We start from the raw sequence: 144,179 nt of genomic DNA on the forward strand, positions 1-144,179 counted from the left end.
TCAATTAGCAGAGAAAAAAGGGCTGTTTTTGTAGGAGTACTGTGGTATGTTGCTACCTTCTGAACACCTTCTGGAAAAGCCGGTCTCTCTCCGGTGATTGTGAAGGACTAGAAACTAAAAACAAAGATTTACAGAGAAGCTGTACTTTTCTAAAGAGGGAAAGTTAAGATCAGCACTAGAAACACAATGTACTTTCCTGTTGGTGTATCACTACAAATATCAGCTTTTAACAATGCCATTAAATTCTATAGATCTTTGAGTTGTTTGATGATACCATCACAGCTAAAAGTACTTTTTGCCTTTTTTGGCAATTGCTTGTTGTTGTTGCAAGCAGTCACTGCTAGATCTAATCAAGTTTAAACATCTGAATCATAAAAATGTAAGAGCAGTAGTCTCAAGGAAATGTAAAATAATGTAAAATAATGCTCAAATAAAGGTGTAATTGTCATGTGGCTTTACTTTTATATCTGAAATATATGGCAAGCAACAGCATGAGGGAGGTGTTTCCACAGGAGCATCTTAAAAGTGTTGTCCTCAAATTACTCCTGTGAGTCAGTAGAAGAGACATGTTTAAGGAAATTATCAAAACTGGAAATTACTTTGTACATCTGTTTATTTTGGGCTATTTAAAAGCACAGTAAGCTTTGCATTTAACTACATTCTTCACATGGTACTGTAATTATTGGCTATACCCACATTTTTTTTTCCTTTCTTCCTTGCCTTCTTTGAACTTTTAACTTTTAAACTTTCATTTATTATGATCTTTATTTTGTTTCCCTATAAATGCTTGGGTTAAAAAACAAAAATGAAAATCTTTGCTGTGAATTGCAATTATTAGGATCCAGAATTTTACACATGGGTCTGCAGTATCCTCAAAGAGTGATACATATTTGATATGGGCAATCATTTTCTGACCACAGGGTTAATAAAAAATATATTTCTACCTTATTATGTTTCTTTTTAGTCTTACTGACCAGGCAATTGGTATTTGGTGTCAAACATAAAATTTCTATATGCTGGTTACTGTTGACATTCTTGGTCACTTCTCGTTGTATGAAGAGCAACTGGAGTAGCTAAATGAGGGGCATCTTCAGGCCCCTGACAGATGGCTGTCTCTGCTCCAAAGTCAGTGCTGCTGCACAGTTGCTTGGGTTATCAACTCCTAACCTTTTCAAGTGAAAATTATCTCAAGTAGCTCTTGTCCCCAGCAGTTGCTCTTCCAGTGACCCTGTCCATAGGTGTTTGCATGGTTAGAAGAGAACGTACAAACAAGCCTTACTGGGATTTACTCATGACCTAAACTTTCTGGGCTCACATCCCACAAATCTTGTCTCTCTTTTGAACAGCAATTTTCCATCCAAGAACCTTTCCTGCTGAAGTTTTATTGCTATAAAATTTATGAATCACAAAAAGTTTTGATGAATCAGCATTCTCTAATAAGTTGAAGGTCCCAAACACCTACCTCCACCTCTAACCTCCTTTCCTGACTCCTTACATTATATATATTATATACATACACGTATACACATATATATACATTATATATTACAGAATAATTCAGAAAAGCAGCTTGAGTGGTCTGTTCTCATTTGTCTTGAAATGCTCAAATGACAAACCACTGAATATACAGCCAATAAGACACTGAATTATTATGGTCTTTCATCAAGCTGTGATGATCATCTTGATGTACCTAATTTCCATTCCAATTTCCTGATTACCCTTATGTACACTATTGCTGAACACAAGTCCATGTTTACTGAGCTTGCCTTCCACAAAAGATAAGTAGTAAATTACACCAGATGTTTTGAATCAAATGTAAAAACCCCAAAGGTAATTGACAGGTCTTAAAGGTAGAGGGATTTAGAGTTGTTTCCTTCTCAGAATTTCTGAGAGCTGACATGCTGCTTTTCCTACCCAGTGATTTCTGTATGGAACAAGGATCAAATTGTGCTGGCAAGCCTGACCAAGTTTCCATGAAAGGCAAGAGGACTTTCCTATAAGTTTTTCACCTTTTGGCTTTATATTCAAGGTCTGTGGAGTGGTTCCTCCTCCTTGGAGGAGGAAAGGCCTCTGCCCTGGCCTTTTCATTCCAGGGTGGGTGTAGAAGACCCGTGGCTGCAGGTTTAGCAGCCATCCTGAGCTGGCTCTGATTGCTGTGACTTTGGCTGTGAGCAGTGTCCTGCTCTGAGCATGCACCTTCCAGAGGTGTGACTGTGTGTCTTGGCACAAGATGAAGGCTGCACCAGGTGAAGGCTACGCCAGCTGCTCTGTGTGACACACTTCAATAACATTTCTCTGCTGTCAGGTAGGAAAGTATAAGTTACTGTAATGACTAAAAGCGAGCCCCATTTTGCTTCTCAGACATTTTTTCTCAGGGAACACCTTTTTTTATGCCATTGCATTGGGTGAATACTGGTGAGTTCCATGCTGCACATGCAACCCCAAATAAAGTGTGCTCTTATGTGCTATTGTGTGATGTAATGACAGCTGAGGTGATGACATGATCTGTAAGGCAGTTTTTACCTTTGAGAGCTACTTAAAAGGGGATTTAAGAATGGATTTTTCTATAACGTATTACTATGTTCAAAAGCCTAGAACCTCAAAAGGCTCATGAGTGTAAAAGAGCAAATCCTCCATACAAGCCTTTTCTGTCTGTGAAAATGATAGGTGTGTATTTTGTCTTTAAGTTGCAGATAGTTTGTCTTTGCCTGTACCCCTTGGCAGAGAAGATCTACTCCATGATGTTCTTTGGGTAATTGGATTTGTTAAACATGTCTCAAATGGTCTCTTCCTTTCTTTACCACTAAAAGAAATGCAGGGATGTGGGTATCTGTGTCCTGTTGATCACCAGGTTCATCTTTGAAGGTGCATCTTTGAAGGGAAAAAGAAAAGAAGATTTCTCTTCCAGGGGAAAAACACAGGGAAGCAATTAGGGCCAGGAGTGTGGCAATATATAGACCATACCTAAAATGGCTATAGTGCACTGGGGAGGCTGGTCATTTGGGAGAAGAAATTCTGTAATAAAGGCCAGAGGGAATGTGGGTCAGATGGCTTAAATGGCTGCCAGCCCAGGAGGGAGATAACGAGACTGGAAACAGCAAGTGTAGGATGTTATCCATGAAAGAAGGGAGAAAATGGTGACCAAAACAATGCAGGTATGTTGTAGTGTGCAAGGCCTCAGAAAAAAAAAAAAAATTGAGACAAAAATTATGAACATATTGAGGTTGACAAAACAGAAAGTTGGGTGCAGGTGGGATGTGTAACCTACTAATGTTTTGAATAAAAGCATCTGTTGTCTAGTCCTGCTGAATTCCTTATCTGTGTTCCTGTGAAACTGAATATATTCTCAGAAAAAAGTAATACCTAAATCTGGAGAAGTATTAGTATGAGAAGTGTGATGCTGGTGAAGAGGTATCTGGCAGACATGTATCAGTCACTTGGTATTGGTCCTGAGTATTACGCCAAAAAACACATGAGGACTGCAATACTAGAAATCAGTCATAGATATACATATATATATATATATATATATATATATACACATATATATATATATACACATACACACACACACAAAATGAGTGGATGGCAAGAGTATTAGCAGTCAACCATTGTTTGGTTTAGCCAGAGAAAGGAGAACAGTTTAGAAGGAGAGAAGTAGGGAGAGTAGCAGGGAGAGCAGTTTATCTGGCTATTTCTGGCTCTCTGCCTTCTGTAGTGTGGAAGGAGACATCTTCCAGTGCTAGAAACTCTGTTGTACCACTATTGCCACATTTTAACTCCTTGAATCCCAGGCCAAGGCTAAAATTCTTTTAGTGGAGCTTGGTTTACCTGATGGGGTTAATATTGTGGCAGAAATGGCTTTAGTATCCAGACTGTTCTACTTTAGAACAGAAAAAATAAAGATAAGATAGAGGTTATCTCACAAAACACATCTTGCAATTCCTGCTAACCAAAGCCCACAAAAAACCCTGTGCATTTTCTTATCTGTGAAGAATGTACTGTATCACCAGGATCTGTGGACTAGACTAAGCATGTGCAAGTCACACCCTGAACCTCCAGGCCTGTGAGCTTTCATTCCTACTGGCAAGATGTAAACCCTTTGAGGAGGATGAGAGCTGCACATCTCACCCTGTTCATCAGAGCTGGTGCACGTTTCTGAGTGGCAGCAGATCACAGCACAGCTGGATTTGCCACTGGCTGGGGGTGAGGACCAACTCCCACACTGAGAGCAGTGTAGCAGAGGTTACACTCAGCCTCCTTCCCCTCCATCCCTGTGCATGCCCGTCCTTGCAGAGCACAGTTTGCCCGTGTGTCCTTGCAGGCACAGCCCACTGTCAGAAGTGCAGTCATGGGGGTTAGCGGCCCTGCTGTGCCATTCCCCAGCCCTGCCAGCTCCTCCTCATCCCTGAGCTGTGAACCCCAGTTTGTTCCCCAGGGATAGTGTCCCTTGGTGGGTGCTGGCACATTGTGCTAGGACAGCTGCATGGAGTGAGCAGCAGCGATGTGCTGGGCTGCTCCTGCATCCTTTGGAGCAGCAGCCACCCCTGCACCTGGAGCACTGTGAGTCCTGGGGCTGCTCCCACCCACAATGAATTCCCTTCTCTTGGCAGTGCCAGAGAGCTGCAGCTGCTGTACTCAGGCTGCCCTGGGAGGGAGTGAGGCATGGGCAGAATGGGGAGGAAGGGGTTTGATGCTGGAGTTCTCAGCACTGAAGGTGCTCTGGGGGGTCCAGTTCAAAGCAAAGCACCCCAGCAAGGACTGTGGCTAGAGCAGGAGGGTTTCCACTGTTACCTTGAACCCTGTGTAAACCCAAATATTGTTTCAAATTGTGGCAGCAGGAGCTGAGGTGCTGCAGGCCGCCTGACCTGGAGGCCAAGGGGCCACTGGGAGTCAGAGGAAGCTGCTTCCCTGGTGGAGATGATATGATGCTGTCACCTGACTGAAAGGTGGCACATTTTGAAGAATTCAGCAGGAAGTTTGTCAGCCACCTCAAACTGGCCACTCCAATGTACCCGTGCTTACTGGCCTGGATAGAGCTGCCACGGAACCACTTCTTTTAAGAAAGTAGTTCAAGGACAGAAAATTCTCAGAAATGATTGCTCAAATGGGCATCTCCCTGTCTTTGCTTTCAGAGAACAATTTTAAGCTCAGGGCCACCTAAACAGGAAACTTTATAACAAGGATTGTAGAGATGTGCCAGTATCTGGGTATGGCACCTGTCTCAGGCTGCATTATCTTGTCCTTCACCAGAAATTGCTCTTAACCATTTATAGCTATCCTAATCTTGTGTCTTCCACATGCATCTCACACCTTCAACAGATTGATTCCCTATAATGTGAAATGCACCATGCAAAAATCAGGTGTTATTATACTGTTATCAGGCATAATTAGCCTTATGTATTTTGTTTAGAGATTAAACAAAATGTGCTGGAAGCTGTTCTATGTGCTTCCTGAACAGATCATGCTGGCTTTGCACTAATGCCATTTAATGGTCTGCTTTAATTTTCAAAATGCAAGACCAGTAGTAAAATCTGCCACATAGTAAATATGTCACCTTTCAGAAACTGTGGGACTAAGAAAAACAGTCAGTAACTTTCCAGAGGAAACATCAGTAAGTCAGTAAAAGGCAAACAATAGCATGCTTGATATTACAAATAGATGGGTTGTAAAAGCTATTTTCCCTTCTTCATGCTACCCTTTGCTGTGACGGTTTGCTGTCTTAATCTCTGTAATATCCAGCTACAGAAGAGCACTTCCAGCTTTGCAGGCAAGTGCAGGGTGTATCACACACGTGAAACACACACTGCAACTGGAAACAACATTTATGGGGGCTGCTTCTGTGTCTAAAAGGGGATTTGGATCGAGTCTTGTGCACTTGTTTGGTGTGTGCAATCATAGTGTAAACCCTACCAGAAACCTTGGCAGTTTCCTGTGTTCCAATTTTCCAGGGCTTGTATTTCTTGACAGTATTTATTCAGTCCTGAGGAACAGCCATGTGTTTCCCAGGGCACCACATCTAGAAGCTGATGCTCAGCTGCTGCCAGGACCCTGTTGCGTACCTGCTGGAGTGTGTGTTCATCATCCTTGAGGGAGCACGGCCATGTCCGTGTCCCTGAGAGCAGGTGGGCAGCTCTGTCCCGTCTGTGCCCCACCACTGCTTGTCTCTGCAGACTGAGGCTCCCAGTGGGTGCCTCAGACAGGCTTTCATTCCATGCACGGTGTTCCCGGCTGCCTTTAATGCACCTGGGCTGAAAAAGGATCCTGGTTGTTCTTCCTGCTGCTAAGTTTCAGCGCAAAGAACAGCCACAAGCATGGAACAATTACATCTGATCAAGGGCTTCAGACTGCGGAAAAGTCATACATAATAATTATTCTGAAATGTCTGCCTTGACCATCTCTGAATGTCACAAGCTCTATACTTCATACTTTTTTTATTTTAGTCAAGAGCATTTTTCAAATAAAGAACCAAACTCACGTCATAATGCAAGCATGTCCTCTGTGGCACATGACATGTGCCAGCCCTTGCTGTGACTGACAGGGGAGAAGGCTGGTAGGTCAAATCTTATTTCCTGGAACCAGTAACAGTTTAGGAGACCTGTGGTGACAGAGCTGATTTAAAAAAGCAGACCAATCCAAGCATGGTGTGAGGATCAAGGACAGCACGTAACGTATTGTAAATGGGCTATACATTATTTATATAAATTAGCATAAAGTTACAGTTTTACAACTCTGAAAGTCTTGAGTTACACATCAGCTGTAACAAAAGCACCTCTTTAAATCTTAATATATGCAAAATGACACTTGTTACCTTCAGGTTTAAAAAAAAAGTTCTTCCAGTACAATTAAGAAGCAATTCTTGTCTTCTCGCTGAACTAATTTATGCTTGTTACTTAAACAAAGAAACACTTAATTTGAAAGTAATGGAAGTCATAGGTTTGCCATAATAAAATTCTTATTGAAAATGCAGAAACTTCAATTAAAATGCATTAAATTATTATTAAGACTGTGTTTCTGCTAACTAATAGAGATATTTTGCAAGACTTAAAAGCAAGAGGTTAATTAGGTCACATTATGCCAGAAAATTCCAGTTTATGATAAGCATGATATTTGAGCCTAAGCTTGAAGAGGTTTTAAAGAGCAGCCAAACTATATAGCCAGTGGTTTATCAATTAATTTTTTAGAGAGATAAAATTATATTTTCCTGAGCAGAGGAATTGTTTATGATGTTTTTAAAAACTAACATGATCCACCCTTTAAAGAAAGAAGAAAGTCTTTGCTGTAGTATTTCGTCTTTGGACTTGAGCAACCAGCCAAAGCTGAGATCTGTTTCCTTTAGGAAAGATGGCTAATGGTGTATTCAGATATCCTTGAAGTATCACTCTGTATTTCCAAGAAATGTTCAAATTCCTGTTTCATTAATTCAGCTTAAGAACAGGACAGAGAATATTTTGTTGTGAGTTTTTTCTGACATTTTTCTCCATCACTGAGCCCAAAGGTTTGGATATTTGTTTAATACCTTTGAGTTCTACTTGGTGTACTCAGTAGGAAACGCTGTTATAGATTCCAAGCCTTAGAAAAAGTAGGGAGAGGGATTTTTCATAGGCAGAGAGTGACAGGACAAGGGGCAATGGTTTTAAACTGACAAAGGCAGGTCTACATTAGATGTTTGGAAGAAATTCTTCCCCATGAGGGTAGTGAGGCACTGGAACAGGTTGCCCAGAGAAGCTGTGGATGCCTCGTCCCTGGAGGTGTTCAAGGTCAGGTTGGACGGGGCTTTGAGAAACCTGGTCTAATGAAATGTGTCCCTGCCCATGGCAGAGAGGTGGGAACCAGGCAGTCTTTAAGGTCCCTTCTAACTCAAGCCATTCTATAATTCTATGATTTTTCATATAAAGAGACACAAGTGCAACAAAAGTACATCACTTTCTTCCTTTAAGGGAAGCAAACAGCAAAAGCCCTGCACAAGAGGGAATGCTTTCTGTCTTGGGTTCCTCTTCAGGTTTGCCTTGTGCCTATTACAGCCTTCCTTTGTAAAAGCAAGTATTGATCTTGTTACTCCCTTAATTACCCCTTAAAATGCTAAAAATATTTGTGTAAAAGAATGAGCTGTAAACAATTAAAAAGCAGCTACTGCCTGCATGCCTTGGTCAATATAATGCCTTACACACACACATTTACACTTCTGAGTCAATAGGAACTGTAATTGTGTGTGAATAGGAGATTTAATCTTTCAAAAGTTTATAAGAAGCTATGTCTTCTTATTCTAGTAAAGTCACTCATTGCATGTATCTTGAAGATCAGCACTTGAAGTCTATAGAAAGTCCTGGGGATAGTGTTTAAGGAAAAAAAGCCTTGCATTTCTTCATGTGTGACTTAAGGCTGAGGACTTATATCCAATTTATACTGCAAGGAGAGTGGGGATGGTTCTTGCACCATGTACAATGTCATGTTTTCAAGAATAAGATCCTCTAAAAGAATCCACAGTTTCAGTGGCTGACAGAAGGACTGGATTGAAACTGTTTTTGTGGCACAGGCATCACTGAGAGATGTTGCTGTGAAAGAAGGAGACAAATTTTCTGATGTTTGGCACACTCCTAATTGCAAGATCTCTCAACTATGCAGCAAGACTAGTTTGCTTAATGCAGTAAGAAAATTACTGCAGTGCTCACACAGGAGAGGGCTGTCCTCACACATGACTTGACTTGGATTCCTTTCCTTATTATCCTGGCAGGAATAGAATAGAATAGAATAGAATAGAATAGAACTCAGTAGGAAGACACCTACAATTATCATCTAGTCCAACTGCCTGACCAATTCAGGGCTGACCAAAAGTCAAACCATGTTGTTTATGGCATTGTCCACATGTCTCTTAAATGCTGACATGCCTGGGGCATTGACCACCTCTCTAGGAAGTCTGATCTGGGGTTTGACCTCCCTTTTGTTAAAGAAATGTCTCCTAATGTCTGGTCTAAACCTTTCCTGGTGCAGCTTTGAACCATTCCCATGTGTCCTGTCCCTGGAGAAGGGAGGAGAAGGGATCAGCTCTCTCTCTCTTTACTTCCTCTCCTCAGGAAGTTACAGAGAGCAATAAAGTCACTCCTTAGCCTCCTTTTCGCCTACATGGGCAAACCCAGAGCCCTCAGCAGCTCCTCACAGGACATTCCTTCCAGCCTGTCACCATCTTTGTTGCCCTTCTCCAGATACATTCAAAAACCTTTGTATTAGACGATAGTCATGGGTAATTGCTTATAAACTATACATTAAGGAAAGTTACTGTGTTTGATATTTATTAAATACCAGATGGTTTAATTTTGCTGTTAATTTTGCAGATCTAGTTTAATGACTTGTACAGAATTAGTGAATTGGACAATTAGTTGTATGGCAACTAATTTCAAAGAAAAGAGCTTTATTCCCTCACTTTATGGCATCAGATCACTTTTAAGTAAGTCACCTAGAGCTGTCCAAAAGCTGTTGTGTGAATGAAGGCTCAGAAGGAAGATACTGTCAAGCATCAATAAGTACAGAACAGTGTCATTGATGAAATAAGTTGTAATTTTTCACCTGGAGTTTAAGGTGTTTCATACTTTGTTTGGAATATACATTTTTATACAGAGTTAGTGCATATGGCTTTTGAATGAGTAATGTGTTCTTGAGAGACTATTTATTTTGTCAAAAATCCTCATTTTATGCCTCCCTCAAGTCTGCCTTTTTGGCAGAATTAACTTGGGGAGAAGATAAATAGGTGTGGGTGTGGAACCTGGGCAGCTGCCCCGCAGGCAGCACGCGGAGGCCGGCAGGCTGCGCAACGCAGGCGCACAAGGAGGGCAAGGTGGGAAAGGTGAGATGAAGCCTCTGTCTCTGCAATCATGCTCAGCTGGCTGACAGTAATTATACTTGCTTGTCCTGCTACACCATGCCCAGTGTCAGCCAAGAGTTAACAAATCTTGTAGGAGAAAAACAATGGATTTCTTAAAATTAGACATATATTTAAACTGTCTGTGAATAATAAAGGAGCCAACATCACTTACTTTCCCAAAGCACTTGAATCTGTAAATTAAGGTTTGCCTAAGAGTGTGAATATTATTATTTATTTATGAGCTCTCACATTTCCTTTCACTTCTCTTCCTCTTCCCCATCACTTGTTTGCTGGAAAGGTGCTACTTGCATTCATGTGTGTCCAAAGTGGGAGGCAACCAGAGGCTGTGGAATATAAGATTGGTTGAGAGAGTGAACAGGAGTGGGGAAAGAGGGGTGTGGTGTCAGGGTAAGGTTAGGGAAGAGCCTATAAAAAGTGTAAGAAAAGGTTAACAGGAGGGGAATAATATTGGGTTTCTTTTCTGATTAAAAATTTCTGACGCCAAAGCATCACCAGGCCTTTGTTTTGGAGATTATTTTTTAATGAATTATCTTAACCTTTAGTTAAACCTTTTAGTTATACACACCAGACAAGAAGTGAAAATTTAAAACAGCTATGGTAAGCAAAGTTTAAAAATTTATCTGGGATTTAGTAGTCAAAGCAAATTACATGATCCAAATTTTTTGCATTCTTGCTGAAATCAAATGCAGGCTAGTGATGGTACTATTTTTTCATGCCCTATTTTAGCCTGTGCCTTGTTGCCTCTGGCCATGCCTCCCCTGGGAGAGGGTCAGAAGCTGTGGGCTTCTGGGCTGAGCAGAACTTGCTCTGAAGCCCTCACCCCAACGCCCCGACTGCAGGCTCCAGATGAGCAGTCCCTTACATGTCAGTAAATGTTGAGAACAGTGCATCTTGTAGCAAAACATCAACTAAATAGGACGTTAAAATAAGATACTTCAAGAACAATAAAAATAACTGTAATAAGCTACTTTAATGGAAAACATAGCTATCATGGAAAATATGAACAAAATAACCCCCTTAACTCATGTCTGAGGATGTATTTGTACTGACAAAAAAATTTGAGACATCGTGGTAATGAGAATAAACTCATTCTATACTGAAGGAACTGCTCAGTTGTTGTAAGACCAAAAGAGATTTTCTTTTTCCTTTCAAACACTTCTATCTGTCTAAAATTTTTTGCCATATAATTGCTTCATTTAAACTATTTCCCTGTTGTTGAAATATTTATTTTCCTTTGTTTGTCTGAAAGCCCTTCCTGTAGATTTTCTCTTTGTGACTCCTTTGGTTCACATTTTATTTCCCCCTTCCATTCCTGGCATTGGTTCTGTTGAATGCTGTCTCTTTATGACTTTATTCATTACTCAGTTCTGGAAGTATGTTAACTACTGTAACTCTATTCTTTTTTTTTTTTTTGCATATCATTCATGTTAGATGAAATACACAATATTGTAATATAAACCCTGTGATAGGATCCAATTTCTTTATACATTAAATTAGGGGTTTTCTTATTCCTGTCAAAGTAGACTTAGGAGTTATTCTTTACTATTCCCAACTATAGCAGAAATACTGGGAAAAAATAGTTCTGGGTATGTATTGCAGCAACAGGCAGAAGAGTGCAGGGTAGCTAAAAGTCAATGATTTCCTTCAAAGACAAATTTACACTTCTGAATGGAAAATAAATTAATTAGTGAACAACAGAGTTGTAGCACGTATCCTCTGTTAAAAAAATCAAAGCATCCAATATAATGCCAGGGTCAAAGTCTGCTACAATTATTGTTTCCAAATAAATACCCAGCCACTATGGAAGTTCATACTCAAAAAACACATCTGACTGGGTGTTTCCATTAATAAGGTTCACTGTTAAACTGTTCATAGGAGGAATACTTTTCAGACAATTGAAAAAGCCAGGACTTAAATTTTTCCAGGTAACTACACAAAGAAGGAAAACGTTTTTCAGCTGAATGGGTGTGAGTCCTTAATCAAATAACTCTTCGAGCTATAATTGCTATTGAAATCAGCACTGGCCTCTCTCTTTTATGATCAGGGCTTTGTGTTTTACACTCATGTTGTTCCCAAAGGTAGACAACTATATTTGGCCAAGGTTTCTGAAGAAGAGAAAATAGACACTTCTGTTTCCAAATGGTGGAAACAATAGCTGTTCTCTTCAGGAACGAGCCAAATAGCTGTTTTCTAGATTCCCACCCTTTTGAATGTACATTGTTTAGGTGTGGATTCTTTGGATTTGTGGAGTACTAAAAATTAAATTAAAATGTAAGAGAGAGAGAGAGAGAGAGAGAGAGAGGTTTTCTCCTGATGTTAACTAAGAGCCATGCTCATGGTTGCTGTCTTTTGAAGCTGTGTCTACTAAAAGAGCAAACCTCATCATGTTAGTATTACTGTTAGTGAATATGTATCTTGGACTGCACTGACACACCTTTGCAGGATAAATGGCCATTTCTTTCACTTCCTTGTAATTATTTTTGTTTTAGTTGTGACTTAGGTGCACTTGGTTTACTGTACTAGGGCTTGGGTCCTAAAGACGGATGAGGTTGACACTCGCACAGCAGGTACCCCTTTTGTGGGGGAGATCTGTAAAGGAGCTTGTAGCACAGATGCTATGTGGACATGTTTCTTTTCTGTGTCATAACTTCTTGCAACATATAAGAGTGACTGGACAGAGTTCACCTCTCACAGAATTTGCACATGCTATGAATTTTTTCTAATTCTGTGTTTAAGACATTTTCTGTGTTTGCACTTCCTGCTAAACGCTAGACTTTCACAGGTCTTATTCCAAATAGCTGCAGAGTAATCCAGCACCTTTGCCAGAGGAAACCAGGACCCTCAAAATTTGCTTGCTTTCTATTAAGTGTTTCTTATCCAATATTTTTTTTTAAAATTAGGTCAGTTCTTGCAAAGTAAGCTCTAAAGTGGGAAGACAGTGCCTTACACTTCCTGAGCAGCAGCAGCAGCATCTTTTGAGTGTGTGCCAACAAGCACTCTGAACTATCACTCTGACTGCCCTGGTGTTCTGGGAAGAACACCAGCTTCTCCTCTGATTTTAAATTAAGGGAAGGCTTCTGGAACAAATAACACCCACCTTCATCCCTTGTGACAAACTTCTTATGAAGGCTCTTTCAGAGTGGCTCTGCAGAAAATTCACCCTGGACTTCCAAAGACAGACTATAGATTGTTTGCCTTTGTGTAAATGACTGTTTTTTCTTTTCTAAAGTTTTGTTTTGTTTTGTTTTGTTTTTGTTTTCTTTTAGTTCAATAGGTCTGATATAGAATTTTTCTCTTTCCAAAATGTTAACTTGCTCAGCACTTAGGATTGTGTTTAGCAAATGGAATAATGGAATTAGCAATGTTGGAATAAAACACTGCAGAGGACATCACCACATTCTGGGTGAGCCATGGCAGGGTACTTGGGTACTTGAAATGTGCACATCTTATTACTTCCCACTCTGAAGAGCTGGGTTTCACAACCGGTGACTCAGAAGAGAATAAGCCATAACTCAAAGAAATACAAGTATTCCCAATTAAAAGATTCACCTGATTTCCTGCATGTTGGGCATGACTTAAAATGTACTATTTTTAGATGTAATGTTAAACTACATTTCTGTTAAGAAAACTGAGCCTGTGAACCACCAAGGATGACCTTGGGTCCTTTTCCCATTACTTCTTCCCCTTTTACACAGTTCTCCACTTCACACAGAAGAGAAATAGGTTTCCTTTTCATCCATTCCACCTCTGTGCAAATTGCAAGTGGGGAGCGTGAGGCAGGGCTGGTGCTTCCATCCTTGGGCTGCACCATCAGCCCTGCCCAGTGCAGTGTGGGCAGCGGGGTCGACACCAGGAGAGCCGCTTGCAGGCAGGGGAGGTGCTTGGTGCTTCTGCTGCCAGGATGTGATGCTGCACACGGGGCTGCAGAGGCTCTCATGGCCACAGCTTATTAAACATTTCTGACGCCGACTCAGGAGAAGGGGAAGTCGTGACTCACTGCTCCAAAGGCTGGGCATCTCCGGGGGACTGAAAGGTGCAAAAAGCAAGAGTTTTACTTTACTGAGTTACTAAGTCACTAAGCTGCTGGGAGATAGACTGCATACAAGCAGACAAAGCAGATCTGCTGCTTAGATGGCTAGTTTACAGCTTATTTTCTCAGCGTAAGCTGCCCACTGAAACAGAAAAAAATCAAAGATAATAAAGTTGCAGTGTCTAATGCAGCCCCCCCCAATCCAGCTCCCTGTTAAGATGATCAACACAGACAGCAATGCTGGTGGCTGCTTTGTCTAATCTATAGTGCCACACTGTTTTATTGAATAACGTATCTCTTTATCATCTATTTGTCTTCATCTCTAGCGTTCTGAATGCGATTATCAAAGGTGTCCTTACACCTTTAAATCTACTTTGGAAGTAGAGCCACAGCCAAAATGCTAATGAGCTTGCCTTAATTGTAAACATTGAGCACTGATAAGAATGAAACTCCATCCTCTGTTCTAAGGAGTTCTTACGTGTTTCCTACTTACACCGTTTTTATCTGATTCTCCTTCACTTCTGTTCTTAGGCAGATTAATAGGCACCTGAACAGACAAATAACAGTACTACATCTCCTTCACACTCTTTTGACAGACTTTTGAGACTGGAAAATATTTTTGGAAAATTATTATTGGAAAAAAGATTACTGAATGATCAGGCGGACGGCAATTTTTCAGGCTGGAACAATTAGTTCCCCAGCACTCACATGAATACATTTGTAACTTGTACTTAAATGCTGATGGGACATTTTTTAGAATGTGATAAGTGTGAAATAACCCATAGTTTTATCAGTGTTGGTTGCTGCCCACTCCTGCAAAAAGTTTTATTGTGATCATTAAGTTGCAGGTAGGCAGTGCCTCTGGACTGTAAAATAGGAATGTTAGTGTGCAGTGATGAAAGCAAACTTTGCTCAACACCTGTCTATATATATTGCAGGTTTCAGTGGCTGCCCAGTTGATCCGTTCACTCTATTGTCTTGGAATTAAGTCGTGGTAAGTAAAAGCAACTAAGACTGAGTTTTCTTTTCTTCTCTTTTCAACTTATTTATCTTGCAAATCTAAAGCTCTACTTTTGCAGTTCAAGAAATGGCAAGAGAGAGGTAATGCGGGGTACTGGGGTGGCATGTGAAATGTCATCCTCTTGTTAACATTTTTACCTTGTTTTCCTTTAACTGTATCTATATTTTAAGGACGTGATAAAAAACATAGTTCTGAAAATAGACTGTGCTTTTTTTTCTGCAATTAGCTAGGTTTATTCTTATTAAATATGATAAAGAAATAAAGTATTTTGTTAGCAGCTGCCAAAAAAACCACCCCCCTCCCCGAAAAAAAATGCCTATATCAAGAGAAAGTATTTGTTTAAGTATTATTTGAAAAGAAGTAAGATTTTAAGTCATAGTAATCAGTGGTGTTGGATAATGGAAAATGTCTAGGATATGATTAATGAAACATTGGAAGGAAATACAGTCAGTTCATGTGTTAGCATAGATCTTCTGTAAAGCCTGTGTGCCTCACCACGGCTGTGTCAGGCTTTTCTTGATGGAAACATTTTCTTATGCTAATTTGGTTTGATACACGGAGGTGAAAGGAATACATTAGACTCTGATGTAGTTTGCTCAACTAATGGGGCAGTAGGCAGAAATCAACTGGTTTCTCAGTAACTTTTATTATCAGCTCTTCCATTAGATCAGTAAGTCTTTTTAATGTAATTTTTTTCCCTTTCTTTATTCTTTACTATGTATTTTGTCTATTGGATGGGGTAGATCTGTACTATTTCTTTGTTAGTGGGGTTATTAATTTTCTGGGCATTTTATTCTGAAAAGTAATTGTTTTATTTAAATACCTACTAGGCATTTCAAGTAATTCACTGGTATTTCCTGGCTCTGGCTCCTTGGGGGCAGTCTCCAGTGCTTTGCTTGGTTGTGAATTCAAAAATTAATCTTTGGGATTTATTCTCTCCCTGCACATACCTAGATATTAGTTCTCTTTTCTGGTTTGTTTTGTGTGTTTTTTTAGTTTTGCTATGTGTTAGATTCAGGTTTGTGAGCAATGAGTCTTAGAGATCCATAGGAATAAAACTGAGCACAGTGCTCTGTTTATGTAGCTTTTGCATATCTCTTTTGCCTTTACTACTGCATGAGTTGAAAGTTTACATCCCGGCTAAGCCTGCTGACTTATTTAAAGAAAATCCCCAAGGAAGCAGCTGGTGCCAGAGCAAAGACAAGACTTGCTCCTAGCAAGGCTGAATCATTGCTGGTGTTTATTTAAGTTGTTACTGCTTCTGTTGCACCTGGGGCTTTGTGGCTGTCATGGAACTGGTTCTGGGGCAAAACTATCAGCTGATGTAAAGCTACTGAATGTATTTGTGCTGCCTGAGAAGCTTTCTTTCTCTGTCTCTACGTAATGCACTTCTATGTTGCAAGTGGTGCATTTTGAGAGGAAAAAGACAACATTTCTTCAAACTTTGAAAGGCTGATGTGTAGGTTGGTATTTATTCCTATGAAGTATGTGTGACAAATATTCATATTTACTAAGTCATATATTTGGATATCAGATTAGCTAATGAATCCCTTCTTAAGATAAAAACTTTAGTGCTATGGTGAATGATAAGGAAGTGATGTACTTTTGTAGAAAAGCTGAGGCAGAAGGAGGGAGCGAGAGGGAGAGAGAATGGGGAAAGCCTGGCTAAACCCAAAATCTGATATGGAGCTGCTTAAGCAGCCTGTAGGTGCATGTATGGTCACGTTGGTGGTTGTAGTTATTATCAGTTTGTTTTGAAAATACTGCCCTTTTCTTTTTATTTTATCTTGTTTTGACTGGGTCTGCTCCCCAGGAGTGAGATTTCTTTAAGGGATTGCTTAAAGAAAGCAATGCTGCTCCAATAGTTATGCCAGGCACAATGTGGCCTTTTGGTGAGCTGTCACGGGTGGAGAGGTACGAACAATACCGGCCAGGCACAGGCAGGTGGGAGCTCATTTAGCTGTGTTAACTCCAGCAAAACAAAGAGATTGACAGCTGTTTCTGATTTAGAACTGCAACACACTGAGAGTGCAGCTCTGCAACAGAGGCAAAGCTGTTACAGCCCGTGAGTCACTGAGGAATGCAATATAGGGCAACTGCATGACACCTAGTGTTGCTCAGATAATTCCCCAGAGACTTTAACTCTTTGAAATGCTGTAGTGAGAGAGTATGGACATAAAAACCACAGGAGCCCACTTTGGCTCTGAGTTTTTCTCTCTCACATTTTCAGAATTTGAATGCCATTGATTTTTTCCATCTATCTCCCTCTTAGAAGGGGGAGAGCTCAGATTCTTTTGAAGTTAGAAAGGATGTCACACATGGTTAGCATTTTCCAAAGGCAAGGAAAGATTATACTCACAATGAAAGAAGCACACACGATGGTGTGAGAGGATTTGCCACGAGGTTCGCTGAAACGGACTGGATTACATCTTGCCCAGGCATTGGTTTTCAGACCTTTGCAATATGCATAGCATATTGTGACCTGCCACTTTCAGGAGGAAATTAGCTCCCGTTTCAGTACCGCTCCCAACAGGTGGATATCCAAAGCACCAATGCGTGTCCTGATGTGAGCTCCATGACTTCACCCTGGGTGCAGGCACCCTGGCTGGTGTCCTGCCAGGCTAGGCAGGAACCAGATGCCTTGGCACTGAGGCACCCGGGCTTGCACGGGGGTGGGCAGAGCTCATCACTCCAGTACCTATTCCAGGAATTGTGGCTCTCCTGCCTTTGGACCTGAACCGGTGCGTCCAGCTGAGCACAACAAGTTGTTGCAGTGTGCGCTGTCATTGGCCTGTTCTCTAATATGTTCCTTTGCATGTAGCTGTCTTTGGTGCTCAAAAGTAAACCACCATTTATGGTTTTCATTGTCACTGATACCTTGCGTCAGCAATGTTGGTCCTTTCTACCACACCTGACGTCAGCCTTACAAAGGCGCATGTGAGCAGCCAAGGAGCGATGCGGTCACTTTGCCACGCCACTGCTCTGCTCCTCCACAGCACACAGATTGACTTCTGAATATTTTCTCAAGGTGTTAATGTCTGTATTTGGGCCAAGGAAAAATTCTTTAAAGGGAAAACCACAGAATGTAGATTATCTTTGTATCACAGTGATTAATTAACAGTAAGTAGCTGTGGCTGGAACTCCAGCAGAGAGTATCAGGTGTCTCTCCACTATCTTCTCAGCTGCTCCTCTTAACAAGAGCTGGGATCTGGGAAAGCTGACAACTGTGGGAGGACTTCAAGGGTTGGTTCTAGATGGTTCTGCTAGCATCAGTCATTAATACCACTCACGCAGCATGGGCTGTTCTAGTAATGCCTCTGCAAACCCAAATGCTCGAGGCAAATGCTGTAAAGGCCTCCAGTATTCAAGTCTACCTTCTCAAATCAGAGGTTGGCTAGGGCTCATATGAATGACTTTATATACATACCTATAAAAACTTCCTCTACAGAGGTGATTAATTCTCATTCTATAATGTTTAATCACATAAAATGAAAACAATAATAATACATGACGTACCTGTGGGCTCCTGAGCACCTCAAGAACATGGGAGATGCTTATTATGGAAAAATGCTCTGCTGAATTCTTGTTTGGAGACACTTTATTTAGGAGACATCGAGGCTGTTTGTCCGCTGAAGTTTTCAAGCTCCAGTTTCTCCACTGAATGCATCAGCTCAGTTTCCATACAGTAATAATGCTGTATCTTCATTTCCATACTAAGTGTAACAGAAGAGCTGTAGTACTGATGGCATCTCTAGGGATGGTGGTGTCCAGTATATTCTGTGTCTCCGTGGTCGGAATAAGTTGCAGCTTCCCATCTGACTTTCCAATATATTTTCATGATTACATTTCACTTTAGAATCATTTGTGCAGAGCAGTTATTTTTTAAATAGCTCTTTAAATGCTGAACATATATAAATGAAACTTGTTTAACAAGATGGAGGTGTTTTTGTCTGGGTGGGGCTGGAGATTGTTTTGGCATGGATGGAAATGCGAGAATTTGCTCCAAGCAAATGGGAATCCTTGTTGAAACAAGCAAGAATGACTTTCTTTCATCTGTTCGAAGATCTTTATGTATCTTGGGAGCTGCTCTGGGTCTTACACCACAGATAAAGAATGTGAAACATGTAGATTTTGCTAATGGAATTGTAGAATAACTTTTCCTGGTAATGTGGAAGAGGAGATACTCTTTTCTTTGGGGAGTGCCAGAAAACAATACCCACCTGTGTTACAGTAAGACACAAGTGATTTTGTCTGTGACTTTTCCTTCCCAGCTAAAGGAGGAGGATGTGTGGCTTACTGATGTGGGCAGGGACAAAACATTTTCGCCATCAGCTACATAAAGGATTATGATTAAATGAATGACTAATTATACTCCCTGAGAGTGACTGTTAACTGCCGGTGAACCTTGTTTATGGGAGCATGAAACCAGCTCTGACTTTTGGAGGCTGGGCACAGGGGCTCTTTGCACAAGGAACATTGGTGACAAATTTGCTGACCAGTGTTTCAGCCATGTGGGTGCCAGATGTGCTGGTCATGGGGCAGCTCTGACTGCAGCACTGACTGACTTGTGTGGCAGAGAGGGTGGAAGAGACAGACCTGAAGGTGAGGCTGGACAGGGTTCACTTCTCTCATCCTTTCCATGGAGTTTTTGTATGTGCTGGCTGAAGTCACCAAGCCTGTAAAGGCAGAAGCATTGTGGCACAGATTGGCTCGTATTTCCAGTCACTTCCCCCCTCTTTCATGTCTCTCCCTCTGGCTTCCAATACTGGTGAAGTAAATAGGGAGGACTCTTCCAAGCTTGGCCTCCTCTTGTGCCTGGACCAGGTCTGTCATGTGTGCTTGCACCCATGCTGGCAGGATCTGGATATGTGATGTCTTACTTTTTAAGTTATTACTCATTAATAATACAGTGCATGTCAGATGTGCCCAGAAAGGGGTCAGGAAGGAAGAGGTTCAGAGAGAGAGCCTATATGAGATGGGTGAGCTGGACCTTGCTGCTACCGACTCAGCTTCATTTGCAGCATTGGCTGTGACTTGCAGGCAAATACAGACCTGCAAATGGCCACTGCTCTCTAATTGTCCTCTTCTCTGGCCACTCAGCAAGCTCAAAACCCTGGGCTCTTCTTCCACCTTGTCCAGGGCTCTCCTCTTCATGTTTCCATGGGAATGAAGCAGTAAAGGCAACAAGGCATTGTGTTTAGCATTCACGACCCAAACTAAGCAGTGCTTGAGGGAAGAATTTTTTTGCTAAAACATTTCTGTGTATTGAATTACGAGGTAAAGGTCTGTGTATTGAATTACCAGGCAGTTGCTTAAATCCAGAAGATGGAAGAAAATAAAACAATTCTCTGACTTCTTGTTGAAAGGAGTTAAAATTAATTAAAGAGAAGAAATGCCTACCTTTTGGAAAGCAGAGGAATATTTGCTTTAATGACAGTTAAAAGTGTATGAAAATATAGATGTAAGATGGAAATAATGTTTTAATTGTGTACACAAATAAATAAACTGTGATTTAAAAATAATTGAGAAATCAATTTCCCAAATAAAAGAATAACTCACAAAGTTTAGTAAAAATTTGTGTTCAAGGGAAATTTACTTATATTTAATTTTCATCTCCTGTGCTCTTTATCCTTATCATATTTCTCACATACACTCTTATAAGGTGAATATTTTGACTGCACTTCCATTTCAATCAACACTACTTTGTTAGTTACAGATCATGGCTCCCTGGCCGGAGGTAGAAAAGCCTGAAACCAATAACTATATTGGGGACTCTTCCAAACAAAACCAGAATATGGCTGGGAAAGAAGGAGAAAATCACAAAGGTAATGTGCTCACTCTGAGTTATAAAAAATATATAGGATTTGGGGATCCTTGGAGAAGATGGAAAGTAATTAAACAATTTTTTAAATGTTCTATTTCGTCAGGCAATGTGGCTTCACTTGGAAATAAAGGGGAAATTCAACCTGCATTTTCCACAGTAGCTTTGATAGACGAGACAAGACCAGAAGAAGAAGACCCATGGGCTCTGCCAGAACTGCAGGACACTGGGGTCAAGTGGTCAGGTAGCCATTTCTCTGTAAATAGATTACCTAGATTGTTTTCCCATCACTTGTCTCATGTTCTTCAAGAGTTAATGGGTGTATAATATTCAGTCAGCTAAGAAAAGTCCCAAAATCCCGCTTCTTACCCTCCTTAAAATGTGAGAAGATATATGTAAAACAGTCCAGCACTAATACAGTTTTATATCCAGGCAGCTGTTGGTCTTTTTTTACTCAGTAGGATGACTATAAAACCAAAGGTCATTGTCAGATTTCATAAGGCTTTTGTCACATACCAAAAAGGTTTTTTTGTGGTAAAAGTAGGCAAACAAAATACCTGCTTCTGCAGTTAAAATGTGATTAAGAACATTCTTTTGGGTTTAATCACAGACTGGAGCCATGTCACTGTCTTTGTCTCCACTGTCTTTGCTTGTGCACTAGAGTATTCCAGAGAAAAACTGTCACCGTTTGACACTGGCGCAATGCCAGTGCCCCCATGAAAGTACATTCTCCCCAGTGTCTGCTGTGAGATGTGACCAGAAATAGAGCAAAGCAGGCTCCAGCTTAGGAATAAAGGAAAAAACTTTATTAACCTACAATATGTAAAAATGAACACACAGAATTCAGAATGAAAACCTTCCGAAACATTCCTCCTCCTCCCCCCAATTTCCCCCACAGCACCATGAGATAAAAGCTTAGATTCTCAATCCAGTTACCACCCCTCAGATAATCAACTCCCATTTCATCAAGGAGAGAGGAGTCCATCTTGTACCACAGGCTTCCCCAGGAAACACAGTTGAAACCTCTTGTGTTTCCATGTCACTCGTGGCAGCACCCGGAGAAAATCTGCCATCGTGACATCCTCCTTCCATGATACAGTGCTCTCACCACCATTCATGAACCAAAACTGCTTAGAGGGTTCCCTTTTACGGATGCTTTGCCAAGTACCAAAAAAAGCAACAGTTTCTCACTTTCGGGACAGGTCCCGAAGAAAGGTCCCTCCCATTTTCACTCCCCCTGGGGCTGAGGGTCTTGAGAACAGAGATCTCATTCTTCCCCGAAGACAGAGGGCGCCAACCATACCCTCCTCATCTTCTGTTCTCTTCACTCCTGCACTTGGTGTCATTACAGCAGGTCACTCTCTCGGCTCAAGCCATTGCCTCCCCCTAAATGCAGTCTCTGTGTTACAGGAAAAATTGGTTAAATCTATGGCTATGCAAGAAAAGTCCAGCCAAAGGCCACTCCATCATCTCCTTCCATCTAGGATTCTTCCTCATCTTCTTCTGACATTTTTCTCTTGGTCAGACCTTCACCACACTTGTCCATTTCCTTCTATTTCATGTCTGTCTCTCTTCTCACTCAAATCAAGGAGGGTTAATGTTCCACAAAGTCCTCATTGTCCAAGAAAATCTTGGGCTCTGCCTGCCCAGAACTCCCACAGCGGCTGGGCACCTTCTTGCTGCAGGCACAGGCTCTCTCTCTCTCCCCTGGGGGAGCTGCCCGATGCCTCTCAGTGTTCCTCCACCCCTCCACCCTTCCATCCTGCAGGGGCCTTCACGCCTACCTCACCCAGGCTGCATGGCTTTCCCTCCTGCACCCGGCCCACAGCTGGGCAGGGGAGGTCTGACCTCTTTCATGGACCAGAACCAAGAGAGAGTTCCCCTGGGAGTTCTCTGCTTCTAACCCCCTGTGTTCTCAGAGATTATGGCCTTCAGTGGCCATACCAGGTGCCAATACTCAAATTTGAGCACTGATTGGTTTGACCACAACTTCCCGAAAAACTCACTTCCTTATCAAACCAGGACAAAAATTCAAATCATTCTTTTACACATAATGTATTTGTTTTGCAGAATTGGATACGAAAGGAAAAGTCATTCGTGTACTCTATGGGATAGGGAAGTTCATTATGCTACTTGGATTACTCTACATGTTCGTGTGTTCTCTGGATGTACTGAGCTCTGCTTTTCAACTGGTAGGAGGTATGAAAATATCTAAAATATCAAGAATAAATTAATAAGGCAGTGAATTTTGTCTGAGACACTTAATTACAACTACCACTCTTCAAGAACATTCTTCATATGTGATGATACATAGATTCAGAAGGAAGCAGCTCTGATTAAACACTGACCTTCATTTGTTTGAGAGGGTCTTTCTGTCTCAAATTTCAAAGAGTTGACGTAGGATTTATTTGACCCAATTTCCCAGTAGCTTCCCATTACTTTAGTGACAGTTTAAAAAATACATCTGTACATAAATCTGTCCCATAAAAAAAGGTGAAATATGAAAATTGTGCTCTTGACCAAAGCATCTAACACTGAAATGTCCCCCAAATCCTTCAAAGATGAAAACTATTGAAATGTATTTTTTACATTTACCTCAAAGTGTTGAATTTAAGTGATGGACTCAGGAGCAGTTATCAGAGAAATATGTGCACTTCTGTTGAAGTATTTTGCAAACACAGAACGGTACAGGAACTGAATTAATCAGTATTATTAAAAGCATTTTCCTTAATTCAGTATCTAAAAATACCAAGTAATAACATTTAAATCAAGGTATGGGGTTTTTTTTTGTCCTACAGCCTTTCTGCTGATGGCTGTGGCATGTTATGCTTCTCCACAGAGTTCAGCAGGGCTTATAGTCACTGAAATGAGACAATATAAAGCATTCTCTACAAACTGAGAAGCTGAGGACATGAATCTGGATCCCTGGGCTACACTGTACTTTTTTTGGATAGCAAACATGGTTATATATGTATCAATTAAATGGCTGAATGATCTTGAATTAAACACTGATAATTTCTATGGACTTTATCTTGTACTTCCCCCACTCTGAGAATATGTTTTTTTAATAGGTAAAGCAGCAGGGGACATATTTAAAGATGATTCCGTGCTCTCGAATCCTGTTGCGGGACTGGTGATTGGAGTTCTGGTGACTGTTATGGTCCAGAGTTCCAGCACTTCTTCATCCATTATAGTCAGCATGGTGTCCTCCACATGTAAGTCTGCTTACAGAATCTTCCTAGAGATCACTCACAAACCTTGTCTCAGGTGCAAACATTCCCACTTGTGTTCAAATTGTAGAAGCTTTGAGTAAAAGAATAGAGACTGTAGGAAAAGTTCTTCACTGCTGTTTCGTTGATATAAAATCAAATTTTAAAAAGGAATCATAATAGTATTATTACTAGTAGTATCAATAGTAGTAGTAGTACTAGCAATAATAATAAAACCACAATGCAATGAAAATCATTGGAAGCCTTGGCACTGAATGACTTAATTTTGGAATTATCTGCATCGTTTTCTCATGTTAGGCAGTTACTGAACTTCATTGTTTCTGTGGCATCATTTCAAAATTCTGCAATAAGTAGGAAAATGCTTGGGAAAGAAGAGACTTTGTTTTCATCTGGCCCTCTAACACGTGATGAAAATGGATAACCAGGGGCCACAGTGTCAGTGGGGATCATGGGACTATGAGAGTGCCATGTTCCGTGGGGGCTTGATTAAAGCAAACCTGTTTGGACTGAAGCAGCTCATCACACTGACATCAAGGGAAGTCAGGATTTCACTGATAGTAATAGAAATTTCCATTGAAGCATAGAGCTTGCTGATAATATGATTTTTTCACTCAGTGTTTCCTTTTCTGTTTTCCAGTGCTGACTGTTAGAGCAGCTATTCCTATCATCATGGGAGCAAACATTGGCACCTCAGTTACAAACACAATTGTGGCACTTATGCAAGCTGGGGACAGGAATGAATTTAGAAGGTATTGTACTTAAACTCTAGATCTGGAAAATTGTTTCTTTCATTTTTGTAGGTCTTCTTCTATATTCCCTATCACTACTACAGGCATTCAGCCTTTCTGGATAGGAAAGTCACAAGCATGGCCATGGCAAAGGTATAATGCTGCCTACATGTACGGCTTCATATGCTTGAAAAAAACCAAATCATGTTCCTTTAAAATTTTTGTGAGTTTGTAGGAATTCACCATTTTTAATGATCTTACACAGGGATAAACTTTCAAGCGCTCCCACCATACCACCCACCTTTTATTATGTGCTAGTTATGGGAGGGCTGTACAAGAAATTAATATTACAGAAGTTTGGTCTGGTTTCCTTAAAAGAGATTTCAATGTTGAAGTCTGCAGAAAGCCAGAGCTGCTAATTGTAGAGAAATGAAGTGTTCTGGCTGTCAGATATATACAATGACATGTTTTAGACTGACACTTGACATTGCCACTGAGAGAGTTCATGGAGCACTTGGAGGCTTATTGGAGATGGGAGTAAAACTTGGGAGTGATAGGAGACTTTGGTACCTTGTCATTTATGCACTGGGCATATTGAAATACTCTTAGCCAAAGCCTCTGAGGGATGAGCTGTGGCTCCTCAGGCTTTGGAGGAGAAGATTGAAGGGACCTATACACCAACAGTTTGCAGAAACATGTGGGAGAGCTGCAAAGCCCTCTTGCCTCAGGAGTCAGGGCGAACTGGTCCTGGAGGCAATGACTGGTTGAGGATTAAAAATGTACTAAAAACAGGTGAGAGGCAAAACAAACACAGGCTGTACAGCCACTTCTTTCTTCAAAAAAGTACTCTTGGCAGCCTCATGCTATAGATCACTTTTGTCTTTTCTAGTTTTTCTTGTTTTACTCACCTGTCTGGCTCTTTAATTGGTCAACAGTGTGGAGCAAACCTAGCACTCCATAACAAAGTAGCTATCGCATTTGACCCCAGAAATTAAATGACTCCCACCTTGAAATGCCCTTCATCTCTACTTTTATGATTTCATATCTAATTGATGTTATACACATTTTGTTTAATTAAAAGCAGCTCTGTTTTTAAATTTCTTCTTGCAGGGCCTTTGCTGGGGCAACAATCCATGATTTCTTTAACTGGCTGGCTGTGTTTGCACTGTTACCCGTTGAAGTCATTACTGGCTATCTCTACCATCTCACCAATGTTATAGTTGAGTCCTTTCACCTTGAAAGTGGTGAGGATGCTCCAGAGCTACTAAAAGTTATTACAGACCCCTTTACAAAGCTCATCATTGAGGTAAGCTCTTTCTCACTTCAAGGAAGCTGCCTACTTGATTCAGTCACAACTAATCAAAATGCTCTGAGTATGAGAAGGCTTCCCACTCCTATCTCTATGTCCTCGGGGTAAAGTTCATTAGCAGATGAATTCTTCTCTTTATTCACATTTCATAAAGCCCCAGATCTGTTTCCAGTTTCTGTTTTCCCCACATTTCACCGTATCAATGGCAGACCTAGCTGGGAGGACTGGGAAGGCAGGTGGGGACAAATTCAGCCATGTGGGATGGATGGGAAGGCAGCCTGTCGCCTGGGCATTGGCAGATAGCAGTAGCTGAGACAACCTGCCACAGCCAGAGGATCAGCATAGGACCTGACGATGACACTGAAATTATGGGACATAATCATGTGCATCTAGAGGCCAGGGGGATGCACACAGTTTCTGAAGTGACAGTAAATACAGTCAGGGAGTTGTGTCAGAGCAGCTGATTAAACAGAAAGGGTGAGATGAGGTAGTGGGTGATGTGGAGAGAATGACAAAAAGCATTTGTTCATGTAGAGTTGTACCTATTTTTTCTGGGAGTAACCCCCCTCCTACCTGTTGGCCAGGAGTTCCAGTATTAGAGTCATGCAGATTTTATATGGTTGAGGTTTCAAAGGGGGTTATTTGAGTAGAGCTGAACAGAAGTATGTGATACAAGCTAGAAATAAAGCATTTTTGAAATTCTTTTTATTCTTCCTTTTAAGCTTGATAAATCAGTGATAAATGCAATTGCCACTAATGATGAATCAGCAAAAAACAAAAGCCTGGTAAAGATCTGGTGTGTCACTGAAACCAATGTGGTGAGTATCATGTTAAATTAATTGTCAAGTACCTCAGGAAATATATTACAGTTCTGTAGCTGATGCTCCTTATCACAGGATTGTGAAATAAGATTTTTTTAATGAGGGTGGAGTTTTTATCAGCAGAAAAAGAATGAAAAAAATTTAATGCAGTTTTCACTCCACTTAAACCAAGCATGGTTACCAGTGGTGACCTTGACCTGGCTGCTTTCAGTACTGTGCAGGACCTTGCCTATCAGAACTGGTGGATTGGCACCAAGCCTTTTACTCCTTTCAAACCCAAATGCCTTTAAACCCTGATAGCAGGTCCTACCAACTCCTTGAAAGTGGAAAAAGTCTGCACCATAGGCCAGAGAAAAGATCGTTTCAAGCGCCGTTTATCTATTGATCTAATCAGCTTTAGTTTTACGTGTGTTGGGTGATCTGGTGGCAGCTGGCTATTTGCAGCTTTCTTGGAAAACTGCCCTTGGAGAAAGCCTCTGTGGGACTGTGTCCTGTTCCTCTCCACCCAAGCAGCCCTACAGCTTGGAGGACTCTCTTGGCCAGACCAACACCAATGAGTATTTTGGTAAACTATGGAGCTGAGTGTTTGGTTTGCATTGTTCAGCTAACTAGCAATTACAGCATTAAATATCCTTTGATTCTCTAATTAGGGTATTCTACCTGTTGGCACATATAGAAAGGTAATTCCTGAAGTCCTGAGGCAGAAGATACTTAAGGACAGGCTGTGGAGGTTGAAATTAAGTGCTCAGCTCCTATTGAATGACGGTCTGGCTGGGCAGTGAAACGCTACCTATGGAGATAGTGCCGAGCAGAGCTGTGCTCACCTGAAACCCTGCTCGGGTTACGCCGCAGCCTCCGGGTGTCTCTGGCTCTCCAGAGCCGGGTCAGAACCCTAGCCTGGTGCCCCTCGCTGCCCCGGCAGGCACACCCTGAGCCTCAGCTGGAGAGCTCCGAGCCCCTGAATCCTACACAAGACAAGGAACTACATGGAAAGTGCAGGCCGAGGGAAATGTTTATTTCTAGATGCGCTTTTTTCTGTGTTGCCAATATTTTGGCTGTGTACCTATTGCTGAAGCTTACAGTCAAATTATGAAAACATGTGAAATCCCCAGGACTTTGACTTGGTGGGGAAAAAGGAAAAAAAAAAAAATTATCTGCATTCCCACTGAGTTAAACTAATTTATAGCAAAAATTATTAAACAGACTCATGGCAAGGATAAATACATGCAGATCCCATATGTTTAAAGCAAACCAAACATTTTGATCTAGTCAAGCTGCTTTGAAACTAAGATTTTGAAAAAAATTCAAGAAGGTGAGAAACAAGACTGTTGTGTTTGTAAAAGTTTATAAGATATGGGGTGCCTGGAGACCAGGTGCTCCCTGGAGACGTGGGGACACTAGATCCACTCCCAGTTTTGCCCACCTGCATCATCTGGAGAGAGGTACAAATGCAGGGGTTTGTAGGCAGTACCCAGCAAAGAAATATGATTTCTCTTTCCCCATTTCTGCAAAAGAAAATCACTCAAGCACTTTGGAAAGATACCTCGTGTTCAGGAGCACGGTTCAGAGTCCATTTGGCTCTTAGCTGCTTTTGTGTGGAAGTACAGCTCAGTCAGCAAACTCATCCTCAATCTACATAATGACTTGTCGACCTGGCGTCAGAACGCAGTCTGTCTGGCCTAGGAGGGCTTATAAGGAAGCTTTTATTGTGATGTACACAGAAATTCAGTAATTTAGTAATGCTAATCACAGTGCTTGTAATGAGCTCTTAGACAGCCCTTGAACATGAAAATTAAAGTAGTAGCAGCACTTCTGTTTCTACTGACATGGAAAATGAGGCACAGAAAATCAGCTCGAGCACTTTGCGCTCATCCAGCAAGAGAGGCTGCACTAGTATTTCAGCATTATGACTCGCAGTTGTGTAGTACTCATCAGATGATGGACTGCATTGAGATGTCAGGAAAGAGGTCTTTCTTTCATGAAGAAAGCTATGGCAGTGGCTGGAAAAGAAATGCCACTGTCCCACAGCTGCAGCCAAACATGAACCTCACTCCACAAAAACTGTCATCAGTAGTTAAGTTCCTTAGCTACTAGTGGCTTGGTGCTGTGGTTATTACAATGTAGAAGATTTTTGGGATATTTTAATCTTCACATGTTGTACTGATTGGCTTGGGTAACAGCATAATAATTTATTTTAAGAATGCAAAATGCTACCATGTCATTAATGTGGTGCCAGCTTACAATTCTGATGTTTTAGCTGATGAATCTCGGTTGTAGTAAAATTTGAAAATTCTACATGAGCTCTTAATAAAGGATTGTAGATGACTGAGCTATCTGCTTTGTCTGGCAATCTTTAGACACTGCAGAATGTCACAATTCCACCTTCCGAAAACTGCACATCTCCTGACTTTTGCTGGAGTGAAGGAAATGTGACATGGACCCTCAAGAATATAACTGAAACAGACTATATCAGTAAATGTAAGTAGTAGAACTACTTCTCTGCAATATATTTACAAAAGTATATAGCTTTCTAATGGTGCTAACAGACCACTTGTGAGGTGTCTCCAGAAGCCCTGGCCAGCGTATGGACACACGGCACTGCTGCAGGTGCTGCCTGAGGAGCCTGTGCTCTGCTACACAGCTGGAGTTACAGCATCATCATGGTATCTGGCTGCAGGTGGATCTCTTTCCATGCTGCCTGATACCACTAGCTGAGGTCTTCAGTATCATGTCACCCTCGATGTTCAGATGGCTTGGAGCTACGGTTACTTTGCTGTAATGGTCGCTAGGATATCCCATCCTTATGCATGCCCTGCAGGACTTTCAACAGCCCTGCTCAGGCATGCAGCCACTTCTGGGAAAAGCTGACCCACCAGGCAGCTTGGAGCACCCCAAAATTTTCTCCTGCTTTGGTACTCCTCTCCCTTGCACATGGCCACCTAGCTCCTGCCTGCCCCATAGGGGTGCCCGCTGTGCGTTTTGTAAGCATGTCTGTAGAAGCACCTCTCCTGCCTCACCCAGACACGGCTTTTGTGGAGGAGGGAGGGTGGCATTTTCCCTCTTGGCATCAACCCCTCAAGCTGTGTTTGCTTTTGTCCAATTTTCTTAGGGGAGCTAATGAAAACCAGAGGTGGGCTTAGGATCACAGGCAAAAATGTGGGTAGGCTAATTCATTTTCCTTTTCTTTTTCAGGCCAACACATCTTTGTAAACTCAGACCTGCCTGATCTTGCTATTGGGCTCATCCTTCTGGCTTTGTCCCTGCTTGTTCTCTGCTCCTGTTTGATAGCAATCGTTAAGCTATTAAACTCTGTGCTTAAAGGACAAGTGGCAAGTGTTATCAAGAAGACAATCAACACTGGTAACTATCTGCTTTTCCTGAGGATTGTTTTTAGGAATGACAAGGACACTGAGCATGTTTATTGATGTGTCCTGTTCTGGAAGACATTATAGAATATTTTAAAGAATACTATGGAATGAAAATCATGCACACTGCCCAACATTTTTTCTCCTAAGCATTTTTTTTCTTTCATTTAAAAATCTATTAGTGAACAGCTTGATTGAGAAATGCAGCAGATTAACAGCATTAGAGACCAAAGTCCAGGCTCTGTTTCTAGATGTATAATCATTAGCTGTTAAAAATGTAGAGTTCCCATCCTCAAAAGATAGCACCAAAGTGCTGAGATTATGATTGCCTACTCTGGCACAAGGCCTGCATATTCCTTCTAAAGTAAGTTGAAAAAAGTTTGTAGTAATTAATGATCTTATCCTGTTCTGCTGCCTAACCCCCTCTTCAGCAGGATGAGGCAGCCTTGAATGGTGGTGTTTTTCTGTCTTTGCCTGTGTTGTCCAGCTGATTTTTTCAGCCTGGATCCATTGAGTGCAAATGTTATGGTTTGTTTGTTGTTTTGGTTTTTTTATTTTTTCACCAAGCTGCTTTTCCTTCATCTCTCTTTAATAGAGAGATTAGAAGCTGTAGCAGAGAAAAGAAGTCCTGGCATAGATCTCAGGCTGTGGTTGAAGTGAGGGTACACAGAAATACAGAAGGCAACAAAGTGGTCCCCAAGCTGTCTTCTCCTGGGCAAAAAACACTGCCTGAATTAAAAACAAGGGGTAGAAAGTAAACAGCTGACAGCTAGTGCTAATTTAATTTGGGATCTGCTCTGTGTTCCTTTGTGTCTTCCCAGCTGATTAAGTCCTCACTTCTCAGCTGTCTCCATAAATCTGCAGACTACAGGGGACATTTGTGCCTAGTTTCTCTAATCAGTGTCATTAGCTGTTCTCTGCAAGAGTTAACAAGTGCATTTTTAGGAGATAATTTGCTTGGAACTGGTTAGAGCAAACAACTTGGTTCTCTCAGGATGGTCTTCAGAGCTTTCTGAAGATCTGATCCATGCAGTGGGTGCCTGGTTGCTGAAACCAAGGCTCTCAAACCACCCAGGTTTTGTGTTGACCTCTGAGGAAACATTTCTGGTACCTAATTGTATCACAACACACATGCTACCCTAGGTCAGGACAAATGTCTACCTAGTCTGGTATCCATCTCAGAGTGTATCCAGTGGTGCAAGGCTGTAGAAGACACACAGCAAACAGGATAAATCAAAGCAGTAGAACTGACCCCAAATCATCATTTAAGACCCAACATGCAAACAATATATCTACATTTTAAGTGCTTAACAGTCTTCACTGTTGTGTTATTGTTACATAGATCACTCTGTTATGCTAACAGCAGTGTTTTCCCTCTATTTTTTAGATTTTCCATTTCCTTTTACTTGGCTCGCTGGATACCTGGCTATGCTCGCAGGGGCTGGTATGACCTTTGTGGTCCAAAGCAGTTCTGTTTTCACATCTGCTATTACACCCCTTGTTGGTAAGTTGTAAATACTGTGCTTTTTATCCCCATGCTTTGTCCTCTCCATCATTCTGAAACCAGCTCAGTGGTGTTTCTTTTCTCTTAGGCATTGGCGTTATAAGCATTGAACGCTCTTACCCCCTCACCTTGGGAGCCAACATTGGCACAACCACAACAGCTATACTTGCAGCTTTAGCAAGTCCTGGGAGTACATTAAAATATTCATTACAGGTCAGTACAAAACAATGCTTGACTTCATTTAGAAGTTGTAAGTTTTCTGAAGAAAAACCTGACAAAAGTGGCTGTGATGCAAATGTGCTGTTCATATTGTGCCTGATTTTGTCTGTGCTATTAATAACAATGCATTCACTTCATCTGCTAGAGCAAAAAGGTTGCATTAAAAATTCCCAGAATGTCAATATATAGCTAATCTTGATTTTATAAATTGTCATTGATCTGCATGAATTGATTCAGAACTGAGACAGGGGAGGCCACTTGACCCCTGAGCATGGGGTCTTTTCTGCTTGGAGTTCAGTGCCCACATACTGAGAACCCTCTGAGGGTTATTGATTTCTGTTAAGCTCTCTTCTCAGGATCCTAAGTCAGTTCATGAATTGTACAGGGGCTCCTGTAACCTAAGTGAAGGTTGCACAATCCTTCAGCTGGCAAACTCTCTATCTACCCGACGTTGCAGTGAGCATCATGGCATCTATTTTTCTCCTTGTAAATGTACTTTGACTGGGTTTTATTGAATTCCTTTTTGCCTCAAACTATTTAAAAAGTAGGAAGCCTCCCATTTTCCACCCAGTAAAGAACCTGGCAGCAGATAACTTTTGAATGAATGCCTTACAATTAAGAGTGAAAAGATAATGACGTTTCCTTGGTGAATAGGATGAATGTCTTTGGTAGCTAAAATAAATCAAGAAAATTACAGAAGTCATTTTATTGTCCTCAGGCAACAGATGTAATCATGAGAAGATGCTATCTTGATAAAGCTCAGATTTCATGATAACATACTGGTTTTATAATGCCCTCTATAAATAAACACCTGTACTTTCATATTTACTTTAGTCTGATAACAGTTACGAAACTAAAATAGGATAAGGTGAGCAGGGAATGTACTGTTTTGTTCAATATATGCTTATTCTGTCCAGGTGACTCCTGTATGCTTTAGCAAGTCTGTGCCTTTTAATACTAATTTTTGTTTAAAAAATTCTGAAGTACATGAATCAAAGGATTGTAAAGGCCCAAAGACAAAGTCCCCTTCCAGGAATCTCCTCAGTGCCCTATAAACTTATAGGTAATTTTTTGTAAAATCCAAGTTTGTACCATTAAAATTTCTCTGTAGCCTGTGTGAAAGATCAAATTTATGCTTCCCATGTTTTATTGAAAATTTATGGATGGTTTTCACACCTTTTCACACCGATGGTTTTCACACCTTATTGACAACAATACTGTTTCCTGAGAGCTGGGAGTAATTATGATGTGGATAGGAGTATTTAATGGTGTTTTAGTTAATTAACTTCTCAAATGTTTTTGTTTTCAGATTGCCTTGTGCCACTTTTTCTTCAATGTCTCTGGGATTATTCTGTTTTATCCGATACCTTATACCCGCCTGCCAATCCGCATGAGCAAGACCTTGGGAAATATAACAGCCCAGTACAGATGGTTTGCTATATTTTATCTTCTCCTCTGTTTCTTTCTGTTGCCTTTGTTTGTATTTGCTCTGTCATTGGCAGGCTGGGCAGTGCTTTTGGGTGTTTGCCTTCCCCTGTTTCTTCTTTTTATTGCTGTGGTTGTAATTAATGTTATGCAGAAAAGGCGACCTCATTCACTGCCTGAGAAACTCCAAAACTGGGATTTCCTACCTGTCTGGATGCACTCCCTAGAGCCCTGGGACAATATAATTATGTCTTCACTTGCTTTTTGTGGGAAACACTGCTGTGGCTTCTGCAAGTGTTGCAAAGTCAATGCTGAACAGGAGGGTGCCAAAGACAAGCAGCTAAAAACTATGGAAGTCTATGAAAACACCATGGCAATGGCTGATGAAGAAAGAGGTGGAAGAAGGGCACCAGCTGTAGCTTGTGTTGACAAAACAGGCACAAACAACACAGCCCTATAGTATTGGATCCATGCATATTAGCAGAGATACAGCACAGGACAGCCAGGCTCATCAAAACCACCTTGGACCTTGCACTGAGGACAGAGTGAATATTTTGTTAGGTTTCTGCAGCCAGTGATACATCACTCATCAAGGAAGGGAGTCAAACAAGCTTGACAGAGTCCCTAGAAAATCTTTGCTCAGTTGCAAAGCTAATGCCAGATTTGCTCACAGAGGATCTACTATGTGGTACCTTCCTCCAATGTTATCAGTAGCAAACAAAAGAAATCCTGATGTAGTCCCATGAAGAGAGGGATGAAAGAAGTGACAATCAATTAAAACTTAAAAAACCCGATAAATAATGCACTTGTAGAACAGCCTTTCTGACCTACTGACTCAGCAGAAATTACTTCATAATACCTAAGAAGCCCTTGAAATTTGAAAGAAAAAAAAAGAGGGGGGTGGGGGGAAGGAAAAAGAAAAGGCAGGAAAAAAAGGGGAATACTAATGTTTTCATTGGCCTGTCTGCAGTGGTCAAAATGGAAAACAGTAGCTTTCCTAGAATCCTAGAATAGACAAAATCTATATTGTGTGTGAAGGAAAATGAAATGCTGGGACATCCTTCAGAAGCTCCTGGAGTCCTGCTCTGGCAGAAGAGTGTACATGAGCCCATGTGGAGCCCTCTGTCCCCTCTAACAGTGGGGACATGAGCTATAATCTTTTGTTATCTCAGGCTAAAGACCATAAAGGTAATTGCTGCTCCCTCTGCCCACTGAATGCTAAGAACTGTGTATGGAGACACTGGGCTGCTACCAAAGGTCTTGACTGACTGAGGATGTGATTGTGTGGCCATTCCTCTCTCTAGATGGTCCTCTTTAGTCCTGTTCACCATGTAATCCCACAGCTATGGACTGGTGCAGGAAGGAGGACAAGTAGATGAGGAGAGAGCTGTGCCAGCCTGTGCTGATGCATGTGTGTGCAGCTGTGGCTGCATTTGCCTGAGCCACAAAAGGAATTTTCAGGGTAGCAGTGGAGAATGGCTTTAGACCTACAACAGAGGGAGCCTGCAGAGCAGACTGTGGCTAGCACAGGGCATCTGATAACGTTTACTGGAGAGAAAGGGGTTTTCACTGCCCCTTTGTGCTCTGAACCACCCTACTTGGAAATGTGAATTTTCTTGGCAATTGTATGTAGCAATCCAAATCCCAAATAAAATCCATAAGGAGTGTAATCACTATAATATATAGCAAATCCATGGGTAGTGCAATACTTGATAGGAAGCTGCTTGTGCTCAAATTTTACCTTACTGATGTTTTAGTAAATGCTTGTGAGACTGCTCGGAATCATGGGCTGACAAAAGGCATAATTTCAGAGTCAGATGAAGAACATTTCAAAGATGCACTCAATACTTCTGCTGGTTTTCAACAGCTTAGATATTACTGAGTATGAGACAACATCTGAAGTCCAATCACTAATGTTCCAAAAAAAATTAGATGGCTGAGTGTAAAACAAGCGTCATTTAAAGCCCATTTAAGTGGCTGAATTTTAAATATAATGTGTAATGAAAATGCTGAGAAGACCCTTAGTGTAACAAAGCTGCTCAGTGTTGCTAGAACACAATTACTTCTGAATAGTTGTTTTCTGCAGAGCTTGGAATTCAGTAGGTTAAATTCAGCAATCAAGTAAATACATATATTTTAGAAGTGAAATTGTTTTCATTTACTTTTTTTAAGCTAACATTAATACTGGCAGACTATGTGTTTGCAAATTGCATTCAAACTGAGATTCTAACTTTCTGTAATTTTGAGCCAGTGACAAAATGCTTAGAATCAGACTGAAATTCCAAAAACATCTAGTTTTGGTATAGTTCTGCTCTTTTGGAGTGTAGTACCAAACAGCAGAATTATGTCAAATGTTCTTCTTAAAGTTATTTTCCTTATGCTTCATATAGTTGAAACAATTTTGTCAGCATCTCATTTTTAAAGTGGAATTTTTATATTTTCAGTAATTCTTCATCATTTTATTCTCACAATTCTGGATACTTTTTGAATCTGTTTCTTTAAATCCCAGTGTGCATTTCCCATTCCCTGTTTCTTTGGGAAAATATGAGAAAAATATCCAGGATTGTTTTCAAGTTATCTTGTGTTTCCATTGACCACCCATTGAAAGAGGAAACATTTTAGTCTACTTTTACTAATTTCTTAAACAACATGCACCTTATTTTGCTTCTTGAAGTCAAGCCTTCAAGAACAGTGATAATAACTGTGGGAAAGCAATTTTTGCAAACAAATCAGGGTAATAATTGTCAGGCATATCAGTACTTTATGGTTCCTCTCTGCAACGTCTCCCCTATGATCTCCTCTCCTTGCTCCAGGCCATACCATGCCATTGTGTTAAGCAGATTCCAAGGAATATTTCTGTTTAATACAGCATGATATGTCCTGGTACACTCACCCCCACACTCTTACTAAAAGATATTTACGCTTTATTTATAATTGTTTGAGTGTACAGAATTTTTCATAACTTATAGAGAAAAAGGCTCGTGATTGTGTTATATATTACATATTTGAAAACTATGCAATGTTTATCTATAAAAATGTAAAAAGGCACTACTGTATATTTTGTAATATAACTTTTCAATTGTTTGTATCTGTGTATACTGTGTATTATGGAGACTGTTGGCTCCATCAATAAGTTACTTAAAGATTGTTAGTAATGCAGAGACAGATTTCTTAAAGACGAAAAACAACTACAGACTTTCATAATATGGCTTAATGCACAAGGATATTAAACACTATGTTTCTAAAAGATCTGGATTTTCTGTAATGAGAAATTTTGGAAATACAATGTTTCTAAAATACTTTTTTAAACTCTGAAACACTTTATCTTTTAACTGTTTCAAGGACAGTGTATGTCTTTATATTTTGTCATGAATGTTGTCTTGTCTGTCCTCATGCATTGAATGTAAAAATAAAGAGAAGTTTAAAAAAATTAGTTTCGTAATATCTATTTATATACATATCATGGAATCTTGCAGAAAAATAAGTATTCAGACAAGTTCTAGCCTGAGCTTATGCAATGTGCAAGAAATGAGAAGTTTTTTTTAGCAATGAGCGCTAAAGAAAAGCACCTGTGTGTCCAATATTTTCATATGAATGAGAGATTTTCATAATAGGAAAAATAAAAATAATTTCTTGGCGCAACTGTGTGGGTCAAGATATTTTCTGGCAGAGTGCTACAGACTGTTCTTAGTGAAGGCAAGCATGGAAGAGCAAAGCCAATGCTATTGTGGCAACAGGATGCATGACAAGTCACCACAAATTATCTGTGTCACTGTACCAGGGTCAAATTCTTCCTGTATTCTCTGGCAAACAGAATGTCTCTGCAATGCTCCTTATACCCTGTGGCCTGAGTGATGTCTGGCTTATAACTGGCAAAAATATCCATCTTACTCTTTTTTTTTTTAATCACACATGACCTATGGAGCTTAAAATTAGCCAGACAAAAGAGAAATAAAAAATGCTCTTTAAATGTGTTAAAGAGTATTGAAAGTGTTATTAGACTTCCTAATTACGAGCTCAATAGTAGCTGAGGAACCAGCCCCAAAAGCACCTCTCATTCCCAATTACATCATGCTTTATTGAAATGAAGATAGCAGAAGTATTTCTTATAACACCGATATTAATGCACTAAAGTATAAACTGGCTTCTTCTGAAAGTGCAGTAAACACCCTAGGCCCATGATTTAAAACTTAGACCTTACACCTGGATGCTGGAAGTGGAAAGACCTTACACCCATGCATACATTTTACGCACCCATGTATAAACTGTAATTTATCACCTTCCATGACTCTCTGTCTGTTGGGAATCAAAGCACACCCAGGACACAGGCACATGTTGTGCCACCCACCTCTCTTTTCCCAAACTGCCTGGGACAAAGGTCAGCACTGCCTATCACTATTTAACCAATATCAGTTAAGTCATGGAGCTCTGCACTCATCAGAAGCTTTCAAAATGTGCAAACAATGCTTCAGCTCATTGTTCTCTGTCCTCTTCCCCTCTGCTTACAACTTAACCATGTTGTCCACAGCTTCTTTTGGTGTTCCTGTGCTTTTTTAGTCTCTGCTGAAGTGCCACATTCGCTTCCCCCAGTTTCAAACTCTGTAACACTGCATTGAACTGCACCAGATGTACCCCTGAGCAGCGTTCTGGTCAGTCTGAAATGCTGCTTGAATGCTCCATCATCTCCTCCTTCATCTCACCACGTGGTGGTGGGCACCCAGCCAGGCCCTTTGGACAGCCACTCGCTGTGCCATTGAGAAAGGCTGTTCTCTGATTTACAGCAAATTATTTGGGGGTGCAGCTGGTGCAGGCTGGCAGCAGCTGCACCAACACACAATCAATAGCACATCTCATCAGGATCTCATCAGGTCTTGTCAAAATAAATAGTGAGCAGTGTGAAGCAAAAATCCACTGTTTCAAGAACTGCATAAGCAAGGATACCACACATGTACCAGGGAATGCCAGGCCATGTTTCTGTTGCATCATCTCAGTGGGCTGTGCTTCCATGAGAACATTCTGCATTCAGATGTTTTTCACTATCTAGTGGCCACTCCTGGTATTGCCGCATGCCAGAGGCATGACACTAGAAGTGTAAACCCACTCATGATATTTTTACAGAAAATTCTTTAGATCTTACTCCCTTTATGACAATTCTGCTACAAAGAGAAGTGAGTGTTCACTTTACATATTCAGTAGTAGCCACACTGATTGAATGGAGTTGTCCCTAAGCAGGTTTCCCCTAACAACTAAGATCTGAGTGTTTCAAGAAGACATCAGGAGAAGCAGAGCAAAGGCTAGAATTAAACTGTCACAAGCATTGTATCTTACTCAGCACCTGATGAAATTCCCTAATTGCCATTTACACTTTTGGTGTATCAATCTTTTTACATGGCTCAACGTCTCAGGACACAGTACCATGACACAAACAATCAGGGTAATTACAGGAGCAGATATTTTGCAACCAACACCACAGCTGATAGATTGGGGGTTTTTTACACAATGCAAAATGCATAAATTATAGGACATGCAAACAATTTGTGGACCAAATGCTGCCCTTGGTGAGGCAATACATGGCCATAATTGACATGAGGAAAATTGGTGCTCATATGAGTGAGGAGAACATTAAGCCCTATTTTAACTGACTAATGCAATGGCCTCAGGCACTGGATCTCAAATGGTTGCCAGCCTGAAGGCTGGCTCTGGTGTTGCTGCATAGTACAAACAAATGATATTGACTCTTGTTTCTTGCTTCCTGCTGTTATATAATCTGAAAAGATATTCTTAAAGATACTTATCAGTGCAATTTCCCTGTCTCCCTCAAAGAGTGTGCTAGAACAGTTTCAAACACTACCCAGCAGAGTGGGATGCATATGGCTGCTCCCACACACAAGGTGCAGAGCATCCTTTGGCCTGTGCTTGAGGACAGGTGTGACACAAGGAGTGGCTCTGAAGAAAATGACAGCACGATAGCTCAAATCACAGGCTAGTATGCTGGAAGTGGAAAGAAGCTTAGTCTTAAGATATCCTGGGGAAATCTACTTAGCTGCCTTTGGCCAGGCTGGGCATGTCCTCACTGCCAGGGGAGGGATGGAGGAGACCTCCCTCCTCTGCAGGACAGCAGCCAGGCCACTTCACCTCAGGTGTGCACACACATGGAGTGTTCTGGGCAAGAGCTTCAGGTGAGAACACTTAGGACAGATGTTGGCAGCTGGAAGAATGACCCATGAGGGAAAGTAACCAGACTATAACCTGGGGCTATAAAACTGAGATATTACAGCTAGGAAAACAACGTTGTTGATATCAGTAACTGAAAAAGAGTCTGAGAGATTATCTGTGGATCATTCAAAGTCATCATTATTCCCTTCAGAGAATGAGAGGTCTGGTTCTTGCTGAATTTGGAGATTCTGATTAAGTGGTCTTCTACTGTTGCAATGAGCTGTGATGGATACCAATATTGCCTGAGAACACCACACAGAGTCTTCCTCTATTAGTAAAACTACTTACCAAGTCATATTCAGCTGCCCCTCTTGGATATGAGTCAGAAGGATAATACTTGACAGGCAACTTTTAAAGCTTTTAAGATGTCTTGACCACATGTAACAGGTGATTTGAATAAATTACATTGAGGCACAGCTTAGTGTAAAGCTTTTGGCCTTTCTTACACCATGTGCAGCAGCACCTTGCCAGGGAGGCTTGTCACACCATCCACAAGCAGGAATGTTTGAAGCTACGTTTACTCAGCCTTGGTCACTTTTAATTAAAACCCAGTTTCAGGACACCCCATTGGGTAACTTTTAGGCCAGAGTAATTAACAAGATTTTTGGTCAATGAAAATGTTCCCACAGAGACACTGTAGATGTCACAGAAGGTGTTTTGGGGGTCAAAATCTCAAGCTGGTAGGAGCTGTAAGGACCACTCAGCCAGGGCATCCACAAAGACAAAACAAAACCCCCGGGTGCATTAGGGTGTTTGTAGGGCAGTGAAGACTCAAATGATGTCGCAGGATGGAGGAGCCAGGTCTGCTTTTCTGGGGTTGTCCCCATACTCACCCCAACGACGTGGTGGAACTGTTGGGTCTTGAGGACACCCTGGTTCTTGGGGTTTGGACACCAGAGGTTGGGGCTGGCTCAGACACAGATATCAGTGGGGGCCCCTCCCTCCTTTATTCAGTCATGGATCTAAACCAAAATGTCAAATACAAAAGTTTTACAAAATGCTCTTTTCCTCACTTATTGCTTTCACATCAAATTTAGCATTTAAAAGGTTTAGCAACCTTTTAAAAATGAGAAGGGAGACTGGATAGCAGAATTCCTGTAGCATACATGGAGCATTTTCAATGAAGCTGGTTAATGGAGAGTATCACAGAGCTGAGAATGGATTTCACATCTCACCAGTAGAAAGGGCCATTCCAGCACCATCTGTTGACACATCCTGGCAATTCTCCTCATTGCAAATCCCAGAGGAATTTAAAGTTTCTTCACCTGGGCCAGGTGCCTCGCTTACCTCAGGAGGAGGCATTGACCTCAGCCTCTGTAGGACACAATTTTCAAGGCCTGCCTATGCCTGAATGTGCATGCTGTACGATGGGCAGTTCTTAGTCATAGGCCTGCAAATGACTAGTAGGATAACTGGCGATGGGTAAGATATCACAAGCAGTCAAAATTGGTTTTTTTTAATGATCACATGTATTTCCATATATGGAAACAAGAAAATTAAGTAGAAATGAAACATAATGAATTTGCCCCCTAAATGTTACTTTATATCTATTGGATTACAAACAAATGCCATTCAAGATGGGCTGAAAAAAAAAAAAAAGATGGCTTTTGTCCTGCTAAAAGTTTCAAGCAGCTTTTCAGCTCAAAAAGGATGAGAAAAATTGCTCTAGAAAAATAAAGTATCTGAAATAGCTAAATCAGGGTTCCTGGGGCACAGCTGGGGAAGCTTAAAATCAAAATAAAGGGATTGGAAACAGCTGAAAAGTGACTGAAGAAAAACAGCTCTTGCTAGGGGCAGTCAGATTGAGGCTTGATGGTATGAGTCAGGAACAGCTCCGTATTTGTGTGCCTGAAGTTTTGCTTGTGGTGGGAAGGGTTGCTCCTGGGGACACATGGTCTAAAACTGTGGCTGTTTAATGAGCAGGTAAGTGTTCATTTTTTTTCTAATTTGGCATCTGTTACTTGGTTTGAATCCACAGTATTATAACAGGAAGGGAAAAGGTTTATATTGAGAGTACTTTCTTGAACCAGAGGAGATATGGGAAAAGGACATTTTTCTTGGGCATGTCAGAAATATTGTGAAGGATGTACTCATTGAGGATCTTTTTGCTGATTTTTATTGCAGTAGTTTTATTCTTTCCTTTCTTTTCTCCAGTCATGTGTTAACTTGTGTGGAGGTTTTAAATGCAGTCAAAACTTGCTGTGTGGTGGGTGTGATGGGAGTGATGGGAAAATACTTGTTGATTATTTATTATGTCTGTAGGAGAGAAAAAAGTCTAATCTTTCTGCAAAAAATATCCCATTTCTATCAGAAACTGTCCTGCTGGGTTTGTATCATATTTCACCTGAAGTCCAAGGAACAATCTAATTCTTCACTTTTTTTGAATGGTGGCACACAAATCCTGAGGATACTGTTATGTGTGCTTCTAGCAAACAGAGATCTTGAAGAATGATACTGAGAGAATGATTCTATGAATCTAATGGAGGTAAAATAAATTTTTATTGTGATGTGGATTATACACCTCATGAACTTATGCTATATGTGCCGATAAATGAATATTGGGGTGGGCTACCCTTCAGTGGTTGAGATATATGCTGGGGCTGGTGGCACAGAAACTATGGCAAAAATATGGAAAAACTACAGGGTACAAGCAGCAGACCCCAGTCCAGCCATGTCCTGGACCAGTTATGGATGTTCAAAGTCTGAGACTGCTGCTCAACATCAGCAATCCAACATGGCTTGTGAACTCGAGCTGGGTTCAAGAACTGTTACAGTCTGGACTTCACCCATCACTGTTGGCTGAAAGAGGACCATTATCTCCTTACTGAAGAGTAGAGGTTAACTTTCTAATAGCATCTGGGATAGTCCATGCAAGGATGAATCACTCTAGGACTACTTTGTCTTCTGCTACACAGATGTTTCCAGAAGAATATTCTAAGCTCTTCTGTGCTGTTATAAACAAAGTCACTGTAATTATCAGAGAAATGCAATGAAGACCAAGAGAACTGCACTTCTCTTTCTGTATAGAAGAGTGATGGAGACTGTAAAAAGCTCCAGAATGCTCTCAGGATTCCAGTGACTGTGGGGTTTGGAGTTTTTTATGTGTCCTTTTCCCTTTTGTTTTTCCATTGCTTTCATTTATTATTCACAGTCAAACAAAAATTGCTTTCTTTTATAGCTACCTTCAATTTAAAGCACAAAACTCTGCTTTTGTTTGTTATGCTGGTTCTGGCTGAGTTAATTTTCTTTATAGTAGCTAGTATGGGGCCATGTTTTGGATTTTTGCAGAAAACAGTGTTGACAATATGAAAATGTTTGTGTTATTACCAAGCAGTGTGTACATGGTGTGAAAGCCTTTTCTGCCCCTCACCCCATCCCACCAGTGAGGAACCTGGGAGTGCACAATGAGTTGAGAGGTGACACAGCTGGGACAGCTGACCCCAGCTGACTTAAGGGAGAGTCCATCATACTGAGCACATAGAGCTGGGGAAAGAAGGAAAGGGAGACATTTGGAGTGATGATGTTTGTCTTTCCAAGTCACTGTTATGTGTGATGGAGCTCTGTTGTCCTGGGGGTGTCTGAGCACCTCCCTGCCCATGGGAGCATTGAAAGCATTCCTTGTTTTGCTTTGTCTGTTTGCAGGGCTTTTGCTTTACCCGTTAAACTGTCTTTATTTCAATCCACAAATATCCTCACTTTTATTCTTCCAATTTCCTCCTCCCATACTGGAGGGGTGCATGTGAATGAGTGGATTAGTCAGCTGCTGGGGTCATGTGTCAAGGAGATCATGTGTCAAGGGTGAGATAAATATCTAAGATAGTTTAGATCAATTATTCCCTAGTGAAGTAGCATTATTTTGTGTATCTTCAAAAACCGCATCTTGAACTTCTTTCTCCTAGGCATGTACTTGTTAACACCAGTGCAACCATTTAAATGTTTCAAAGAAAACACTTGGAGTAAGTAAAAGAATCAATTGCAGGTATCTTATATATTTGCAGAAGAGGTCTTTATTAAACTCCCATCATCATCCCTTCAAATAGTTTTGGAATTATATGGGACAGGAGAAGTTATCTAACTCTACAAGGCACAGGGTAGATATCTAAATTTCTGCTTTCTTCTGCAAGTGGTGGTCGGGTAGGTGGGTGCCTGGGGAATTCAAATGTTATGGTTTTTATAGGCAGACTTATGGCCATAAAATTACTTACTGCATCACAAAAGAATCTAAATATTCCTGGAATAGTGGCATGGGGGCACAAAGTAAATAGGCAGGGGATGAGGCGGGAGTTTGTGAGATAGTTTGGTTCTTTCTTTCTTTCTAACTGAATTATCACATGGGGCAGCAAAGCTTTCTTGGAATGGTGCATAGGTATGTTTTTAATTGAAATGCTGAACAAGGTGGTTTCTATCTTTCATATCAGCAACAGAGTGTAACCAACTCTGTCATGCACTATCCCTCTGTGGGGCTGATAGTATCCAAGCGCCACGGATAACCTGTGCTTTGGCACCAGATATTTGAGATATGAAAATGAAACTTTTTATCTCCTTTTAACACTGTAAAAGCACAGAGGGTATGTTTGCAGAGGACACTAATGTAGTGTCATGCAGGATAGAAGAATTTGCCCTAGGAGAGACCTAAAAACAGGTTGAGCAGCAAGGCTGCTGCCTGATAGTCTCTGGCTCCTGACACCAAGGGCTCACACATGCACTTGCTGTGGTTATCTCTGCATGGCTGTCACTCCTCTGGTGGGTTTTGGCCTCTGCAAGGACATGCTTTTAATCAGTGTAGGTTACCACTTTTAATCCTCTTAATTTAAATTGGTTATCTGAAGAATGTGGCAATTACTCTGGAATATTTGGATTCGTGTCTCTAACCTATGGCAGCTTTTCAGATCAGAAAATCAACCCTTAAATATTGGCCTACTAGTGCTTCTGAAGGCTGCTGGTGATATTACAAAAACTTATTGACAGGGGTCAGACACAGCTGAGCAGTAAAGACTTAAAAAGATCTAGAGGAAAAATTTCTGATCACAGAATGGGTAAAGTTGGAAGAGACTAGAGTTGTTTGGTTATCTGGTCCAACCTCCCTGCTCAGGTAGGATTAACCTACAGCACATGGCACAGGATTCCATCTAGACAGTTCTTGAATATTTCTAGTGACAGAGACTCTAAGACCTCTCTGGGCAACCTGCTCCAGTCACTCACACAGCGGAGTTTTTCCTCATGTTCAGGTGGAACTTCCTGGGCATCAGTTTCTGCCTGTTGCTTGGCTCCACTGAGCAGAGCCTGGCTCCATCCTCCTGCCACCCTCCCTTCAGGTACTGATAGACATTGATGAGCTCCCCTCTCAGTTGTGTCTTCTTGAGGCTGAACAGGCCCAGCTCCCTCAGCCTGTCCTCGTAACAGAGATGTTCCAATCCCTTCGTCATCTTTGTCACTCTCCTCTGGGCCTGTTCCAGGAGCTCCAAGTCTCTCCTGTACTGAGGAGCCCAGAACTGGACACAGCACTCCAGACTCACCAGGGCTGAATAGAGGGGTAGGATCACCTCCCTCAACCTGCTGGCAACACTGTCCCTAATGCACCCCAGGGTACCACTGGCCATCCTGGCCACAAGGACACTGCTGGCTCATGGACACTTGGTGTCCACCAGGCACCCCAGGTCCTTCCTACAGAGCTGCTCTGCAGCAGGTCAGCCCCCAGCCTGTGCTGGTGCCTGGGGTTACTCTTCCCCAGGAAGGGCCTTGTGTTTGTCTTTGTTGAATTGTAGATGGTTCTTCTTTGCTCAACTCTCCAAGCTGTTGATGTGAGAGACAGCACCAAAAGTTGCTGAAGTTGAGGTAGAAAACATCTACTGCTTTCCCCTCATCCACCCAGGTAGTTGTTTCATCACAGGACGCAAGCAGGTTAGCCAAGCATGATTTATCTTTACTGAGTCCATGCTGACTATTCCTGATCACCTCTGTGTCATCCATGTGGATAGAGATCCTCCAGAACAGAGGTGCTCCATCCTTTCTCCAGGGATTGAGGCAGGAGGCTAACTGGCTGGTAGTTCCCTGGGTCCTCCTCCTTGCCATTTTTGAAGACTGGAGTGACATTTGCTTTCTTGTAGTCCTCAGACACCTCTCCTGATCTCCGTGACCATTCAAAGATGATCACGGGAGACCTTGCTATGGTGTCTGCCAGCTCTCCCAACACTTGTGGATGCATCCAGTCAAGGCCCATGGACTTGTGGATGTCAAGTTTACCTGGCTGTCCTAATTCTCCTTGAAAGGAAAGTGTTCTTTCCATCATTCCCTTACCATGCTCTCCTGGGTCAGAGATTCCTGAGGGCTAGTCTTGTCAGTGAAGGCTGATGCAAAGATGATGTTTGGTAGCTCTGCCTGCTCTGTATCCTCCCTTACCGGAGTCCCCCTCCATTTGGTGACAGGCCCACATTGTCCTTTGTTTTCCTTTCATTATTGATGTATTTGAAACAGCCTTCCTTGTCCTTCACATCCTAGGCCAGATTTAATATCAGATGGGCTGTGACCTTCCTGGTCTCAGTCCTATGTGCTCTGAAAATACCTCTATATTCATTCAGGGTGGCCCAACCCTGCTTCCATCTCAAGTGTGTTTCCTGCTTACACTTGAGTAAGGACAGGAGTTCTTTAAATATCCACACAGGTCCCTTCACACCTTTGCCTAACATCTTGCTCATTGGGAGGCACTGTTCTTGAGTTTTGAGGAAGTCATCCTTGGCTATCAACGAGCTCTCTTGAACCCCTTTTTCCTACAGTGCCTGTTTCCATGGGATTCTTCCAAGAACATCCCTGAAGAGGCTGGATGGTACTGAACTCCAATGCTCATGGTCACTGCAGCCAAGGCTGCCTTCACATCTCCAGCCTTGGAGGCCTTCCCTGTTTGTTAGCATGAGGCTGAGAAGCATACTGTTCCTTGTGGGAGCTCCACTACCTGTGTCAGGTAGCCGTTATCAGTGCTTTCCAGGAAACTCCTTCATGGACTGTTTGTGTTTTGCTCTGCTGCTTCTCTGGCTGATGTCAGTGTAGTTAAACTCACTCACAGGAACTAGAGCTTGTGATTTTGAGACTGCTTACAGCTGCCAGTAGAATGCCTCACCCACTTCCTTCTCCTGATCAGGCTCCCTGGTCCTCTGTGACTTCTAATATTTATTTAATTAACTAGCCTAGAGTTTTCTACATTGGAGTAGGTGTATCTCGGTTTCCCCTACTGGTATTCTAACCAACTGAACTGCAAAGGTTAACTTGTTTTCTGGGACTAGCGTACTGTGTTTAACTCAAAAATTAAATTGGAAAGGTTATCCATGTGCAACTGGAGCTGGCTTGGAAGAGCAATGCAGGACTGATGAGAGATAGGAACCTCGAAACCTTGTCACCTGGGTAGGACAGAAGACAGATCTGATATGGGACAAGGAAACAGGGACAGTGTTATTGCCACTACTAACTCTGCAGAGCAGAAGGGGAAAACTAAAACCTGGTCTTCATGAAACAAGACATATTATGAGTGGAGACACTAATATCTCATTCCAGCTAGTCAGTACTGGTGTTTTTTGGAAAGACTGTCCTGCATTCTACAAATACAAGCTGAGCACACTTCTCTCAAGAAAGCAAGCCTTCAAAATAGCTCTGACCACAGTAGGGCTGCTGGAAGGCTCACACTGATAAACAGGCTGGTGAAATTGGAAGAACGAATCAGCCATTGCTTGGGGGTGGAATGGAGCCTTTTATGGCCTGTAAGAGAGGCAGAGAGTCTTGGTTCATCTGCACAACTAAACAGAACAAGGTCTGGAGGATATGCTTGGGCACTGAGTTATGATTATCTTAGCTATTTAGGGGTGTGCTGCTTGACCTAAATCAAGCCCATTTGAGAAGAATCCTCCTAGACAATGGCTGGGCACCATTTGGGGGCTTTATGGACCGAGACTGGTCCAAGAAGCAACAGATGAGGTAAATGGGTTCACAGGAAAACTTTAACTCATCACAACCAGACAGCAGAGCCTGGCCTTGGTTAGTTTATCATTACTAGTCTATCCAGGGAGATTTGCTTATAACTTGCACTATTGCTGCGTAAGTCAATTTCTCAGCACATGCTGTAATGGACAGATAGATAATGCCAAGCAGGTATCTCAGTTCCTGCCTTGGCAGACTATCAAAAAAGGATGCTACGTTTGCTAATGTACTTGCGCTTTCTCCTGCTCACCTGCATAACCGATAAGAGCAAATAGCAAGGCTAAGCATTAGGAGCTATCTAGACAGTTCATGAGTGATTAAGGAGAGGTCAGTGTGGACAAATGAAAGAAACAACAGAAATCAAAAAAATGCAGACTGGAGAGGGAAGCAAGGTCAAGGAATAAGTTAACAGAAAGATCCCTGAACAGGTATAAACAAAGCTGTTGTAGCCAGTTTTCTTCCAAGGGGTTATTTAGATGCCCAAAGGTAGATGGGTATCTGATAGCACTTGTCAAATAACTCAAGTCCCTTAAGTCAACAGGCACTCAGCACTGTTGGTGCAATTTCAGTTTGGAACATCAGTGCCTCAGAATATCTAATCTGCTGCAGGTGATTTGGCTTCTGTTTGGTTGTGGTTTTTGGTTTTTTTTTTTTTCTTGCTTACTGTAACTGTCATATAAGTACATACTGCAATAGTGCAAGTATCTTTTCCTTTCCATTTAGGTTACTCATTTCTCCTTATCTGGTCTGATTTTCTAATTAGCTATAGACTCACTTTCCTTATTGCAAATATAAAGAAGTCTCCTGGCATGGGAATTAGGTATTTAGATAAATAATGAGGCTGTGATGCATTCCAACACACCTATATTCCAGATGCTGCATTTTTCTTATTTACAATTTTCTGCTGATTATTTAGTAGTTGTTCTTGTCACCTATGTCTTAGAAGACAGCATAAGAAATTGCTCTGTGCTCAGATTCCCTTTGACATTCTTTAGTTTTCTTGCCCTTGGGCTTTTTCTTAAAAAATCCAGCCTTTTATTTTTGTTCTCTTCCTACATCCCAATCTTTTGATAGAGTTCACATTTATGGGAGGAAGGTGAGAGCCTATGGATGGAATTCCTCTGCAAAAGCTTATTCAACTTGTTTCATGCCTTTGTGCTATCTTTCATTCAGGATAAGGGTCAACAGCCAGTGTTAAACGTCATGGTCCATTAGTCAATGGGGGCAGCTTACACAGACAAGAATCTGCTATAAATCAAGAATCTGCTATAAATCAATTATCTTCACAGATAATCCATGTTTCACATGTGGTTTTTAAACATCATCTATGCTTTTCCAGTAGCTCAAATGGGAATAGAAAAATACCAGCAAAGGGTATGTTTATAATATGTAACCAGTATACCAGGATTAATTCACAAGTGTCCCCTCTATCACTAAGTAACATTGGTATTGCAAGGTATTAATATAGAACTTTAATTCTGTCCTCATACTTATTTATTGGGATGCAAAGCTCTTCACTGTATGTTCTGGGAAGCAACACCATGCAGCCAGTGGTCAGTCACTCCCATATGGATGTCCCCCACATTTGGCACTGTCCTGCTACTACCCTACTGTGCAATTCAGAGCTGAACAAACTTCTCAGCATAGATGCAAATCTTTCATAACTGGTCTGAATTGTTTTCTTCATAAAGTTGTAGTTGGTAACTACTCAGAACTGCTCAACATTGACTTCTTTTTCTTAGCTTATCTTCACTTGATTCTCCCTTCTTCCCACAGCGCTTTGATATGTTGCATGTAGCAACCTCTCTCCCCTGTCACTTTCTGTAACACACAAATCCATTTACTTGTTGTAAACTGCATTCATTTTAGATAATTTGGCACCTATTTTTTAAATAACCCTTCTGAAATTCTTTCTTGTCCATAATTTATTTGCTAGAGATGATTCTGAGCAGAACCAAGGGAGAAAGGCAGGGTAAGTGCTGACCATTTTTTCTGAAGCATGACCTGTGTTGTTCAGATGGCTGGACTTCTATCAAATGTGTATAAACAAAGTATATAGAGAAGTTCAGCTCTACAAATGTGATTTATTATTTCCTTATTCCCACCCTGAACACTTAACACGGGCTGCAGAAACTATAAACTTCAGTGATCATATTTCAATTTATGAAAAATAATTATTGATGCAGCAACTCTTTTTCTCTTCTCTCCTTGCTTTCCTTGTGGATGTAGAAAACTATGTAGCTGCTTTGTGTAAATAACCATTCTCTTTCTCACTGGGAATTGGTTGATTCTCTAGGTTGTCAATAGCCCCCTGGCTCTTACAAGAAGTGAAGGACAACAATGTAACTAATATTATTTTAGCCTTCAGGATTGTCAGTTTATTGTGAAGAGCTGCTTATCTTAAAATACTTTGGTAGAACTTCTGATATAATAGGTAACAATAAACAAAGATGGAACTATTAACTGCTGGCATTGTGAAATATATTGTAGCTTCAGCAATTGCCTTCTGAAATATAGATGTTGAACTGTGTTTCTGGCAGAACTCTTCAAATTAGTTAATACCTAGAGTTCAGAACATGGGCTTTAGCGAGGAAAACAGTGAGCTGGAGTGCTAACACTTAACTCTGACCTGTATTTACTCAATCTAAACCACTGCTGCTTGGAGAACTCCCAGATTGCATCACCTGGGCTGCAATCACCACCACTGACAAACTCCTATGGGATTAGTGTTTCACCAGGGGCTTCAGTTTTGGTACATGTGACATTTGTAGCAAAATACACCTTTAATGTGTAGCTAACTATAAGCAAGATTTGTCTTATGCAGGCCCAAACAGTATTTTGGGAACATCTAACTGTGCGTGCCATGTGGTACCTAACCTAACACTGTACCCATGTTGTGACATTTGTCTGCTTGTCTTCAGGGGCTACACCTGACTTTCTGCAATGCTTCTGGGTTTACCATCTAAACCTGCTCCAGTTTTAATACAGATGCACAGCCTTCTTTTATTAGGTGACAAAAATTAAGGTGACAGTTGAGAGGGCTCTTGAAATAGCCATAACTTTGTTAAGGATTTTGATATAATTAAATTTAGCTGCACAAGTTTTTGCAACTCAAAACAGACTCAAAAATAACAGGGACCATTTGCAATGGATATCAAGTACACATAATCTAACCCCAGTGAGTACAACAGTTTAGTACGTAAAAGTCAAGCTCCTTTCTAACACATTAAAATACCTACCTATACATAGAAAGAATAAAATATGTATCTTCAACTGTACTAAGAACAAAAAGTATTCTTTGCACAGTTCTTGATCAAATAAATGAAAAACTCGGTAACTTGGTAATGTGACACAATTTACTTTCTCAGTGGGAGGGGGAGGAGCTTCAAGATCTTTATTTTCATCCCTTCATTGACTTGTCAAGGGAGCTGCTGCCTCAAAGCACCAACTCTTCTCTCAACACTTTTGAATTTTCAGTTTTCTGCAAGTGAAACCATGCTTTGATGATATGTAGGTATAGACATTTATATATAAATATAAAATTCTCTTTTGAAGGTCAAAGATTTTTTTTCCTTTTGAATCATTCTTTTCTTATTAAAACCTCCTACGCCTTGCTCTTTTGTTTTGAAAAACAAAACAAAATATTTCAGGTTTGTTCTGTGAGAAGACTGTATTCCTCAAAGAAAGTGAAAGCTGATTGTCTCATGTGAAGCTAAGAAAACAGACATGTAAATAATGATCTTGAGAGATTGCAACAGCAAGATAGTATTTCATCCAAGAGGTGCCTTAAAAGAAATTCCTCCATACAGGCTGAATTAAAAAAATATTTTTATTTACAAGACTAATAATGTAGTGCAAGGCAAGTGGATTTAACCCTCAATAATGCATAGATTGATGCAATTTATAGTCTGTGATCTACATCATTTTGCAGAGGTAACTGCTGCACACCTGCTGTAAAGGTTAGATCCTTCCTACAGCTGCTTTACAGACAGCTTTAAATCATATGTCCCATCCAACATTTATCAAATAAACTGTCACTTAAATATGTGTCTTTTAGAGTCATTCTAGAACATGAAATAAATCCTTGCCAGTGTTATCTACAGAAGAATACAAAAATAATTTTTTGTTCACTTTGTGTCACCTGATCACACTTAAATATTATTTTATTTATTCATTGGGGAGCTCCTTTCTCTGATCAGTGGCTCTTGGCAGGAAGAGAAACGTTTTGTTGTGTCCACCAGGAAATGTGGATGCTGGTAAAACTTTGACTAAAATTTGCAATCATAACTAATAGGTTATGACCATATTGCAAATATTCCTGGTGTGTTTTCTTTCAAAACAAACCACTTTTCACATTGAAAAATCAGCATGGAATATAAAATGCCAAAAAACTCATTGTTACCATTGCATGTACTGAAGTCCTGACTGGTTTCCATGGAACTTGGAAAGTATGGGTGACTGGCTTTCACTTTTATGTAATTTCCATGATTCAGACTTGGAAAACTTTGCTAATTTCACCAATAAATAAGCTCAAATGCAGTAAAAGCAATTTAATAAGAGATAAGACGTGTAAGTTAAACTTAATTAAAACCTGTGGGATGTTTGCTTATTTTCCAATTAGGCATAGACTTCGCAGGTTTCCTTCCAGGTCCTTCCATGATGCACAGTATGATCATGTGTTGGGTATCGTGAGATAATCTGCATCATCGGTTTGGAGTTAAATAAATTATAGGGATGGTTTTCCTCTATAGTGGAGAAGTCAAATCAGTGAACTTCCCTACAACTTCAGCTGTTGGACTGCATTATTAATGCCATGTACAGGGTTGGTTGCCAGTTCTTAGATTCGTAGTTGCTCACATCCTGTCTTCCCAATGGATGTCAACCTTAAGAAAACTACACCTCAGCTGGTGCCAAGAGGACTCTGAGGGTTTGACTCCTGCTGTGATAAATCATTTGAAAGAGTAGGTTCATCTTGCTGCTCTGCTCTGGTAGCATCCTCACTGTCATTCCATGAGGAAGAAGGGACATCATGTGACAATGGTTCTGATCTTCTTCCAGGAGAATTACGAGCTTCAGAAGAATGTCAAAATAAATTATTTAAGAAAACCCCACTGTGTCTAGCAAGTCTATTAATCAATATTTAAGTATTATGTGGATGTAAAATTACATATAAAGATAATATTGAAAAGTTTGGAAATACTGAAAGAAGAATATCTATAACTACATACTTTATAAATTTGTTGCATGATTCCCAAGTTACATAAATTAATAGCTAGTAAGAAAAGAAAGCAGGATTTCAGCATTATTATGACAGGTTCTGTAACTCTTGACTGAATGCATTTGCTGATTCTGTTACTGGTGTTAAGAGTCTGAACTGACTCTTACTAAGTTACTCAAATGTACCAGCTCTTGGAACCTCACTTTTTCTCCTACCTTGCATCTGAAGAGATCCAATCCTACGAAACAGGAAACACACTTTGACCACTTATTGCAGAGACTACATAGGGAATCAAAGTCATTACTGTAACAGTACTGCATGTTGAGAGATGGGAATAATCACATGCAGTTAAGGTTTTTATTAAGAATCTCCTTTAGTAAGAGAAGTTCCTCAGAAACCACCAGGTTTAAAGCTATGCTTTATTTCATCTACTCCTTTTTAATGATCAAAAAAATGACTTATGTGTTAAAGAAGCTACTGCTCAGAGGTACTTCTATCAAATCTAGAATTCTGCTTTCATTTTGAAGGTTTTACTGACCTAAAAAGATCACTCCTCTTTCTTCAGTTTTACTATGACACATACTTACCAGATAAAGACTGAAAAGACTGCACTGCAAATGCAACAAGAATCGATAAAAGAAAGGTTCCCATGAAGTAGATCTGTGACAGTAATTTTAAAAACATAGTTAGAGCACTGCAAAGCCAAGCTAGAGTTCCAAATGAACTGTGCATGTAATAAAGGAGCAATACATACCAGAGTAGAGTGTAAAATATTGTTCCAGAGAACTCTCATGTAAAAATAAAGCAATGCTAATGAACATGGGCTAATTGATTCTTGGTTACTATTATTCCAGCACCTACAACAAGAAGATAAAAACAACTAATTAGTCCTCTTCCACAATTTTGTGGCATCAAGCATCTGGGAATCTCAAATGGGTTTGCAGAACCAGTAATCCAGAAAAACAAACAAATATCATCATCACTCTCTCACAGATGGTGAAGTAAAAATTCAGAAAAATACCAGCTTAAACTTATTAAGCACAGAATACCTTACCCTAGAAGGGTGACTTTTTATTTTCGTACTACTCAACAATGGGTCTAAGCATCCAGGCTACACTTTCAAAGCAGTCACAGTTCAAGCTCTAACTAGTGTGAGTCAACAGCAGAAGGACTTGATTTAAAATTAGATGTACAAAATTTAGTTGCCTACACAGAACACTGGTGCCAAAACTCCTTTAGAGACAATGCTGTATAATAGAATGAAGTCAGAGCTTGAAGAATGTTTTAGCTGACTAGCACCAGGTACCCACCTCCTGTGGATGAGCTGAGCAGCTTTCTTATTTCTGTCAAATAGGACTTCACCTATTAGGGCAGTTTAGACAGCTAAATCACAGGCATCTATTTTAAGCTTAAATTGATTGTTTTCTATAAAGCTAAGGAGGGAGTGATGATGTGTATATATAGATATATACCTTTTCTACATAAATTTTGTTATAAATATATATATAATTCAGTTATAAAGTCATGGACTGTGCATATGTATATATATACATATCTATAAATATAGAAAAGTATGTGCCCTTTTGGATGCTGGGATGTATGTATTGTAAAATGGTCCAGATGGTCCAGAACCTCTATGTATCTGACTAGCAGTTCCATGTGCTTTGGGAGTAATTTAAGGTACAAGTTCAGTCTAACTGCAGGTAAGAACAATTTCAGCAGATTGTTGGTGAAGAGACAAATGAGGTTTCAATGTGATAAACCACACACTCATTCACAGCCTCATGTATTGACTATTAGCTCCTGCTTCTTCAAATATCTGAAAGGCAATTCCACAAATTCACCAAATATTGTGTAAGTTTCACATTCCCGCTGTGCCTTCCAACACCTGTTGCTTTACCTGGGTGAAGGAAACTCAAGTTCTGTACTGAAACCAGAGAACACTAGGTGGTTTGTCCATGGATAGTGCTGGCACAGGTCAATCAGGCAGCAGACCTGTAACATTCTCAGATATCCAATATTCTGTGCCACAATCTCTGTGCCAGCCTGGACATATTCGCAGAATCAATAGGGAGGATTGTTATTATCCCAGTTCCACATTTTTAAGTTCTGTATTAAATTATGCTACATTTAGAATTGAACTATTTGTTTGGACTACATACAAATCACCAGTGCCTAACTTAGGAACCTAAATATATTGAACTGGAAAAGACTTCCTGGATTACTGAATCCAGTCCCTGCTATTTCAGGTAACCACATATAATCAGGCATAAACTGCAATATAATTAGGGAATTTAAGAATTTCAACTATGTTGACCTTAACCTGCCTTAAATCACTTAAGTGAACAAAGTTAATAATTACAGGAGTTGCGGTCCTCCAGAGTAAATGTTACTCACATGGAAAACCAGAAGATGCTGATTAAGGGTAAAAAAACTCACCTGTAATACAGCTCCTGAAGAAGTGATGTATTACTAGACTGCAATGCCTGATCAATTTCCAAGTGATCCAGAATGTAGGAAGGTATGGAGTTGCCCTCTTCCATGACAAGGGCCAAATTGAAGAAACCCTATCAATAAAAAATGTACACTTTTTAAACATTAAATTTTCATATCTGTATTTAAGCACCAAGTATCTAAATAATTATAACTGTCTTCCCTAAATTTGTTTAGTATAATGTGATATTCACTGAATAATTATGAGAGCCTTTTCTCCTAACCACATACTCCGGTAAATACTGAAAATGCAAAAGAAGCATTCAGATGTTGTGACACTGTTTTCTTAGTTCATATCTTTTTCCAGATGGTTTCTTTCTTATTTTGAATTTAAGTCCAGTCACCATATCAAACTGTCAATTTTTCTTCTAGGGAAATACAGAGTGAAAGCAGAAATGGATTTCTCTTCTGTTACTGTTCAATTCCCCTTCACATAGCTCCACAGATCAACAGAATCTGAATAGTGAAATTGAGAGCAGAAATTTCCTCCAGACAATTTAAGTCCTTAATCTTATGGTTTTGCTTATTTGGACAAGTCTTAGGCAACCCTGTGTCTCTTCAGAGTCATGAAGATGAACACACATGAGACATCTTATAGGATTGCCCATCACTTTGACTTTCATACTTTAAAGTAACTATTTATGCATCTCTTCTTTCCTTTGCTAGTTTAGCAGTAATGTTTTGTCCCAATAACCTCAAAACAAAACCCATCCATGCTACCTTTGGTAAGTTCACATACAAGACACCATCTAGGATATTGCCATAAGGACAGGGAGAACAGAATATCACACCCAGGACACTTCAGGAGGGCCTGAGAACAGGCAACTCAGTGGTGAAACACTGCATGTCTTTGGTAATGTGACATGGTGTATTCTCTAATTAAAAAGCATTTAAAGATTAAACCTTCATTAGTGAACAAAATTCACCCTGGGATTCACTTGGTATAATATATCAAGGGAAATGGGCTAGTCTTCTTTTTTTTATCATAAAATGGCAGAGGACAGGATTGGAATACAACCCAACAGTCTACTAATTCCTCCTCTTGCAATAGCAAAAATACTGAGGTCACAACTAAGTCAATTGCGTCAAGGTAAGGTGGCACTAAATTAGGCCCTTTACCCTTAGCTTACAAAGCAGCCTGATTCTAAGACCATTAATCTATGCTAAGTTTATCTTCTATTATGAAACAGCAACTACTGACTCACAAGGTATTTTGAAATAATTGTAACTTATTCTAGCAGGTTTCTTTGGAGCCGATGAGGCCAAGCAGAAGAAGCAGTCGCAGCTGAATTCTCTGATTGTTCTATGCTCTGGTGTTTTGCCATGACTGCAGACTCACCTGTGAATCCCCCTCCAAGGCAGCCTGGGCGTACATCCGCATGGACAGCTCCAGGTCTTTAGACTGGTTCTGGTAGCCATAGTAGTAGAAATCTCCCATCTTCAAATAAGCTGTGGAAGAAAAAAGCAGAAGATCATTTAGACTATTTGTAGCAATAGAATTATCCAACTATTCATGTGATGGAGAAATTAACAGTAATTCTGTTTAAAGCACAATACTAAAAGACAAATGTACTCTTTCTTGCTGGTTGTCTCTGTGGCTACTTTATATCAGCCTCTCACTGAAAATAATTATTCTTGATGAAATCTCTCATTGTTTCTCTCTAATGAATTTAATGAAGGACATTGCTTTTACAAAATCTGAGGCTTGAGAGTCTTTATATTTCATTCCTTCTTCACTTGCTGAATCTGTCTTTGGACATCCTGAAGCCTTATTTAGTCAGATTAGCCCTACTAAATTGATGAAACTTAAAACCATGTCATCTATGTGTTTGCTCTGTACCTGACACTATGGTGGCTGAACCTTTCCCAAAAGGTAGAGAATGTTGCTGCTGAAAATTTCATTAGCTTCAAATCCAACTCAACCCAGGACAACAGTAGGGATACAGTTCTCCTGGTCTAGAAGGGAGCAATGCCTAGCAAACATTTTACAAACATCTTTCTGTGACATTGCACCACAATGAAATGCATCAAAAGAGAGGGCACTGACCCAGACAGGAGCAAGCATGATGATCTGTGCTACTGAATTTAAAAACTCCTATGACTGAGTCTACACTTACCTGACCTAAGCTTTCCTCAAATCATTTGAAACTCTTGTACACTTTGGCTTGTGCATTTACAGTGGCTACCAAGAAATCCCATGTGTTTTTACAGCGGGCTGAAATGGAATGACAGTTCCATCCTATGAGTCTGACCTTCACAAGTTTTTCTAATGTGAGCTTCTACCAGTGGATCTACCAAAGGGTCAACCAAACTACACCTTGCTAAGGTGTCTACAAACTCCTCAGGAAAGCTAACAGTGTTTGTCAGCTCCTCTGGCTTCAAGGCTATATCCACATGGTATTCAGTTTCCACACTTAAATTTCCCACACTGTGTATTTAAATGAATAGCATGAATTATTTTCACACTCCACATTTCCACATGCTTGTTACAAATCACTGAAGTGCTCCTGTGAGACAATCAGATCAATGTTTTCAAATAATTCAGTAAAGCTTTCGGAGACACCAAAATGACTTAGCTATTGAAGCCCTAGGTGTAGTAAAATTTAAGGCCTGAGGAATGTAACTTACTTGCAAATAGACCTTAGAGAATCCTTTAGATCTCCAAGGTAAGCTCTATCAATGTTGATAAACTCTGTACCCTAAGAGGAAAACTAGTAATAAATTAGATAAGAAGGAAGCCCTTAGCCTTTATTAGTTTCTCATGACTCAATTATGATATGGAAGTATATTTGCTTTTGGATTTTCCCTTTGATAAACCAAACAGCATGAGCTCCTAAAGTCTACTGCTTTTTTTTCTTAAACTTAGAGTCAACTGTTCAGACTCCTAAATATCTAGCTCTTCCTCAGGGCTTAGCTTTTTTATTTTATTAAAAATTCACCCATTTAATGCAATAAAAAGTAAATTTTCAAAAAACCTGTGCTGAAATAAAGCATTTTAATTACCTTTAATTACCCTGATATTCCTATCAAAACATGAAAAAGCAAATGTATGATTAGCAGGAATTAATCTTCCCTCCCTCAACCTGCTTCCTCACATAGAAGTTGTGACAAACGCAGTCCTTGAAATTGAAAAAAAAAAAGTAACATTAAAATTTAGAAAAAATTCCTTATACATACCAAATGATGGAGCATTGACTTGAGAAACTGAGAAATTGTAGTATCTCCAGACACAATCAGTTGCTAGGTATTTTCTTGCTAGGTCCTATAAAGAAAATAATTGATTCATTCATATCCCAGGTAAGAGACTAATGGCACACATTACCATTAACAAAGAGTCCTTTCAGGATAATGAGTTGTGAATTCATTTACTCACTGGTCTCTCTTCACAGATGTGTGCCAAATTTGACTGTGACACTTCAATCCCAGTTTCAGCTGCTAAAATGTAATGCAGCAGAGCTTCATGCCTAATGTTAGATAAAATCAATTAATGAAAAACCTTACAAAAATAACATGCATTTTACTTACAATTAAAAAAACCCCAAAAGCACTAAAAAAATGTATAAAATTGCCTACGAGCAAAATTTTGGTACAAGTTTAAGAGCAAGAGGCTGGGAAACCCACACAACAGCGACATATACAGGCAATGCTTGGTGTAACCAGCCATGCTGGATCTCAAGAATTTGAAGCCCTTTGCCTCTTGCACCGAAGCTACTGGCTCCAGTGTGTGTTTACTCTAAGTGCCAGACTGATGGGAAAGAAGAATTGATACTAAGCCAAATTCTCTATTTAAATGTTTCAGATAAAACAGTCTTAAAAGACTCTACTTAAAAAAAAATCTATAATTAACTTAGCTGTGTATATATCTGTCTAACATTCATCTGAGTGTTTCTTTGGTATGCTTTGCCTTTCATTTATGTGACTTGTTTTTTTCTTGTCTTTTTAGAGAGACCTTTTTGAAAAAGAATTTTTCTCTCCTTATATTTGAATGTATGAATAGAAAAACAGTCTCTGTCCCTCTAAGGACTTTATGCATCTCACTGACTGTAAAGCAAGTAATAAAACTTAATACTGCATTTGCAGTATGGCAATTCAGAATTCTGAATTGCTAGATGAGAGCATCTCTCATATTCTCTGCCACTCATCTACTCTATACTATAAAGACTATGCATTTAAAATTAAGAGGAAGTCTTTAAAATCATGTGTGTAGTTTTAAAATCCCAAAACAATAAAAAACCCCACTTGGTGTACTTTTTTTCCTTCTGAAGTTTCCTATTAAAGAGTAGTGCTGCCAATGATTTTCTCCAAAACACAAAGGTAAGAAAAAAACATGGCAAGTTTCAGGGTTCAATGGCTTGTTTAACTGGAAGCTAACTGGAAGATATGGTCAAATACACATTTGACTTCAAGAGTAGCTGCTTAAGCAAAACAACTTCAAATCAAATTGTGAAGCAGTTGCCCTTAGAGAACTAGCAGGTGTAACCTCCTGTTATCCAGATATTTCTGCATGATTACAAATTATTCCTTGTACTTGCCCTGTAAAAACATCTAGTACAAGAGAGACCTGAGACTACAGAAGGAATTCAAGGGAAAGCTTGGAAATTGGTTGACCCTTAAATCTCAAAGGGCAACTAAGAGAAGAAATTACATTTACAGCCTTTGCATCAGTCTTTGAAGATCAAACTACCATGACAGATAGATGTGTAAAACACGTGTCTGCAAACAATGACTGAAGAACACATATTACTTGGATGGATTGGCAGTGCAACAATTTATACCTATGCAATTTTCACCCTGGCAGCTCAAGTAGGACTCCAGGAGATTTTTCCTCTTAGCTGTTGAGCCCAGACTTTTTGGAATCTTTATGCTCTACCTGTCATCTACTTGTGAACTGCAAAGTGAGCTGGGCAGAGTCACAGGCTTGCACAACAGAATACACTACAAAAATATCAAGAGAGATTTTCAGTGTTCAGAAGTGGGTTCAAGTCTAAGAAGAAATGTCTGTGATGGACTGAGTGCAAAGACACCTCTTCTAGGAACGGGTTACTCCAGAACAGTCCACTGACAGTTTCTTGTAGATCTCTCTAGCCTGAAGCACGAATTCAGTACTTGCAGGGGGAATCTGCAGGACTAAATGAGCCATTGTTTTAATCACATATGACAGTGTGATGTTTGCACACGCAATATCTGATGCTCATGCCCACAGAGGCTGCTAAGATGGAGGATTAACCTGGACACTATTTTGAAACCTCTTGACTGGCTCATTGGATACTATAACCCCCTATTATATGTACACAAAAGACAATACTAACCATACACAGAAAACCCTACAAATCTAATCCAGCAGCTGGACTTTTCATGACACAGAAATATACAGAAGAGAGAAGGTAAAATACAAGATTTGTAACAGAGAGAATAGTAAAAGTGAAAGGTGTTCTTCTGGCTAATCCAGTGCACATTACACAAACATTATGGGATGAGAACCACAGCTGTTGCAACTATTTCACACTACAAACTCCTTGCTTTCCACTTGATTCTGTCAGAACTGTTGACTTACATTTTGGGTCAACTCCTCCTTCCCTTTATGTCAATGGATGTTTTGCAACTGATTTTTGAAGTGCTACTACTTTTTTTTCCTTTGCGGTGATGGCCCATTATTAATTATTTTATCTTGCTATAAAGTAAGTGAAAAATAGAAAATAAATAGAAGAAACATACCATGAAAGCTCCAGATAAGCATTGAGAGCTTTTCTGATTACATGACCTAAGTAGCCATTCTTCTCTGCAATGTGTTTTGCCCAGCTGTGGATTAGAACAAACAAAAAATGAATGGTCATGCTCCAGTAATGTTATCCCAACTCATGTAGACTGAAAGAAGACAAAAGGATATGAGATCACCATCTAACTTCTTCTGTAAGATTAACTATGGGATTTAACAGTAGTCACTGCACCAATCCTGTGACAATTGACTGAGAACATGAAGTCTATTCATCTCTGTAAGTGTATTAGAGACATCCTATGTTTTTATCTCAGCAATGTTTTTTAAGAAAACAAAAGTAAGTTAATAGGTGCTATCAAAAATTATCTGCCTATTTTTGATGCAAAATGCCAATTTTTCCACATCACCAATATTTCTTGAAAATAATAAAAAAAAAAGCGAGGCTTTGTTAGATACAACTTTCAGAGTTGTTTGATACAATCTCTCTGAGTTATTCTGGAAAAAAAAAGTAGTAAAAGTACTCAATATTTCTTAAAATCTACTTAAAATCTAAATAATACACGTACTCATGCATATCAAATATTACTGCAGAAGAACTTTTGCCATGGAAGTAAGCACTGTGAAGTGCAAGGTATTTAAGCCATGGACTTAAAAATCACCAATAATCAAAATAATCACATCAGAAATATACTCTCCATTTATAAATGGTTTCCTTACTTACATTACAGCTTTTTCTGGATCTCTAGGGAAGTCTTCCATATTTCCTGTGATGTAATACAGAGAGCATCGCAAAGTCCCTTCAATATGTCCTCCTTGGGCAGCTTTATAGAAATAGCGTGCAGCAACTGTCTGTGAAGAAACAAGACACAATTAGCAACTCTGCATTATTAATCTTCATTGAGATTTCTTCCTCAGGACTCTTTTCATCAAAGGAATAAAAATAGGTAGCTGGCTAATGAGAGTAAGATAGTTTAACTACTGTTGGTGTACTTAGATGAAATGAATTCTTCTAAATTTTTTACAGTTTAGGCTAGAGAAAGTTTTGAAAAACATAAATTTGGGTAATATATGGAACATCAAACAGAAAAGTGTCTAAATGTTTAACTATGACTCACTAACACAAAAGTCTTGCATGCACTGACAAAAGTAAAATTAGTTATTCATTAGTAGGAAGATTATTAAGGCATCCTGGAGAACAGAACTTGCGATGCCAAATAAGGCTGTGGAGCAGCAACAATTCTCTGTATGTTCAGCAGACCACAACTACAGTGCTCAAATCTTTGAAACTGGTTTACAAAAGATAACAGAGATGGAGTAAGCAGGGCCAAAGCTACAGAAGTGGGAAGGCTGTATGACATACAAACATACATTTTACCCTCAGGAATAGTAATCGGTAAAGTAAACCAAACCAGCATACAACCCGAAATAATCTATCTCAGGAAATTTTCAACCATCAATATATGCTTGCTGTTAGTGAGTATGGACTACACACTCCTTCTTGCCATTGGCTTTGATGAATAAAGAAACCTGGGCATTTTTAGGCGTACTCTTATAATCTGTCCACTCTGAAATGTGTTTTTTGGTCCTGGAGAAAGAAAATGTGTTTTCCAGATGCATATGTTGGTGAGCACTGCTGCTGCTGGCAGAAGAAATGCTCATTGTCTGGAGTATATCCAGATCTCAGAACTCAAAGGCCACACTGGAAATATTTTTTAGCTCTAAGTATGAGGTCTGATGACATTTATTACAGTCTACCTCACTACATTTTTGCTGCTGTTCATACACTTCCAAGTTAATTAAAAGAAATATAAATAAAGTAGACCATTCCTATTAGGGGAAAATTTATTTTGCACATATGTTAAATGGTTCTGTCACAGAAAAACAAAATACTTCCGTCTACTAGGACTGTATCAAATAGTTACAATTTCAAGTCTGGATTGGAGGCCTCTCACTGCAGTTCTGAGGCTCACAGAAGCTATGTGAATGTAGCATAGCTGTTCATGGCTTCAGGGACGTGCTTCTTTCAGTTATTGTGGAATTCCTTCCCTATAAACTTTCCAATCCAAAACCGAGAACCCGAAAGGTCACATGATGTGAGAGCACACACTATTCTTCCTGGCTGCTGTCACTGGAAGGAGTAAAACCTGCACCTGTTTTGTTTCTAACTTAAAAGAATACAAACACATGCATATAATTTTGACTGAGATAACTGAGCAACATCTCTCTCCCTAAGCAATCTGACTGAATCCCCCAGTAAAATCCTTCTTTATGATAAAATGTATCAAAATCTAACTTAGGGTGAACAGAACAATCTCAATAATGAGGCAAAAACTTCTAAATTTGGCCCTAATAAGAAATACTACCATTAAATATTTACTTACTTGATTTCTACCAGATACTCCGGGGTAAATCCCATCTAAATATAGGACACCAAGGTTGTATGATGCATCTGGATTTCCCAATTCTTCTGCAATTAACCAGTGCTTGGCTGCTTTTCTGTAGTCTCTTTTAAAATTGTGGTAATACCATCCTAATCCATTCACTGCCTGAGGCAAGCCCTTAGGGAAGGAGAAGAGCAGACTCAGGTCACACATTTGATTCTGCTTTTTGTCACTTCTGGGACTAGTGGTTATACAGCCTTTTCCCCCCACTACTTTTCTATGTGGCCTTGTATATAGAGTGAGGAATAAGACTCCAGTGTCATCTTATTCTACAGAGTCTCAGCCATGACTTTCACTTGTTGACAAGAACAAACTGTGACTATTTTTTCCCTGTCTCCTCTTCAAAGCCAAACAGAACACTTGTTCTTGTGAACTCCCAGAAACTGGTTGACAAGATTAGTAATCCAAAAACCCACTTCTTTTAAACTAGAACATTTCCTTGAGAGTAAATAGAAAGCAATGTACACAGAACTTTGTAATGCTGCTTTAAAAATGCATTTCACCAACATCATACAGATCAGCTAAAGATATTGCTATTTGCTATTACCAAGATGCATCTTTGCTTCTTGGCTCAAGAGAAAATCTTGAGACAGTTTTTATTGTTGTTGCAATGAGTCACCACTTCATTGCATAAACTGGTGGATCATATGGGGCTGTAAGTATTCCAGCAGCGTTACTAACTTGCACATTAAAATGCAAGAGCTGGTAAACTTTTCAATAATTATGATGTTGTTTCTGTATAGAAATGTGCATTGGTGCATAAGAACCCAAGTGTTTGAGTTCAAGAAGAGTAAGGAAATGGATGTCTCTAGGAGTCTTCCAGGAAGCTGTACCACAGATCCTGAATCAAAAGTATTTTGATCACATCATAAAAGTCTCTCAGTATATTTAAGACTTTCCCAAACAGGCAGTAGAACAGATAGTCTCTCTTGTTTCAAAGGAATCCCAGAATTGGCACAAATCTTTTCTGACAGTGGTCAGCAGCGAAGTTCTACTGTCATAATCAGTAACTTAACTAATTCTGGTTCTAAGAGCTAGGAATGTATTCAAGGTCTAGGCACTCTTTCATTTTTATTCTAAGGACCAGATCATGGCCGGGGTAACCTGGCTGCCCTAAATCATTAAATGGAGCGAGGTTCCTCTGCTCTGTGGTACTCAATGTTTCTCACTACTATGGAAATAAATCAGGAGACTTTGGGACATCCAGGTCTTCTCCCTTAATGCTTGGGAATATGAGGCAAAAACATAGTCCTGGATCATATATTCAGTCTGTAAATCACTTAACTAACATCAAGTTCCAAAAGATGTAAGTAGAGAGAATTTTTTTTTTCTTTCACAGAAATTTTGGCTGATGTTGAGTGGTCTAGTCTCCCAACTTGGGCAAATAAGGCTTTCACCATTCATGGTGATAACACTGGAAGAAGCAAGCAGTATGACACAGAATTATGGTAATAGGCATTTTACATAAATCAGAGTTCATTGTTATTAGCACCTGGTACAGAACTATTACAGTAAAATATTTATTGCATTTTACCTTGGCTGCTGCTTTCTTCATCAATTCCAATGCGAGTTTTATATTCTTTTTCACACCTTGACCCTAGGAAATGGGTATATGAAACAATCATTGTTTACAAATGCAGGCTGATAAAAATTCACTTATGAACATCCAAAATGCCTTTTAATATTGATACTATACTAATTATAGTATAGTATTTATGCTGATACTATAGTATTGATACTATACTGTACTAATACTGATACACCTTCTAAGTGTCATTCAGCTTTAAACAAACCAAGCAGCTTTGTGTTCATCTTTCCTTCACAGCTTTACAAAATTTCAGTGATTCAGTCTAGAAAAAATTATTTCACCAGTATATTCAAGTGATTTTTATGGGTAAATAATATCACAGATCTTTAAGTTTGAGCAACTAAGGAAGAATAAATAGCATTTAAAGGGGCATATGTTGTACACAGTCTGGCAGTGAGTAAGAGCTCTCAGCCCTCCTGAAAAAGAATGTTAGTGTCTCTAAAGGAAATACAGAGATGTCACGCTTATGATGTTCACATAAATTAAGTCCAGACACAGGCAAAACAGATTATGTGTGCTGAAAATTAACACAAGCAAAACTTGAGCAAGCATTTTCTAGAGAAAAACCCTCCACTGTCAAAGGAATGAGATGAAGACCTAACAGTTCCTCACCACTTAAGCTTTAGTGCTTGAATGTCTTATGGGTGACATCACTTAGCTGATACACCTTATTTGACTCAGGTGAGGTCATGCTTCAGTTTAGCATCTTCTGTCTACTCCTTCTAGCAGGGAAAACTAACTGCATGCAGCGATAATTTAATTCCAACTAAAAATAACATCCTAATAAAGGGCATTCTAAGAAAGGCTCAAACTTTTGCCTACACCTCTACACCAAAGCCTATGCCTACTAGCTGGTTGGATTCTTGAGGTGACAAGACATTAGGAAAAACTAGGATCCACAATTTGGGTGGTATTTTGATCCTGAATATGGATAGGAATGAACTAAAATTGTTTTTAACTCGCTCTTTTTAAAATTTTTGTGCCTCTTTTTGGTAAAAATCAACATTAGGTTCATATCTATTGACTGATTTTCAGAGTAAATCTAAAAGCACCCGTATACACTCTTACCATGTGTCACTGCAGATAACTTAAAACATCATGTTAAAGGAACAACTATTTGGAAGTGAAAACACGACATATGATTTACCTTAAACAATACAATGGCGTAATCATATATCAACACTGGATCTTCTGTTTCTATTGCACCCTTTGCATACCATTCTATTGCAGCTTCAGGATTTTTTGCCACTCCTTGTTGGCCCCAAAACAGCATCTGAGCCAAACGTTGCTGAAAGAAAACAACTTAAGTAGTAATGCTATAAATGCTAGTATTGAAACTGAAATTGCAGGAACAGACTTTTGCAGGCTTAGATGCATTTCAAATATGAGAAGAAACTAGTATACACCCTCAACAGTTTGAAAACAACTGGTTAACAGGAATATTCAGAGAGCTTTTCAGCAGGCTTGTTTTTACAGCTGTCAGTATCATAGAGTCCAGATTCATTTAAGTGCAGAGGTAAGTGACAGACAGATTTGATGCATGTAAATGGCTCAGTATTACAATATACTGCCACTGGTCTCAGATCAGCAGCAGTAATTGCAATGTATCAAATACAAAGCCAGGGAAAAGGATCAGAGAAGGAGGTTGCCAAGACTTGAAGACTCTTCCCTTCTGCCTTGCATCATTGTTTTGGTTTTGCATGGTTATTGGATATTATTGAACAGGAACATGAGAAGTAGTCCAGGCTTGGAAAAAAGAAGCAATTCTGGGTGGAAGGAGAAAAGTCTGCCTGCTCTCCTCTGCAACTTTCCTGCATGGTCTATAGATGTACATTCCTGACTGTGTCTAAAACCAATTTATTGCTTTATACCTGTGCAGCTGCATTTCCTCTTGTTGCTTCATGTTTTAACCACATAAAGACATCACCATTTTCTTTTGTTTGAGCCTTTAGCAGTTCATCATCCATCAGTCTTACAGTTTCAACAAATGCCTGAAGATTGGGTGAACAGAAAAAAATTAACTTTCACATGAATTTCACAATGGATTTCTACATCTGCTGCTAGAATGAGAATGTTGTCCAAGTCCTGCTTATCCCTAAAAATTCACAATCAGCTCTGGATTTTAAAACTCTCATCACTCCTCTATTGGCTAGTGCATTAAGAACTATTCTTACATCTACTGTAAAAAAAATTTACTGCTTTGTTCCAAAACTGTAAACATTCCAGACCAGGAAGATATGCCAAGACTGCAACAACTGAAAAAAAAAATCCCAAACCATCTTTTGGTTTTAAAAATTACAAAGAAGTGTATTTAAGTTTTTCAATGCTTTAATATTTCTATAGAAATCGCTTTCAAAAGTTTAAAAAAAGACTGGCAGAAAGCTTAATGAAGACCTGACCCACAGCACTCTTATCTAGGTACGTCTGCTAGCTTTTAGCTGTTCAGCAAGTAGAATCTCTCTATTTTTGTAAAATAATCATGCTTTCTGATAAACCAGGATTCTAGCACTAACCTATCTTGACTATTCTTTACAAATGAAGTTGTGTTACCTCCTGTTAGCAGCCTATTCTAAAATGATTTTATTGTAACTTTTTCAGATAACTATTTAACAACCAAGTCATTACATTTGATTACAGAAAAGACTAAAGTATGGAGAGGACAATTAATCTTTTGCAGGAACTTCATGATGTCTGTCTATTGAAACAGCAGATCAGTTGCTTAATATACACATCCAATTATATTAATAATTAAAAATCTGAGTGAGGATTCAGGGGCCAAGAATAATGCTTGGACTTTATTAAAAGACAGGCTTGTGGACAATTCTGAGGATTTGAATCTGATATTAATTCCCCATTTCTAAGAAACACAGTAATGATCCCTACATATAATTTGGGGGATTTTGTAACAATCACTGGATCATAGAACGATTTGGGCTGGAAGGGACTTTTAAAGACCATTTAGTCCAACACCTCTGCCACAGACAGGAACATGAATCAGATGAGCCAATATTTGTAAATCAAGACAAAAATCTTCTGGCCACATAACATGAATATGACAAATAACTTGCATAGAAAAAAATTCATACATTTATAATTCTTTTACCTGTTCCCCTTTTATATTGTGTTGATCCAGGGACGTCTTTATTGCAATATTGCTGTAATAAGCATATGACAGCTCCAAATCAAGTGGATAGTTATTAATCCCTTGGTAATGTTTATAGCCAAGATTCATCACAGAAAGTCTCTCGTTCCCCTGAGCACCAACCAAACTATATAGCAGTCCCTGGCAAAAATCAACAGACATAAACAAGAGTGAATTCACTGCACATCCCACAAGTTAAGCACTTCCCAGGAAATTTATAGGGAACAGAATGTTCATACTGGTAGTTGATATACAAGCTGTATTACAGTTACAGAAGCAAACACAGCCCATAAAGTAGTCAAAGTGTCTTATGTTTGCACAGAAACACTGGAAAGAAAAACTAGGCTCTAAATACTTTTCAAGTATTGCATTTATTCTGTCATCACTAAATGTGCAGCAGTTTTTTAATGTCATTTTACTACAATGTTGTTTATACTCTGACACTTCTTATACTCAGCAGTGACTTAACCAGTCCCACTGATGCCAGCTGGAGTTTTCACACTGAATTCTTTGGAAACATATGGAAGCTAACAAACAGCATTTGAGAATCTTATCCATGGGATCTCACAGGACTAGTAGGATGGAATCTATGGCAGATAAGGTTTCAGCACAAATCTCCCCTGAGATACATGTTAATTAGTCTGTGCACCACACATTTGCCAAAAAAAATTTCAGCACTACTATTATTTTTCACCTGCACAGTAAGAAAACCAGTGGTGTCCCATCTGTGCTGGATATTAAATTTTTCCTACACTACCTGAACCAGATTCAATGATGAAATGACTTCTTCCATAATAAGCACTGTATACTCTATAATTAGGGTATAAAAAAGGTTCCTGTCTAAGGTTTCTTGTTTCTGAAGAACTGCAGGTGAGCTTTGTCTCTGATTGGCCTGTAAGAGGTTCTTCTGATTTAGTGTCCTCTACCCCAAGAGACAGATCTGCTATTCTTTATGAGTGTTTTATATTTTACTACTATTACCACAATTAAATATCTGTTGGCAATTTTAGTGTTGCCTTCTTCCCCTGACATATAAACACCTTCCCTTTATTTGACCTAGAACATATTGAAACATTTCAGTTATTTGCAAGCTGCCTAAGAGGTCAGGAGTTAAACTCTGCAGTTGCTCAGTTGAAGCACAGTCATTTTTTTACAAAAGAAAACTGCTCTACTTTGGTTACCCTTGCTCACTTGTCCATTATATACTCAGTGTCACATTTTTGCACACTCTAAAATCAGACTTCTTTCCTGACTGTACTATGCAACCTTTCCAATTTAGATTTGCCTGATCTAGGACTTTTTTCCTACCTGTCTTCAAATGACTGCAGGTGACTTAAGGGCTCTTACTCATCCTGGCTCCACAGTGAGTAGGAAAAGCAGTACTTTCTGTGCTATTCACTTAACTACCATTTTTAGATCTTTACTGTATCACTGATGTCCTTGTTCTGCTTGAGCAGGATAAAGATTCCCACCATCAGGCCTTCATAAAGATATCACTGCCATCAAGGTATTTATTAGTAGCTTTACTGGAGAATCCCTTCAACCTCCTGGATCTGAGGGCCATTTCACTTTTTTTAATTCAATGGATCGTCCCATTTCTTAACTGTCTTTAAAGGTAATAATTTCACAGACATAACAGCACATGTCAAATATAGTACCTTTACACGATCCACAGGCACACCAAGGCCTGTTTCAAATATAACTGCAAGGAGATAGGAAGCCTTATGGTATCCACAACAACTGGAATCCACCAGGAGAGGGACAGAGGTGCCCAAATTGCTGAGGCCATTGGCACTGGACAGACCTTTCACAACCTTCTCAAATATCCTCCGGCCAACTTCTACAACTGTATCACTTCCATCTTCTAACACCAAAAGTAAAATATAGAACACACAGTTGTTGTAAGAGTTGAAATTAGGAACCAATTTCCCCAGAAACTGAGTAACAGACAAAAGAATAGATTCTGTTATTTCTCAAGCTGAATGGTATTCTCAATGCAGATGAAATTCCTAGTGAAATAAGGTATTACGGAATATGAAGGATGAAAAAAATCCAAAAGGCCATCTCAAAGTAACTAACCAAACTAAAAACATAAGGATATTTCTATGATTCTTTCTACCTAACAAGCCATCCTTCCATCTGCAGCACATTGCAACATATAAGCCACTTAACACTCCTTTATTAAGTTAGCTAATATGAAAAAAATGTATAACACATTAAGTCAAATGATACTAAGCTACACAACAAATATTGTTGAGTTATTTAAGAACTATTTTTAAAAAGAAACATGATTACCATCAGGACTACTGAAATCCATCTCTTGTAACAGTTTGAACAAGGTGTGGTACTTTTCCCTGAGCTCTTTTCCCCACATGAAAGCATCACATTTGGATTTTTCTCCATATTTGTGAATCAGCTCCAAATAATAGTTTTCATAGTAACCTAGAGAAGGCAACATATTTTAAGACATGAAAGCTGACTTTTTGGTCTTGAAAAGAAGTTTCTGACAGAAAAAAAAAATTCTAGTAAACTAAGAATTCATGGACAAGATGAGCACACCCTTAACACAAAGCTATAAACTCACCCAGCTAGCACAGACCACTCACAAATACATTTAGATTTCTTCTTCCATACTCTGGTCACAACACAGAAATAAACTAGTTTTCAGCACACATTTAAGCTATGTCATTCTTCTTTCACCAAAGTGGACACTTTGGTAGAAACCTGTTAATTACTGAATGTTAGGCAAATGTGGCAGGAACATTCTAGCAAAATCCACCTATTTTCCTTTAGGGTAATTTTGAAAATGAAACGGAAGAAAGGAAATTGCATAACATACATGAAAGCTTGAGAGTATTTCTTTGTCCCTTTAGGCACCTGTCTTACTAGAGAAGACATATCAAGATGATTTAAGTTTTTATTCCATGACACAAAAGTATTTGCAGGGACAAACCCCAGTTTTAGCTACCAGTAATGAGATTGAACTCTTCAAATTGCATTTTTTTCTAGTTATGGCTGAATTTAATTTTACTTTTGATGATCAATATCCAGATTGTTAAAGGAAAGAAAACAGGTCTCCAAAGATGACAGTTTAAAATTCACGTCATAGATCAACACTTACAACTTCTGTGTGTTTTTTCGCCTTGCCTTAAAATATATCTGTAATCATAAACTATTTCTTGAATGTCCATACATCTCTCGTAGTAAAGTTCAATTTGTTCCACTGTGTCTTTGTCATGAAGAGGATTAGAAATCTGTAAAAAGGCAAATGATGGATAAATGGCATCCCCAGTATCTGTTGTTGTGTATGCTCAGCTAGAAAGATGCATTGTACACAAATAACAAAAGGAAACAGACTGTTCACTACAATCGCCTTATCTGGCACACCATATTAGTGTGTCAGACAGCCTGATGCTGGCCCCAGTAGACCACTGTCTATTTAAATGGTCAGCATAATCCAAAAATCACAGATGAATTTCCAAAACTGACCAAACCCATGTGACTTTTACCATCAGTTTCATCAAAACCACAGATTAATCAAATATATCCAACACTGTATCATCAGAAACTCTGGGAACAAAGCAGTAGTGAAAATATTAAATATAATAAATATATCTATTATTATAATTATATCTATATTATTAAATATTGATCTACAAACACTGCTTTACACACTCACTTCCCAAAGTATTATCTTTTAGCATTTGAAAAGGTAACTATTATTGCTAGATTTCAACAGAAAATCATCATATATGACATATGTTCCCAGATACTGTTGTGCTTCATAGCTAGTTTATCACTTCATGAGCACTCCATCTGAAAAAATAAAATACAGTCATAGTTGGCTGTGGGGTCTCGTGCCCCGTATTGGGGTGATCCCGAAAGATGGAAAAGTCTCTCCTCAACCCGTGCCTTCAAAGAAAGACTCAGTAGTCTTCTGTTGTCCAGTCTCAAGGTTGTTCATTGTTGGTTATCTAAAAGATTCTTTTCCTGAACTGCTGTGGCCCGTTCAGCAGGTCAGACAAAGGCACACTGCCCTCCCAGGGGGCTGGTGCCATCTTTTATATCATACATTACGTGTTACATGTTTATACTTTTTCCCCAATGCCTATCATCTATATTGAATGGTGACTTTCTACTCTAAACCAATCTGTGAGTGCCAACATCACCAAAGACATGGAGGCTAGGAAGGAGAAAGAAAGAGGACAGGGCACACCCAAATCCCTCCATCTTAGAACTCTTTGACCCCCATGTACAAAACTTGGACCCCTGCGTACAAGGCTTAAAACTCCCTTGTACAGCACTCAAAAATCCTTCCTTTCACTTTGTGACTGCTTCTACTACACTACCTAAACTTTTGTGTGTGGCTTGTAATTCTTCATACAGAGTTGGTAATTTGCTCCACGGGCTAAGATCAAAACCCCACGTGTGTCTTTGGCTGCATGCCAGGGTCTCAGAGCCCCCTGCCAGCGGCTCAGGCCATCCAGGGCACCCAGAGGAGTGTCCTGGGTTCCCACAGTTGGCTGCTAATATTTCAGCATTTCCAGGTAGTGCTCCTGCTTACCTGTTCTGTTTCCAACACATTGAGGCGATAATACTTCACAGGTCCAAAGAACGCTTCAATACCATTCACATACCCACTGCCTCCAAGAACGAAGTATCCAGCAGTGTCATCATAATAGAAATCTTCCCTAAAACTTGAGAACATGAAACAGAAGTAAGCTGACTATTTAGAGGTAGTGTGAAAGAAGAAAGAGAAATTAGTATTTCTCAGAATTTCTGCAACTGATGGTCTTAAGCTTATTAAAAGTATCTTTTTCTTTTGTCATTTCTTTATTCTCAAAATTGACTCTGCAATTTAGTGTGACAAATCATGGAGTAAATTTAACAATTTCCTTGTCTACAAACACATTAAACCAGCAAGAGTGTTTTATATTTCTGACCTGTAAGTATCTTTTGATATTTTATGCATCATTACTTAAGCTCATTTTTTCAGTTCCACCTTTCCCTTTCACTTTTCTAAAATCAGCATATGAAAATTTAAGTTATTTGTCTCCTAGAGTTATCATCTGCAACTTATCAATTTCTGGATTTAAAGCACAGCAGAGAAGTCTGCCAGCAGAGAAGTCTGCCATGCAATGCAGAGTTATGTAGTTCCCTTATTAACAGTGGTATTTTAAAATTATTTGCACAAGAAAGAGTGCATTTAAATTATAGTGAAAGAAAACAATTAAAAATCCATTTCAAAAATATTCAGTTGCATAGAATAAAGAACAGAGTGTGAATATTTTTGGTAGAAATTTTGCTCTCTAACTAAGCAAAGCAAGTAAAAATTTCCCTGGTGAAATACTACCTCTCACAGCACCAGTAAAACTAGACTTCAGTAAGGCCAAAAGTTCATCTGAAGACTGATCTTAATGCCACTGACCTGCCAATCAGTTTTTAGTGAGGGTTATCATCTAGTACTAGATCATGCACCACATTAACTCATGGCATTAACAAAAATATTCAGCTCATGCTTAATGTAAACACAGTAAAGCAAACTGGTTTTGAAAGCATAGAGTAGAAAAAGACCACAGACATTTTCAAAATCAATTAGAATCTCAGTTACAAACTTATGCTATCCTTCTCCCATTCTCTGTATCTGAACATACACACACATATTACTCCACAAAGGGGAAAATGCTGCTTACGTAAAAGATTGATGATGATATCTTTTCAAATTCTTCCCAACACTGCTTACTTCGATCTAAAAGAGCACAAAATATCAATTACAATAAAAGAAATGTTATAGGGTACATTTATTACACTGCCTAGCTGCTCCAGGGGAGGATTAAATTGGATGTTAGGAAATATTTCTTCCCTGAAAGGGTTGTCAAGCACTGGAACAGGCTGCCCATGTTAATTGTCGAGTCATCATCCCTGAAGTGTTCAGGAAACAAGTGGATGTGGCACTCAGTGCTGTGGTTTTAATTGATATGGTGCTGTTTGGTCAAAGGTTGGACTCAATAATCTTTGAGGTCTTTTCCAGCCTTAATGATTCAATGACTCTTGTTGATCCACAGCCCAAAATCCTTCTCCCCAGGGCTGTTCTCAATCTACTCTCTGCCCAGCCCATGTTTGTGCCTGGGATTCCCCTGACCCAGGTGCAACACCTCGCACTTGGACTTGTAGAACATCACAAGGTTCACATGGGCCCACCTTTCAAGCCTGTCCATGTCCATCTGGATGGCATCCATTGACTCCAGCATCTCAACTACACCCCACAGCTCGGTGTCGCTAGAAAACTTGCTGAGGGTGCACTCAATTCAACTCAATCAATCAAAGTTGATTTTCCAAAGCGGGATGGTCTGAACATCCCCTCACAACTTCTAGTTTTAGATTTTTCATTCTTTTGCTATGTGAGCACGTACAATTTACAGTGTTTCTCTCAGCCTCAGCTATTAAGGGGTTTGTCAGTTTGTAATTCAGTAGCAAGCATACCTGTCCACCCTTAAAGGAGAGATCCAGTCGAAACCACTGCTTCAGAGGAAGGCTGAAGCTAGTTTTCACTGCAAGGTCATCCCCTCTCATGAGATGCATCTGAATATGCACATAACCTGAGAGCAAAAAAGGAAGAAAAAGGAAATAAACACCACAGGAACTTTAGCAGCAAGAATGGGTTTACTAATGTGTTGTTCATAGCGACTCTGTCCTCTTCATCCTCTTCATCACCAACAACAGAAATCTGGCACTCACCGAGGCATACATCAGCTCTCAGAGAGTCCCACAGACAGCGTTCCACATTTCAGTTACACATCTCAGATGATGATGCTCAGGCTCCCACATGAACCCATAGGCTGAAAACCAGGGTTAAACAGACTAGACAGCCTAAACCAAAGACAGACTGTCACAGTTGATCTCAAACATCAGAAAGCAGTTGTGACTTGCAGTAAACAGCAGAAGGGACCAGTAAACAATGGCATCCACTCAGCACTCAACTGGTGGCACATGACTGCAATCAAGTCTAAAATTACTCTACCCTCCACTTCTTGGACCTGCAGAAGCTACACTCATGGTCTGAGCTTTTAAGACCAGAATAGGCTACTACAATAATCTAGTCTAACACTGAGAATAAAACTGGCCCTAAAACCTCACCAGGCAAATCTCATATTAAGCTTATAATTTCCATTTTTTTTTGTTCTTCACAAAAAAGCATCCAGTTTATAATGGATACATTAATTATTGAAACTGGCTACATGACAGAGAAAATGAAAATGACAAAAATAACAGAGAAGAGGAGGTCAGTTGTCAAACTCACAAAGAAGGAGGAAAAAAATGTATTATGAGAATGCCAGGTGTGCACTTTTAAAACTCTGCATGCTTATTTCCTCTGTGAGCCTGCCAGCCAGTTCCCAGCCCTCTTCTAACAACAGCAGACCCCCACTGCCAGTGTTGCAAGACTAAGACAGTGCAACCTCTTGACTTTCTTCTGGATCAGGGAAACAGACTGGTTCTCGAACATTGCAATGTAGGCAAGACCTTGAATGGCTTTGTCTTTTTCTGAGGCTACTTCCAATTACCAAAATTTTCATGTTGTATATATATAGGAAATAAGATCAATTTAAAATAACATTTCAGTAATATTAAGAAAGCTTGTTCATTGAGGTAAAACTGTTTAATCTCAGTGTATGCTCCTGGGTGTAGGATTCAGGCTATTCTCCTGACAAAGCAGACAAGACATTTCTGAAGTTAGTGAAGATTAGATGCTATGCAACTATGACTTTTTCTCCTGTTAATTTAGTGGCTACTTTCCTACTGAGACACTATAGTCAAAAACAAGCATTTTGCAAGGGATCAATTTCACAAAATAGGTCTGATAATGTATTTTTATAAAAGTTATTCCTAGGCATGGATCGATAAAGACTGTATTAGACCTCTTCTGAAAGCCATTAATAATATCCCTTACCTTCCTCATTTAGAAATACAGCAGGAGTACCATACATTTCTTTTGAATCAATAAAATAGAGTATACCACACAGATCCTTTTCACAGTGATGGAGTAGATATAACCAGATTGAAATGGTGAACCTGTATGAGCAAAAACAAACAAAAAATCCACTCCTGATGAGAAAGCTCTCTATATAATTTGAAAAGCATGCATTTCACTTTAATTTAGCAAACCTGTGTTACACATGTAATCTTCAGAATAGAATAGAACACTGTAGAATCCTCTACAGTAAAAACCACACTTAAGACTCTTGGATCTTTGATCTCTAACCACAGACTTTTGTGGTAACAAACAGGAGAAGAGAGTAAGGAAGTGTTATCTGAATCAGTTCCAGAATGCTAGGTAAGAGCTACTTCCAGATCCTATACCACCAAGGAACTGAGAACACAACCAAGACAAACTGGAGCCAACCTCCCCCACACAGACTCCAGTACCAAACCCCTAGATGCATGGTCTTGTCATCTTGATTGTCAAAGCCAGCAAAAACTGCAAGCTCTGTCTTCTGTACTAAAAGGGAGCTGTGAAAATATGCTTGGGAGAAGCAGTTAAAAAATGAGTCCATCCTCTGGACAGTACAGATAGGTACGAATAGCTGTCACAAAAGTATCACAGGATGAATAAAGGTGGAGCCTCTGCAAACTATGGAACAGTTAAATAAATAAAATAAAAAACCAAACACCAACAGCACTATGTACTAAGAAATTTTTGTTCAAACCCGGTTGAGGCACTAATAGCAGAATTTATACCACAACATCTAATTTTAAGGAGTTTCTCTGTGCCAGACTAAATCTGCTTCTGTGCTCTTAACAGAAATTTGATCACACTTATTTCTGTAACACTGCCACAGCAGTTAGGTCAATGCTGAATGACTTTGAAAATCGTACCTCCAATGTACAATTCAGCAAAGCACTATAATTATTATATTATCTGATGAAATAGTTAACTTTTCTTAGTGACTTTTAGAAAGAGATAGTAATTTTTTGCATTTCTGTAATTAATAAAAATGGTCAATATTTGTTTAAAATACTTTAGGATTGGGTCAGCTTGTCTTGCTTCTCTCTCAAAAAATTGCTTAACACGAGTACCTTGTATCTTTTCCTAAACTAAAGCACTGTAGGTCTGAAAGCCTAACATCTGCTCTCCTGCTTTAAAAAAAATGCAAGGGTGATTAAGTTTTCCCTAATGGAAACTATGCCTTAAACAGCTAATAACACCATTTTCTCCAGAGATGGTACATGGGTGAGGTAGAAAGGTTTGTAAATGACAATCACTTGTATATCGATTGCTAGGACCTACAGGCAAACACTGTGATTCTAGAAATACTGCTCGTGTGTTCATGCTTATGTATTGCTCTTTTCAACTTCCATCTCTGCCAATACAGCAAACTCAAATGCCTCAGTCTCCATTTAATCCTTGATTGCCAGTCTGAGACTGTGTTTGTTCTGGACACATTTCTTGGGACAGAGTTTGGGACAATGCTGACTCATTTCATATCCCCATTGCTGCAGAATGCCAAAGAGTGTGAGCAGCCCCTTACAGTCCCAGGCTGTCCTTGCTGCAGGCTCAAACAACAGTTATCTATCTCGGGCTCTCCTTCTTTACAAATCCCTGACTGAAGCCAAACAAATATCTCAGTTAGATTCATCTAATTCTGTTAACCTTTTGCACAGTGGGGAACCACTGCTCACATACACAGAACTGAAAAAGAACTGAAGAACGCTCTTCCTCTTTCTAACAGAACTATCCCGGGCTGTCACACAACCACAACACACTGAAGACATCACTTGAAGGCAAGAACTATGTTGAGCAGATAAAAAGATGCATAAATTCATGCCATATACTCTACACCAGAGCTTAAGTGCCTCCATGCCAGAAGCAGAATGCACCTGTGTTGGTGAGCAAAGAGCAGCAGGCTGTCACTCATCCAGAAGAGACCAGGAGCTAAAAATTGCTCTGTATTTATGGCTTCAGTTATGGTTTGAGAGCTAGTAATTTGCATGCAACCTGTGCCCTCTGGCAAGTCATCTTGGCACTCTTCTTGAGGCTACAGGCCAAATGCAAACCAGCAAGCAACTTCCAGTTCCTGTAATTATTTCCTACTTCTGTAATAATGTTGCCAGGGTGAGAGCATCTGGTGGAAGGGAGGTATATTTATGTATCTCTTTTCCCCTGAAGTTGCAAAATACGACTGGAGTGTTGTGACGGTTTTGGGAAGGGGGACCAGAGCAGAGAAAGATAACCTTACAAGAGCGGTTCCTCTGTAACTGAATAGTGTGCAGGGGCTAAGGAGTTGTACTCCTGTCAAAATAGGAAAGTTAACACAGCAATGGTAGAAGGAAATGGAGTGAGCTGAAGCTGGAAGACTTATCCAGGCACAGGATTCTATCAGGTTGCTTGTCAGGTGCAAAATAAACTAGAGTGGGAATTTATAGGGATAAAGCTGCTTCACGCTGCTTGCCCTTGCAAGAAATCCAACTCTGCTCTTGGTCTGCAAACAGAAAGCAGATCTGTTTGTAATGCAGAAAACCCCAGGCTAGTTAGTCATGAGATAGCAGTCTGATCATGGCAGCAGGTAACAGCTAACTCCTAACTGTACCTAACCCATTCACTTATACCTTCAGTGGCATCTCTTACAAACACTGCACTAACACATACTGTAAGTATCTTCCTGAGGTTCAGCTTAAGCCTGTCCAAAACTGAAATCAGAAGGAACTGCTAACTAGGTTCCTTTTGCATCTTTTCTGAAATTAGCAGGCAGTATTCCTTTAATTTGTGGTAAAGCCCAAGAGTTTAAGTATATTCTATAGCCTTCAAAAACCAAATACAGCCCCATTCAGTTACTCGCCTATACTTACATGGGATAATCAATCTGATGTTGTCTGACTGTCTCAAGTTCTCTGTTTTCAAACTGTTCAAATTTCTTCACAATTCCTGTTTTTTCCCCACTGGAAGCATATATAAATTCGAGAACCTGGACACCATCTGAAAAATATAGTTTTTCTTAATCTGACAGACTCAAAGCATAGAAACGAATTAATTAGCTCACATTCCTACAGTCAAACATTTAAATCACACAACAGATTCAAAGTTAACACAAACTCTCAATAAGTCCTTAGACACAAGTTCACTTGTGTGAACTGGCAATCACATTACAGTCTTGGACCAAATAACCCATGAAAAGTGAAACTGAGCCTGTTTCCAGATGGAATTAGAAGCAGGGAAAGAACAGACTTATTTAAATCTAAGATACTAAAAGAACCAGTTAGTAAACAAGAAGTCCTACTTTATGTTATTCACCTAAATTTCATCCTATCTTTGGTTATGCCTAAGTGATGTTTCTCCACATCTCTTGGACTTGCTCTCCATTTGTGCCTCTCTATGTTATATGTATGCACAGATACCAATTCTGTTCTTAACTGATATGGATAGTCCTGTAATAAAACTGATAAAGGTGCCCCTCCTAAGAAACAGGAGAAAAATCTTCAAGGCCATGATATATCATCAGCTTGTCTAGAGAAACCCAAAAACCAACCAAAAAAACCACCAAGAAAACAATAAAATAAACCAAACTCTGAGCAATTTGTTACAATATTATTTTAAGAAACAAAATTTGAATATTATTTCCTCCTATTATCGATTAAACTGATTTAATCTGTAATAGAAATAGATAATACAGACAATAAGATGTTTCACAGTGCTGTCAGATATCACATGCTGTCTCCAACAAGTATTTTAGAAAGCCCTTAAAGGAAGCAAGATGTTCCCTGTTCTTCTTCAGAGCACTTACATGCCAGTGTAAGTGAAAATAAATGACACAAATACCATTATGGGGTTTTCTCGGAGAGAACCATTTAGAAACAAATGTTCTTTTTCCTTCTAGGTTCTGCTTTGAGTACACATTGAGAGCAAAAGAATTGTCAGCAAGTGTAAAGCTGGAGACAGGCAGGCAGACAAAAAGAACTCAAAAAATCTAGAAAGCAAAGTTGTGTCTGTAATCTATACTGTTGGCAAGACACGATTTTTTATTTAAAACTACTACTTTTTTCCTAAAATGATTGTTCATAATGGTTCTAGGGGAAAAAAAAAGAGGTGTTGTAAAGCTTAGCTCACTACAAAGACTTGAAAACATGTTTCTGAGTGTGAGGCCATCTCTTTAAGCAGAAGGGAACTACTTGTGTGAAAATTATGTGTGTGTAAACTGCACAACTAATTCTGAATTAATGCAGCAAGGGACCGAACAACTCTCTCTGAAGATAAAGGAATGATGTCCACTGACTCTGGTGGGTTTTGTCTAAAATTGTTTGAAAATGCTTAGAAAATAGTGGGCCAGGCTGCTACCAACCTCCGGGCTGGCTGTCATAAAACAATCCGAAGAGCAGGATGGCTTCAGCAACTTGCAACTCTAACCTCACAGTTATGAAGATTACATGTTCAACAATGCTTCCCAAGTAAACCAATGTATGCAATATTTACTATTTACTACCAGTAAGTTTTTAACAGCTTACCAGAGATGTTATTTGTTTCCTTGGGGAAAAAAAGTGACAATGCACCTACCAGTTTCATGAGGGCACTGAGGTATCCTATTGGCCTGGAGCATCCACAAATAGTCAGCACCCCACTGAAGACAAACTTTGTGGTCCTTATATGGCCGTTCAAAGGGTGGAACTGCCTCTAAAAATGTGTAATTCTTGGCAACCGCAGCCTGGTAGTCTTCATTCTGCTCATCACCATAGTTGTTAGCTGATTTGTGGCTAATCCATGCGTACAGTATCACACTGTGCACTATTATGGAGTTTCTGATGATATAATCATCTCTGTAAACCATGATGCTTGGAAATTTCAACTGTACTTGTCGAGTTCTGCTAACATAAAGGTTCTTCTCATCCTTCCATCTCCTTCTATACACTGGTACACCAGTCCTGAACTCGGAGGAAGCTACTGCTTCTAAACTAACAATACAAGGCTTAGAACATAAATACTGAACTGAAACCTCAGAATTGTTAAGAACTTTCTTTTCTAAAATGTTTAAATAGATAAAATCTACATAATCCATATTCTTCTGAAACTGTGGAGTAACTGCTGTTGTCTGTAATGTCTCCTTTCCAAAGGACAGCACAAAGTTCTGGAAGAAAACCTAAAACACAAACATGTTAACCAGAGAATCCATGTGATTATTCATACACTCACGATAATAACAGAAGCACAAGCACATATATACCATGCTTTTACTTCAAAATATGAGGTTTGTTTTACCCAGCAAGTAGACAGCATTACCAGAGAGCCACCATCAAGATTTTAATGGCAACAACATCCCTACGTCAAGATCTCAAAGTTACACATGCTTCTACAAACAAACTGTATTTACAGGGTGTATCCTTCAGCCCTTATGCAAGTGGAATCCGGTCTAAGATAGTGACTTACACGTCATGCTATTTAAACATGCTCCTAGGATCAGGCCTAAGGAGTGCACCAGAAAATGTACAGGCATATATTCCTTATGTATCATTGTTTGCTAGGATTGCCACAGCCTGATGTTTCTGCATCTTCTTAAAATGCTAGCTAATTTTGTTACTCGTCATGCAGGTCCCTGAAGGACAAAATAACTACAAAGGCTTCCTGAGAATGAATTAATATTCATGAAGTGTTTCATTTTTGACATGTTCCTATTGTGAAGATGGACTTGGAAATCTGAGCAGTAAGAACAGCAGGCTGAATTTGCTCAGCTTTTGCTCTCCACAGCTATGTACATTATATATAGCTTGAGAGTGAGTGCCTGGACATACAACAGGATTATCCTCTGTGCTGAAGTTCTTGTCTCTAAAGCTTCAAACAGCTTCTTTTCTTTCTGCCTTGAAGTCAGCATCCAGCTTGATGCACTGCCAAGGATACAGGGAATTACTCAGCTCTGAGGGCAAGCCACCAGCACAGCAGTTCCACCATGTCCCCTGGTCTGTCTAAAATATTCAGACTTGTCACTTAGGATTACCAGGGAAGACGGTCATTAAGATTGCTCAAAATGAGATCTGTCTTGGGTAACTTTTTACTTTGCTAAGATTAAACAAATTAAAATAAAATTTAGCTTGGATACCTATCTTAGATTGATGCCTTTTTCACTGTGTTGTTCAAAATATTTGAAGGGTTTGGCCTAGTCATTAGTACATTTCTAATAATAGAAATTATGTTTTGTGCACCTGGAGGACTAGACCTTGCCCACAATCCAACATGGGGATCAGTAAAAGTCCCTAATGATAAACTATTTTGCTTTTTATTTCTTGAAAATATGTTGACACTCCTTGAGAGCTACACTGAAAAAACATCAAGCCAGTAAGACCTGTGAAGGTGTAAATATTAGGAAAAGTCAGAACTAAGTCCTACACTACCTCCTTGCTCCTACAGATGAGGATTTTTGGATTTTTTGATCACCTGTGTGATCAAATGGTATTTTCCCCAGTTCCCTGCCTCCTTAGAGGTGCAAAAGAGCTAAAGGCTTGTTAGTGGAACACAACTATGCATAGAGGTGCTGTTTACTTCAAGACCTTGACTTTATTAAGGTCAGACACTGGAAGACATAACTGAATGAGGGAACTTTTGGACAAAAAAGCTAGATATCATTGCAAGCAGATGGGTAGCTCTAGATCACTTTATTTAGTGTTCCTAAGGAACTTGTCACTTAAACCACTTTCCATACTTGCAACCAAATGCTCTTTATCGTCTTGTATCCCACAAGAGACACTGCAAGTGAGCTGTGCAGTGATGCTGAACACCGACAAACACACGCAAGCACCAAGATATATACCTTCAACAAATAAAATGCTAAAAACCCACAAAACACTATGCGACTCAGTATTCTGGCTTTCTACAATAGGCAGTCTCGTGACAGCCTTCCTCTCTGCCTTATTTCCCACTCCACAAAATGCATGTTGGTTAGAGCACGGTGCTAATAGTGCCAAGGCTGTGGGTTTGATCCCTTTACGGGCATTCACTTAAAGAGTTGGACTCAATGATCCTTGTGGGTCCCCTTCCAACTCAGAATATTCTGTGATTTTGTGATATTGTAAAAATTGTGCAAACTGAAGGGGCTAAAAAAGGAATAGCAATAGGAGGTTGGTGTCCATTGGAACACATGGTATGCTGTCTATTAAATGCTGGAATAACACACACACACAAATACTGAGATAGAAGTTGATAAGAGAGGTTTGGTTTTAATACTAATTTGAGTACCTCTCAGAGCTTCACTTGACAAAAGATACTGTTCTTTTACATTTCCAACACAATTCTTCTTTGGTTTAAACACTTCCAAAAGCATTTAAAAGCCCATAGCAGCAGGAACAAATTATCCTAAACCTCTTGTATTTGATGGCTATAATTAATATTTCCTGATCTTACAATAAAGAGTGCTTGTAAGTAGCTTAATCTTTGTGATAAGGGGGCTGTGTCGTGAGGAAGATGGTAATATACTATGAACACACTGCCATGCTGTTATCACAAGATGCAAAAGTCTACCAGGTAGATACTAAAAAGCATAGGGGTACTAATGTATGCTTACCACACACACTCACTGTCAAAACACACACAACCAGCTCTCAATTTTCTCAGTGGTTATCCAACACAGAGCAATGGGAACTATAGTCCAGCAAGGACAGCTTGGCTCTGACACAGTTCATTAACAAAGATGTAGCAGTGTATGAATATGTCCATCTGATTTCCAGTGAATGGCAGAAATTTTGTGGTGGGGATCCCAAAGCAGTAAGCTCTGAAACCCAAAGCCAGGTCTTTGCATAACGATTTCCATGATGTTCCTAGAGCACTTAAGCACAATGCAACACAATTGCTGATGCCTAAGTTTAGCTTCAGCTCTGCTGATCTAGTGCCTTTCCCATAGTGCCTAATCTGCTAAATGGCTCCCCATTTCACCCTGTATTCTTTGGCCCCTGGGTATTACTTGAGGCCTGTACTGCCAAAATGCATGAAGTATATTTGAGTCTGCTGTTACATCCCACCTAACAAACCCTTCTGGAGACTCATCCACTAATCAGCACGGAGCAAAGAAACCTGAGCAACCCCACAATGATGGAGGCCTGGCAGAGACTGAAGACCATAAACCTCCAGTCCATGGCCAAGTCTCTGTTACCACTTGGTTGCCACTACACAGGGCACAGAGTGTGTATCATCTAAATGTTCCTACTTGGTGAGGAAGCCTCTTCCCTTACTGTTATATCAGACAAGGCAGAGTTAAATGTGCATCACATCTGAGCTAGAACAAGGACGAAAAGATTACACACTGAGTGTGATTATGAGACTTGAATATAAAAGTTTTCCAGCACACTAAAGAAGCCAGCTATGCTGATTCAAACTATTATTATGAACTAGGCAAAGTTCAACAAGACAGACATTAAGGCTTTGTTGTGTGGGGCAACTTAGCCATTAAAGTTGTAAACGTTTTTGGTTGGTTTTTTTTTTTTTTTCTTTTCTTAAATCCTGCTGAATCTGAAAGAATTAGCCCAAATCATCCCATCAGATCTTGGGATAAAAATCAATGTGGGAGGCAAACACTGCAAGCGTTAGGAAACTGAACATTTTCAGTAGTGTAATAATAGAGAAATGATTGAGCAAGTATTCTTTCATTTGCTGGAGGTCTCAACAGGACACTCCATGAGTTCAGCCCTGCAGAAATGCCACAAAACCCTATGAAACCTGCACCTGTTTGGAATAAAAGCTGAAGAGAACTGCAGTTCTTCACCTGCAAATGACCAACACGTCATGCTACATTTCATGATGTGTGAAAAGAAGACATGACAAAAAAGGGTGTTGATCTGCTGCTCTCCATCAGCACCAACATGGCACAGGCACACAAACATTTGACCAGAGCTTATGCTTAGCAACAAAAAATATGAAAAAGTAGTTTATTAACTGGCCCTAAACCACGGTTGTTTCCATAAGCCAGTGCAGCGCTATGTTCAGTCGTGCATCTGTAAGCAGATGTCAGAGGCGCCCCCCCCCCCCCCCATTTTTCCCACTCTAGAAGTTTATCGTCACCCAGGGCAGACAGCTTAACACTTGGATGTGACGACTCGGCGTCCCCCAGCTCCGTAAGACAGGCCCGAGTAACCCCGGGGCTGGGAGGGGGCGCGGAGCCGGGCCGGACAGCCGGGGCTGGCTCCGAGGGGCGGCCCGGCCCGAACCCCCCGAGCCCCGCCGGACTCCGGCTCGGCTCCCCGAGCCCTGCGGGTACGACCCGCGGCCCCGCACGGGCCGGCCCCTGCTGCGACGCCCGGGCTCGGTCGGGACGCGGGGGCAGGTGCGGGGCCGGCAGCACTCACCGTGAGGAGGACGAGGAGCAGCGGAGGGGGGCGGCGGGGCTCGGCCGGGGGCCGCATGCTGCCGCTGCGGCGGTGCCCAGCGCGGCAGGGACTGCGCGGCCGGCCCGGCGACAAGGATGCGGCAGATCCGGCTTCCTGGAGGAGGGGCCGCCGCCCGGGCAGGGCAGGGCAGGGCAGGGCAGGGCAGGGCCCCGCTCCGCCGCCTCAGGTGCGGAGGGGCTGGGCCAGAAGACGCGGAGTCTCGGCCGTGCTGCGCAGCTCCTCGGCGGCTCCTCGCAGCTCCGCACAGCGGGCGCCGGGCGGCGTCCCGGGAGGGATCCCCGCGCAGGGCCGCGCCCGCCCACTCTCTTGGCGGCTCCGCGGCGGCCCCCGCCCGCCTCGGCGCTCCGCTACCGGCGCAGTCCCGGGCCGGGACAGCTCCCGCTGTCGGGCGGGGCGCTTTGGGGCGGGGCAGCGGGACTGGGGCGCATCCCCTCGGGCCGCCCGGGCCGGGCTGACAGCGCGGCGGCCCCGGCCCCGTGCCCGCGCTGCGCCCCGCCGGCCGCGCGGGGGCGCCCTCCCGGCGGGCCGGGCGGTGCCGCGCGCTGCCGCGCGCCCCGGAAGGCCCCGGCGAGCCATGGCCGCGCTGTCCCGCACGCTCGGCATCTTCGGCGCCTTCGTGGCCGTGGTGGGAGCCGCCTTCTACCCCATTTATTTCCGGCCGCTGCTGCTGCCGGAGGAGTACAGTGAGTCCGTGCGCGGGGGGAGCTGGCTGGGCCATGGCGCGGTCTGTGCCGGGGCTTGGGGGAATGCTGGGGCGTCTGCTCGGTGAGTGACTCCCGAGGAGCTTTCTGCTCGTCTAGGAGGTACCTGAAAACCAAAATAATACAGCTCGCTGTTACTCTTATTTCAAGTTATTGTCCAGCACGTCATTAAGGACATCCTTCAACTGCTCCTTAGAGGATCGAGACGCAGTTGAAGAAATTGAGATCAGAGAGATGGAGCGCCTCTCCTATGGAGAAAGGCTGGGAGAGTTGGGGTTCTTCAGTCTGGAGAAGAGAAGGCTTCAGAAAAACCTTGTAGAACACTTACAGAGAGCTTGTAAGAAAGCTGGGGCAGGCTTTTCAGTAGGCCCTGTTGCAATAGGACTAGAGGTAATGGTTTTAATCTAAACAGAGTAAATTCAGAGTAGATAGAAGGAATACATTTTTGTGTGATGTCGGTGGTGAGCCACTAGAACAGATTTTCCAGAGGAGTGGTGGGTGTCCCATCCCTGGAAACATTCGAGATCAGGTTGAACAGGGTCTGAGCAACTTGATCTACCTGAAGATGTCCCTGCTCAGTGCAGGAGAGGTAGACTAGATGATCTTTAAAGGTCCCTTTCAGACCCAGACTGTTCAATGATTCTATGAGCTGTTTGAGTTCTGTTTTCCAGCTGCAATTTAAAATCTAACTTAAAACTTGGCAACCAGTTGTGATGATTTGCTAGAGCTGGCCTCAGTCTGCAGAGTCTCTGAAACTGACTCCTGAGGAAAACGCCGCTTTCCTGTCAGGAAAACCTGCAAAGCCCCCGAAGGCACCTGTAGCTCCAGGTGTGAAGCCTCAGTGGCTCTGGGTGGGTGCTCCGTAGGGGGAGCACCCATTACTCCTCCTCAACTTCAGTGGAATACTGCCCAAGGAAAGGTAGGGGGGAAAGTGCTGGTGCAATCAGCTTTGTACCCCCACTTGAATTTTTATTAGAGTAAGCAAGCCAATAACATGAAGATATATGTGGTTAATCTGCCAAGACAACTGAAGATTTCTAGGAAGGAAAAAGAAAAAAGGATAACAAACTTAATGGTCTTATTGGAGGGACTTTGGCCTTGCATCAAAGGTCAAGTAAAGTTTAACTTGCAAGCAAGTTTTTATTCAAGGATGCTATGTTTGTGAAACTTCCTACAATTATGTTTCCTACTCTCTGTTTCCTTTGAAAACATAATTACTAAATCTTTTTTGCTTATGGTATACTTTCCAAAAATACTATATTAGAAATGTGTCTTGGCAGTAAGGAAAGGACAGAACTAGTGGAGCGATGCCAGTTCCTTTGTACTTGCAAATTATGTGAGTAGATGTTTCCTACCAGTTTAGGGATTTTTAATCTCTATTTAGGACCCGGAATGATTGAATTGATGCACAGTTATCAAGTGCACAAACTTGTGATTTGATACCTGATTCTAAACTTATTGCCTGGTGCTGAGTTTCCGTCTGATACCACCTTTATTTATTTCCAAGGAGTTTTCTTGATCATCACTGCAATATGAGAGGCACAAGCATTAGTTATCACAATACTTGAGGCAAGATTGTGGACTATCACAGTTGTGGTGTTTGAACCCAAGTATTTAACCTTTGGAGTACAGAGGATTTTTGGAGTACAGTAGGCTGTATGACAACTTCTCTAGAAGCTCTTGCCCTCTGTTGGCTTGAGCTGTGGGAGAATACTCAGTATTTCTGTGTTTGAGGATGCTGTGTCCCAGAGGCTGGGCATTCTGATTAGCATCACAGAACAATCATGCAAAAGGCAAGAATGAATATTAGTTACCTAGAGTGACATTGCACTATGTAAACATGAAATGCTGTCTTTTCTTTCTTCACTCTTGTTTTTATTTTGTATCTCCCAAATTCTATACAAGTGTACATTAGTGGTGTGGAAGAAGACGATTCTCAAACATCTTCAGAGAAGTTCCTAGCAATTCAACAAATAAGATGAAAGCTACTGGGAAAAACTGTATATAATCAAATTGTTGATATGAACTATAAATTGTGCACCAAGGAGTTTGACCTAATTTTATACAGAAACATTATAATTTTGTAGGGTTTTAGTACCTCAGTTTGTGGCTTTGCTGTTTCTAATATTTTCTTGTCAGTATCTAGCTTTAAAAAAGACTGCAGTTTAGTGGCAATGATGAAACTTTGAGGCTGTCAGCACAGGCCTTTTCCACATGGATTAACTAAAACAGTGGCTTGACAGCTGCTCTTTGTGACATTTTCACAGAGTTCCTGATTTTCTGAATTGTGAGACTTTGTTCCTTCCCCATCCTGTGAGGTGGCTCTCCTGTCACCAAGACTGAATCTTCCTTGTTGTCCTTTTTTGGCTTACCTGTCCTCCAAGTTGTTTGCAGGCCCCACAGCAGTCTCCCTATCGACTGTCTGTGTCCTGGCTGTGTATTTATCATCCTGGCTGTGTATTTATCATCTCTTACATTTTTGCACAGGTTTCTTTGCCTGACCAGTAAACAGTTCCCGCTGTTCAACCCAAGTGTGTCCCCAGAACTCTCAGATTGGTTCCTGTTTTTCCTGCTTCTCTTCTAATCTAAGTTTCCACTCAAGACTGAATGTCCTCCTTCATGTCCTAGAGGAAGTCTCCTTTGTTGCCCTAATCTATTCTGTTCTCCCTTTCTGGGTTTTCTGCCTTTTCCTTTGAAATTAGACAGGTCCCTGAGATTTTGCCTGCTAAAAAGGATGAAATGGAATGACCATGCTCAGTGAACAGAACTGGAAAACCTGGATGTGCCTCTAGTGCCTGTCCCCTTGCAAGGAGAATCAATTACTGTGGTGTTCCTGCTAGTTTCCAGTAGCATTAGGCTTGTACCTAGACAGCCTGATAACATGTAGTGCCAGTGCATTCCCAGTGGCATAGGATAATGAAAAATACCGGTTTTAAGGTGAGCTTAGTTCTGAGCTTCCTTTGCGAATGTGCACCCTGCAGGTTTTTAAAGGCCTCACAAGTTCAGTGGTGGGGGCAAAAGGTGAATCCACCTGAGCTTTGACTTCCTGCTTCAGAGTAGTGCTGTGGTAGTGAAGTGGATAACTGGAAATGGAAGAAAAGGAGGGGCATTTAGTAAGGGAAATAGTATAGTTTTCTCCCTTTCTCTTCGTGGAAGTGGTTGAATCATTCAAAGAAAAAAGAAAAGCCTGAGACAGGCCCAGTGTATGGGAAAATATCCCTCAGATGCTGAATTTCACAAAGTTCACAAGCAGTAATTTTGTAGGTGCTGTCATGAAATCTGTTTGCAAGATCTTTCAGGGCCTGAAAATGGGAGTTGCCCAAAAGAAAAAATATCTTTTGACTAGTTTTATGTTGAGCATATGAATGAGTGTCTAAAAGTACTAGTCATTCCTTAAGTGCTGGGACCATGGCAGGTGTTTTGGCATCTTTATTAAACAGTAGGCATTGTTTGAGGATGATTATCTTATTGTTTGTAATCTCTCAAAACAGACTAGCTATTAGTTTCTCAGTGAAGTAAGAATACTACATTTGCATTTTGTAGGTAGATACTCAACAGAATTTTCCTGTGTAGCATCTCAAATAAATAAAATTTTCAAGATTATTTTATTGGGTGCAGTCAAGATATCTGGTATTTTCTTTTTTTCAGTAGTGTCCTTTCTGTTCTGTTTTCCAGAGAATGAGCAGTCAATAAACCGAGCTGGTATTGTTCAAGAGGATATTCAGCCTGCAGGTACGCTTGATTTGTATGTTTGCATCAATTGTTTTAAAGACCCTCTTGAAGTAAGGCCTCAATATTTATATGGATTTAAATAATACAGTGAAGAATACATTCAGTGAAAACATATTTAATAAACTTGCCATTAAATTATTTTTCAGGCTAATTCCTTCCTGAAAAATTACAGTTTTAATGAAACTCATCTTAAAGTGACTTAAATGGCCAAATAAGTTGCAGAGTTTCTGTTGTCTTCACACTTTGTTAATTAGAGGCCAGTTTCCACTTCTGAACCAGCTCAGACCGAGCAAGAACCATGGATAGGCTGAGCTGTAGCTATAAAGAACAATGTTGCACCCTAGTTTGGTGGAATACCAAACTCTGCTGAAACTCAGTTCATCAGCACTTTTGCAGTGTCTTCTGGCCTCATGGATGGATGGGCCATGCAGAAATCCACTACACGTGAAGGAAAATTTGGAATGCAGTGCCCATAGCTTTTGGATCCTTGCTGGTGACAGTGGAAGGCTTAGAAAAGCATATGAGGGAAGTAAAATTCAAGTATAGCAGACTATTCTTGATAGTTCATTTTTTTATAATGTTAAATGGAGTGTCTACGCAAGGCTGGCATTTCTTGATTAAAGATAAGAGAGTGCCTGTCTTGATGAAACATGTAATATCTGAATATGTTTTGGTTTTGAAAAAGCCTAACGTCAGCAGCAGGGGAAAATCAAACAGGATTAAAGCCATGACGTTATTACACGCATTGGTTAGATCATTACTGCAGGACTTGCTTTCCAGGGAAGTGGGGGAAATGCTGAAGAGAAGTAGCAAGGGTATTCTGAAATAGAGGTCTTGTAAACCTGTCTTTTTTTATTAAACATTCAAGAGGACTGGACTGGCTCATTTATCCAAGATGCAGGTACTTAATGACCAGTTCTTCTTAGTGAGTTCTCCTTTTCATCTGAATTCAGCTGCTGATAAGTTACGAAATCCATTAGTTAAAAAGGAAACCTGGACAAATTTAAGTGTAAGGAGCAATTCTAAATGAGCCAACAATTTTAGAACACCTTACCTATAAATGCCATAGATTTTTCCATTATCTGAAGTTTAAGATCAAGTTGACATTGTTTTTCTGTATATTTTTGCAAGTTTAAGCAGAGTTGTAAATTCAGTGCAGAAATTGTTGGCTTCTTTCATTGTTTATAATATACAAAGCTGGAATAGCAGTCTTGGGTTTTTTTTCTCCAACAGTCTAAATGATCAACTGCTGCTATTCTGATGTTTGATTTGTAGGGTTAAAAGTGTGGTCGGATCCATTTGGAAGAAAGTAATTGGCAGCTGGGTGTATTGCAAAACTGAAGATGGACGTCTTCAGCTGCTTCTTCTTTCACTGAAGTGTGTCTTTAGGTGTCACTGGAGCAGAATTCTGAATATGCTGTGTGGGCACATGAGGAGCAACAAAGGCTACTGGTTGGAATCCCAAGAGATAAAAACATGCTAGTTTTGAGAGAGAATGCTGGTGCGTAGCTCACAGACTGTTAGAAAGCTGAATGATTAGTGAGTATAGAAATGAAATATTTACATCCTTGAGAAAAGGAAAAAGGATTTTCTTCTAATCTGTACACTTGTAAGTTATGGATAGAATTAATCATGCAGACTGCTGGAATTTCCTCCCTAGTTTGAAAGTTACAACACAGTGAATGTAAATTTGTACATTAAAAAATTTAAACCAATTTGTACTTTTTTTTTATTGTTTTGCAAGTGTGTGTGGAAGGTGCCTTGGCTGCCTGCCAGGTGTGTCCCCCTGGCCATTCTTACTCCTGCTCCTCCACTGGACAAGGAGAGTAAATAGAGTAACAGAGCTCGTGGGTCTGAATAAACACAAGGAGATTTCCTACCAGTTACTTTTGCAGGCGAAACAGACTCAATTTGGAGAAAATTAATGTAGTTAAGTAAGTAGAATTATGACACACAACATTTTAAAGATCATTGCAGGATGCTGTGTGCTTTGAAAAATGTATGGGCAGAGTGTTATTCCTAATGTCAGCAGATGTTTGTCATCTTTTTGGACGTCACACACATCTGATGAAAGACTCCATGTTTACAGTGTTACTTTCCAAACTGCCATTCTGCCACTTGCTATTCTATTTCTACCTGTCTTTGTTATTACTCTCTCACTCAGACACATCTGTCTTCCTATGAGTTAGTTTTTGTTTAATCTTCTATTATCACTCTAAGCATTAGAATATTTTCTGTTTGCCTGTTGGGAAAATGTGGCCATGTTTGATTCCTTTGGGTTTTCAGGTCATTTTGCATGATGGTTAAGCCAGAGTGGGTGTACCCATTCAGTGTAGGGATGATAGATTGGTTTGGGTTGGAAGGCACCTTAAAGCTTGTCAAGTTCTGATGCCTTGAGAGGCTACCTGGAACAGAGGCTAGACAGAGTTAAAGGAATCAAGTGGGTATTTATTAAAAGGCCTTCAAAGGATTCACCTTGGGCAGTACGAGAGCCTGGCTGTGGCTCTACCCAAGATGGATGCCTGGTCTGAGTTTTCACACTTCTATAAGTTTTGGTCCATTTACATACTGGGGATAATTGTTCAGTTACAGCTTCGGGTTATGAAGTCCCATCCTCCCAGATCACTCTCCTCAATTTGCCATTGTCTACACTTTTTGGGCCCGAAGGATGCCGCAGTGTCCTTAGTTGTCAGGCTAGAAAAGGATTGTTTAATCTAACTGAACTGTGGAGAGAACTTGCTAACACTTTATATGAAGTTCAGAGTTATGCTACTAAAGTAGTAAAGAATATGGAAAATACGAAAATTAAGCTTAGGCCATCAGTTCCAGCCCTGCTGCCATGAGCTGGGGCACCTTGCACTGGACTAGGTTGCTCAGAGCCCTGTCCAGCTTGGCTGAGAACACTTCCAGGCATCCACAGCTTCTCAGAGCTACCTGTTCCAGTGCCTCATCACCCTCACAGTGGAGAACTTCTTCCTCATAGCTCATCTAAAGCCACCCTCTTTCAGTCTGAAGTTTCATTACATAGAACAGAGCAACATTGTCACAAAGCTAATTCAGTGTTTGCTGTAAAAAGAAGAATAGAGCTGAAAAAGACGTTTTCATAGTTTAAACCTTTCTTCAGTGAGACTGCAGAAATGAAGGAGCCTTGGTTTTTTTTGTTTTCTCGAGCAAAACATTTATGCATCAAACCATTTCAGCAAAGTTTTTTCATCTAAAATACCTCCTCAGTGAAAATAAAACATTGCTGAAATGCAGATACTCCATCTATAACTGACAAGCTGCAAACCAAAGATTTTTCAGAGAATGTGGGAATTTTTCCATTATGCAGCTTCTGTCACTTGGTGACACAAATGCTTAAAAATCATATACCATGGTAGTGTGGAACCATCAGTGTAAATGATGGGACAGAGAATGTGAAATTACTTAGTTTGGGGTTAAGAGATAAGACAATCTCTGCTACTCATTTACTTTGTGAAGTTGAGCAATTTGCTGAGTCTGGATCTTGCCTAGAAAAATGTTAGATGGCTTCTGAACAGCGGCTGCTGCTGGCAGGTGCTGAGCATTTTGCTTTCGTATAGCCTAAATGTTGCAAAACATTTGAGTACCTGAACTCAGTTATTTAGCATTTATAGAAGTACATATCTGTTGGTCATGATCACGAATTCCTTCCGGTGCAGAAAAGCTCGGTAAGTTTTGTAATTACCAATTTGTACAGAATTTACAGCAGTTTATATCAGTTGAGTACTACTGAAGTGAATCTAAAATCTAAAAATGGTGTACATTGGTATTAATGAGCATCACTTCCCACTCATGTTCCACCTAATGAAGTGGGCTGATGGACCGTGGCTTTAAAGCATTAAGATAGTGAATGTCTTTTTCAGATTTTTGCTATTCTGTCTGGATAAAACTGTGAAGCCAACAAGGTACATACTGCAATAATTATCCAGAATTTACACTGAAAAGTTCTGATTGCTCTGGCATGTGCCAGTTGCCTGGAGGCTTGCCCAATTCTCATGTGTTAGGTTCTAGTCCTGCAGCTGGCTTTGAGACAAGGCTTTGTTCTCCTCATGGATGCCTGACGTAAGCATCCTCTTCCAGGTACCCAGTGACAGGTGAAGTTCATTGTAGTAAACTGTGCTCTCCAGGACTCTTACCTTGCTTGGGAAGAGTTCTTCACTACTTTCATAACCTCCAACTACTATTAATTTGGTGACTGGGAGGGACTAGGCCTGCATTGTGCAGAACAACTAAATTTCCTAGTTTTGGTCAAGTTGTTCTGATTGTTTTGATAAAAATGCCTTCTTAGAATATTTTAAAGCAGTTGTCTCTACCCTGTTACATGAATGCATTTTGCTTATTTAATATAGCTGGATGGTGAACAAATATACCTTCAGCCCTTGAAGGACTGAGGGAAAGTTTTAAACAGTGGTTTAATGTCCCAGGAGAAACTGGTTGTACTAGGTTTTGGCCTGTTGCATGCTGATGTTTTGAAATTATTAAAACTTGTTCCATAAAGAGCAAACCTAGCATTTTGGTCTAAACACAGCTTAGTTTTGAAGCACTGCAGATTGTTGACGATGCAATGAAACCCTCAAGTACAAACACTTGAGAAGGAGTAAATATGGCAAAAGATATGGGCAAATTGCCGTATTATACACATGTGGGAGAAGGAACAATCTTAATAAATGAGTATAATATTCAGCAAGAAAAATCTCACATGATTTTGAAAAAATCAAGTGGTATTTTTCTTTTTGAATATTGTAATATTAATTGAGATTATTCAAAATGATGAGAGGGGATTTTTTATCTAAGATACTCAAAGCACATCAAATAGCTTCCAGTTATTGTGAATTTTACTCTATGTATGGCCTCCTATGAAAAAACAGCCCAGAAGAAGCAGTTCTCATGTTTTGCTCTTTTCTAAACCAAATTAAAGCATGTGTTTTCCTTTCTTGCAGTCTAGCAATAATTAACTACTCATTTTCTTTCTATTGTGTACATTCCTACTGACCTTCATGTTAACATGCAGATGCAGCAGTAAATGAAAAGCTGTATTGGCTTTTTCTGTTGTTCCACACAACCCAAAAAGTATGTTTGCTAGTGGAAGGAAATTATTCTCCAGCTTCTGAGAAAGTACTGTGGAATATACATTGTTTCTATGTGGACAATTTGCAACAGGTGAGAGCAAAACACAAAGTTCAGGTCAAAGCTTAGGTTGGACTGTGATCCGAGGTCTGTCTCTCCATCGTGCAGACTGTGTGGGCCTTGCAGGAAAAATGGTGCAGTGTTTAAGACACTGGCTTGGAGAACAGGACTGTTGTAGTAAGTTCCATATTCCATCACGCTTTTGTCTGGCAGCAGGTAAGTAATTTAGCCTTTGAGCTTCAGTTCCATCTGTAAAATAGCCATAAGTAGTGCTCCCCTTCTTTGCAATTGAAGGTAAATACAGGAGTGTGGGGTTTTTTGATGCTCTAGAGAACATTTCTTTTCTTGTCTGATTAGTTTTCTTCAAGGTTAGGAAAAATTGGTCTGAATTTGTGTGAGAATCAGATATTTTGGTTCCAGAAATTTAACATGTTTTGAAGAATCTTTTTCAAAAGAAAATAACAATGAAATTTCTCAGATCTTCAAACTGGTAAAATACTATGTTCCAAAAATGGAAATTTTATATTTTGGGAGGCAAACAGAAAACTCATCTGTTTTTCACAATACTAATATTTTTCGGAAGAACTGCAAATATAAGTGAGTTGAAATTCAACCCAACAGGAATGTTTTGTACAGATGTACAAAAAAAGCAGAAAATTGGTCAGCTTTTTTTGGTGGTCCAGCTGCCTCAGCAATTTTTTGAGATTCACCAATTTTCAATGTTTTGAGCTGCTATTTACCTTATTTTCTGTAACAATGGGTCCTCCCTTCTGACCTTGGCATGCCAAAAAAGCAACAGTAATCCTTCTAAGAGTTACAGGTGCTAAGTGGGGGAGATTGGGGCACAATGAAAGGAGATGAGAAAGAACTTGAGATACTGCTGGGAAGAGTGTTCCTCCTGTAGCCCCTGAGGAACACTTGGAAGTGGAGTGGTGGATATGAAGAGGAAACAGAATTCAGTTGAGTGAGAGCATGAGGAACATGGGACATAAATCCGTTGGCATATACAGCCATTGTAGGCTCTGCAGCTCACAGAGCAAATTGGGATACCTCTTGACCCCTTTTCTGTTTCCTCCCCAGCAGATTGGAAGTAAACCTTTCTTTAGAAAGTTCCTAAGCAAGACAAAGGTTATCATGAGAAGAGAGCATCGGAGGAGGAATTGTATAGCTGTCCTTTGCTCTAGCCTACCTTAAGAGGCCAAACATCATGGAATCATTTGTGGTGGAAAGGACCTCATGCTGAAAAGTGTCTTTCAGGTTCCAGGTCACAGGGAGAGGTGCCTCCTATCAGCTTCTTTCCATAACTCAGAAAGGTGAGTATCAGCAATGCCAGTCAAGATAGGGGAGGAAGGTGTTCCCTTTGCTTCCGAAATTCCTGTGGGAGGAGTTCTCAGCAATCCACAAATGAATGGCTCAGGCGCAGTCTAGGAATGTGTTCTTCCACTCTGAAGAGAAACCACTATGGATATAACCAGAAGTATTTGCTCCCTTATCTATTCTATATGAATTTTTGGGTGCCAGTGATTGTGGCAGGCCACCCATAATTCCTCATACCTACAGATGTGAGGAAGGTTCATACAAGAACTGTAACTTGTGCCATTTCTGGATGAACAGTACCATTAGGAGTCCTCTGAAGCCTGGAAAGCAGCTAATCTTAGTATCTTCACTGTCTGCTTCTGTCTTCCTCTGGTTCTTAGAGTTATCCTGTGAGTGGCTGATGTGGGTTTGCTGGATGTTCCATATAACAAAGAATTTCTTATGATTCAATCCAAAATCCCATGTCCTACCTAAGAGCCTTTGGGACACTTCTACTCCTTGTATGTTCTGTATGTTTTTAACATACATACAGATAATGGGTTGTGTGATTTTGTGGCCTCTGCTGCCTGCCTGCCTACCTCTCTGTGCTTCTGGATCAAAGCAACAATGCCAGCAACACTACTAAATGAAGAAGCCTGTAAGGAACTCTGAGGATCTGAGGGACACCTTCCCATGCATGAAGTCTGGCAATCCTAGCACTATGTCTCAGAGTTCTTCCTGGTTGCTTTCAGTTGGCAAGCTTTTGGTTCATTGCAAAATCTTATTTCTTATTGCACTTAGCAGTTAAATTTTGTCCCCTAACTACTATTCCAGCTATTCTTTTGCTCTGACAGGCCTCTCAAGTTGTTTAATCAGAAAATTTCATTAGTATACTTCAATTTTCGTGCCAAACAGTTATGTTAAATTTATCCTGGGACAGTCTTTTGAGGAATGCCACCAGTAAAATCCATCCAGGCCGATGACTTCCTGTTTGTCATTTCTGCTTTTAGCTACTTTCATGCTTGGCTTACAGTTCTTGCAGCTACTAATTGTTTCCCTCATGACATCATTCCAAATGCTTTGCTAAAGTCCAGAGGGAATATATCCCCTGAATTTTTGTCAGGTTGACAAGCTGGTTACCTGATTAGGTAGTACAAGTAATACTTTGACATATTCTACTTCAGGACTTTTCACTGTCCCCACTTTTCTTTATGTCACAGTTTGCTGTGATTCTTGTGTACTTTTCTGGAAAGAAGAACAGGTAGACAGATGTTTTCCAAGGAAGTACCTGGACATTCTCATACTCCATCTGTTTAAATGCATTTTGATGAACACAAAATTAACCATTCTGTTAGAAGTACCTAAACATCGGAGAGTGACCTGCCTCCCCACTCCAGGCAGGAAAGAGAGATGTTTGCTGATACCAGTTTATTTCAAAAGCTCAGAAGTTAATAATCATCCTGTCTTTTGTCACTGATTATTGACTCATAAGAACCGGGCTTGGCTAATAGAAAATTGCCATAAATAGTACAAGAGCACAAGGATGGATTTATTTAGTCAGAAAAACCATCACTCGCCGGACTTGAAGAAGAGGAAAGGCAGTGATCAAGTCCAATTGACAAAATGTGATTAAGTGAATTGTCACATCTGCATTCATTAGCAAAATTATTTAGGAGGGTGCAAAAGCATTCACACCCAGTTCTGGTTTCCACAGGTCTTTGGGTGCCTATTGCTTAGAAAGGCTCTGACAAGGCAGGCATGACAACCAGATAATGACTGCTTTGAAGAACATAAGTTTCCCTTTGCTTCACTTCTTTGGAATCACAGAAGAGACACAGATAAAGGTAAAAATATAATTTTTCAATTGTGCCACCAGTTTTAGTTGAGTGATGCTGATGGCACTTTGTGATTCGTTCGTGAAGTGTAACATCCTTTGGGATCTACTTGGATTATGATCTGTATGCCCTGCTGGATCCTAGAAACTCTAAAGATGTCTTTATCCCATTTCATGTCCTATTTACCATCAGTCCCTCTGCCCATCCTTTTTCAGGAATATTCCTGTGATGGCATGGTCTAGCTAAAATTCTGATCATCTCTAAGTCTCAGAAGAGCAATAGATGTTTTGTTCGTGTTATTTTCTGTCTTCCAAGACAAAATAAGTTGGCATGCAACTTTCTGTTGAAACTACCATGAATCTTCACAATCAAGTTCTAATTCTAGCCCTAAATCTATGGAAAGTTTCTCCTATTCTAGATTATTTTTTTCTACCTATGTTTGCAGGCAGACAGTTCCAGTACCAGAAGAGCCCATGTTAAGTGGTCTGCTGGTAGTACAGAAATGCATAGCCACAAAACCAGTTTCATTCCAAAGAGACGTTTAGGACTGCCTTGCTTAGGAACATGGCTCTTAGGGCAAATATCTACAGCAGATAGGAGGCTTCAACCACTTAATTCTTTCAGGAGTCAGCAATTTTGTCTCCTCATCAGTTTTTGAGATAAATCAAGGAAAAATTTGTAGTCCCTACTTACAGTATAGCGATCTTCTTCACTCTGTCCTGAAATAGATCCTAAACAGGGCTATCAGATCCCAACTATCTGAAAATAACTTCTGGAATTTTCAGGACTGTGTTCTGGATAAATAGCCTCTTTTGTGTATGAAACACTTATGAAATCATACCTCTAGTGTATACAAGAGGTATGATAATATTTGTGTCTGCTTTGCTAATTTTATCTGGATAGACATAGGAGTCATACCCTCTGCTCTCTAGTTTTAGTTAATGTGTTGACTATCCTGTTATCATTAAACTTCTCTTCCTGAAACACAGCAGGGGACAGTCCTTAAAATCATCTGCATATTCCAAGTATGTATACTTTATGGACAGCTTCTTATGAATATTTCTCTGTTGAATGCTAGCTGTTATGTTGAAAGTCTTCCTCATCATTCTCATGGCTTTACCATCTTGTATCATTGTAGAAAACATCGCAGAGATACTTCATATACAATAAGGAATACATGCACTTATATTTGCAGATTCTGGATTTATGGGGAGATATTATGTTTAGTACAATGTTGCTGTATATTTGCTGTTGTAGAAAGTGATAGGGAAATTCCTCTGAAGAGGAATTATACACAGGAAAATATATCCTTGCCTCAAACGAAGTGAAAGCATAATCCCACAAGTCTCCTCTGAATGTTAGGCATATATCCAGTGTTTTTCCACTGTGTTTGCATTGCATTGATCACAAGAGTCATCAAATCTTTGCCAGGATTATGTTAATTCTAATTGAACCCCCAATCCCAAATCTGAGGTCTTTCCATTGTTTCTTCACAGATGTGCTGTCTCAAAAGCAGTCGTATCACAAAATCACAGACTATACACTGGAAAGGACACTTGGAGGTCATCTAATCCAATTCCGTGCTCAAAGCAGGGCTAACTCTGGAGTCAGATCAAGGTGCTAAGGATTATTTGGTGTGAAGGTGTCTCAGGATTATGTGCTGTCTTGTAGCTAGTTCCTCAAGCTTAGGTAAGTCAGTACACAAGATCATTATATCTGGGAGGACTGCAGAATCAGTACCTGTCTGAAGTGTAGGTGGAACTATCATCATCTGTGTTGGTGCAAAGCTTGTTAGAATATACCAGGGACTATGGTATTGATATCTCTGGACTTAACATGCCTGTCCTGGAGAAAAAACATCCTTAAGGTGATTCAAGGATTCACCTTTGTCCCTTTTCTGTGCATTCTCATTCAAAGCAAAGAAAATCTAGAGAGCTCTATTTGCTTTTCCCGCTGCAGATGAGGGAATGGGCTCCTAGTGAGAGTATGGATGGAACAGGCTTTCTAAGAGGTGTTTGAAGAGGGGAAGCGAGGAGCTATTTTTGGGTGAGCTGGTCAGCCATACTCCCTTTTGAAGCCTCACTGCCAGAAGGGCTTTGGCAGTGGGAAGGCAACCATGCAGTGGGACATGAGTGGTAGTCACATTTCTGTGCACCCAGCAAAGCAAGAGCCACAGTCATGTTGTTGCAAGCTCACCACCAAAGGAACGGGGGCTGCTCAGCCCAGCCCAGTCCACAACAAGAAGAGAATTATCCCCCCAGTACACCTCAAACAGTCCACACCATCTATTGCTCTTCAGCCTAGTCAGTATTTCTAGTTCTCTAAAGGAGGGCTACTAACATTTGGAAAGTCTCTACACACAAGGTCTTTCCAAACACTCCTGTCTCATTTCCCTTGGACTGGAAATCATTTCAGATGTGCCAGCTGGTACTCAGCCCCTGGGCTGATTCCAGCACCTGTGCCTAGTTTTATGTCAAAGTGAGCTGGCTGAGCCTGTGGGACATTACAGTGTGGCCTGATGCAGGTGGTGCTTGGAAAGCTGCTGCCTGACTTCTGCAAGGAGGTGGAAAGCAACAGTGTCAGAGCAGAGCTGAGCAAAACAGTGATTTCCAGTTGCTTCTGATGTTTGTTTCTTGGTGAGTGAGTGACGTTTTTAAGAATATTTTTAATGCTTGTGGTAGTAGCAAGAAGTTGCTTTGCATGTTTCTTTTGTCTTGAATTTTAGTATGTCTGTTGCTAAAGATATAGTTACCCCTGCACTCCAGAAGAGCCCCCCAAACAGGGACTAGTCAGCTGGATAACTGTCTGCTTCCAAGGGTCCAGATGTAGAGTGAAACTTCTCATTTGGCATTTTCTCATTTGGCTTATTTTCCAGTGAAACACATTTTCTTTTGATATAAAATATGTGATTCAGTTTCTAGAGAGCCCTGTTTTTGTCTTCTTCTTGTGCATTATTCTTATTAGTAAACGAAAAAAATGAAACAAAACCCCCAAAACAGAGCAGTAACCTAAGTTCACAGCTGGAGAATGTAGGCGTTCTTCCCAGGAAAAAGTTAAAAGGAAAGACAAATTGAATTTAGTTCTGTTAAGTAAGCAATAAAATTCTTTTAAAGAATAGTGCTATTTTTCCCCCTCAAAGGTATTGTATGTAACTAATGTAATTAATTATGCAGTTATTCACAACAAGGAATAAGTATGTTTCATTCACCTTATTTTGCAAAAAGAAAAAAAAAGGGTCCTCAATCTGTCAGGTGCAATGTAAATAAGAATTGAGGATTGTTTCTGAGCACTGAAAATGGGGCAGAGATGGAAAGTTGTGGGATAAGGATTGTCTCATGGACAGTGATGGCAACAGTGAAAGAAAGAATAAATGATTTATTTGCAGTCATCATTGTAGCTTTCAGTTAGACCCTGGTTTATATTCAAAGGTCTTGCCAAACATTTGCTTTTGCCAGTTTCAGGATTATTTATCAGCTTGGATTGACAAAATAAGCTTTGGGCCCATGATGTAAGTCAGATGTCTAAATCTGGTTTTCCATAGGGAACAGAGTGGGTTTTCCCAGCCTAATAAGCCAGAACTTAGTCTGTCAGAGGTGTCTGCCATGAGGGACTAGAGAATGAATGAAGTCTGACTCTTGTCTGTGGAGGTTGTTTTTGAGAGCAGTACTAATCTGTGGCCATTAAAAATGGGCCGGCATCCTTTCAGTGTCTTTCTTCAGCAGGGTTGCCTCTTTCACAGCTGTCTGCTATGGCTCCTTTTCTAGCAGCTTCCACATGACCAGTTGCTCTCAGGGGGTCCTCCCAGCACAGCAGGATTGAAGCTCAGGGAGCTAAATGCTGTGCATCCTCTCAGGAGAGAGGAATCCTGAGCTATTGGGAGTTACATTTCTCTGGGTGGGTTTTCATGCACGGAGACTTGTGCGTGAATTCACAAGCCCAGGCAGAGTTGGCACCTGTTTTCTCAGTTGTAAGTGCTGGTCTTTCTTCTACTGCTTAGTGTTTTATAGGCAGAAGAATTGAAGTACTCTTAGGTGGTGCTACTTATCCCTTGCAGATGAGGAATTATTGAGGAAGTCAGGTGAGCTTAGATACAGGACTCCCAAAACACCTGCTCTTGAGGAAACCAGCTTGCACTGAAGGCAGTTCTGGGCACTGCCTGTAGTCCTCATCTCTGTGCACTGTCCCAAGTGACACCTTAGCTGTCAGCTGTTTGCTTCCCCTGATGTCCAGTGGAGGTATGCCAAGTGGCTGTGTGCCTGTGAGGAACCTCTCAGCAGGCTTGTGATGCTCAGAGAACTCAGAGAGCCCTCAGGACCTGTCCTCAGTGGGTTTCCTTGCAGATACTTCTGGACACTGACAGTATGTCTTTTACCTCAGTCCCTAGATTATTGGGATGTTAGAAATTACATGCTTCAGCTGAAAAATCTCTTGGCCCTTTTCATGACCTCTAGGAATGTCATCTAGAAATGCTGGATCCCAGCTTACACTGTAATTGTGAGGTTGTGCAAGCATTTGCACCAAGGCACTGTTGTCCAATTTTTTTTTTTTTGTGTTATAGAGTTTGGACTCGAGTGATTTCTGAAACATTTCACCATCCCCTTAAGGCAAAACTCATCCTGAAATATACTTCTGAAAGGAGGCTAAGTAAACCTATTGTGATGATCCTCAGAGTAGTGCATGTACTTTATGAAATTTCATGTACAACACATCATTTGGTTTACCACCAGGTCTAGGCCTACTGCCAAAGATTTCTTTCCCTGTCTGGTATAGAAATGATATATTTAAATGTAGTCATAATTGCTTCTCAGATTTATCCCCTGAGTTGAATGAGCCTCGGTGGGGATAGCATGCTGTTCCCCCTCCTCCTCTACAGTCTATTCCCTGCTGTGGCCAGTTTATTCTTACAGAGTTTCCTGGGTAACTAGGGTCATAGCTCCTCAAAAGAGAAGGTTGCACCTGTACTTCCTGACGACAATGTTGAACTCTGCTTGCTGAAGAAGATGGTTCATCATTCTCTGTTGTGGTGTGACAATAACTCATCTCTGAGCTTTCATGCCTGAACCTAGATAGACATGCTGATAGTCCTGTTTCTGCTTAGAATCTACAAGATCCAGAAGTCCTTTGAGCAGCAGGCTTGTGTGCCTTGCAGGAAATAGAGTTGCATACTGAGTATCTGCTGAAGCAGGCTGTCAGAGGCTTGCTGGGGGCACATGGAGAGAGGATGGCTGTGGGTAAGACCTCAGCTTGCAGGTATGTTGGGTTACCTGGTGGAAAGCTTGCTGCCAGGGTATTTGATGGTCTTACCCTTGGCTGCAGCTTTTCTCTAGATACATCTGACTGAACCTGCAACCAGCAAGGGGAGTCATGGAGCAGAGGGATGCTACAGTAATAGCACAGGCACTGCCCTTGAAGAATGTGATGAGAGTGAGGCATGTGCTAAAAGAGAGAAATCCAGCAAGTGGTCCTCCTAGGGTAGTGTAAAAGGTCTAATCAAGTCAAGCCAAACTTTGTTTTCCCTTTAGACATTAGCCTGTTCTTCAAAGGAATAGACCCACTTCAGAAGGATGGATTCACTGCGTGCAGAGAAGAAAAATACAAGGTTACCAGGCCTTTGGGGAACCTAACTTGCTATCTAACTATTTGTTACACAAATGCTTATTTTAAAAATCCATAAGAGGGCATGGTAACCTTGTGATGACCTTACTGAGCTGCAGTATATATGACTGCTTTGTGACGAGGGTTCTGCAGGCTGCTATCTTACAGCATTAATTTACCTTGGCCTAATTCAGAACAAAAGAAGGCATATTTATTTAATTTTTCAAGGTTAACAAACTAGTGTTACTGAATAGACTGCCCGAGTATTTCCTTTGAACATAATACATTTTTCTCTTTCTTTGTTATTTCTATTTCTGCCACACTAAATAATTGTCCTCAGGCTCCAGTTCGGTAGAGCATTTCTGTGCTTAGTACCCTCAGTGGCACTTATACATGTGTTTAAATTTAGGATTGATAACCTGAGAACTGACTGAATTGTGGCCCCGGTGGTAATGCTTTTAATTGCAGTGTAAATCCAGTCTTCCCAATGGCCAGTAGATGGGGCAAGTAGGCCTCCTTATAGTTATGGTTAAATTTTTGGGGTTTTTTTTTTGAATGCGAGGTTAAAATGTAGCTGTCGTTGGCTCTCAGTTCAATAATCTAGTTTGAAGGCTCTTTACCTTTGTACTGTAAGGGTAAATTACGAACTTTGACGTAACTGCACTATTTTCTTTACAAACATGTGTCGTAAACAATCGTTCTGTTCCTTGAAATTCTGAGGTTTAAAATTATGTTCCTTTCTTTACACAGAGATGAAAACAAATCTTTTGAAGGTTTTGTTGTGCAAAGATATGGAAATGTGTGTTCCCTCCCCAAAACTAGCCAATCGTGAGGTGTTTACAACACTCATGGGGATGCAAAGGATCCAAGTTTTAGTCCCTGGTAGTCTTCCATGTGCCTGTAGAGTGTACCAATGGCAAGATCACCTTACTTGCCTTTGGGTAATCAATCCTCTCCTGCTAAAGCTGTTGTCACTTTTACACATTTCTTGGTGCACCAGATTTGTACAGACTACATGAGTGGCCATGGTTGCTGGCCACATTTGCTCTCTGCCCACACTTCTTGCTGCCTATTAACACTTCATGTTATGTACTTATCTAAAGAGAGGGTGATCCTCAAGTCAGTCACTGAATACTGCCTGTTAAGAAGAGTAACAGCTTTTTCTTGAACACGTAGATACACACAGGAATAGAGAGTCCTCAGTTTCCCTGTAGCCACAATCACACTTCTGTTTGTTGTTCATCACATGAGCTCCTTAAGTGTGCTCTGCTTTGTCCCCACTTCTTGGAGCTCAGCTTGGTAGTGTGAGTCCTGGAGCAGGCTGTGTTCTTACAGGCAGTGTGATGCAAGTGCAAGAACTGTTTTCTGCATTGCACTGAGGCAAATGACTCCTCAGGTGCAGAGCCCAGGGACAATGGGGAGCTTCTGCTTGTACATAGACCAGATATGGTTTGCCTATTTGAGTGTATCTTGCTTGTGTGGAAGCAGCTCCTACTGTTCAGCCTTGAATAAAAGGTAGTGATATTTCTTTTCTGTTTTATTTTAGAGGGGGCAAGCTGGCTGAGGCAGTTCAGTGGCAGGGGTGGGTGAAGAAAGCTGTATCTTTACTAAACTGGCCAGGCAAATACAGCATGTTAAAATAAAAGAAAACAGTTTGGCTAAAGATTAAAAAAACCAAGCAGTCATCAACCCCCAGCTCCCTCTCCTTGAACTTTGGAAAGCTGAAATGGAGGAATAGATGTGAGCCCACCTTCTCAGATACATAGGGAGGCCCTCAGCTGCTGGGCTTTAGGTTAGCACAGGGGTCTCTGTGTGCCACCATCTGTCATTATCTGTTTGTGATATCCAAAACTTCTCTGAGTGGGATGGAGCACAGAGGAATTCCTGTCTGGATTGGCATGACTTTCTCCTCTTTCTTGAAGCTGTTACATGGTTAAATCTAAGATGGGTAATACTGAGTGCAGAGTGGGGGTGCAAGGCTTAAGCTGGTGTAAACTGAGAGCAGCTCTTTTGCAGACAGTGAAAGTAACCAAACTCCACAGATGTCTAAACCAGTAAGAGTCTGGCTCGCCTTCTCCAAAAGTACATTATACAGAATCTAGGCATTACCTTAACCTATTCCATATTTTGGAGGAGCAATGTGTGTTGTGTATTTCAAAGGTTGCTCCAGCTTCTCTCTCTTTTGCAGCTTCACGATGCCCTCAGACTTCATCTCTAACACTGCCCCCTATGTGATGAGCAGCATGATTCAGACAGGACTTCTTGCAGCCAAATTCCTACAGCCTGCAGTAGTCCTGCTTTCTGTACTTTCCATTCAGGCCTCTGACAGTCCTACAGCAAAAATTCCTTTGGCTCCTACCATATCTACTTTTGCTTTTGAATATTTTTATTGGCTTACTGTGTTTTGAATGAAATGTGAATTCCTCAGTGCTTTTCCAGCCAGTGTTTGCATTTTGTTCATTGTGCATGTCCTGACTGTCCAGCACCCTTTGACTTCCTTGTGGTGTTTCTCTATTTATAATTCTCTTCATATCCTTCCCTGTTCCCAAAGAGATGTTCTCTTCATAAGATAAGCAGTGTTACAAACTCTCAAAGCCTCTGCCTCCACCCTACTTCGGGCCTTCCCTGAAAAGCTGGTCATTTCTCTCTAAATTTTCTGGTTTGTGATGGAAGGAACTGCTTTAACAGGAACATATTGCTCCTGGGGTGGGTATAAAATATGTCTCAGATGACACAGGCACCTCAGAAATGTGAGTTTTGACACAAATACCTCATGAGGCAGCTGGAAACACCTACAGCATGCGGTATTTTAGAGTAAACCAACTGTTCAGTGACATGCTGGCCTCTGAGGAAAGCTATGCATGCTGCTAGCCAGAGGTATCTCAGGAGGACTGAGAGTCCGTCTGCTATTTGGCTCCTTGCAGACAGCAGCTGTTCCACAAGAAGGTGAAACATGCAATAAATGACTGCATTTACTTGAAGCAAATCAGAGCTCAAACAAAGGCAGTGGTCCAGCCAAGTATGTTTACTGCTCTGGGAATGCTTTTGTGCTGAAGCAGCATCTTTCACCCAAAATCTCTGAACATTTTGAAAACATTAAGAAGGACAGGCTAATGCCTGTGTTTGCAGATGTATTCGAGCCAGGTTTTGGATGCTACTGTCCATATAGCCTACACTGTGTTTGGTACTGCTGTGGCTGCTCAACCAACCATTTCCTTCACTGCAAAGATGGTTTCTACAGCTGGTGCCAAGCTCATGCTGATGCAGTTACATTGGTAACAGGACCTGAGCAGGCCACTGTGTGGCTAGCTCAGGTAGGTACACATGAGCTGTAGTCACTTGAGTAGAAAAATACATTTGTCTTATTTTTAGGAGGCAAGAAGATCCGTGACTGATGACAAAAGATCAGTCCCAAAGATACATTTCTCTTTTCTACTGCTGCTTTTGAGGGGAGAGAAATGGGAAAAGTGAAATATTGTGTAGATTGTCACTAGTGAGAATAGGTTCAGGCTAGGTTGTGCCATGTCCAGCTGCTGAGTGAATGTTCAGATATTGTCTGATACAGGAAAATGTCCAGTGACCCAGAAGGGAGAAAAGTAATCTCTTCATATGTGTGCATATTTTCCTCATGGACCAGCAGATGCATCTTTGGATGCTGCTTTTGAGACACAGAGGTGACCTTTAATCTGCAAGGGCATACAGAAAAGGGCTCTATCTTCAGCCAACAGGAGGGTGTTAATGCAAGGATTCCATGTTGTTTTTCTAGAAAAGAACATGCTGCCCAATAAATATCACCTGCTTCTGAGTACGTGCCAGGGGTTTGGCAATGAGTTAAGGGCCAAAAGAACTGCACAGCCTTGAACTATTTCCAGCAGAGCTCTGGAGGCTGATAGCTCCAGAATGATTGGAGGATGGCTCTTCCTTGCCAGACTATCCCCAGACAACTGGGGTGAGTGGCTCCTCCCTGATGGCCTGGTGGTCCAAAATTCATTTTTCTTTGACATACGGAAGGGGGCAATCTGAAAATTCTTGGAACAGACAACCAGTTCCTTCCAACTTCCACACACTTTACTGAGAAACTTGCTTGTTCCCATTTGCTCAGTCCTGGTGGTTTGCTGCAGACATTTCCCCCAGATGACTTTGCTAGAACCACTGTGAAACTGAAGGCACTACTCATATTCTACTCTGAGTCCCGTAACTACAATTGTTTTCAGTCTGTGGAGAGGGTTTTTTCCTCTCTCTTTCATTCTCTCTGCTCCTTGGCTTCCCACAGTGACAGCCGTATCTGTTTGACTTGAGAGAAGCTTTGCATGTGCTATGAGTGACTCCTTCTGCTAACACTTTGTCCTCTGGAGCCTGTTGCTGCACAGTATAAATAAATTTCACTGTTTAGTACTTTCCCATTTTGTTCCTCTGCTGCTGGCAGTGAGTTGACCTACACTGTTTTGTTTTTCAAATGTATCTTTCTTTGCCCTTCTTATATGAGACAAAGTCACAAGATTAAATTAACAAGGATGCATTATTGATGTATACTCTTTTGTTGTTGTTTCGTGCTGCACTAAAAGTTCTGCATAAAAAGGGAATTAAAAATGCAGATGACATTCTGGAATAGTATTCAATTTGGTCTTAGGATGAGAAATAAGACTTTATCCCTCTTCAGAAAGTCTAATGGTGTGTGCTGATTAGATACTGTGCACATATAAAAAGCATTTTTCAGTCATCTGGCCCCATAAACTCAGTGTTTTTATAAACAGTCTTCATTTGGCCCATTCTGTGCTGCTAGAATGACCAGGATGTTTAGCACATCAGACCTTGCTTTGCAGTGGTGAATGCAGGTACTGGAAGTTCTCCAATTGTAGTACTATGCATGCCCCTGCAACCTCCTGCTCAGAATATGGTAAATATTTAGAGTGGCTGAGCCCAGTTTGGGCTCTGTGCTGTTTTAACTAGATTGTTCCTGCCTGCTTTCAAGCTGGCTTAGGCATTTATCCACCACACCAGAATCACTGTGGATTACATGTACCCCTAATTGGGTATGATGAAGGCCACAGTCATGTTTTCCATGGTTCCAAGCCTGAAGCTTAGAGCTCTTGAGGTTGTTTTTACTGCATGAATGTGACTGCATGTGGATTTTAATACAGAGAAAAACATACCAGGACCAGCTAATGAAGTCAGTAAAGTGGTTACATTTGCCTACTTTCTCGGAAATTATCATAATTCCTGTCTTTCTCGGGATGAATAAAAGAAATCTATCAATCTAGACAACATTATTTTTGTATCTTAATATAGCATAAATAATATCAATCAAGTGGGTTTTGTTTTCTCTTCCACTTCTAAGCGAAGAAGGACGGTACCATGCACAGGGTAAAAAAAGCAAAGTGAAGTTAACCCATTACCATTTGCATTTTACAAACCAGATCTTAAAAAAAAATACTTGAAGGAGGGGAAATTTGTCACCTTAACGTTGCAAATGATGTGAAACTAGTATGTCCTCCCACTACAGCATATGTTTGTGGTGGGTGGGCGGGGGAGATGCAGGGAAGAGGTGATGGTATAAAAATACCTTGTAAAAACAAATGTTTGGCATGGGGAGAGAGTTTGTCACTTCAGCTAGACTAGAGGGGGAAACCAGACAGACAGGGGGCGGATGGGGGCGTGGGGGGAGGAACCGAAGTCACTTCAGCGAGGTAAATAACTTATCAGTGTCTCAGAAATAGCAGTCAACTAATTAGCTGGAAAAGATCAGATATTAAACAAGAAGGTAGCCTAGAAAGTTAAGAAGTAAAAGCTATTTAAATGAAAAATTAAGACCTTAGGGGACTTAAGCATGTGACAAATACCAAGCAGAAGGGTGACAGGTAGAAACCCCAAGGTAAAGGGCACAGTCTTGCTAGCAGCCACTCTTCCTGCACTTCCAAGAACAGAGAAGCAGGATTTTTCTCATTTATCCTTCTAATAGGCATGCTAAGACACATACAGACTGGGGCTCTATATGGTAACATAAATGCAGCTTTGTAATGCACTGCTAGCATGGCTCTCTCCATCCACATGCCATATGGAACAGTTTGTACACTCCACAGCATCCAGAACCGTGCAAATGCAAACACCAGCATGACCACCCACAGTGGTAGCCAGGGTGGAAAATGCCAGTCGCCTTGTCATGCTCGTGGGCAGTTTGTGTGCTGTGGTGGGAGATGACATCCCCACATCGTGGGTCCTGGAGGATGCAGGAGCCGGCGGGAGGGAGGGCCAGGAGGGACAACACTCAGTGCCCCTGCACAGTTCCAGCTGGAAGTAGTAATAAGTGATAATTATAGTTTAAATTTGGTTTTAATTGACTTGCCTCAGTGGATGAGCAGGTGCCCAACCCAAGGAAGAGTGGTTGAGTGTGTGAAAGACATGAGGAGAGAGCAAGCTGGTGAGGTGCCCTTACATCCACTGTTCTATTACCCACATGTATCCTGTTTTATGGAGAGCTTCAGGTGCTGCTTTCCTTTCTACTTACTCCCTGTTGCTTTAACCTAGGGAAATTTAAAAGTGATTTGAATGGACATCTCTGTGAAGAGCAGGTGTTTTGCTAAATCAGACAAAACCTGCTCACCTGCTCCCTCTCTTCTTTTACTTGAAAGTATGTCTTTCTCCTGCCTTGGTGGGTGACTTCTGGGGGTAGGTCAACCTCTTCCTCCATGGTGTGGGACTTGGAGGGTATTTTAGCTGAGTAAGCAAGGCTCTGTTGCTGTGAGGGATTATACCAACCAACTCTGTGCTGACAGACTGGCTGGTGGGGCTTCTGAGGGATGGGCATGGAACTGTTAAAAGTGCAGGACAGGTTTTGAGGTTGGCATGTGCTCCTTGGTTCTCAATTTGCAGTCAAGGACCGAAGAAGATTCAGCTCTCTTCTCCTTCTCTGACCTAAAACATATTGCTGAGGTCTGTTCTGCAGGGTGAAACTTTCCACTAGTAGGTGTTCACACAAATTTGGCTATATCTGGCTATCTTCATGTGTTGGTACACAGTCATTTCATACTTACATTCCTCTGAAAAACAATGTGTATTTTCCCTCTTCAACGAATTTCAAAGAAAATATGCCAGCAGAACATTGACAGAGAAATTTTGCATACTTCAGTCAGGAAACTGAAACCTAGAATACCTTCTGAGCCCCTGTCTGTGCAGCTGTGTTGCTGCTTTGTCCTTCAGAGCTGACTTAGAGTAGCTGTGGGGATTAGTAGTCTGAGTTCCCTGACTTACATGCATGTAATAGTAATGAAATATTTTGGTGGAAATCTAGCTTTTACATTTCAGATTTGTTTCGTTGCACCAGTTGGTGGATTAAAACTGCCATCCCAGCAGCTGCCTGAATATCATGTAACACAACATGCCTTGATGCCTTGTCATATTTCAGTGTTTGCTCACAGCACGAACAGTCCCAAGCATTGTGTTGGGTTTTTACAAAGGTCCAGAGTTAGTGAAATAGAGAGGATCTTTTTTCCTTCACTTTCTCACAACCCCCCAAGCTCTCATGCCTTTCTGCTATCCCTTTCACTGATTTAGTGATCCACCCTTTACTGTGCAAGTGCTTGGGGGCACTGATAAGCAATGATAAGCAATGCAGTACAGAAAGCCTTTGCAGATGCTTCTGCATGTGGCTTCCTGAATATACTGAGGTCTTCCTGCGTATGGGGAGCAGGTAACACTATAGTAACTGAAGAGTGGATAGTATAACAGTCAAAGCTACCAGGTTTACAATTAATTAAGAACTTTTTTTTTGCTGGGGATCTTAGCACTAAACCCTAAAACTTTTCATGGAAATTCGGTACTTGTGATGCAACTCTTTGGGGAGTTTCTTATGTGTAAAATGCAATTTCTGATGAAAAGGAGAAAAAGAGAAATATATTGTAGGGTGTTCAATCACCTGATCATTAGGTGATCACTGAGATGTACAAGACCAAGTTGCAAGTTCTCTGGATGAATAAGAAACAGCAGTATCAATTAGTCTTTCCAGTAAATAAGTGTCTTAACTGTCGGGCTCTTGAGGAGGATACATGAGTCTGATTTCTGTGGCTTCTTCGTGCAAAAATTCTCAGAATCTTTATCCAGTTCTAAAATTCCTCTTTTTCTTTTTTGTTGGTACTAAAAATTTATGGTTTTGCAAAATGATAATCTTGTTATCCATCCAGATAGAATAATAAAAGTTGTAGGTGTTTTGTGAACCTGAAGTAAAGAGGAAGAAAATGTGTTAATTTATTGGCTCTCTGTGAGAGGAAAGTCTGGGCTTCATTTAAAAGTCAAATGTAGATATCTTTTTTCTAACTTTGGCTCGTGACAGATCAAGATTTGACATATTCTCATTTTTCCTAGCAAGCTGCTAAGGATTCAGACCAACTTGATGGAAATCTACCTTTGACAGATGACAGCAGGATTTCATGAGTGATTTCTATCTCAAGGCGACTGCCCCTTCTCCACAGCCAGCAAGTAGCAATAGCATTTTAAAAGAACGATGTCAGAGAGCAGCTTGGTTTTCTCAGTTGTCATCATTATTTGTTTCTCTCCTGGCCAAACCACCAGAAGCAGGTTAAGGATGACACAAGCTAGCAACAAATCACCGGGTGGAGGACAGAGCATGTGACAATGCCCTGGCTATGGTGCAAACATTTGAGCTACGTTTCGAAAGCCTGGATTTGTGTTCAGCAGAGTTCATGAGTGAAAAATAAAAGTCTCTGACGATAACAATCAACAACCTCAATCTCATTAGTGTCTACTCTTCAGAGAAGAGGCTGGAGTGGATCCCATCAAGCTGTGATTTGGTTCAGTGCACTGGGGAAGGTTCCTAGAAGCATTACCCCAGCTTCTTTACACTGTGCGCTGAAGGGGAAAAAAACAACATTTGGCAATTTGTTGTCAATATTTGTATAACTCCTGATGCCACTAAAACTGCATATGTAGGCTTTAAACTAACAAAAACAAAGCCGTGGCCAAGCTGGAGAGCTGGATTTGTTTCCATGCACAATTAGGTTTATTTGTTTAGGTCTCATTTTATTTGCTTTCAGATGACTCAGATAGGAGTATTGCAATCCTTTCAAAGTGAAGTAGTGTTCTGTGTATTTTGGGCATTGGGCTTAGCCAAATGTGGAAAGAATTGGCTGCTCAATAGTATTTTCCTACCCAGAGGTTTTTTTCAAACTTTTGAGAGGAACTGAAGGAATGTTCCTTCCATGCCAGGCTTTTTCCCCCCCTTCCCCTTCACAGCGTCTCTCCACATTATTGTTAAAGAGCACAGGAATTTTAAAACACTCCTCTGTTGTGCAACTGTTAGCAACTGCTCTTATTAATTGTTTTACCATTATGCTGCATATTTAAATTCTCGCTGGTGTCATCCATAACATGCTGCTGTGAGTGTCTTTTAACCCATTCCAATAGAATGTATCAATGGGGCCTTGCTCAGAATCTCCCATCCTGCTCGGCCAGCTCTGGGTTTGCTGAAAATGATTTCCTGCATACATGAAGGGATATGTACATTTTGGCAAGTAGCCAAGTTTTCTGTTGGGAATTAGTCACTAAGGGCAGATTATTTTCTAGTGGACATGATGGCATGCCATCAGTGTTAAGAGAATCGTCTTAAATCTCAACACCATGGTGTTTCTTTTATCCCCCAGCCCCCCAAAAAACAAAAGAAAACAAAAAGGCCAGGGTTTTTTTTTTGTCTCTTCTGTCTTATATGTGTAGGAGGCAATGGCTTTTAATTAGTGCTTTGGGCACCACTGGGGATTTTTTTCCCTTTGATTTCTTCTGATAATTTTGCTTCTAGAAATACTACCTCGGGTGATGTTTAAAATGTAGACAATATGAACAGATCCACATTTATTTCTATTTCTATGAAACATAAAGGATTTCCTGCACTCACCAGAAGTATGCGTTTGATTTATAGCCTTCCTTAATGCTCTTCCCACTCACACTCATAAAGGAAATATAGTAACAAAGACTATTAGACAATCTATTTTAAAGTTTGCCCTGATAAAACCAAACTGGAACTTTATTCAGTCTTAAATGTCAATCCTAAAATTTGGGATGTTTTTCTAATCAAGAACAACAAACGTGGAAAGTGTCTCTGTGGAACAGAGCCATGGCTCAGCACGCTGCTGGCCCGCTGCTGCACACACACTTCAGGGGCAGATGGGGTTTGCCCATCACAGACTCCTCCCTGTGCAATAGCCTGCTCTGTGAGACTGCTTGACCCTGGGAGGGACTGAACAATGCTTATGATATGGGATTTGTTGGGGTTTTTTGCTTTTTGCAGGATAAGAACCCAAACTATATCTATGACAAATGACCCCATTGAGGAGGAATGTAAATCTTCAACTACGATAAAGAAAAAAGAAGTAATATAAATTTCCAAGCCTGTGTTAAAAAACCAAAAACCAGAAGAAATAATAAGGTAGACAAACTGGATGATGCCTAGAGATCTGTCCATATGACACTTTGTTTCCCTCCCTCCAGCTGCGGTGATCTGAGACTGTCAGAATAGATGAAACCCATTTAGTGTCCTTACTTAGCATGGTATCACTTTATAACACCTTCAGGGCATTTCAACATTGTGCCTGGAAAGCTGTCAGACGACACAGTCCAGTGTGCTGGCTGCAGCTCTCCTGCCCTGTCCCCCCCACACCATTTTGCTGTGTGCAGTTCTTAAGTTTAATCCAAGGCTGAATGAGACTCTGGATTTCACTGGAAGCTGAGGGGGCTGGATCAGAACCTTTCAGAGCTTATATTCTATGGGCTGGTGTTAAACATGTAATTTGATTATTAAAGCATGGTTTTGATGCAGGATGCAGGAATTAGTCTGACTTCTATTGACTAATAAATATACAGTTAGCTTTTATAAGCTGAAAAAGTGTAACCATTCCAGATGCATATCCTTTGAGCGCATAGGAAAATATAAAGACAGTACACTGTGTTATAGGTCCCTCATCTCATAAGAGGCTTCCTATATTAGCCTGATTTTTACAGTGTTTGGGCTCCCTTAGTTGCCATGTACAGTTGCCATGTACAATTAAGACACAGACTTTTTTTGGCAAGTTATGTATCTTTGCATTTTTACTTACAAGGGACTGTGAGCTACAGCCGGGCAGGTTGTGATTTCAATCTAAGGTGGTTTCACCCCTTCCTTCCTGCAGATGTGTAGTTGTGTGTAGGCAGATACTTGCTGATGCCTGGCTAGTAATTCAAGTATTGAGACTTGTGGTCTTACCACCACTTCCTGATGTGCTTTACAGGTAAGCCTGAAAGGGGAAAGAGACTCTGGGGAGGAAAATTAGACTAAAAGAAGTTAAAGATTTAAAGCGTCAGCCTTGAAGCTACAAAGCAGTCAGGACATGGAAGGAATCACAGAAAGCAGACTGTACTTCCTCTTCCATGTGATGAGGGACCTGAAAGTTTGAGAATAGTAAAAACTTACGGCTGTGCCAAGCACAAGTAAGATAATGCACATGTTAATCCTGTGTTATCCTATCCCTCTCTTCCCTAAGACAGAATGAAGTAAGTCTGTATCTAAATGCCTGCTCCTGTTTAACTTCAGGGTAAAGTAAAATACCTCACCCTGAAACATCTCTGGGGGGGGTGTAAGTAAATCACAGTCCAGACAAGACATACATGCTTTTCATCTGTTGAGAAGTATTACATCTTAGCTGAGGGTGGGAAGGAGGTGGCTATAAGCCATGAAGGAGTACTTTAAGTCACCTGAACATTAAACATATCCTAATCACTAATGACAGCACCAAATGCTGGGAAGCATGAGGAGAAAGAAGGGTGGAGTAAGATGAACCACCAATGAAGCTTTGAGATCTAAGCATGGCAGAATCCAGGAAGGCTCCAGAGGCTCACAGGAAACTTTGCCTGTTATCCTCTGAAAATGGATTTTTTTCTCTATATCTGAGGCTTGGTACACGTAGTCTGATTTAATCTAATAAAAGAGAGGATAAACTGCAGTCTGCTTTGATGTACAGGTGCTACTTGTCAAATGCCACTTTTCTCCCCTACTAATGCAGATCAATCTGTCATGTAAAAAAATCAGTTATTTTGATAACCCAGCTTATTTGTGATGTTTCACTTTCAACTGATAGTCTTTATTACCTTGTCCTGCTCATTTTAAATAGGACATTCAGTCTTCCATGATTAATACCCTTATTACAGTGATACATGTTTATTTCCTCATTGCTGGAGTTCATAAAATTAAATTTCCCATATTTGAACTTCATCAAACTGAAACATACCAGGTATCCTCATTCCCCCAAATTTTTGTATGTTGCTTTTCTTATTGTTACTCACTTCTTTTTTTTAATACTGTATCTATAGCTGTGTGGTCACTCACCAGCAGATAGGAGCTTCCTCTGTATGTGCTCTCAGCTGTGCCTGTAATTAGCAGGTTGCAAAGCCCAGCTCATAAACTTGCAGCTGTGGCTTAACACTTCTCTAAAATGGCCATGTAGCTTCCAGTTGGCCCTGAGTGCCAAAACATCTGTCTGCAGTGGACCTTATAATAAACCCTGTGAGTCAGTGCATTGGCTTCCTGGACAGAGGAGTGTGGTGTGCACTTAAGCAGCCTGTTTATGCCAAGGTGGCACAGGCTTGAGCTGGAAGACCAGTGGAGCTAAATGTCATGTAGGCAGGTCAAGTGAACAAGGTAGTGTATGCAGTGCTGAACAATAAGGCACAAGTAAAGGTAAAACTGCAGTTTGTGAGATCATAGGATTGCAACTTGGGACAAACCTACCGATATGAATGAGGAGAAAATGGCACTGTGTAGGAGAGGAAATCCTTTTCTAACTTCTCTGTACTTACATGCAAAGCAGAATTGCTCGAGAATATGCTGATTCATGGTATTTGCCCTTTCTTCTCTCCTTTCTTCTCTCTACTGTCACTCAGAAAAGTGTGGGTAGGGGACTAAACCACTGTGGAACTACCCATGCCATTACGGTATCTGCCAGCCACGTGGAGTAAAGCCAGTGTGCCAGAGAGCAACACAGGCCTGTGGTACAAAAACTTGCTTGTATGAGTGGGTGAGTCTGGGGGATATGAAAGTCCATGACAATATTTGACCGCACATGGCCAAGCCCTCATTTCCACATGAAAGGAGGGAACCTCTGTGTTTGTACATCAAGACAAAAACCCATCTTTTCACCGTGCTTTCATTCACCCCTTGTTAAGCTTTATGACTAAGAGTCTTGTGTCTCCTTCTCTTTGTCTCGTGCTTTGTTTCTTCTTCCCAAGCACCCCACTGAGGAGCCACGCAGGGTCTGCACAGTGCTGCCAGAAGCTGTAGTGCTCCTTGGGAGTGGGTGCTCTGTCTCTTGCTTGCCCTGTGCAAACACTGTCTAAGCCCAGTCGTGCACCTTGTTTAAATGCCTCTGTGCTTGTTAAGGGCCCAGATTTCCAGAGGACACAGCTTTGTGTTGCTCTTGGGAGTCAGACATTCCCTCACTATGTTTCAAGGGGACAGGCATCCCAAGAAGTGTTATTCCCAAACTGACACTTTGCTGCAGGGTTTCCCCTGGGATGACATTGACATGTTGCAGGGCTTCCCCTGGGATGACGTGTTGATTTCATGCAAGGGTGCTCACCCAGGCATCATGACCACTGGAATGGCCATTTTCAGCAAACCCTTGTTAACCAGACCCTCTGAAACAACCAAGAAGTTTCTAGCTAAAGCAGAAACTGAGCTGTTTGCAATGAAATGTACCACTTGCAGAGTAATGGCTGCATATAAGGACATTCTCAGAAATAAATGAAAGCCATGCTCATAACAGCAGCTCCAAGAGCTCTTTCTCTTTTCCTCAGCTAGAATGGTGCCAGGATGCTTTTGTTGCCTGACGGGCTGCTGGCAAGAGCCCCCCTTTTGGGTAGTGCTGATTGCAGTGCTGCTGACTGCTGGGAGCCTGGCAGCCAGGCTCTGTCCCACTGCCCCTGCCAGGAGCAGCTGGCCTGGGGGGCACCAGTCCTGGGCACCAGGCACCCTCCCAGGGCTGGGGCTGGACCATGGTGCCTGTGGCTGGGCAGGGAGGGCTGTGGGGAGCTGGAGACCCGTCCTGCTGCAGTGTCGCTGGGGCAGGGACCAATGACCCCAGGGGATAATGAAATGGGGTCCTGGACAGGGTGAACGTGGGAGCCCTGGGGGGTGGCAGTGCCCTCAGGGCCACTTTGGCTCCCCAGCACCAGCTCCAGCCTGTGCAGGGGTCCCGCTGGCAGCTGCTGCCTGGCCTGGGGATGGACACACCGGCCTGCTCCCTGCTTCCCCGAGGGCCTTCTCTGGGTCATAAACCTGGGATTTAATCCAGTGCTGGACTGTAACGCTTCTGCCAGAAGAGGGTGGCTGCTGGAGACTGGCTGTGCTCCTGGACAGGTAGAGGTGCTTCAGGAACACTCACGTCCCTTGGGTGCAGCCAGACGAAATCACCATCTGGCCAGGCAGCAAACAGAGCCATTTGTTAAAGGTGAGTGCAAACCCTCAGCACCAGCCCGGCCTTCTGGATATATCAAGATGCTTGTGCTGGTTTGAATTGAGGTCTCCCTGCAAACCCAGACTGATATTGCCCCTCAGCAGAGCACGTTTAAATGGAAAACCAAGCAGAATGTTGAGCACTCAGTATGTGAAAAGTGATCTCACAGAGAGCTAAACATCTGTAGACAGGTGAAAGGATCCCAATGCCATGGGTAGGTAAGTAGGACCTGAGAATAACCTGCTGCTTAACAACTGCGAAGGAAAAGAGGCCAGGATGGGAGAGGCTTCAATCTGCTTCAGAGGCCTGACTTTCACCTCTGTGCTCATGGCAATAGTCTTCATTTGTGCAATATTTTTCACCCAAGAAAGCTGTTAAAGATGAAATGATACTGCTGATGAACTATTTGGTGTTAGCTTTCCAGTCAGAAAACTGAAAGGGTGATGCATTTGTCATACTGAAATGATGTCACTTTGGGAAGGGAATAATGTTTTTGTACTACAAGATAATTAACGTCTTCTATCCCTGAGGGTTTGATTAAACTATCAAGTACCAAGTGACATCTTTGTCATATGACACTTCTTTGGAAACCATAAGTGCCAGAACAGCATTTCAGTGTATACTTTGGCTAACATAGAGCCACTGCTCCTCCCCAGGGCTGAATTTGTCATGACTCCTGGACAGTGAGGAATCTTTGGTCTCTTGAAATAGGTTATTTCCTTTTTTGGTGAGAAATAAGAAGACAAAAGCAAGGGATTAATAATTTTTTTAGGTAGAATTCCTGCAGCAAGGAATTGTGATCAATATGAAAAAGCAGCAGTACCGAGACCTTGGGCTGTGTTGCTCAGGAGAAATACTTTACATTCACAAAAAGGAGATATTGTTACTATTATTTTTCTGTAGATGTTTTAGATACAGTTAACTAACTTTAACCAGTAAAGTTGCTTGTATTGAAGGCATTACACTGATAAAATGTGAGGAATGCCCATCTGAGACCAAAGAGGTGAGGTAAAAAGGTAGCAAAAAGTAGAAGAACATCTAGATGACAGAAATAAAATATGACACAAATATGACACAAAGCAATTGTTAGGAAATTAATCTAGTAATTACCCCAACACACTGGAAATCTGTGGGCCCTGGTGGTCTGGTAGATTACACTGTCCTAGCTGCTACCACTTCACTTTCAAAATGTAAAATCTGTCCTGATTCTCAAATGTCTTCAGCCATTCTTGCAAGTGCTGTGCAAGAAAAAAATCATGAACACCAGCTCTGACAGAGTAGTGAATACAGCAGGTGAAAAAAAAAAAGCTAATTAAAACTAAATCTTAAAATCCTGTTACAATTCCATTTTGGGCTTTGACATTAAATGAATTTTCTTATAAAATAAGGGGCAAATATTTGGTTTTGTATTCTTATTTCTTTCCTCCTTTTAAGAAAGCGTACCATAACATTTTATAATGTCCAGCTGTCATCACATACAAAGAGCTTATTTCCTGTTCTAAAACTTCATCACTATCAAGGGCACCACAGTCATAATGCTTTGTTGCTCCCTAGGTTTCCCAACTGGAAGGAAGTTTGTTGACTAAGTTAAACAATAGACACGAAAAAATAAAGGAAGAAACATCCCCATAACTCTACTAAATTTTTAAAATTCTGTAGCAGGATGAAATGAGCAAACACCGAAATGGAATTCAACTTGAAATCTTTTGTTGGATTTTATTTTTTAAATTTTCTGTTTAAAGATTCAATGGGTATTTTAACTCAATCCCTAAACTTCTTTTGGATGAACCTCTGTTTTTAAGATCCAGACATTTTACTGGCAGTACTGTTTGGTTGGTGTTAGAAGACTTCAAGCTTGGATTCCTCAGATTATTTCATTCACCTATGTCAGCCAAAATGCCAGTGAAATAATTTGGGCATGCAGAACTGAACTGAGAAGCTTTTGAATTTTTGCCCCATCATTCACAAACTGAAGCTCAGGATATATTTCCTTCTTTTTCACATGCAGTGGAAATTGTCTCCAGTTTCAGTGCTCTTGAATAAAAATTATTTTGCTGTCACAATGTGGAAAGCAGAGAAAATGTGAAACAAAAGATGTTGAGGCCAAACACATAGTTAACTGACCTCGTTACTACAAAACTCTCCCTAAGAAGCTCAGATTTATTTAAGTGTTTTATTAAAGAATTATGTAACTTGATGTCTCTTGTTTTATTTGTTCTAAGGATTCTTAGCTTGCAAGGGCATGGGACTGGAATCTCTCATGGCTTCAAAAAAGGAAGTAGTTTTTTTTTCCTGGGGTAAATTTCCTTGCTTGATAGAAAATATTTGTATATTCTCTCCTTAAGTGAACTTATTTGTGTTGAAAAAGAAACCAACTATTGTGGCTTCGGCTAGAGATATGAACTCGTGCTATTAGACAAGGAACAAGAGCTGTCCTTTATTCAGTTGTCCCTGCAATTTATGTCCCTGCCCAGGTCACTTTGTCACTATATTGCATTATTGTCTAGGAACCTGGTTCATAGACCTTCAAAGAGCTCCCTGAAACTGCAAGTCATGGTAGGTCCCAGAAGATTTCAGAAATCTAAGAATCTACCTCCACCATTTTCTAGAGGTAGACTGAGGGTAATATCTTCCACTAAACAAAAGCTAAACCTTAAGTTTAGTGTTGATGGAAGCTGAATTTCTTGCAAGATAGCTGTGATTGAAGCAAGTTTTTAGGCAGTACCTGTTGAGACTCGGGAACACATAGGAGAAAGAGATGATGCCACTTTGGTGGCACAGGTGTCATCATTCTAAGAACAAGAAGACCCTTGTTCACCTATGGAAGGAAATACTAAAGTTCACCTGAGCAGCAGCTTTAGACTTTCTCAAATGACTGTCACTAGGTAGGGATGAATTGTTTTGGAGGTTTGAAAGAGTAACTCGGCTGTGAGACATCAAAAAGAATGAGGAGTTGTATATACTCATGTGGTGAACTAGTCCTGTTATTGCTGTGGGTGAGCTATCTGACTTTTCATAAGAAAAAAGAAAAGTGATAATTTGGACTTTTTTTGAGATTGATTTACTTTTCAATGTTAAAGAGCTAAGACATGGCAGTTTTCACCTCTGGATATCTCAGACTGTGACAATATGCAAAGTTTTGTAGGAATCTTCGTGATTGTCTCTAGGCAGCCTGTTGGAGATCGATGAAACATTTCATTATCTGAGTTATTGAAATAGGAAAGAATTATTTGAAGTAGTGAGATGTCACTTTTGCACTTTGTAGGCTTACCTTAGTAAAGCAGAAGTGAAATGCACATTGCCAGAATTTTTAAGAGCTTGGAACTTTTCAGAATCAACCAGGTATTTTTTTCTACACATATGGTAGACCTGAGGTGTGTCTGTGTGTCTGCTTTTGCACTATTGAAAACATTCCCAGACTTCACAGAGACAATCACCTGGTCTATAATATTCTCAGCAGAGGGCAGACAGTGGGATCTGATGTTGCACAGTCTATTTGCTACGATCTGTTACTGCTGGCAACTGTGTATGTGGGATTTATAGGTTAATGTCCTACTCAGAGCTTTGGGAATTCAATCTTCTCATGCTTTTTTTAAAATAAACTGTCTTTAGCTGAAAAATTTTATAGCAGTATGGCTTCTTATTATTGGTATATTGAAGACCACTCAGACTTTTGAAAAGGGCCCACATATTTTATTAAGTGATGAAGAAGAGAGTGCATGAAGAGCTGGGGTGGAAACTGAGGCTAAAATTATACCACATTTGAATTTTTAATTTTTTTTTCTGTGAGGCTTCTTGTGCCTTTTGCTGAAACCTTTCCTGCTGGACACTTAAATGGAAGTGTTCTGGCCTAAATGGACCTTGTGTCTAAGTGAGTCTGGCAATTCCTATATTAAACCATTTCTAGAATGGTTTAATACCAATAAAGAAAGGAGCTGACAGATTATAGAATTCTATTTAACTTATACCCATTTCTTCCCATAATTCTTTAAATGTGTGGAAATGAGGATACAGGTATTCATGGAGTGCATAGTTTATTTCATTCTGATTCATTATTATATTGGAAAGACAAGTTACTGAGTCACTGTTATAATAATTTTTTCTTTAGCTGCTAATAATTTCTTGATCATTTTAGTTTTGGAAATTTTTATTTTCAATTTATTCTCACAATTTGAGAATTTTTCTCATGTTCCAAATTTTGGTCTCAGGTTGTCTTGTTTCTTTGAAGTGTTGCCTTGCTTCAATTTGTTCCTCAGAATGATGGGTGATGCCGAAGTTCTCCTTGTGGGGCATCTCACCATTGTCCTGGTGTGTCTGTATTCTTGCACCACCACACTGGAATACAAAAAATGGTAGAACCATAACTGAAATACTTACGTGTTACAAATGGATACACAACATAATATGCTGAGGAAAGAATTTTGGCCCCTTTTTTTAAAGATCTGGGATTCTAGCCAGCCATGCCACTAGCACTAGAATTAGGTAGGATCATAAGATATCATAACACCAGACTTTTCAGTTGACTGGATGCAGCTCATGTTGTTGGCACTTCATTTCTAAACTGTTTGGTTGAATCTGTTTTCCTTTATTAGCTATGTTGCAACAAAGAATACTATATATTCATCACAGAGAGACTGGAGGCCTGGACAGAGGGTCAGGAAGAACAGATGTGGCTTTGTTGAGGCAGGTTAGAAGTTCATTCAAGCAGGAGGGAAAATAGCTCTGTGTCTCAATAAGATGCTGGAAAATAGGAAAGGGGCAGCAAGGCATACATGTCTCCAGAAGGCCTTGCATCTCTAGATGCAGCTCTCTCAGAAGGGTGGCTTTTTTGCTATTTTGAATCTCCAAAAGGCACAGAAAACATTAATCTGAAACATGAAACCAGTCCCAAGGTCCTAAGCCACACTGAAATAGCAGTGTTGTTTCTTTTTCCAGATGAGTAATTACTCTTTGGAGCCAGGGAGGAGGGGCTTGGAATATCACTCGAAATTACTTCCCCACACACACACCTCCACATTTTTAAAAAGACTTTCCATGCAATGAAGTCAGAGCACAGAAATGGTGATTAGTACACAGTGCAGGAGGAGTACCTCTTGAGAACTGCTGGGGAACTGTTTAAAAAAAAAAATAGAAGGAAAAGGGGAAAGGTCAGTTTAGATTCCAGGTTGTTAAATCATGGAGACACATTCAAGGTCCATTCCAGCCATTCTGTATCACCAGAATGGCAGAAAAATGTCCCATTCACTCTGGCCCAGATGCACAGGCTGTTGCTCTTCTATTTTTATTGTTAGGATGGTCCATGTTAAAAGTGATACGAACGATCCAAGTTTCTAAGTGGAAACATAAAATTTCATTATATCTGCCACAAAATTGAGCAGTATTTAGGACACTCAGCTGAGAAACCCATCTTCATAAGCTTGTGCTTCTGCCTTTCTGTTCTTGCCCACCTTCTTTACATAAGAATAAAAAAAGCTTTTCCTTCAGCTTCTCCCATGTTTATTCTGCTGTTCTTGTTAGCAGCATTCTTTTGCCTGACCGCCTATATTCCTGTTTTCATTCCTCCTTAATATTGAGCTTGGCTGTTTATGGGATCAGTATCACTGTCTATTACCATCATGTGCAAATGTTATCTCTAAAAATCATCAAAGTACCTAGTAAATGTCATGGTACCTTGCCATACTCATTAGAAAACTCTAATTGCTCAGGGTAGAGTTCTTTGCAGGGCTGTAAATTTGTTTGGGTTTTATTTGAGACAGGATCCATGATGGGGAGGAAGGTTTTGATGCTTTGATTTCATTGGCCCAGAGGATAAAGCAGAGGCTTGTTGATCAGAATTAATTTTAGTTTCTGGAGTTCAGTCCATCAACTGCTTTAGAAATTAGGAGCAAGTTTTCAAACCAGCTTCCAGTTTTCAAACCAATTTCCACAGTTGTTGGAAGGACATCTTGACACAGGGGTCTGAGTCCATGAGAAAGAGGACAGAGGAAGGGTGTCAGTGCTTAAAAGTTGTATTTGTTTTGCTACAGCAAATGGAGCTGCCTGATTTTTGACCTGACCAAGGTTTAGATTGATTTTCACTAAGTAGTAAGGAACAAGTTTTCTGGCAGCCCAAAGGAGAGAAGAGCTTTCTAGCCATCCACATCTATGAGGGCATCAGTCAGTACCCTGTTTTACCATATGGCTGTGATAGCTCTTAAAGTTTCAGGAGTATTTTCGGGCCTTTAAAGTATTTTTTCCCATTCTGACAAACATTGACTCAGCCTTGTTGGAGTTCAGCATGAGCCAGTCAGCCATACTTTACCAAAGAGCTGAATTCCTGTTGATGTTCTGTCTTTTCAATAATAGTTACAGCTGTAACAGTTGAGAATGAGTGTCCTTGCAATGTTATCAGCTATGCCTCTGTCACTGTGGAGTATCCACCAGAGATTAACAAGAAGGGTATGTGTGACCCTGCAGGTGAAGGGCTGGACAGAAGATAAAATTACACACCATTCTGAGCTCTGCTTCAAACAAGACATTGCAGGTACCAGGAGCAGGGTCACCTTTTCCTGAATCCAGCATTTTCATGGCTTATTGCTCTCCTGCATATGGCTCTATATGGGAGTATCAGGGTTTTTTCTATGTTAGTGATGGCCAGAGTGGCAATAAAGACAGTCTCCATTCAGTGTCCTGATGTGAACCCTGACTGTGAGGCCTCCAGAAAGCTGGCACTTGTATGCTGTTGGCATTTTCTGATTACTGTGTTTTTAATCATTTTGCCCAGAAATGAGATGGCAATTGCAGACATCTACAGGGATAATGTTTTCTTCCCGAGGAATGGAAAAATTACTTACTTTTCGAAGAGCTTGATAGGTGAATCTCTCTGACTGAGGCACTGACTATTTCCATCTTTGGCAGACAAACTTCTTCTGCATTGTTACCAATACAGAAAGCCACAAAACTGATTCATTTTTTTCATGGTTCTATTTTTTTAGCACTTTTCTTAAGCTTTGCCATGTGAATATGGGATGGGATGAAACGGATAATAGTATCTGTTGAAAGATGAAGCATTTATTCTCTATGTGGATTTAATTGATCTTACCAGTCCAGTCCTGTATCTTGATGATTCTTCACAAGTTCCAGGGCCTCAGTCTAACACTGTAATTAAACTGCCTGGCTTGGTGAGCTGTTTTCTGTAGTGAACTTCCTATTTTGGTTTTAACTGTGCAACAATTTTAAAAGAGTTATTTCTGTCTCTCTGATTCATTGGTCTTGAGCCACCTCTGAACTATGGTGAATTACCTATCTGTGTATGCAGGTTGGAATTTACATGTTGATGACAATTAACATCAAGTCATTGGGCTGCTGGTTAAGGCATTATTTGTTCTCTGTTTGTGAGTGAACTTTCCAGTGATGAGGTTCTTTTCTGAAACAGACCTCTTGGGTGAGAAAACTCCGAAGCACGGAGAAAGCAGTAGTGAAACTTTGGCTTGGTAGCATCCTAATCAAAGCAGAAAAGTGTTATGTTGGTTTCACTCCCATCAGCAGCTCCAAAGTGTTCTGTCCTATGCATAAGATCTGTAGAGCACGTACCTTGTTCAGCCAGAGTGCTTTCTCTGTTTGTCCATTTTCAGTGAAAAACTTACAGATACTACTTTCTTATTGGTCTCTGGTCCATTAGAAGATTCTGGTTTTAAATAGCTATGCAGTCACCCTCTATTGATTCATTCTGTGATTTGTTCTCAGAGATAAAGAGTTGTGTAGACTCTAAAATTATTAGAAATTGTCCTGGACAAAGATGTCCAGTCCTTACTCACCACTCAAGCTTCCTACATATCTAAGACAACTGTTAGTGTAATAATGAGGAATTAGTTCTTGTGCTTCATATACTACAATTTAGCTTTAGGGTTGGGGCAATTGGTTGCTTTATTTGTTGAGTGGTTTTTTTGTTTTGTTTTAAATGAGAACTCTGACTCTACTTCTGGCATATCTGAAACTCATTTCTCTTTGTTGTCATTCCTAATCAATTCCAGAGCTACCAAGTATTTCATAAAATGGTAGCTGCCGATTTTTTCCTACATCAACAACTGGGACTAAGAAATAAATGCACATAATAGGGCCAGAATCTCAAGACACATGTGACACTTTATTAAGCCTGTGTATATCATAGTTTACAGCCTCAGAAAGTTCTTGTTCTTTTCTCTGATTATATTCTCAACTACTGTTCCATTCAAGTGTAGCCAAAGACATGTCATTCTTGTTCTAATTCCTATGAACAAAGCACACATCTTTTAGTTTTGTTTCTTGGCCTCATTATTAATGATAATGCAAAATTACAAAACAAATGTAAACAGCGAAGAACCTCTAGGTGATTGTCAAGTTCCACTTGAGGATACACATTTCAGGAGCCCCATATATTCAGCTTATTTGACAGAGAACCAGTTCTTTCATGATTCATTTCAAACTGCTGGAAAAGGTAATGAGAAGCATTTCCCAAATGAAGAGAGAAAAATAATGTTTTATCTACCAAAAATCTCCAAACACTTGTTCCTCAGTACCCACATGTAGAGGAACATGGCTGTGCATCTGTCTCTAAAAGATGTGTGCCTGAGAAAGGAACCCAGTGGTGTTCTGTGCCAGCAAAGGCTGCTTAAGACTCTACAGGTGCACTTTTTGGACCATTCCAGAAGAAGTTCAAGACACACTGGTTCTGAAGCCTACAGCCTTTCTGCCTTTCTTCCTTTTCCTTATTCCATCCCTTTTTTTTTTTTTTTTTTTTTTTTTTTTGTGCATGTAAACACAAAATGCTGTTAAGTACTGCTTCCAGAGACAGCTTTTAGGTGAATGAAAGGATGCCCAGTACAAACTGGTTTGCTTACTCCAGTGTGAACTTATAGGTGTGGGGGAAAGATATAAATGGAAAATGCCATCCAGACTATTATACTCTATTTTTATTGTATTTTTAAACGTTTACATATGAGCCTTTAAACATAATTATTGTGAGTAATGGGGAGCCAGTTGTTCCTTCTTATGGCATTAATTCTCATTGTCACTACTGTACATATTATCTTCTAAAACTGGACTTAATCTGTGGTTTGGATTTGTGGGAGTGGCTTTTTTTTGGCCTTGTTATGTAACCACACTTACAACTGTGCCAAACAGCTTGCTTGTTTCAATAGGATGATAATTTGTTAAAGCAGAAGGGAGGAGGGAGGCACTGAAGCGCCACGTCTGCTTGGTTTTGCAAATATGGTACCTCATGCCCACAAAGCATTTGCAAACATATAGTCAGCAATGTAGGTGGAAGCCGTGTAGCATACTTTAGGAATTACCTCTTTTCAAAGTCTGAGAAATCTTGTGGGCTCAAAATATTCATCAGCATACTGATGTTTAATAAGTTGCCATCTGTCAGCTGAAATGTGGTAAATCCAGTGTGAACGCTTCAAGCCCACAAAAAATGTAAAGCAATTTGGTGTAGCTTTGCCTGCAGGGAAAGATGGCTAAACTAAGCCATACTACCCTGCATTTGGCCAAACTAAAAGTGTGCAGCCGGTATTTCCAGGGCCTCAGCTGATTTACAATAACTTGACCAATGATTGAGAGTCCTTCTGCACCTCCTTTTGCAGCCAGATGATACTCAGAAACTGAGATCTGGAGGGATGGCTAAATTTAGCTATTTTTAAATTTAATTCAACTGCTTTGGCACCATAAAGCCTTTCAGAATTTGCTCTGGCCAGGATGAGTGGAAAGTACGTGCTCTGACAATGTAACACTGATTATTTTATGGATTTCTACAGTTCAATATTGTGAGCATCCAGGAGCTAACCCCCTCTCCCTGCCCCTGCCAAAATCTTTCAAGTGATTTTGTGGAGAAAAGTTTCAGAGAAAAACTCAAGAAAAAGGAGCCATGTGCTTGGGTTTTGCTACCTATCACTGACTCTTCTTGAAAAATCACAGGGGGATTTGTGGGTTACAAGTGTACAACTCATACTACACAGTGTGTTACTAAGTACAGTACTGTCTTGCAGGAAGTAAGGTTCGAATGTCACTCTTGGGCTTTGAATGCATTGTAGTGGGAAATGAACAGGAATTACCATTTCATCACGCATCAACTGACAGTTTGCTTTGAAAATTCAGCTTCTACTTGACTGCCATATTCTTAAGGCCGGAAGAGACATTATAATCTCCTTTGCTTGTCATTCCATATGACACAGCTTGCAAAATCTACCTTAACAGTTCCCAACTGAACCAAGCCTAGAATTCAATGAGGCTCAACACTGCAAATATTTAAATGTCCATTTTTGAAAGGAGTCAGCTGGAAACCTCAAACTGCAACACATTCTATCTTTAGAGGAAAATTAATTTGATTTAGATATGAACTTTGTGCCTTGGCCTTGACTCAGGATTTTTCTAAGTAAAATTAGTATCTGGCAAACATACTCTAACCTCCTTGCTTATTGGGTAATATAGTTCACTGGTCATTTAAAGAAGCGTAAAAAGATATACCTGGGAGACTTCATTCCTTTGGAAGGATGCAGAGTACCTCAAATGCACAATAGCCCTCACTTGGGTATGAAGTGCAGAAAAAAAGCAACTGATTACAAAAATTCCTGATCAAAATCAAGATGCAAATAGTCCTCATCTATTCAATCTGCACTGAAGTAATGGCCCTTTTGGGGAAAAAAAAAGAAAAAGTTTGGATTTCACTTCTTTTTTTTATTTAATGACCAAGTGTAGACACTAAAGAAGGGAATTGACTGTTTTTACGAGCTGATTCCCTTTCCTTCCTCCTTGGCTCATGTGTCTCTCTGGTGACTAATGGGGAGGTTGCTTCTCTGGAACACAAGGGGAAAGTTTCAGTAAATTGCAAAAGCATGTTTGTTACTTGGAAGTCTTTTGGCACATTTTTGAGCAAAGTTCATGGAAACCATAAAACTATTCTGAAGAAAGACTTAGAGGCCACATTATCAAAAAATGCACCTACGCACAGGGACCTGCTTGTGAAAAGTTCATTGCAGTGGTCAGATCAAGAATCTGAGCTGTTGTGCAGTCAAACAGGTGTGCATAAAATACACGACTGCATCTGCAGATGAGGCAGTTTCCCTGTCATGGAAGTACACAACTCCCAGATTTGCATAGTTGTCTCTATGTTTTATAAGGGTGAATTAAGTACCTAATTTTATCTGATGATTAAACTCTTTCCTTACCTTTTTCCTTGACCCTTCTGTTTTCCATGTGTAGAAGATAAATTTTTCCCCTACAGAACAATCTAAAGCTTCTAAAATGTACGGCCCTCAGAGAAAACAAGATATGAAGAAACATTACTAATAAGGTTATATCAGAGACTGGTTTGTTCTTACAGTAACTTGATCTCAGTAAGCCTTCTAAGTCTTCCTACCAGTAACTTGAGTTTTATTTTCTTATGTGAGGAAAACCATCAGAATCTATGGAATTATAGGGAAAATAAATAGATCTGCAAGACAAGGAGAAGGAGAAGGAGAAGGAGAAGGAGAAGGAGAAGGAGAAGGAGAAGGAGAAGGAGAAGGAGAAGGAGAAGGAGAAGGAGAAGGAGAAGGAGAAGGAGAAGAGAGGGTGTCCTCTGGCAGGCTTTGACTTCTGGAAGAGTAAGCTCACACTAGTCTTTTGGCTGCCTGGATTACATCTGCAGCTGTTCATGTGCTCTCTTTTTTATATGTCTGCTTGCTGGCTTTAGTAGTCATATTCAAAAGACCAATAGATTTTTCCTTTCTTAAAATGCCCATTAAAAATGGATATTGCAGTCACGAAAGCTGTTAAGTAAGCATGCTGAGACACCTGGGAGACACACATAGGACAGGAATATTTTTTGTGTTTCACTACCAATATCTTTCCAACTCAACCTGGAGCAAACAACTCTAATAGGAAAAGGAAGCTTCATTTTCCATAGTCCCTTAGGTCTTGGCTTCCCCAATAAGGAAGTCATATTAACATCTTCTCTGATGATGACTTAGGTGATGCAAATAGGGCTTTACTGAGAATGGAACTGAAACTACATCTTCATTTCATGCAACCCATAAAAACATTATATAGGTCATCATTGGCAAGGTTTTAATTGGAGGCCAAGATAATTTCCTGAGCGCCTTTATAGTTCTTTGAACTTGCACTTTCTTACCAGTCCTGTACCCATCTTGGAGCAATCTGCAGTGTGTCCAACAGGAATGTGATTGCATGTTTGCACCTGACTTTAAAATACCTTGCTGGTACGGTTGTTGGCAGCAGCTTGCTCTATCTTCCTTTGCCCTTTTCTTGTATATTCACATAACCTGAGACACGCTGGGCGGTTTTCGGTTTCATTTGTGATTTACCTAAAATTCTTTCCTTTGGTTGTTACAAGTCATGTAAGATATATCAACATGGAGTTTCTCTTCTGCAAAAGGCGAGTGCACACACACACACACACACACACACACACACACACACACACACACACACATACAGAGAGAAGCTGCTGAAAATCAATAGATGTAACTTAAATACTGTGAGTGTGTAAAAACATAAACCACAATTAATCATTCAAAATGTTTTAGCAAATGAGAGCCATGGGGAGAGCTGACATAAGCAATCTGCCCAGCATACAAAGAGTTTTCTGGAAATGCCACATATGTGCTGAGTATAACCACCTAACCCTAAAAACATTCATAGACAAGATTTTAAACAACTACTCATAAGAGTAACAGCTCTGACACTGGGTGTTGTCTGAGAATTAATGACTGCCCACAATTAGTGGCTCTCAACTGTGTTTGAGCCATTAGCTCCTCTCAGTTAGTCATTAGTCCCTACACACAGTTCTCAAACTCCTGTTGTCCATTCAGCATTGGCCCAGATGAAAATACATTGTCTCTAAACACTGAAAAAGCTTGTAGCAATGTAAACTTTCAGCAACTCTACTGCTTGCTTGACAATTTCTATGTTGAGTTTGGTCCTAAATTATGTCTTTTACATGTCTTTTGATTCCCACAATTAATCACTGCACAGCACCATAGGGAAAGAAGACTTCCATATGCTGTAGTAATGAGAAGCCTCCAAGAAATGTGACTAATAGAGGAAATGTGCAGCTTAAGCTGTGAATTAATAATTTATGTGAATTGCAAACAAGAGTTTGCATATGGTGCAAGTATGATTACAGATGAAGCTGTTCATGCAAATAAAAGGATCTGAGAATTAGTTGCACAGCTCAGGACCAAACTCCCTTTAAGACCAGCTTGTAATAACTCTTATGACTTGGAAAATGCAGGGCTTGGTTACACAGAATATAAAATCTAGGGCTGTGACTTCAGCTGTAGAGTGTGATTCTGATCTGAAGAGAGACACCTTCAAAAATATAGCGTGCTCATTTTATGAAATCTTCCTAATCCTCTACTCAGAATCATACCTGCTAACCTTGGAGACACAAATCCTGTGCTGAAAAGCAGCAGTAAGTAACGTAAGAAGTGACACTGGGGCTAGGAGTGAGAGGGAACCCACACAGTTCTTTGCTTTGGGTCAGAAATGAGTTAAAAGCTGGGATTTCCCTGTCATGGAAAATATTGTCACTTTGCAAATTGCTCTCCTTCAGAATGAAAACAGTTTGAAACTTCCTGTGGAATGGAAATTCTGTTGAAATACTCTGTAAAAATGTGTCACAGTACAAACAGAAGGCTTCCCAATCTGTAAAGGGTTTCTCCCTTGATTTAGACACAGCTGTCCACTTATAAAATATGAGAATCAGCTCATAGAATATTGACAGCATTGTACATTACACATCTTTTTATACAGTATTTCTACACTACTGCATGAAATGTCAATAACAATATGTTTAAACCCCTAAAAATAAACTACTTTTCATAACAGATTTCATTTTCAAATGCTTGTAGATTGTCTGGATTGGGTTTCAGGGCAATTTGAAGTCTTGTCAAAATTTTGGCTTCAGATTAAAAAAAAATTCTTTTTTAATCTCCTAAAGAGCAGTGCTTAGAAAAGATAAAGCCATGTCAATCCCGTGCAGAGCTGCGGCGCTGGCACCTCACGCGAACCAGCGCACCCACACCGCCGAACAAAGCGCCGTGTATCTGTTTTGAATTGGCTCCTGTCGGGACGTCCATCATAATGGTGTCTGTAAGTCTGAGAATGTAAAGCTACTTGCTTTGTGGCCAACCTCTAACTACTAATAAGAGTTAGGGAGAAAGTTTCCTTGGAGGCGGTTCATCCCCTAACTGCTTGCACAGATTTTCTAAAGCCCTTCTCAGATGGAGCTGGCATTGAGTCCTGTCAGGGCCAAAGGTTCAGCCCACAAGGACAGCAGCAGCTCCTCATTCCCACAGCCAGGGCTGCCGGTGCTCCAGGGCCCACACTCCAGTGACAGCTGGGGGCACTGGGGACAGCTTTGTTTGCAGAGGGCTTCAGCCAGGGCCAGGTGCCAGCACAGGCAAAGCACAGCCTTGTCAAGGGTGGCAGATGTCTGGTGACAGCAAAAATGGCTCTGCAGCTTCCTCAGTCTATTGGAGGTCTTGCTCCTTGGCTTGTCACTGTGGTCTCTGGCAGGGATGAGCAGGAGGGCAGAGCTGTTGAGCTTAGGGCCTTTTCCAATGTCAGGACGAGTAATGAAGGCTCTGAGACCCTCAGTCTTTGCCATACCTCTGCCTTTTGCCCTCCTCTCCAAAGACAAAGAGTCTGACCTCTCAAACAAAGGGAGGCAAACTGCATTTTTGTCTTCTCTGTTGAGAATCCATGAATTCATTCTGATGCAGTGACCTACTCAACTAGGACTGTGGGGAAGTGAATTTGTGAATAAGGAAAAATAGGGACCTACTATTTGTGAGATGCAAAATTATTACACTGAGTGGTTTAACAATAACCATACCTGCATGGAGATGGAGAATATACTGAATATATGAGGAGTGGCTGAGGTCACTCAGTCTGTTCAGCCTGGAGAAGAGGAGTTTGAGGGGAGACACAGCAGTCAACAACTTCCTCACAAGGGAAAGTGTAGGGGCAGACACTGATCTCTTCTCTTTGGTGACCAGTGACAGAACCCAAGGGAATGGGCTGAAATTGTGTCAGGAGAGGTTTATGTCAGGTCCAGAGGTTTGTGTATCAGGAAAAGGTTCTTCCCCCAGAGGGTGGCTGGGCACTGGAACAGGCTCCCCAGGGATGTGGTCACAGAACCAGCCAGACCCCAAGAAGCATTTGGACAATGCTCTCAGGCATATGGTGTAATTCTTGGGGATATCCTCTGCAGGGCTAAGAGTTGGACTCAATCATCCTTGTTGCATCCCTTCCAACTTAGAATATGCCCTTATTCTATGATTCTGTGAATATTTCCAGGTGTCTTTATGCTGGTTTAGACAGCCCAAGAGTCCTTTGATCTAACTGAAATGGCCAGGCTCCAACCTGAAAGCCCTGGCCCATGTTAACACAGGGTATCTCAGTTTGGACATGGTTGCTTAGCTTGGAGACCACAGCTGCCCCACAGCTGGCCAGGTTGGAATATGAGCAGGATGGGCTCAGGTTTCCCTGAGTTCAGCTGCTCTGGACATGAGTCTATCAGACCTCTGCTCACATAGATCCTAGGTAAGACACAGTTGAACAAATGAAGGTCTTAACTGGGGTTTGTTAGTGTCTTCTAAACCCATTATTTCAAACCTTTTCACAAACATTACGAAGGTTTATGAAAGGGTCATTTCACAAATGATGAAATTGAAGGATGCAAATGTTTGAAGATTGGCCCAAGTCAGCACAGCAGGAATGAGTGTCAGAATACAGATGTAATTGCCACAGGGTTTGGGTCTTACCAGAGGATCACAGGGAGATGCTGTAACCTCTTTGGACTGTGATATTAATTTATTTCTATTTGCATATCAGAAATCATAATACACACTGGGACTACCGCAATAATACTGTAGTAGTAATTGTTATATTACAGTCAATTAATAAAAAAGGCAGCATTCTAGAGATCTGAATGGCAGCCTTTGTTGTCACACAGTTTGGGTGACAGTGGTTGAGAACTGGCAGTGTCAGACCAAGAAGGATTTCAAGGCTGAATGCCTGAACTGACAGTAGGTATACATAACAAGAAGAGGAAACAAGAAGAAATCCTTTTACAGTAAGAGAATTTAATTATTCCTGTGATATCTTTTTTTAAAAAAAATCTCACTGTGGGCACAGTTAAATGAAGTAACTGGCAGCAACATTCAGCATAAAGTCATTCACTGTTTATTATCAACAATTCTAGCTAATCTAAAGTCAGATCAATCTAAACAAAAAAAATTATTTGCAGTCAGTCTTTGAAGTATTCTGGATTATCTGGTAGACTCTCCCTTCTGAAATATTCGTATCTGATTATGAAGCTAGAATTAGTTGTGAGCTCCCCAAAACAAACTCTGTTTTCTGTAATGAGAGATCAATATGCATAGAAACTTAGAAGATTACATGAGAAAAACTGCAAAGTAGTATGAAATATTTCCTTCCTGAACTCTGATATATAATCAATAAATCAAGGCAAAAGTAAAAGAGGTGCAAGGGAAGTGAAATGGTCTCTTTATGGTGATTCTCTGTAAGAATGAGAGTGTAGGCTCAAGCAACCTCAGCGAGGTGGGGTTAGTGGGCAGGGATTCTGTGAGCCTGGGGACATGATGCTACTCACTGGGAAGTCAGAAGTAACTAGAAGCACTAATGCTGGAAGTGGTTTCATCCCCCTTCAACTGGCCTATGTATGTGCAATAAGGAAGCTATATCAGGAGTATTTCAACCTAAGAACTGATTTCCAGAGGACAAAGGAAGCTCTTACCTAGGTATTGTAGAAGGGGCTGGGTGGAAATAACTTGGACCTCAAACTGCCCAGCACAGATGCAGGATCAGGTATCTGTACACATTCCTGACAGGTAATTTTTAACTTGTCATTACAGACCTCATGTGAAGGAAATTTTACATTTTTTTCAAGGATCTTACTGCAGTCTTTCACATCTTCATCTGAACAGCATGCAAATGCAGAACTGCCCAGACCGGGCCCCACTAGCTCCACTCTTCCCTGGACCATGCTGCACTGTCCCCTGTATTGTAGACATATGGCCCAGGACAGGGAGGAAGAGGCTGGATCTGACTTGCTAGCCTTTCCCCAGAGGCCGAGGGGAGGGATATCTGACAGCAGAGCAGATTTCAAACAGCTGCACTCTTATGGTGCCTGTGAACCCTGTGCAGTGTGATGCAAGAGGCTTGTGCTGCCAGTGGGAAGGGCAGGATGACAAGGTGCCTCTCTGCATGTGCCTGGCATGGTGCCGTAGGCAGGCATCTCAACTCTGCACAGCAGGGCAAAGCTGGGACCTACCCCTGCTACTGCACAGGGCACCTGTCCCTCAGGTGAAAGCAAGGTCAATCAGCCAAATCAAATTTTCCAAAATATTTGAAAGTTAAAAAAAGCTTATTTGCTTACAATGAAGTCCATTCAGCTCTGAAATTATCTCAGTGCTAGTTTAAAAACCCAGTGGAAAATTAAACCTCACTTGAGATGGTCTCTTCCCCCCACTCTCTCCTGGTGAGAAGGACACTAAAAGCATAGATTCTGAGTTGAGATAAGAACAATTTAATTCAAAAGACCGGGCAGTACTTGGGAAGCTGTTTAGTCTGGACAGGAATCGTGCTGCTGGGAAACAGTGGCTTTACTGGCTGCAGCGGTGCTCCTGATGCAGGGGTTTCCCTTCCCCAGGGCAGCAGCAGCAGCAGTCACCCCTCCATGGCTTCAGCAGCAGTTACAGCTTGTGTGTGTGTGTTCAAGGGACCACTCTGTCCTTCCCCACCACCGAGGTAAGACTGCCTCCACTTCCCGCTTCCAGCAGCTCAGCGTTTTCTGCTGAAACCACACTGCCCACGCCATGACATGGGTGGTATGGAATTTAACAGTGCTTCAAAACTCCACTCTTTTTCTTCTGTACCCAGGACACTCCGTTTTCCTCTGCAAATGATCCCAGAATGCACAAATCTGGAAGGCAGGAGACTGAGAGAGTACCATATGTTATGTGAACAAAATTGTGACTCTTTCTTAGACAATGTTGATGTTGGCCAACGCATCTTTCTCAGAAAGCAAGAAAGACATACAGCTCTTCCTCAGCTTGACCAATTACAAGGAGATTTATTGTAAAACTGCTACTGGAGAGAGTCCAATGAAAGACTATGGATTTGATGTAGGGACTGGAGTATGAGGAAGTATGCTAGAGGAAAAGCTAAGAGAGCTGGGACTGTTCAGCCTGAAGACAAGGCACGTAGGATTCTCATCACTGTATATAAATACATAATGGGAGGGTGCTAACAGTAGGACGCCTTTTATAATGCTGCCTAATGGCAGGACTAGGGACAGCTGGCACAAACCCTCTGAATGTCAGGAAATACTGTTTCACTGGCACAGTTTGCCCTGAGGTTGTGGAGTCTCGATCCTTGGAGATATTCAAATGCCATCTGGACATGGTCCTGGAAAACTGGCCCAGCCTTGGGCAGGTGGTAGGACCAGATGACCTCTGGAGATTTTTTCCAACCTCAAACATTCTGTGATCATATGATCTTGACAAATATATAAAGTCTGTATTTGAAACAGAAGAATCTGCAACACTGAGACAAAGCATGACAATATTTTTTGTTGTTTGATGTGCTGTGTTGTACCTATTTATTCAGGACTCCATTTGTCTTAGTAACTGATCAAACAACTGCACTGACTCCTTACAATGAAAATCTCAAATCCCAGTGTCATGCCAGGGCATAAGCCTTGGTATCACATCTCAGTTTAAATCAAAATTTAAAAAAAAAGAAGCTGCTACATAAGTAGGAAAGAAGTTTCTTGCATGGCTACTCAGAACTGACTCAGCATCCTACATGTGGGACTGCCATCCTCTGGAAAGGGCTTTCTGAACCATTTTGAAATAGGGGCTGGCATGAAGTGACATAAAGGCCTTCAGACTTCATTTGAGATAGATCACAAATGAGTATCTCTTTTGTTTTCATTCTGTCATTTTACTGTCTCCTGAAGCATTTTATCAAGATCATATGGTAGCTGTGATTGTGGTGGGTCCATGTCTACTTCCTCTCTATTTAAGTAACTTGTTAGAAAGAGACCTTTAGTGAAGTTACTGTCTTTAGCTGCATGGCTTTCTTTTTTATTTCTTGATCATTGAAAAATCTCTTGCCCTGCCTAAATGAAATGTTTTATTAAGGGGAAACTTATTGTGCCAGAATACTATATTACTCCTGACTACGACCTATTAATACTCATGATGCATAAGCCCACACTTACTTTTTATTGTAAATAATGATTTTCCCTGTTCTCTGTTCTTTTGTTTTCTGTGAAATTAACAATAAATATTTTCTGTCACTGTTCATCACAGCTACTTCAGCTAGACAATAACTACATGGAGTCTTGCCTTTGGGAACTCCTTCTTACCTAGATCTGAGAGGAGTATCAAATTAAGGACATGATTTATGCCACTGATGGCTCCTAGTCTTCCTTGTGCGAACATACTTGTTTTAAAGCACTTGTTTAGAAAGTTTACTGCCCTCAAAAACAACAAAGATGGGCCAGAGTGTATTTTTCCAATGCTATTTTAAACATGTGGTTATGGCTCTGAGGGACAGGGTTTCACCAGCCACACCCTTCTCCATTTCCCAGCTTCCTCAAACGGTTCCTCAGTGCTAGGGCAGATTTGCTCCACGTGGAGCAATTGTGCAATCTTACATCATTCCTCACTCTTTGCCTCTCCATTTGCCTTATCTATCACGAAAATTGTTGCCCCAATACACTCAGGGCTTAATCAGAGCATTTTTAATGGAAAGTCCTAAAGTAGGCATTGCTATAATCCATTTACAGGTTTCCTACCTATTAAGTGACCGACAATTTAATCTCTAACATATCTGAATTTCACACTGGACAAATCAAATTTTAAGCAATACATTTACCACTGGCAAAGATTGTTGAAGGATAGAAGGATAGAAGGATTGTTGAAAGTTTTGTGGGATTATTTTCTTATATGATACTTCATTTCTTAGATAAATAGTCCTTGATGATCCTGTTCCTTGATATATTTTTTCATTTCATTTTTATCCACAACATGTTGAAAGAAATAGCAAAAAAAAATTCTGATAAAAGACTATCTAGACAAACAAAGTGATTTTGTAATGTTCTCTTGGGAATTAAGCAGAAAATGAATAAGTTTATCCATGGGGTATTAGCAGAAGTCTGCAGAAAATGTGGAGGGGCCTGAAGTTAGGAATAAATTACAAGTATGAATACAGAGAGCTTTCACTTTGACAATTTCCTAATGGCCATTTTAGAGTTTTATTACCACTGTACCTGATCATTAATACATGTGTTTTAATAGACATTCCTGTGCTACAAGGGTATAATTCTGTTTCATGGATGAGGAGTTAAGAAACAGAGATTAAGCAATTTATAAGTCACACAGGAAACATGTGGCTATCCCTACATAGCTTGAATGGCAGTCTGGTGGTGCAACTACAGCAGCAGCTCTCAGCTTGCAAAAAAAAACCCAAAACAGTATGAGTTGTGCTACAGGCCTACATTTTTATTATATAAGATCAAGATGATTGTTAACTTTTAATATATTTAATATATTTAATTTTAATATATTTAATACTAATTATACAATGCATAGCCCTTTATCTAGTATCTATGAAGCCTGATTTATCTATGAATCCTGATCCTTAAGTTTTATCAGTGATTACAAAAATTGCTGCTGCTCAGAACACAGGATTTCACAAGCTCTACAAACACTGACACATCATTATGGAAAGAAGGAAATGAATGATACTTGTTTTACTTATGTGATTAAAATTATTTCTTTCCTACCATTGTAAAATGCAAACCTGTAGAAAATTGCTTAATTCCAGTCCCCAACTGTGGTTAGCGTGTGTTTGTGAGCACCCACTGGGGCACAGAGTCCAAATTACCTCTGCCCACAATACCTCATATTTCTCTAACACCCTTGAATGTGTTTCACAAATATGATGATAGAACAGAAAATCATTGCTTTTAAAAGATAATTTTCAATGGCCTTAGACCGATTGTGTTACTAAAGTCAGTTGAGAAAATGGAGTTGCTCATACAGCTTTTCTAGATTTAGCATGTATGTTTGATATTATATGAAAATGCTTCTATAATGACACAGGCCTCTTTGGTATTTGTGTGGGTCTCCTGACACATCCTTCCTGTGGCAGCTGGAAGACCACAATGTTCAAGCATATTGAGTTCTCCAGGTGGCAGTCCCTCCTAAAGCTCCTTCAAAACATCTTAATCAGATTTTGGGTTCAGTTTTCTCCTTGTCTTTTTATTTACATGCCTCAACCCAAGATCAATTAAGTTTTAGGACACCTTGCCATTGGTTTCCTCTGCTATATTTCAGTTCTCTGTCACTGCCGCAGGAGGGGATGCCTGATGGGGATGCTGTGCACCTCAGAAAACCTACACCTCCATTCTACGTGGAAAAAGCAGAAAAGCAAAGACAGAACTGGAAGTTAATTTGTCTTTTTATCTTTTTGCTAAGTTCTTAAAATTTCCTGATGGAAGAACCCAAAGACTAATGACCTCTTGACTAAGAAAAAAGAGACCTAAGTCTAAGAGACCTGACTAAAATCCTTTGGATGTTGGAGTAATTTGAATTTTTCATTACCTGTGACTGGGCTGAGATAAACTGGTTGAGGCTTAGTCTGGCTGGTCTGGCATAAAGGGGCAGGAGTGGTAAACTGACAGGCCTTGATTTGTCCATTTGTTTAATAAAATGCTAAATGGGCATTGCAAGGATACACCAGATCCAGGACTGGCTGATTCTTGTTTTCCACTGGGAGAGTCCTTACTTTGGAGCTGCCACCCCAGAATTATCCTGCATCCAATGGAGGAGAAATGAGAAGAGCTAAAATGGATAACTGAAGCAAAGATATGTAGAAATGAGTTTGATACTGTAGACTAAGTGTTAATATTTTTTTGTCCAACAAAAGAATACATTTTAAATTGTGAGAGTTCTATGAAGTCCTCTGGAAAGTTGATGAAAAAGTTCTGAGGCTAATTATACATGTTGTGAGAAGGAAATTCTGCAGTTTACCAAAACCTCAGGAGACTCTAGCAAATTTACTTGTTTCTTGCTTCTACAAGACTAAATAAAACTACAGCATGTTGTCAAGTCTTTGAAATCTGTCTTTTCCACTGAAAATGGATATTAGCCTTAAGTAAAAGCCTGGTGATTAGTCAAGGACTTAAAATATGTCTTCTCAGACTGGCTGGGTCAAGCAGGTTGTGTATTTCATCACAGGGGCAGGACTCAGTTAAAAAAAGGTTGCTTTCGAAGTACTGCAAGCAAGGCTGAATAACAGCAGTAAATGAACATACAACATGATAAGGGATATGAAGCTGTATTTACATTTTCCACTCTAAAAAATGGAGGAAAAAAAAGCAAGGGTGGTGGCTGGAGAAAGCAATTCAGTGTTTATAAAATTCACTCATGTGATCAAAACATGTAGCTAGTGTTTCAGCTGCTGCTATAATAATTGATGACTTTAAGTGGGGCTACATTATATAGCTCATTTCTAAATTATCTAGCTTATTCAAACAAATCTTTCCAAAATCTATCAATTAGATTAGCTCCACGCATCAATCAGCAGCATTCAAAATTGTGCTGACTTCAGTTTTTGTGGTGTCTTCTTTACAGTATTGTTGCCCCTATAAAAATTGTGTCTGTGGTCCTTTCAGTTTTCCAAAGTTGGCTGCCTCCAAATTCTTTTAGCAGTGGACATTTTGGGTAGTGAGGGATAACTATTTCCAAAACCACATTTAATTTATTTATTACCTCATCCCAGAACTTATTTTACCCTAGGGCACAACCAAAACATATGTAACTAATTATCCTGAGAATGTCCACAGCTCCAGTAAGTATGATTTTTTTTTTAATCCTGCTATTTTTCATTTTTCCTGGTGTCCATAAAGTCCTACCAAGACATTTCTGCTGGATAAATTCAGCTTTGAATTCATGTGCAAATTTGTTTATATTTCAGAATAGTCTGTTTCATCTTTTGCTGTTCAAGCAAGAATCTAAATCTTGGTCCACAAACATTTAAATCTCTGTCAAACACTTTGGGGATATCAAAAAAGAAAGTCACAAAATGAAGGCATCAGGGCCCAGATTTATTCAGTTAAATTCAACTAACATCCCCATGGCTGGTGATTCCTCTTGGCTACACACAGCTGAAGATGAAGAGCTAGTCAGAGGGAAACATCAGGCAAGAGAAATACATTGGAATTTAGCCAATACAAATCAGATTTTGTGTATCTGATTTTGATTAAAAAAAAAAAAAAAAACCAAACCATAAAAACTGAATTCTTCAGGATAGAAAGCTGTCTTGTGAGCCTGAAGTTTGCTTAAATGCAGCTCTTTTCACTATCTTCCTTCCAAAAGAGGGAAAGAAGAAATACAAAATAATTATTGAATGGCAGTGGAGTCTTAGGAAGAATAAATTCAGGGCATTCTGATTAGGACAATGACACAAAGTGTTTAAAAAAATTTTTAAAAAACCCACCCAAAAGTCTATAGTATAGTTTGGAAAAACTTTCAGGCAGATGGCTGCTAAATCTCTCTCAGGTATTGCCACAGAACAGACTCTTCCAGCTTGCTCATGGGAGTCAGGAGAGTTGCACATTAAAAGTATGCTGGCCCCAGTTCAATGCAGAGTAAAAAACCAAACCTGTTCAGTCTAAATATTAGAAGCAGCTTAATTCTCACAGAGATGAATTCCACCTATGCTAATTCATCTTACCAGGACGCCTGGTAAATTAGCCTGAAGAAGCCATCACACACCGTCTAAAAATTGAATGTACATAATAATATAGAGGTGGTACTTTTGGGTATTATTTCCTTTGCTGAAAATGTGAGAGCTCAACACATTTAATTTTCAGGCTCTTGACTAAAGGAAAAATTCTTGCCTCAGTGAAGGCAACAACAGAACTCCCTCGAGTTCAGTGAGGCAAGATTAGCCTGATTGGGCTAACAAAGGACAGGTACTTCTTCAACACAGGAGCTGTTTGACTGCAGCACTTGCAGTACCTGACAACAGAAAGTGACTCTACAGCTGAAATACACAGAGTTTCCTGGTAGCCTTGCTGTGTGGGAGTGAGCTCTCATTGGAAATGTTTGGTTTTAATCCTGAAAGCAAGGGGATTTAACATCTGCTGCTCTACATTTCTAAACTCCCTCATAGGTTTTTTTTGTTGTTTTGTTTTTTTTTTTAATTACTATTACAATAAATAATGTACATGCCTGCTTTTTTAAATTAGTCAAATGGTAACAGTATGCCTGGTTCCATAGAAAACTTACAAGTCACTGTGCCCCCTGAAATATTAATCCTCCAGACAAATATAGCTAAAGCAGGTTTAATGGAAGACATAGAAAAATAAGAACTGAAGAACTGCTCCACATTTCTTAACTGATTTTGATGCTGAGCTTTAATTTATAGTGTTTGCTGGACTTTTCAGGGACAATTTTCTTTGGAATGTGAACTACATTGGAGAGATTTTATACAGAACCATGTCCTGCATGGTCTTACTCTGCCTGTGCATGTGTCATGTGTTTTTCTTGTTGCCCATTGAAGCTAATGAGCCTATCCACAAGAGTAAACACAAGATGATCAAAATTTCCCCATTCAGACCCTAGCTAACATCTCAAGATGTGTGACCAAATGTCGGACATTCCACTCAGAAGTCCAGATGAGCTCATCTCAGATAACTCACTGTGTTTCCATCTGGTTCAAATTTGAAGAAAACTATTTAGTTGGAAGAAGAAAAATACATTTTGTATCATTTTAATGCTGAACAGATTTAGTGACATACTTGCTTATTTAATCTACGGCTTTGGAGAGTCTAATGAACTGAGTAAGATACATATCTTGGCTCCAGTTCTGTGCTAGGGTACACCAGAGAAGCCCCAATTGACTTAAATGGAATAGCATCTTTGTTAACGAGGGCAAAATATATTCCAGTGAAAAAAAGTCTACAAGCATGGTATGAATATAAGTATTTCAAACTATTGCAAATTACTTTACAGTTCATCTGCATTTATGTCTTTATTTTTGTCTTGTGTGTTTTTTTAGAGGAACAATGCTATTTAGTCAAAAAAATAGTCTATTTTTTTAATCTGAAAAATTTCAGCATGTAAATCCCACTCCCAATAGCTGAAGAAATAATAGGTATGTGGATTGTCTGAACTCTGATGGGAGAGTGAAATCCAGTGTTGTGCTGCACATCCCATTCTGCAGTGTGTGTGCCAGAGGTTACCTTTGATATAATACAGCCCAGCCTGGGGTGTGCCAAGCATCTATTAAAGAGTTCAGGGCCATCTGCTCCATTTCAGGAAGATGGGTGTTCTCAGGATGGTCCAAATATTCTCTCTTTTTGTTGTAGTGTGAACAGAGAGGCAATTGTCATAAAAACAGATCTCCCCATAACCCAAATGTTATAGCAAAATTCATGGCTCCTGGTGACCTTACCTGGAGAAACTACCAGGTAGCAGCAAATGCTGTAATTCTGCTTAAAATGATATCACCATTGCAATAAAAAAATATTGTCCTGTCCATCTCCAGCAGCTTATTCATTCCCAGCTCTGATGCATCCATTTTTCCTATCACCTATTTTTCCTATTATCATGTGATGAAAAATATCAAGGGAGAAGAAGAGCTAAAGCTGTCCTGTTCTTTGTGTGGGAAGGGGTCATATAGAAAAGAGATGGTAGGAAAGAGAAGGATACAGTGCATCAAGTGTGAGATCCATGTTTTCAGTGGCAGTTCCATTTTATGCTGATTAAAGCATTGTCACAGTACACTTGAGGGTACATTTTCTGCTCTCAGAGGTGGACAGGCCATATTGCC

At 40.5% G+C, this 144,179-nt stretch overlaps 3 protein-coding genes and 1 long non-coding RNA gene across 8 annotated transcripts; 3 read left to right on the plus strand and 1 right to left on the minus strand.

The window, feature by feature from the left end:
* The first annotated feature begins 14,444 nt into the window (after window positions 1-14,444).
* SLC34A2 (solute carrier family 34 member 2) lies at window positions 14,445-34,286 on the plus strand. Its single transcript, XM_038135654.1, has 14 exons — window positions 14,445-14,758; window positions 14,849-14,904; window positions 20,642-20,756; window positions 20,859-20,996; window positions 22,823-22,951; window positions 23,824-23,967; window positions 24,620-24,731; window positions 25,821-26,016; window positions 26,742-26,837; window positions 29,198-29,318; window positions 30,033-30,200; window positions 31,593-31,709; window positions 31,798-31,922; window positions 33,238-34,286. Exons 3-14 carry the CDS (start codon window positions 20,651-20,653, stop codon window positions 33,811-33,813), a joined length of 2,028 nt encoding a protein of 675 aa, XP_037991582.1. The 5' UTR covers window positions 14,445-14,758; window positions 14,849-14,904; window positions 20,642-20,650; the 3' UTR covers window positions 33,814-34,286.
* A 15,603-nt stretch (window positions 34,287-49,889) lies between these two features.
* Window positions 49,890-85,573, minus strand: SEL1L3 (SEL1L family member 3). Of its 2 annotated transcripts, none has more exons than XM_038135486.1 (24): window positions 85,443-85,573; window positions 80,677-81,256; window positions 78,978-79,104; window positions 76,081-76,202; window positions 74,616-74,731; window positions 73,826-73,881; window positions 72,697-72,829; window positions 71,254-71,386; window positions 70,428-70,574; window positions 69,791-69,993; window positions 68,094-68,273; window positions 66,862-66,981; window positions 66,138-66,278; window positions 64,937-64,999; window positions 63,343-63,519; window positions 61,683-61,810; window positions 60,961-61,044; window positions 58,619-58,709; window positions 58,423-58,507; window positions 56,585-56,694; window positions 55,192-55,319; window positions 53,507-53,609; window positions 53,340-53,412; window positions 49,890-52,604 (listed from the first exon to the last, which is right to left on the minus strand). In XM_038135486.1, exons 1-24 carry the CDS (start codon window positions 85,497-85,499, stop codon window positions 52,435-52,437), a joined length of 3,327 nt encoding a protein of 1,108 aa, XP_037991414.1. In that variant the 5' UTR covers window positions 85,500-85,573; the 3' UTR covers window positions 49,890-52,434. The 2 variants fall into 2 exon arrangements, with proteins under 2 accessions (XP_037991414.1, XP_037991413.1); XM_038135485.1 differs by having other exon boundaries at window positions 69,791-69,996.
* SMIM20 (small integral membrane protein 20) lies at window positions 85,466-91,632 on the plus strand. 2 transcript variants are annotated; one of them, XR_005256756.1, is made up of 3 exons: window positions 85,466-86,249; window positions 89,861-89,917; window positions 91,193-91,632. XR_005256756.1 is itself a non-coding variant. In XM_038135487.1 (3 exons), the coding sequence occupies exons 1-3, from the start codon at window positions 85,498-85,500 to the stop codon at window positions 91,228-91,230; spliced, it is 765 nt and encodes a 254-aa protein (XP_037991415.1). In that variant the 5' UTR covers window positions 85,466-85,497; the 3' UTR covers window positions 91,231-91,632. The 2 variants fall into 2 exon arrangements, 1 of the variants encoding a protein (XP_037991415.1); XM_038135487.1 differs by having other exon boundaries at window positions 85,466-86,167.
* Window positions 91,633-94,678: 3,046 nt separating this feature from the next.
* On the plus strand, window positions 94,679-116,129 carry LOC119700825. 3 transcript variants are annotated; one of them, XR_005256892.1, is made up of 4 exons: window positions 94,679-96,378; window positions 98,076-98,205; window positions 99,693-100,832; window positions 112,150-116,129. It is a non-coding gene; the product is annotated as an uncharacterized LOC119700825 (long non-coding RNA). The 3 variants fall into 3 exon arrangements; XR_005256893.1 differs by lacking the exon at window positions 99,693-100,832; XR_005256891.1 differs by lacking the exon at window positions 112,150-116,129 and having other exon boundaries at window positions 99,693-102,326.
* Window positions 116,130-144,179: the final 28,050 nt, after the last annotated feature.

Source organism: Motacilla alba, chromosome 4, assembly GCF_015832195.1.
Source record: "Motacilla alba alba isolate MOTALB_02 chromosome 4, Motacilla_alba_V1.0_pri, whole genome shotgun sequence".
Lineage (NCBI taxonomy): Eukaryota > Metazoa > Chordata > Aves > Passeriformes > Motacillidae > Motacilla > Motacilla alba.

Bases quoted from the DNA above. Each gene is read 5' to 3' on its own strand.
- SLC34A2 (XM_038135654.1), top strand. From the start codon at position 20,651: ATGGCTCCCTGGCCGGAGGTAGAAAAGCCTGAAACCAATAACTATATT. The intron at 26,017-26,741 runs GTAAGCTCTTTC...CTTCCTTTTAAG, and splicing joins TTACAAAGCTCATCATTGAG to CTTGATAAATCAGTGATAAA. The intron at 29,319-30,032 runs GTAAGTAGTAGA...TTTCTTTTTCAG, and splicing joins AACAGACTATATCAGTAAAT to GCCAACACATCTTTGTAAAC.
- SMIM20 (XM_038135487.1), top strand. From the start codon at position 85,498: ATGCTGCCGCTGCGGCGGTGCCCAGCGCGGCAGGGACTGCGCGGCCGG. The intron at 86,168-89,860 runs GTGAGTCCGTGC...TCTGTTTTCCAG, and splicing joins GCTGCTGCCGGAGGAGTACA to AGAATGAGCAGTCAATAAAC. The intron at 89,918-91,192 runs GTACGCTTGATT...TTTGATTTGTAG, and splicing joins AGAGGATATTCAGCCTGCAG to GGTTAAAAGTGTGGTCGGAT.
- SEL1L3 (XM_038135485.1), bottom strand. From the start codon at position 85,499: ATGCGGCCCCCGGCCGAGCCCCGCCGCCCCCCTCCGCTGCTCCTCGTC. The intron at 65,000-66,137 runs GTAAATCATATG...CCCATTTCCTAG, and splicing joins ACGCCATTGTATTGTTTAAG to GGTCAAGGTGTGAAAAAGAA. The intron at 53,610-55,191 runs GTGAGTTTTTTT...TTCTTGTTGTAG, and splicing joins CTTCAGGAGCTGTATTACAG to GTGCTGGAATAATAGTAACC.